At 47.0% G+C, this 143,334-nt stretch overlaps 2 protein-coding genes and 1 long non-coding RNA gene across 7 annotated transcripts; 2 read left to right on the top strand and 1 right to left on the bottom strand.

Moving 5' to 3' along the window:
* The first annotated feature begins 54,922 nt into the window (after nucleotides 1-54,922).
* Nucleotides 54,923-88,793, top strand: HAO2 (hydroxyacid oxidase 2). Of its 5 annotated transcripts, XM_081026740.1 has the most exons (12): nucleotides 54,923-55,033; nucleotides 59,034-59,692; nucleotides 62,028-62,166; nucleotides 63,777-63,928; nucleotides 65,630-65,913; nucleotides 67,108-67,317; nucleotides 68,411-68,569; nucleotides 68,942-69,011; nucleotides 80,444-80,596; nucleotides 82,146-82,259; nucleotides 84,968-85,132; nucleotides 87,602-88,787. In XM_081026740.1, the coding sequence occupies exons 2-12, from the start codon at nucleotides 59,605-59,607 to the stop codon at nucleotides 88,411-88,413; spliced, it is 2,346 nt and encodes a 781-aa protein (XP_080882866.1). In that variant the 5' UTR covers nucleotides 54,923-55,033; nucleotides 59,034-59,604; the 3' UTR covers nucleotides 88,414-88,787. The 5 variants fall into 5 exon arrangements, with proteins under 5 accessions (XP_080882866.1, XP_080882867.1, XP_080882870.1 ...); XM_081026741.1 differs by lacking the exons at nucleotides 80,444-80,596; nucleotides 82,146-82,259; nucleotides 84,968-85,132; nucleotides 87,602-88,787 and adding an exon at nucleotides 72,079-76,922 and having other exon boundaries at nucleotides 59,034-59,231; nucleotides 59,548-59,692; XM_081026744.1 differs by lacking the exons at nucleotides 80,444-80,596; nucleotides 82,146-82,259; nucleotides 84,968-85,132; nucleotides 87,602-88,787 and adding an exon at nucleotides 72,079-76,922 and having other exon boundaries at nucleotides 59,662-59,692.
* A 2,232-nt stretch (nucleotides 88,794-91,025) lies between these two features.
* LOC308487885 lies at nucleotides 91,026-101,129 on the top strand. The gene is made up of 3 exons (XR_013991794.1): nucleotides 91,026-91,428; nucleotides 91,615-91,723; nucleotides 99,425-101,129. It is a non-coding gene; the product is annotated as an uncharacterized lncRNA (long non-coding RNA).
* ZNF697 (zinc finger protein 697) lies at nucleotides 99,953-126,214 on the bottom strand. Its single transcript, XM_081026745.1, has 3 exons — nucleotides 125,849-126,214; nucleotides 106,071-106,350; nucleotides 99,953-104,658 (listed from the first exon to the last, which is right to left on the bottom strand). Exons 1-3 carry the CDS (start codon nucleotides 125,963-125,965, stop codon nucleotides 103,241-103,243), a joined length of 1,815 nt encoding a protein of 604 aa, XP_080882871.1. The 5' UTR covers nucleotides 125,966-126,214; the 3' UTR covers nucleotides 99,953-103,240.
* Between the last annotated feature and the right edge of the window lie 17,120 nt (nucleotides 126,215-143,334).

Genomic DNA, 143,334 nt, shown 5'->3' with positions numbered 1-143,334 from the left:
GTTCTGCCTCCTCACTCCGACCCCCTCTTGTGCCTCCTGCCACCTCCCCACCCCAACAAAGTGTGCCAGGCCTTTTCCTGTGTCTTCAGAATGTCTGAGCGTCAGCTCGGAATCATGCCTCTGCCACTTCAGTAGGTACCACCCTGAGTGGGGCCAACACCAGTCACTGTGGTGAACAAATGATGACTCGCCTCTTCTTCCCCCCTGGGGAGGCCCTCGCCCCTCTCTTCTCTTTCCTCACACTGCCCCCTTCATTGAAAACCTGCAGAACAGAAAGCAAGCAGATACACAATGGTATACAGTATTGTAGTCCTTCATTTATACGGTAAATCATTTCATGGCCTAGTCTTGGTCCAGCACCAGGATTACAGGTGAGTGTGATTTTTGTCCTTGACCTTGGGCTGGCATTCTATCCCAGAGAACAGCACGTCCCGAGGTAGGGGTGAATCACACAGGCATGGGTGAAAAGCTGCAAGGCAGTTTGGGGCTGTTTGGAGATGAATGAGTCTGGCATGGAGGGACAGACACACAGACCATGGGGGCTGCTCAAGGTCCAGGTCGTGGCGGGAACGCGTGCCCCACAATAAGGCATTCAGACTTCACACGCTGGTCACCAGGAGCCAAAGGGGTTTTAACTCGTATAGTGTCAAGGTCTTAAATGCGTTGTAAAAATGGCACTTTGAGGTAAAATAATATGGCTTACATTATTGCCTTTCCCTGGAGAGGTTTACATTCTAATAAGAGTCAAGACTCCAGCATAAACGAAACTCTAATATTAGAATTCAGGAATCACAGTGCAGGCGGGGCAGGGGTTTGGGGAGAATAGATGAGACCCCCCGTCCATGGCGGGCATACCAGAGAGTCACTCAGGGCTGGATTTCCCACATGCCCTGTGCCTTGCCTGCCCAGTTTCCATAAGTGGAAGAACATTAACAAGGGAAAGGAAAACCAAAGTCCCTGAGCCCCCACCGCCAGCTCACTCCTCCTTTGGTTAAAACTTTCTGTGGAGAGCAGCAGACTGAGAGGATCAAAGCATCCACTTCCTTCGCTTTGATGTGTGGTCAGAGACAGGCTCCAATGTCGGAGGCGTGTTGCATTTCATTAGACCTGATGCTAAACTTCCCAGAGGTCAGGGTGACTGGCTGCCCTAACCTGGCTACAACCAGGTTCCCTTGGCCGGAAGGAGCAGCGGTCCCCCACTCCCTTCACACCCACTGGGAGAGTCTACTGGTAAAGACATTGGAGTGTTCAACAATGCTTTGCATTGTGGGGCCTCTCTTCAAGCTTGCTTTTCTGCCAAAAGAGCCCCGATTCTGAATGCGTACGCTTTCTGCATGTGAAATTTTGGAGCTTCAGGCAGGTATGAAAAGGGGCAAGTTTTGGTAGGAAACACGTCATTTTCAGCTGAGGCCGCCCGCTCTTCCTCTAAAACCAACACTGGCAACCCCAGCTGATTGCAAGCTCTGGGTTTTCCTTTGGCCAAGTTAGGGGAGCTCTGGGTAATGGCACCAGATTTGCTAGTGGTGTTGGACGAACCACAGTACAAACTCCAATTAGCCTCTCTCCAGAGAAAATATTTAACCATAAATTTTCTCCTGTTTATAAGACAAATGGGTTAAGCTGCACACGCGGCGCTTATGCCCAAAGGAGCATGTTTCTTAGCAGTTCTTGATTTCAGGCTGCATTCAGAATTTGCTACGGGAAAGCGCTTTTAATGGAAAACCCGAGACTTGCATGAGTCAGGTCTGCTCACTTCCCAGGCCAGATTGGGGGCTGGGGCAAATCCCTGGGTTTATCTCCCCTGGGGACTGAACTCGTCTTGTCTGCAAAATGGGGAAATAGTCCTTAACCTTTCAATGGGTGTCAGATTCCCCAAATGCGTCCTTAGAACATTTGAAAAATCAATGAGCGTTGTCCAACAGCAGGAAAAAAAAGAGTGAGAAGTGTGTTGGACTTCCGTTATGCTTTCGTGATTCTTTTTATTTTCCCTGCCATGAGAGGCTTTTCCTCTTCTCATTGCGCAGGGCTTCCGCACATCTTCACCCAGCCCTGAGCGGGCGTGGCCTCGCGGCCCTGTTTCCAGAGCACCCTTTCTTGTCTCTGCCCGTCTTGGGGCCTGGGCCTTATACCTTCCTGTCTAAGCTGCTGCAGGAACCTTGCTCCTCTCACATCTTGTTCCTGTTTATGGAGAGCAAGGCAGGTGCCCCTGCATTGTCACTGCCCCTAAGGACAATTAAAAGAGCCCTGTCCTAGCTGGAGTTTTCTCCCTGCTTGTCTTTTGGAGATAGGGGCTAAAGGAAGAACCAAATGTGGGGAATTGATTTCATCCATGACCTGGAGACAGACAACCTGGGCTTACCACCTGGCTCTGCCTCTCACATCCAGGTGACCTTCGAGTGAGTCTCTCTTAACCATTCTCAGCCCAGTCTCCTCATCTATAAAACCTGCTCAGAGCACTGTGTGGGGATTAAGGGAATGAGGCAGCCTTCACCTTTCTTCTGAAGATAATCTCTCCCTCCACTTCCTCCCTCTGTCTCCCACTGGTCTTCCCACTAGCCACAGCACACTGAAGATGGCATGCCGTATTTGGGCGTTGGCCTAAGCTTTTCTCTTTGCCTGGAAGGCCCTTTCCCCACTTCCTGTCTTATCCTATCCTATCCTCAAACTTCAGCTCTTTTTTTCTCTGGGAAGGCTGCTCTGAGAGTTAGGAGCTCCCTCATCTCTGAGGCTTTAGTATTTCAAATAAATATTATGATGTGATAAGTACTGCACGTTTAACTGCACTAAGAGCTCCTCGAGGCAGGGATCAAGTCTTTGGTGTCTTTCTTTCCTTATGTGGCACTTCTGTTAATAATAATAGCCACCTTGAACTTACTGGGAGTAGGCAGTGTGCTGCTACTCGTTCATTCATTCATTCACGTGTTCACTCCCGAATGTTTACTGGGGACCTATAGTCGTCCATAAAACCGATTTAAAATGTCTACCATGGGTATGTATGTGCACATTCTGGAAAGGTTAACATTTGCAATCTTGATTACACAGAATGTTCGTGTCCATCTACCTCCTGTACTAGTTAATGGGCCTTCAGAGACTGATCAGTGCCTTGAATACTGAACAGAATTGACAAGAAAAAAAATTCTCCCTAAAACACATTATAATGAAAATTAAGAGTATCAAAAACAGCTCCTGGGGTAAAGGGAGACTAACTACAAAAGAACAAGAATCTAATTGATATCAGACTTCTCAACACTGAAAACAAGAAGCCAAACGGGTAATTAACATCTTTGAAATGTGGCCGGAAGGAAAGGACTCTGAACCTGAAATTTTATAGTCTGCCAGGACCTGAGGAGGGCGTCATGAACCAAAAAGTATGATCACCTCATTCCTGTATCTTGAGGTTGAGTAAGCAAAAGCATGAAAAGCGTCAGCCTGAGTCGGTGTTGCCGCAGAAGTCATGAGGAAGAGAGAAGTCTTGTTCCCCCAGATGCTCTGTTCCCAGGGTGAGGCGTGTGTTCTCAAGTCCCCGGCCCCCCTGTGCCATCTATGGCACCAACTAGGGTTGTGATGGTGGCAGCCAACCCCATTCTTAATTGGTTGCTTGTAGTTCCACCAATTGCTGACTCTCCAACCCCCTCATTCCTCCATAGTGATTGGAGGAGCAGTGGCATTCCATGTCCTTCCAGCCAATGACAGAGTGGCCAGGAAACCTTTCTGACCACACCCTCCAAGTTCTTAGGAACCATTAAGTTGGCCCAAAGGGGAACACCAGAGAAAGGAAAAGTCAGCCCATTGGTCTGGAGACGAGGGCAAACAGCAAACACAGAGTCCAAATCTCGGCATTAGCAAAGAATTAGAGAGAGGCTTTGACCAAACGGACAAAGTGCCGACTCCACTAGGCACTGGACCAGTTGCTGGGGACACGACAGACCTAGTCCCTGCTGTCAGAGGGAGGGAGGTAATTTCCAAAGATGGCTGCCACCAATTTTTTCCCCTCCCAGCATGTTCATACCACTCCTTTATTGATGAGTGTTTATTTCTCCTCCCCTTGAATTCATGGCTGCTTAGATCAAGTGATATCCTGGGGCTTTTGGCCTTAGGCTTTAAGACGACTTGCCATTTCTACTTTCTTCCTCTTAAAATCCAGCAACTGTACTGTGAGAAGTCCCAGTCGTGGAGAGGCCACATGGTGGCCCCTCAGTCACCCCCTAGCTGGGCTTCCAGCTGAGAGCCTGCACCAACTACAGCTCTAAGGATAAACTGTCTCAGACGCACCAGCCTAGTGCATCCCCAATGACCAAAATAATGGTCGACACAACTTAGCAGAATAATCACCCAGTGGACACCAGTCATCCTGCAGAATCTTGAGAGTGAATGAAATCGTTCTTTTAAGCCACTCAGTTTGAGGTGGTTTGTTACACTAGAGTAGGTAACTAAAATACAAAGCTTCTAGTTGAGTGGAGAAGATATTAAAGATAAGGGAGATGATAGTAAAACGTGAGTGTGCAGGACACGATAGGAGTTCCTCAAGTTGAGAGCTACGATGAGTAAGAGTTACCTAATTGAGAAGGTGGTATGAGTGATCCTGACAGAGGTAAAGACGTGGAAAGCCGAGAGAAAAAGAGTGGGGGGCACATCTAAGAAACCAACATAGTTTTAGTGCAACCTGACCTTGGCACATGAGAAGGAGTAAGATGAGAGGAGTGCAGTAGCATTTAGAATTTGGAAATTGTTGTAAATGCAATGAAAGTTCTTTAAAAAAACAACAACACAAACATGAGGCTGAAAGTAACGTACAAGGTGTGATAAAAAAATATGGTGAATGTTTAAATTTTTAAAAATGTATTACAGTAAAAGACATATTGCCATTAATCCCCTTCAAAATACTTCCGCTCACTTCGAACACACTTATCCCATCGTTCTCGCGACTTTCTGAAGCAGTTCTGGAGGTCCTCTTTCGTGAGTGTCTTTAGTGGCGCTGTTATGGCTGCCTCGATGTCCTGAATCATTTTGACTTTGGGGAAGAGCCAGAAGTCTCATCCAGTGCCAGATTCAGTGAATAAAGTGGATGAGGGCACACCGTAATATTTTTATTTGACAAAAGTTGTGTACGAGAAGCGATGTGTGACATGGAGCACTGTCATGATGGAGGATGAAGTAAAGACACTCACGAAAGAGGACTTCCAGAACTGCTTCAGAAAGTGGCGAGAACGATGGCATGAGTGTGTTCGAAGCCAGGGGGTGTATTTTGAGGAGGGTTACTGGCAATGTGTCTTTTACTGTAATACATTCTTTTATTTAAACATGCACCGTATTTTTAGATCACACCTCGTAACATGATTTGTGATAAGTTTCACGTTCTCTACAATAAAATGTGTGTAGGCACTAACAAATCCAGCCAATTTTTATCACACCCTTTTTTGTGTGTGTGACTGGAAGGGAGAATAAGAAATCTTTTGGGGTGTGAAATTCCCATTGCACTCTTGGCTGGTGTGGGGTGTGTGGTACTTTTGTTCTTTGCCATGGCAGCTCTGGTCCCCAGGCTTGGCTGCCTTCAAGTGAGCTAACAGGCGGACTGGGACTGATGGTTTCCATATGAGCTGCCTCCAGAAGGCTCTTGGCACGGACTGGTACGACTCCATCTCCAGTGTTCAAACTCGTTGATCAGTCTATCCCAACAACCCAGCAGAGACGCCTGCTGTCTTTCAGGAAATTCCATGCTCCTGGGCCAAGCCCATTGTTTGAATGCCCCCGAACATCTCCCAAGGAGCTGCTCTAAAGCCCAGCCAGAAAGAAGAAATAGAGACAGACCCAAAGAGACTGGAAAATGTGGGCAGGAAGCTATAAAATGAGATGCAGCTTGGAAAACTACAGATTGTTACATCTGGGAGAGAAAATAATATATCACTAGCTATCCATGCGCGCCCCCCCCCCCCCGTCCTCCTCCAGCAAATATAAATATACTCAAGTGCAGGGGCAGAGGCAGACCACTGTCAAGCGAATGACAGTGAAGCTTCGTCCCCTCCATTGTGCAGGCCCCTCCCAGTCCTTGGGAGAACCTAGCAACGTGCTCTTCATATGGTCTTGTACATTTGCAAAAGTAAGCTATTTTTGCATTCTTTTTCTTAACTAGGACCCCCAAATTGTATGCGCTTCACGCTACACAAAATGTGGATCTGCCCCTGGGCAGGCTGAAATCTTTGGTGACAAATAAGCGACAGCGTTGGTGGTCACTCTGCTAAATAAAAACCTCTCTTCCTAGCTCAGGCGACTCTGTTGGAATAGCGCCTTCAAGCCATATGTGACAAAGTTAGGCTCCAGCGCGTTCCAGCACATCTCTGGGCAGGGCTGTGGGCACGTCCTGGGTTGCGTGTGTGTGAGCACAGCTCTTGCACAGTGGGATGCTGAAGACTGGTCGGCCACAGAGCCATGGGATCAAGGAAATGCATTCTCACACCACCAGCCTTTTGATGCCAAGCCCCGAACGTCGCGTTGCTCTCTCCCTCTCACCAAATCTTGCCTTTGGCGTTAGAGCGTGATGGACTCTGTTCACTCGGAAGTAGGGATGGCTGGGAAGTGGCCAGAGGTGTCTCAAGACGGAGGTGGCTATCTTCACGTTACTAGGATTCAAAGCCTTAGAGTGAAAGAATTGTATTTTGCTGGTAGATTGAACATCCCAAGTGGCCAGTATGGACCCATGGGATTTCTGAGAAGCATCTGAAAGCCATGGTGGGCTTCGGGGTTAAGCTGCCCTCTCCTTTGTGTGGGGTCACTCCTGGGAGTCTGGGAGGCACCACCTCCCAGGCTCCCAGGAAGAAAGCTTGGAATGAGTTTGTTGAAAGCTCATATACAGTTTTGATTATATTCCATGCAGAAAAAACGTTTTCATCTACTTCCTATTGCTGAAACTTGCCCCTGTAGGAGGGTGCATATGATTGTCCTGTGGTCCCCATGCCACCATGCCATCAGTCACACGCCCCCATGGCTCCGTGTACCCCGGTTGGAGAAGCAGGCTTTTCCTCATTTTGCACGGAGCTTGCAGGAGCAGCTTTGGCACACAAGAAAGGCTTCTCACAGCATGGGACAAGGAGAAGTCTCCAGGATCTGGAAAGGTTTCATGCTTTTTCTCTTTCCAGTGGCAGCCCCAAGGAGGGCTTTGCTTCTTCACCAGTCCCCTACCGGTGCAGATATTTGGCTGGACCGGCGCCCAGCACAGACAGGCTGGCTTTGCCGGAGGCGCCGTGGAAATGTGGCAATGGCGTCTATTGACAGAGGAGGTGTGCCTGGCGTGGCTGGGCTTGGACTTCGTTCGGAGCCCTGTAAACGGTGCCCTCGCCAGAGCAGCACTCCCCGTTGCCAAAGCCTAGACTCTGTCCCTCGCGGCTCCCTTCTGGCTGGGAGTGTCCTTCTCTGTGCTCCTTCATCTCAAGTTTAATGGCATCACATTTACCAACCAACAACTTCCAGTTAGCGAAGGCAGACCCTGGACTCCTGACACGGAGCAAAAAGGTGGCATACATGGCATTAGCCTTTGACTCTCCCTTTCTTGCCTACCTCCCTGTCCCCTCCACTTTCTGTGTCCTGTGTCCCCCATGGCAATTCCCTGTCCTCCAGGCCACAGGCTGTGATGATTCAGACTTACTAACCGTGGTGAAAGGGCAATGCAGGGGCGACATAGTGGCTCATTCCTCTTAGAAATAACCCAGAAGACTGCAGAAAGATGGACATTGAACACCAATAAATCAGTGTTTCACAATAAGCTCTGAAGCACGTACAGAGGCAATTTGTCTTGCGGTGGGCCTGTCCAGCACCCCTCAAAGCAGCACTCTTCTCACGGGAAGGCAAGGCCTACCCAACGCCCTTCCCTGGGCTTGCGGACCACCTGACAGCAGAACCTGCCCGGGGCACGCCCCGCCATTCCAGACTTTCGCTGTTGCCCCGCGGAGCCAGCATTGATGCTTGGGAGATGGAGACATGTGCTTCTCAATCCCAGAGGGGGTCCCTGGGGCCAAGCTCTGCTCCTTCAAGGCGCAGTAACTGCTGCCATGACGTCTGCCTGTAAAGAGAACTTGTAAAGATACCCACGAACTTCCACAGGCTGCCCGCCCACTCCTCCCAGCCTGAGTGCTGGATGAGGAGCTCTTCAGCCAGGCAGGCCGCTGGGGTCCTTGGTGACCGAGCGCTCGGTGTCTCAGGAAAGCAGTCCCTGCCAGTGAGGTGCCATGGAGTCCCACGAGAAAGGGCCTGCTCTGAGACATTCGTTGATAACACGTCTGTTATGGCTGTTCCTCTGTTTATCGCTGGCCATCCAGCTTCTGAGGCCTCAGTGTGCTCGGGCTTCTTCCCACCTTTTCTCTCACTCTGCTCTTGTCCTCTGCACTCACACGTGTTTCCACCATCCTGCCCTTCCTCGCATCTGAGTTATTCTCAGACTTCCTGCCTTTCTCCCCAGGTGCTTCTTTCAGGTGCAGCTCCACCTGACGCTAACCCTGCTTTTGCGTGGCATCCTATGCAGCCCCCCGCCCAGGAGTAGTCCACCCCACTGGGTTTTCCCCTCCCTAGGTCAGCACTGGAAAGCGGGCTTCAAACAGCGGGCCCTACATGTTCAAGGGCCCTGGAGAGGGTTGGGCAAAAACAATTCCAGTAACTGCAAATGAATGCACATGGTGGGGAAAGTGCCAGTTGTAATTTAAGATCAAGAATAACAGTGCCAAGGGGGAGAACGGAAGGAGGGTGACACTGAGCATATTCACCTCTTAGTCTTCTTGTCACCTTTCACTTGAGCTAAACGAATGTGATTTGTGGCCCCAGTATTCTCATTGGCGAGTGTGAGAGGCCAAGAAGACAGCAGTTAATTTCCAAGCCAGCGTGGCTCTACACGCAGAGAGCCTCTCAGCAGCCGGGCCGGCCATGTTACGGGGTTACCACTCCCTGCTAACAGCCTCTGGCAGGAAACACAGGACGCCTGCGTCCTGGCTGTGTTTCCTTACCCTGGACGCCATCCTGTTTGGGTGGGTCTCACTGTCTTGGCATACGTGTGAAGGCATCTGTCTGTTTCCCCCATTCTAGTTTGGGCTGAAACTGATTTATTCCAAAATCTGTTATGTATTTAGGACATGTCATGCCCCGAATACTGGCTTTCACTGCTATTCAAGTAACTTGTACAATTAATTATACTTTATATGCGGGCTATTAGGGGTTGAGCTGGCATGAAGCATATATGTTGGGCAAGAATAGTATGCAGATGGCATGTCACGACTACACCAGTAGCGGACATTTATGGAGTGTGCTGTGGCTTGCAAAGCACTTTCACACACATTATTGCTTTGGGTCTTCACAGTAACCCCCCCGGAGGTAGGTGGCAGAGTAAAAAAAATATATATGACTACCATGTTACAAATGATAAATGTGGCACTCAGAGAAGTTAAGAGTGACACAGACCAAACTTGAGATTCCACACTCCACTCAGAATTCATAAGCTGAAAAATATGCCACACTAGCTCCTGGGGTGCTTTAGTTCCTTGGTTTGCAATTCTTTGTCATTCGTCTGCACTCACTTTTTATTTAACATCTTTATTGGGGTATAATTGACATACAATGAGCTGCACAGATTTAAAGCATACCACTTGATAAGTTCTGACATATGTATATACCCATGAAATCAACACCATAATTAAGATAATAAATGTATTTATCACCCCCTTGGGAAACCCTCCTTCTCACTCCTCCCTACCATTCCCAGGCAAACACTGATCTGCTCTCTGTCACAATACATTAGTTTGCGCGTCTTAGAATTTTATATACATGGAATCCTACAGTATGTATTGGCTTCTTTCATTCAGCATAATATTCATTCATGTTGTCACATATATCAATAATTCATTTCTTTTTTTGCTAAAGAGTATTCCGTTCTACAGACACACCGCACAGTTTGTTTATTTATTCACCTGTTGATGACTATTTGGGTGCGTTTCAGTTTGGGGCTATTATAAATAAAGCTCCTATGAACATTCGCGTGGAACTCTATATACCAACAAATGTCTTCATTTCTCCTGGGTCAGTGCGTAGGAGGGGAATGTTTGCATCATATACTGGGTATAGGGTTAGCATTTTCTTCAACTCCCAAGTTGTTTTCTAAAGAGGTTGGATGATATTACCGTATTGCATCCACCAGCCGTGTAGGAGGGTACCAGTCCTCCCACCCTTGCCAACCCTGGGTATGATCAGCCTTTTTATTTCAGCCAATGTAACAGGTATGTAGTGATACCTCATTGTAATTTTAAAGGTGTGGTTTTTTTTGTTTTGTTGTTGTTGTTTGAAAGATTTTATTGGGGAAAGGGAACAGGACTTTATTGGGGAACAGTGTGTACTTCCAGGACTTTTTTCCAAGTCAAGTTGTTGTCCTTTCGGTCTTAGTTGTGGAGGGCGCAGCTCAGCTCCAAGTCCAGTTGCCAGTTGCAGGGGGCACAGCCCACCATCCCTTGTGGGACTTGAGGAATCGAACTGGAAGCCTTGTGGTTGAGAGCCCACTGGCCCATGTGGGAATCGAACCGGCAGCCTTCGGAGTTAGGAGCATGGAGCTCCAACCGCCTGAGCCACCGGCAGGCCCCCATTGTAATTTCAATTTGCATTTCCTCAGTGACTAACAACATTGAGTGTCTTTTCATGTGTTTGTCACCTGTATATCTTTTTTGGTGAAGTATCTGTTAACATCTTTTGCCCATTTTTTAATTGTCTTGTGTGTTTTCTTATTGTTGAGTTTTGAGAGTTTTCTAAAGACTGAATACAATTCATTTAGGTTTTGCAAATACCGTCTGTGGTGTACCTTTTCATTCTCCTCACAGCGTTTTTTGTTTGTTTGGTTTGGTTTCAGTTTGTTTTTAAACTTTGAGTAAGTCCAGTTTATCAATTTGTTCTGTCATGGAGTGTTCTTTTGGTGTAGTATCTGAGAAATCTTTACCTTAACAAAGGTTTTCTCCTAGTATTTCTTCTAGAAAATGTATAGCTTTAGGATTTACATTTAGGTCTGTGATCCAGTTTGAGTTAATTTTTTGTATATGGCGAGGGGTATGAATCAAAGTTCATTTTTTGCATATGGATATCCAATTGATCTACTGTATAAAAGACTCTTTTTCACCACTGTCTGCCATTGTATTTTTATTGAAATCAGTTGTCCATATGTGTCTACTTCTTTTTCTAGACTATTCTATTCCATCAATCCATTTGTTTGTCTTCATGCCAATATCACACTGTCTTGAATACTGTGATGGTTCATTTTATGTGCCAATTTGGCTGGACTATTGTACCCAGTTATAGAATCAAACCATCATCTAGTTGTTGGTGTGCAGTACTTTGTAGAGTGTGTGTGTGTGTGTGTGTGTGTATGTGAAAGTATTTTGTAGATGTTGTTAACATCTACCATCAGTTGACTTTAAGTAAGGGAGATTACGTAGGTAGCCCCCCTTCCAATCATTTGAAAAGCCTGAAGAGCAAAAAATGAAGTTATCTGGAAAAGAAATGCTGCCTCAAGACAGCAGCGTTAACTTCTGCCCGAGTTGCCAGCCTGCCCTATAAATTAAACGCTTGCCAGCCCCCACCATCGTGTGAGCAACTTCTTATCCTCATCCCCATCCTCTCTCCTCCCACCCCCTCCAATTCTCCACTGTCGGCTCAGCTTTTGTCTGTGTGGTTTCAGTCACAGCTGGGGCTTCTGTATTAGGTGCACTCTGACAGCTCCAGGCTCCTATTACCTGTGTAACTTGCATTCCTTGGAGAAAGCAAGCTTTTTATTTTCAACTAGTTTCAGTAAAAAAATAAATTAAAAAAAACCTCCCAGAGATGAATCTCATTAGACTAAGTCAAGTGGCATGTCTACAAAACCAAAAACTGTATTCTAGGGTACACTGACTTGCTAGACCTGGGTCATGTGACCATTTTCGGAGGGGGAGAAATGTAAAATGGAGTTCATTGGATTGCAACCTCAACATTCATTGGGTTTTTTTGTTGTTGTGGTTTTCATTTCATCTTTAAGACTCTTCTGGTGACTGCTGCTTTCTACATGGCTTTTTTTCCTTTTTTGAAAAAAAAAATTACCTAAACTTCTGTTTCTTTCCCCTAAATTGTCAGTATCACATGAACTGGTTTCACCATATTGTATTGTCCCTGATTGTTGGTCTGTTCTCTCTAGAGTTCTAGTTTATTGCTGTCACCACTGGAGTTTGCAACAGCTTTTAATTTGGCTCCTTTGTGAATCTCATTAATATGCAGTTATCACCTCTCTCCAGCTCATTAACAGACATTAACCAAAACCACACCTAATAATGAAGTCTGAAGGTTCTGTGGCAATAACTCTTTCAAAGGAAACTCAGAAACTTAGCAGAGGAGGAATTTGGATAGGAAAATGGAAATGGCCTCCTTTCCCAACACACCGAGTTTTCATCAAAAGGAGACCTTGAGAGGAAAATGAAAGAACCGCAGTGTAAGGACAGAGAGAAAAATATGTCCTAGCACCTGTTTCTGTAAATTTAAGGTAAAATTCCCAGTTGTGAATAGCTGCAGGGTTCCGGGGTCTGAGATTACAAGCTACTGTTTATTTTTCACTTTATGGAAGTACAGTTGGTAGGCAATATTAGCTTCAGGTGTGCAGTATAGTGATTCAGCATTTCTGTACCTTCTGATGTGATCACCACACCAAGTCTAGTAACCATCTGTCACCATCAAAGTTATCCCGATATTACTGACAAGCTACTGTTTCAGTGAGAACTCGGTTAGACAAGCTAAATGGAGGAGCAGCTGACAAAAGAATTTAGTTGTTGTCTGTTCTCCTTCTTGTTCTGAAATAGTCTTTGGTCTTAGAGGTGTCTCAGCCCGCTTCTTTTCTGGGTTAGTGTTTCAGTTTTAACCTGAGGGTTAATTGGAGTGTGACATTCTTCCCATTGCTGAAAACTATAAGCTGCTCTGTCAGCCCAGAGTTGTAATTGTTTTATGAGTTGGCTCTTTACCTGTTCTGTTTACTGTCTCTATCTTGACTAATCCTTGAATCCATCGATTCATGCCCATCTCTCCCCTGGGCAATTGCGGCACCTTCCTAGGTCACCTCCTGACCTCCATCCTTGTGACCCACTCCATTATGCCTCCAAGCCCTCCTCCTTACTAAAGTCAGAGGGAATCGCTCTAAAACGCAAATGGAACCATATCACTTTGCTTTTTTCCCAAAGGAACTGAAGTGCCTAGAGAAGCTATGTAGCCTGGCAGATACCGTCACCAGTGGCCTAGTTTGTGTATACAGAGGTAAGGAAGTAAAAAACAGAAACCACTCAATGAATTCAGAATGGGACTCTTTGAATGTAATTTAGCCACATGCGTAGTTCTGTCCATTGAGTGGTGGGGGAAGTGATGTGAGTTACTTCTAGGCTGGGGCATTTAATTGCCAGCATGAGACCCTCCCTTGTTGGCAGTGTGGTGACAGAGCCCCATCTGACTGGGTTCCTGTGGGATTACAACGAGCAGAGTTTCCCTGCCAATCGGTGTTGAACATGTAATGTGAATACCCAATAATTCTTTGTTGTTTTGAACCACTAGAATTCTAGGATTGTTGTTTACCATAGCATAGCCTATACTATTCTGACTGATACAGATATTGGAGCTGGAAGAAGGGTTCTGTTGTAACAACAACAACACCCCAATGTGACCCCCCAAAACATGTGATATGGGCTTATAGGCCAGGTGATAGTTGGTGAGAAAACCAACATTGGAGGCTGAAAAGTTGACAGTGCACGTTATTTAATGGGAAAGCATTTAATAAAACTTTCACCTTCAGTCATTGTGGAGCCATCGCATGCTCCTAATTGACGTATAGATCTTTGAGAAGAGGTTGGAAAACCACTGTACACTGTTTCAGTTGCCTATATTTGGCAAGGTATGATAAGAAAGAGATGCACTCAGAAAAGAATTGGCTTGTTTGCAAGCAGGAATAGAAACGAATAGAGGAGATTCAAAAATTCAGGCATTAGTGGGGTTGCAAAGTCAACTACTGCTCATTTCTTACCTAAAAAGATCTGAACGAGAAAGACTGTGTAGTGAAGGGTGGGATTAGAAGGGCAGCGATGAGATAAGCGGGAAGAAAGGAACTGATAAGAGTTTGAAAAGGCGAGTGAACTACTTACGATCTGTATTTAATCTTAGAAATTGTTGAAAAAAACTATAACAGTTGAAATTTGGGATAGGAATTTTAACTATTATTCTATAGTCAAGAGATACATGTAGATATTTAAAGACTTTGGATGCTTTTGTATTTTCCTTGAAAATTATATGTTTTGATTCGTACTTTGTTTCCTTACTGTTATCTGTTTTAATAAAGTTTGTTTTCCATCAGTGTAATATGACTGTAAATCTCTGAAGGTTTAGCTTAAGCGGTAGTGTGGAACTCCAGGCCTTCAGAAAGCCTGATGAGACATGTTATTACTTTACTGTCACCTTGTGGCCATGTCGCTTAATTGCAGGAATATATTTTTAGCATGGTAAGTGAAATGTGTTGAAGATTTCTTTTCAGAGTGCATAGACATAGCTGCATTTTTTTAATATCCTTATCCATCTATTTCTTAATTTATTTTCCCTCTTTTTTATTACTTTCTCTATTCCATCCTTCTCTTTTTCCCTTTATCTCAGTTACAGCATCTGGTTGTACTCAATAACATACAACCTATAATCCAAGATATCCAGCACATTTCTGAAGGAAAAAGTCAGGGATACTGAAGGAAAAAGTCAGGCCTCCCAGAGACCTGTATGTAGCAGAATTTCAGAGCTTCCCAAAGTCATATGGCGATCTATGAGAACTTCCCTTCATTCCTTTATCTGACATTGGCACGGGGTCCCACTGTGTGACAGGTGTGATACCAGGTGGTGAGAATTCTCAGACAGAAGCTGCAGTACTTGTCCTTGAGAATGCCTCCATCTTATAGGAACTACAAAATAATAATTTCAATATAGTAGGTTAGAGGTGCTCATGGGTCACTCTGGAGCACCCCAGATGCCCAAACCCTACTGTCGCAGACATTGTTAATCACTTTCCGCTGAGCATGGAGACCTGGGGAACAGCCCATGCATATGTTACACAAGGACCCATCCTTGCCTTTTCCTCTCATTTTTGGTGCCCTTAACATAGGGATTAAAAGACATAACGTATGTGAAAATGCTTAGGTCAGTGCCTGGAATTCAGGAAGCACTCGAAATGCTGGCTGATGCCATTCCTCTATTTGTGTACTGATTAGACTCTATGCCAGGCTCCATGCTAAGAGCTGGAGATATGAAGATGGAAAGACAGCCCCTGACTTAAGGAGTTTATGAGACTAGTCGAGGAAATGGATTATGCAAATGAATAATTTCATTGCACCATGGTCGTTGTTAGATTAGCAGATCAGGAGTAGGAGAGGGAGAACAATGGTAATCTGACAGGACCAGCTAGCCTTTCAACAGAACTGTCAAATATAAACTACGTTTGACCAAGGTATCAAGAAGAATCTCTGTAGAGGGCACAACATGAGCCAAAACGCGCGGTGTAAGAGCAGGGAACTGCAGGTCATTCAGGATTACTCATGCGTAAAGTGCAAGGAGGGAGAGGTGGGACCAGGTTCCACAGGTAACAAGACCCACATCACGAAGGGCCCTGCAGGATGTGCCAGAGAAACTGGAGTTTGTATAGTAGGACCAGGAATGCTTCAGACTGGTGGCCTGAGGGCATCGTGGCTAAGAGACATGTGGTTTGGTTTGCACAGAGTTTTAAAATGCAGTCTACCTAGACAGGTCACAGTGTTAACAGCCGCGTGCACGTTATTTTACCAACAGCCCGTGCCACGAGTTTGTTGCCTGTAGGAGTATGGCCTGTAGGTGTCTGTGTTGGGAGCCCAGTTCAACCTGATGGATGATAGAAAACCACTGGAGAGTTTTGAACATGATTGTATTTGTGTGTCCCTGGGGGTAGGTAACATGGTACGTGAGACTGGAAAACTCAGAATTAGTGATAGAGACAGTAAGTGGCTATTAAAATAGTCTAGATATGTGAGCCTGAGTGGGGCAGCAACAACGGGAAGGCACGTAAGATTGATTTAAGAATTAGAAGAATTGGTGGGATCTAGTAAGTGATTATTTATGGGGTTTTAGTTGGTTGGTTGGTTGGTTGGTTGGTTTTTTGCTAGTGGTGGTGGGCAGGGAACAAAAGGGAGGGGTCTAGAAGGACTCCCAGGTTTTCAGCTTGGGCAGTTGAGTAGATGGTAGATGCAGGTACCATTCCTAGAGAGAGATTCGACAGGATGTGAGGGCAGGTAGGGAGTGAGATCATGTGTTAGGTTTAGACAGGTATAGTACGAGGATTGTGGCAGACATTCTGGCAAGGATGTGGCTGGGATGGACCACAGACCAGTAACAAATTATGCAGTTGAAATTGGAATTGGAAAGGTTCTCACCAGGTCCGTGTCTCCCACAACTCACAGAGCAGGACCCCCAAGCTTAGAGTCAGGATAAGAATGCACTGGCTCTCCCACAGCTGATCCAAAGAGTTATCAAAAGAACAATCATGATAATAATTGCAGCAGTAATACAATCGTTGTCTCTAACATATTTCTAACTATGTGTGAGGGCCTGGATTGTTTCATTTATTCTTCATAACAAACTTATGTAATAGGTGTACTTGCTGTCCCCATTTCACAGATGTGAAAACTGAGGTTTAGAGACATTAAATAGCTGGCCCAGGTCACATAGTACGGAGTGGAGCTAGAACGGACCTGTCTTCAGCGTTCCATGCTGGTTCCCACTCCATTATTCTGACAGTTTAACAGGCAGTGTAACAGGGAGGGTACCAGGGAGGTCAACATCTTTCGATAAAATATCCACCCCTTTCCCCAATATGCACGTGTGCCTGAAATCGTAATTTTAGAAATGTGTTTCTTAGGGTCTGGATTTTTTAGAAGGAAAAGTTTCTCAAATTCCACCATTCAGGTCTAAAAACCTGGGAGCCGAAGACCTGATCTGAGGTTACGGAGTTCTCAGCCTGACTACACTTTAGAATTGCTGGGGGTAGGGCAGATTTTTAAAGCTGCCAGTGTGGTAATGGTCTGGGCCCTTGAGCAGAGTAGATTTCGGCTTGTGGGGAGGTGACAGCAGCCTGCTGGGGACAAAAGCCAGAGCCCCTCAGCTCCCTGAAGCGCTACTAAGAAAGGTGAAGTTCAAGGCGTGGCCAGAAGGTGGCTCCACACTCAGTCTCTCCCTTGAGTCTTCCTGGGAGCCGAGAGTCTAAGGATCCAGGAGACCTGGTGAAACACACTGCGCGGAATGGGAATCAGGAGATGTGTGAGCTGGGAGACTAGGTAAACCAGAATTTATTTTTTCATAGAATCTGAGCGAGAGGAAACAGAGACGCCACTTGCTGGGAAAGTTATGTAGCGGGAGGGTGCCTCCTCCTCATCCCCAGAGAGCTAAATGGAACCAGATTAAGTTCTCCCCACGCCACTCAGGGGAGATGCTTTTCAAGGGAGTGAAATGTTTTATTGAAGAAACTCCAAGGAGGGAGGAAAGAAGCCCAAGAGAGGGGCAGCCTGACAGGTCGGCAGATGGAAGCAGCCCCTTTCATGCATGTGGCTAAAAGCTGGGAGCCAGTCCCTCTGAAGGCATAGCAGTAGTCCAGAGGTCCGTGACGTGATGCCTTTCATCTGCCTTCTTGCAGCTTTGGATTGATGGGAACTGAGAAATGCACAGCGATCCTGTGAGAAGCAGAAATGAGGGCCCACGTTCACAGTCTGCTTAGCTGATAGCAAATGGAATGGAGCCCCTCAAGCCTGCTCATTGGAACCTTCTATTTAATTTTGCCACTTCTATAAAGTGAGGATGAAAAAAGACCTCTTTTACTAAGTGGTTATGAAGGTTAAGGAAAATTATGTCTGAGCATCGCCTGGCATGTAACAGGTACTCAACAAATGTCTCTTCCACATTCCTCTTTCCCAGAAGTGCCAAGTGCTCAACAGCTGTAAAGTCAAAATATCATCAGCTATTCGTTTTTAGGTCAATTTTCTCGAGTGAAAGAACCAAAAAGGCAGTAATGACACCCTCTTCTCCGGGGGCAATCGGAAACCACAAATGTGAGTTCCCGATTCAATCCAAGGAGGATTCTTAGTTAGCAGTTAAGTGTACTTTGGATAAACTTCTCAAGTTCTGATATCGCCCCAACACAGGACGGTAGTACATACGAGGTAAACATCTCCTTTCATTGGACAGTTTACACGGCGTGAGGTCCATTTCCATGCCCGTGGTCTGTACTTTCACAGGTCTTCTCTTACCCAGTGAGACAGCCAGTCCCTCTGAAGGCATAGCAGTAGTCCAGAGGTCCGTGCCGCCCTCTCGCCTCCTTTCGTACCTCTCCCACATTGCCTTTTGCATCCTAACAGCACCTCATACCTTCTGGCCCCGCCCACATGTTGTGCTGGATCCTGGGACGTCTTCGAGGCTCCCCCACCTCTGCCTTCCCAGCCTCACTTCACCCTCCTGTGTCTCCACAGCAGGTTTATATTTTTATCACGGCGGGAATGGCTCCACTGGAGTCCACAGATGTGAAGATGAGCACACTCTGCCTTATGACAAGGAGAGATCCAAAGACCTTCTCTTGGCTCCCTTGGGACGTTTCATTTGACAATTACGTGGTTCTGGATCTCTGTCTAGTTGCCTTCCCCAGGTCTCAGAATAATATCCCCTAGGAATACTCAGTGTGCAGACTTTCTCCTCCCTTCTTTCCTTTCACCTTCCTCCTTCTGTCCCTTCCGTGTTCCTTCTGGCTCTGGGGTCAGCAAGAGTTCAAACCCAAGCTCCACCACTTGTTCGCTGTGTGACCCTAGAAAAGCCTCTTAACTTCTCTGAGCCCATTTTCCTCTTTTAGGAAATGGGGATAGTCATATTCCCCCTAAAGATAATCCTCTCATTGGATTGTTTCAAGGATTAAATGTACGTACATACAAAATACTTAGAACAATACAAAATACTTAATCACAGCATTCAAATAAATATTTGCTAATATTAGTATTAACTCTCTTTGACTTGTTCAGTGAATAACTAGTGATAATCAATATTTAATAGAAACCCCTAACCCTGGAATCTGAGTTAAGCCGACTGGTATTTTGGATTTGGGCCCAACCCCCACTCACTTGCCCAAATCCCTCTGTCTAGGGTGCTGCAACCAACATTCCATACCAGAGAGTCAGTCATTTGACTTAAGACTTGTTCCCCCTGAAAGCACAAATACCACATAAAGTCTTATCAATCATTTATAATGCCCTCATTGAAGTAGTCCCAGACAACCCCAGCTGGAAATAATAATAACTCATATTTGTATGGCACTTGAAATTTACAAAGCCCTCTCACATACTCCTGTTCTTTTGATCCTCAGATGTGCTACCCTACCTCAGATGGGGTAGGAGGAGAAGGTATGATTAGGATGGTGGCCATTTTAGAGAGGACAACACTGAGACTGGCTGACTTGGGGGGCACAGGTTCCCACAGCTGGCACACCATGGAGATGGGCTTCACGTTCAAGTTCTGTGTTTCCCAGGTCCAAGCTCCTCCCACCTCTGAAACCTTTGGCAGCAGTACGGAACTAAGAGACTCTATGTCTCTCATACAGAATGGGGGAGGCTGGCAGCTTGTGCTTTTGTGTTAATGAGTTTAGAGACCTGGGGAATGTCAGGATGGAATGGGACTTGCGAGGTCATCTGTTCAAGAACCCAGGATGGGAATCAGATTTACTGAGCTCGTACCCAGCTCTGTCACTTACTGATTACCCTTGAGAATGGCATTTCATGTCTGGGTGCTTTCATTTATTTTTAAATCACATTTAAAACAGGGCCAATAATAGTCGTCCTTCAGTAGGGTTTTGGGGACATCAAATGAGAGCACTGAGTGAATGAGTGTTAGCCGTGATCACTAGCCTATTCAAGTCACAGCTGGTAAGATTATTTCAGAGTTCCTTGCCTTTTAAAGATGGAGAAGACTAGGAGATCACCGGGTCCCACCTCCACATTTTATAGACACTAAGAACCAAGGAGCCATGGTAGCTTGCACAGCCTGGAAAAGCAGCGTCTGGAATCCAGCTCCTTGAATCCCTACCTGGGACCTTTAGCCATCTGCTGTGAGCTGTGTCCTCTGAGAGGAATGTGGGAAGATGATTCCATCATTCAACATGTATTTATGCCGAGTCCTGAAATAGCTACTGTGGAGGGTTACATTTATAATCTATTTGGATTGGCAAGTGCTAAGTAATAACAACATTTAATCAGCATTTAATTAGTAGAACAATTTGTATGAGGCCATTGGTGGAATGCATAAAGCACGTGGGAAAGGAAACGGCTCCATTATTTAAGTAATTTAATGATAAATTTATATAAATTTAATGATAAATTTATAACCAGTGTTACCCCCAATAAATTTAATAATAAAAGTGAATAAATTTTCAAAAGCAAGCATTTTATTGAGCTCCTAACTGTGTGAGGCATTTTATCAGGCTTCAGAGATAGGCAGTCTCTACTCTCTAAAGGCCCTCACAGTTTAGATGGGATGATATATGTGGGTACATAAATAACTTCAACACAGTATTTTTACAAAAACCCACAAGAAATGTATTTACAAGGACTGCAAAAGCATAGATAACTCTAGGAACACGAAGGAGATTATTTCTAAGTGCCTTGGAACGCGAAGGTCCAAGAAAACATTGAAACTGGGTTCTGAAGTACAAATAGGAGTTTGCCGGTGTATAGTAGAAGAAGCCACTTTCAGGAAGACAAAGAAAAAGGCTTTGCAAAGGCCTGGACAAAGAGCATGGCTCATTACGTAGGGAAGTGGAAGACTGTGTGGCTGGAGATTGAGGTGAGAGTTGCATTGAGGTGAGAGCTCTGGCAGACAGGAGAGGCAGGGGGGTGCCAGATCACAGGTCTTGACTATTCATTCTTGGAGTCTGGATCCTACTGTGTAGAAAAGGAGAACCTGGCACAAAGTTTGAGGGGAGAAATACCCAGGGAAAATTGGAATTTCTTTTTGCTTTATTCTTGGGGGATTTTTTAGTATTTCTACAATGGATGTGGATTACTACAATCATCACAGGAAACAGGTTATTTCCAAAGAAAGCAGGATCACCCTGGTTTCAGTGTGGACAGCGGACACTCAAAATCAGGAAAGGACACAGAAAGCCAAGTTAGGAGGTTGTTGCAGTCCCTCAGATAAAATTGATGAGAAAATGGCCCACAATTGGAGGTGGAGGGAAGTGAAGGTACCTGAGGGAGGGTGAAAGGGAGAAACAGGAGAGCAGGGAGATGAGTGGATGTTCACTGCCCGGAGAGGAAGGGATCCAGCATGACTTCCAGAGGGTGCTGATTTGAGACTCCAGATGAGTGTCTGACAGCTGCCTGCTGTGGTTTCCATATTCTCAGCTAGACTGAGAATGCCCATAGGACGAGGACGTCTGCTTTCCTTGCTCTCCTCCCGCCTCTTACAGAGGAGGCCAGCGCCTCTCTGGCTGTATGTGCCGATGGACTTGAAGTCTGGGGAGCCCTGGAATACAGTGGGTTCTGCTGAGACTTGTCAGGTAAACTACAGGACACCCAGTGCAATTTGAATTTCTATAAACAACAAATACCTTTTTGATATAAGTATGTCCTATGCAAAATTGGGGACATACATTTTTTTAAAATCACTGTTTATATGAAATTCAAATTTGATTGGGCATTCTGTATTTTTGGTTGGTAAATCTGGCGGCCTTAGTTCTGTGTGTGTGTGTGTGTGTGTGTGTGTGTATATATACGTACCGTAGATAGCAGGAACAGAGAGCTGGAGGGGAGAAATGGGATGCTCAAAAGGTTAAAGTTATTTTAAGGAGGCTTCATTCTCACAGAGGGGAGAGGGAGGCGTAAGAGACAACAAATGGGTGCGTCTCACTAAGGGAGACAGTAAGGCAGAGGGACTTCTAAGAGATACCTTCTTGAGATCACTGGCACCCCTTGTTTTCGTTCTATCTCTTGAAGCAACAATCTAATAATCTGGCTTCCTGTATAACTTGCTCGTCGATCTGGGGACAAGCCCTTTCTGACCCCCGTGAACAGGAAGTAGAGGACGTTGTTTACTGCGTGGGTTTTGCATTCTGACCATCGGGGTTCAAATTTTAGCTGCATGGCCTTGGTCATGTCACGTACCCTTTTCATCTGTTATCTTCATATGTAAAATGAAAATAATGAAACTCTACCTCAGCGGATCCTTTTAGAATGAAATGGAAATGTGTTTGGAAACGTGAGGGCATTTTTGATCGTCCCAATGCTTGGAGGTTCTGCTGGCATTTGGTGTCCTGGGCCCCAGGTGCTCAACATTTTCCATCATTCATACAGGACAGCCCTGGTCCCAGATACCAACAGCTCCTTATTGAAAACACAGTGATATTCCTGTCCCCTCATTTTGCAATTAAGAAAAGCTGAGGCTCGGAGAGATTAAATGACAGGCTCTTGATGGCTTTCACATAGGAAATGGCCAAAAACTATTGAGTGAGAGATTAAAAGGGAACATGAAGCCCATTAAGGGAACTTTCAGCTTTTACTTCTCTGCGGAGTGAATGTGGTACCTGAACAGGTTGGCATGGTGGTGGGAGGCGAAAGGCCACTGGGTTCCGGTCTGGGTGCACAGCTGACTGTAGGACAAAGACAGAGCTCTCATTACCCTGGAAGCCCAGGTTCTCATGGGTGGCCTGGGGTCTGCCCCCCAGCACCCTGGGGTGCCCCTCACACAGATGGGATAGGACGGAGAGGGAGCCCTCCAATGCCTCTGAAGGAAAGCACGCCTCAGAAGCACTCAGACTTCCCAGACCTAGTGCCCTCGGATACCCCTCCCCAGTGAGCGTGAGAACTGCGGGTCCCAGGTACCTGAGCAGGCCGCCGGGGTGGGTGGGAGTGGTCAGCTGCACTAGGACCCATAGCTTGAACTGCGCTTTGGGTCTGGGTGCAAAGCTTATCTCTAGAAATGGCTTGAAAGGCATCTAGTCCAAAACCAACGTATCATAAAATGCAACTGTCATCTTTTCATGATTTACTCCCTGTGGGACCATCCTAAGCAATGTGCACGTATTGCCTCATGTACCTCTGCCAGGTAGGGGTTTGTATTCCCAGGTATTCCACACATGAGGGACAAGTATAGAGCTTCAGTGAATTTACCAGAGCCCAGAAGATGAAAGTGGCAGAGGTGGGGGTTTGAATCAAGGTCCAGCGGATTCCACAGCCACCACACGGCTTTCGGGAAGAGCTGAGCTCGGGAGAGGGAGGTACCCAGGAGGGCGCTGTGCCCGGACGGGCTGGCCCCCGGGCCCCCACTCGTGTTCCAGTGTGTTTTCTGCCACGCCGCGGGCGGCCGGGCGTGGATGTCAAGGCCTCCCCTTGCGTTGTGGGGAGGTCGCCCAGAACTTCCTTGACAGCTTTCGTCCCCCCGCAAAGGAGCTGCAGTGAGGACGTGATGGGAATAGTAAACCCTGCAGGCTGGAGGCCTTGCCTTCCCACCCCCACTCCGGAGCCTCGCGACTTCAAAGCGAAAGGAAGCGCGTGCGGAAGGGAGGGTGTGTGTGTAAATCTCCGGGGCCTCGGAGCTGCGAACATTCGCGGCGCCCCCGCCCGCTGCCGCCAGGTGTCCGCGGGCCACTCGGCCAGATCCGCCCGGGGCTGGGCCCGCCGGCCCGCCCGCCCCCCGCCCTGCTCGCTGCTGGCGGCTTTCATGTGGATCAAGGCCGGGAAGATGACAAGCCTCCTGACTGATAGATACACGGAGACTTCGCTGGTGATTTATTGGCTTTCCGCACCTGACGAGAACCACTAGGCCTATCCGAGGAGGGAAATATATGGGCTTTCCTGACTGCAAGTGGCAGCCTCGGGGTAAGCATGTGAGCTCAAGCTGGGCAGGGAAAGCGGAGCTGTGCACCGGCCTGTGTTTTGTAAGCGGGCCCAGGTCATAAAAGTGTCAGCACGCGATATATTTCTTGTGGGGGATCCTCTCTGGGTTCTTGCCAACCAACGCCTTCTCTCTCCGGTGGCTGGCAGCCCAAGCTAGGTAAGGGTGTCCCCAGCCGGTCCGCCCTGAAGTCACCGCCCCGGAGTGCGACGCTGGATGGGCCAGGCTCCGGGCACTCTGGTCCTTACACCCATCTGGGGTCTCACAATCTCGTGTGGCCCTGGGGACAGTGCAGGGCTGGACTCAGAGCTCAGAGCTGCAGTCAGCCCCGCATGGGAATTCTGAACGGTTACTCATTGATGGAACATCTAAGCCAGTTACGTAATTCCCCTATATCTGCTCCCTCATCTGTACAATGGGAATGATAATAATACACACTGAAGATGGTGGGGCAAGGATGTATTTAGGGAGTAAAGTTCCAACCCGGCTCTGAAGCATGACATTGCTAGGAAGCGGTCAGGAAGAATAGCGTGGGTGTTCTCTAATTGTCCTGTCCCCCAGTGTGCCCCAGTATTATTATGTGTGTATGTAACAGGACTTCTGGTAAGGAACAGATCAAATTTACCTTCTCTTATGTCTGGAAATAGAGACTCCGGGTCATCTACAGGATTTAGATTTCCTGGGGCATAAAAAGAGTAATTCGAGGGTCTTCCTTGGTTTTGTAACCGCAGAGGACTGCTGTGTTCTGACCTTGGGAGGCAGAGAATCTTCTCTGACTGGGGGGGCAGGGGGAAGAGGGGAATTGCAGGTCTTTAAACCCTCTAGTCTGCAAAGCCAATCCCCAAAGAAGAATTGTATCAATTTCTAAAAGCACAGGAACTGTGTGATAGAGAGAAAAATCCCAAGGCTACCAACTCTTGCTTCCCAAGATTTGGAAACAGGAAGACCTGAGAGGATAGAACGGGGAGCTGCCAATCAAGGCCCAGAGGCAGAGAGGGCCAGTTAGGCCACAGGAATAAAATTAAGGAAAAGGGAAGCCTGGTTCATAATCCCATCTTAATACAATAGCCAAGAGAATGGCCGAGGAGGTCGGTGTTTGCATGGCATGGTGTAGCTGATGCTGGAAGCTTCCCCAGAACCACCTGCTTGGCACAGCGGTTGCATTTGGGGGGGAAGATGGCCGAGCACGACCATGTGAACCCAAAATCTCTATAATCAGGACCGGCACGTGGGCAGTCCCACCAAGGGTGTTCTGCCAGCCTAACCCAAGTCAGCGTCCACACTGGGCAGAATTCATGTTCAAAACCACCGTCAAGGGCAGCAAGATGAATAGCAGTCATCAAGTGATCAGATTCTGAGTCTTCTGTCTTGAAACTGGAAGTCCTCGGTGTTCTCAGGCAGTTCAGGGTGAGGATGGGGGCGAAGAAAAGGACACTGGATTTCCTATTCTCAGGGTCGATGGGAAGGGGCCTGAAAAATAAAGAGCTCACACTGCATTTGGACCCCAAGTCGGTGAAAATGGTTTTATGATTATGATGAATTCCAGCGCTTCTAACACTAATTGTTCTGTCTTCAGGTAAAGTGCAGGCTTAGTACACTGGACCCACAATACTCAAGAAATACTTGTCGGGTGTTCTTTCCAACAATACTTGTTGGGTATCCGTTCTGCCGTGATATTTGCAAATAACTCTCAATTTTGTTGGCAACCATTTTTTTAAACGTATACATTGACAGTAGGCTTTACTCTTGTCACTTTCTTTTTCATCTCCTGCCTTGGTCTTGGGGGGAAAAAAACATTTTATGCGTGAATGTGCCGCTGGATGACTTCATGTAGGTATTCAGTAAAGAAAGGAGTGGCTGAAGCAGGAGAAGCCACACAGTAAAAGCTGTAGTGTGGAGTAGGTGGTCACAAGATGAGTTCATAGCTCTCCCTACATCCCCCAGATGGGGGGAGAGCTGCTGTCCCTCCCACACCTGACCTCACTACGTGCCCACCCACAAGCAGGCCAGCACCGGCCCCCAATGCCCCTCAGGTGCATATTGGGAAAAAGCGCCATTCCCAAGAGGGTCCCTTGCCTTGTTGGGGCACATGGCTTAGGGATCAGAACACAGGCTGAATGTCAGTCCAGGGGTTCCTGCACAACCAGGAGGAGACCCAGCCCTCCAGCTGCTCATCATCTGCCTTCCCCTTGTAGACCTCCCTTGGAGCTACTTGTGGACACTCGTGGTCCAAAGTCACGGGATTCCCAGTTCTACCATTTCTACTGGGTGTGATTCGGAGCTCATTGGTTCATCTTTCTGATTACTTCTCCCTTTTGTAAAACTGGGATAGAGTTGCTTCTCTCATAGGGCTTTTGTGAGGGAAATGGAATTCCCACTAAGCAGTAATCTGGATATTCTAGGCCCACCCCCTCATGTTTCTAATGACAATACCATTTGACAAGATTGAGGAATAAAAGATAATTCTAAAAATAGAGATATTTTTGTGGTACTTTCTGGACTTCTGGGCAGGTGAATGAATAAAGAATGTTACAGTTCTTGCCTAGGGTCATCTCACCCTCAGTCTGGCTAAGCCAAGTCAGCTCACTGGAAGCTGGAAGGGGCTTTGGGAATGAGTAAAGGATGATCAGACCACAGGTAGTCAGGCCTTACTGACAGCAGGACTTTTCCGCAGGTTCCCCCACGGAGCCCTGGTGTCACCCCAGATCTCCTGCCACCGGCTTCGCGGCTGCGTCTGCCCTCAGCTGGCAGGCCCAGGCCAGTGGCTCCCACTGACAGCCCCAAAGCAAGGCCAGAGGGTGTTGCTTCCAGATCCGCACCGCTCCACACTGCACACAGACTTGTCAGCGGGCAGGCTCTCGATAGCGTCTGCAGCACGGGGCCGAGCTGAACCGGAGCTGTGCCAATAGTCAGTGGTCCTTCACGCCATTGCAGAATTCTTCTTCTGGAAGGTTGAAATGGTGCCTCTTCTTGACTTTCATGAGTTCTGTAAATGCTGCAGCCTCCTCTTCACTGCGCAGCCAGCCCTCCTGGACTTTGGCACGTACAGTACAGGAAGACAGTGATCAAGAGGAAGGTGCCAGGGCACACTTGGTTCTGGCAAATTCTGGGTTCTGAAACTACGGTCACATCCCAACAAGAATGGCAGGAAGATCTGGGGCTCAGAGAAGAGGCAAGGGAATGTCTTCGTTTGTGAATTGAGGACACACAGCCATCTGGGACAGCAGCCTGGAAGAGTCTCCAGAAGCCCAGCCATGAAGAGGGGCCCAGGGCCACTTTCCCAGGCCCCAAACTCCCCCTGACGAAGTAAAGCTGCAGAGTCGAATGCTTTAAGATGTGGGCTTTCCAGTGAGCTGACTTGGGTTAGCCAGACTGAGGGTGAGATGACCCTGAGCAAGAACTATAACATTCTTTCTTCATTCACCTGCCCAGAAGTCCAGAAAGTACCACAAAAATATCTCTATTTTTATCCAGATGATAATAAAACTGAATGTTGACAAGGTCTGACGATGTTGCTAACCTTTTTTGATATCAGAGGAATTATTCATTATGAATTTGTACCAACTGGACAAACGGTTAACCAAGTTTACTATTTGGAAGTGCTGAAAAGACTGCATGAAAAAGTTAGATGACCTGAACTTGTCACCAACAATTCATGGCTCTTGCATCACGACAATGCACCAGCTCACAGGGCACTGTCTGTGAGGGAGTTTTTAGCCACTAAACAAATAACTGTATTGGAACACCCTCCCTACTCACCTGATCTGGCCCCCAATGATTTCTTTCTTTACCTGAAGATAAAGGAAATATTGAAAGAAAGGCATTTTGATGACATTCAGGACATCAAGGGTAATACGACAGCTCTGGTGGCCATGCCAGAAAAACAGTTCCAAAATTGCTTTGAAGTGTGGACTAGGTGCTGGCATTGGTGCATAGCTTCCCAAGGGGAGTACTTGCAAGGTGACTGTAGTGACATTCAGCAGTGAGATATGTAGCACTTTTTCTAGGATGAGTTCGTGAACTTAATTGTCCGACTTCATACATAAAGTTTAACTTTCCCCCAAGTACACTTTTAGATTATCACAATCTCCAGAGTGTTTGCTTTGTTAATGCATACTTTACAGACCTCTCTCTGTGGGAGAGAGAAAGAGAGGGAGAGAGAAATAAAGAAAAATACCTACTTTTAAATTCTAAAATAAATGAGTATGCTACCTGATTTTTGTGTGTTCCCAAAGAGCCATCTAGAAATCAGTTGCAAACCTAGAGGGTCTGCCTGGAGGAGGGTCACTGTTCTGAATTCGGGACAAGTCCCAGGAAGTCTGAGCCTGCAGTCTTCCCCTAGTTTCTAAACTATATCGTTGGGCCAACGATATCAAGACATTTATCTTTCTTTGCTTTCTATCATGGCCGTTTGAGATTTTTCCACCAGGGGGCAGGAATCACAAAGATTAAAAATACTAAAGACAAAACAAAAGAACTTCCTAATGAGGAGGTCAGTGTGTGGTTTGGATCTTAGAGAGTAAATCAGGAAATCTGAATATACTTCCCATTTGTAGACCATTGATTTTTCTACATGGAAAAGGCAAACTTTTTACACCAAGGCCAACTTTTTCTGTCAGGGGCCAGATTATAAATATTTTAGGATTTGTGGGCCACACAGTCTCTGTCTCAACTACTCAACTCTGTTGGTGCAGCAAATGGGTAACGCTTTGTTCAGATAAAACTACTTACCACAACAGGCAGCAGGCCAGATTTGGCCCAAAGGCTATAGTTTACAGACCCCTGCGTCTGCCTCTGAGTATAAAAATGGACATGCTGAAACTTTTCCTTAGAGCTCAGGCTAGCTACAACTAAACATCCCCCCTACCCCCTGTCCAACCCCAAGGTCACGTCTTAGGAAGAGGCCTGGAGGTAGAGGGACAAAGAAGGACACCAACACAGCCCCAAGCCCCGTGGTAAGGCCTGGGGGTGTTAATAGAAGGGACCCATGTAGCACACCTCTAGCACAGTGCCTGGCACACACTGGTACTTTGTTTTCTGAATAAATTTCGTTAATTGGTTGATTTCTGGGAATGTGAGTTTGCTATGTCATTGTCCCACAGTATCTTCGGTCTCTAGGTCAGTCACCAGCTTCCACACCCTGTCCCGCAATCAACCTCCTTTGCCAAAGTCAGTAGCAGTGAGAGCAGTTACCTAGGGTATTTAGCTGATCAATTCTAATAGGAAACACAAAGTGCTTTGGGGACCAGTGTGCCCCAAACATACTGAACTTCCTGATTTCCTCACAATGATCCTCTCCCATCCCCTGGGACCAGTGGCATTTGGGGGATCTGTGACCGTATGGCACTGATGGTTTCTAAGACGAGTGAAGGGTCTGCCCTGGATGGATAGAGCATCTTAGAACATCTCGTTCTTACACTGTCAGTCCCGTCGCCACTGTACTCTGGGTGCCTAGGCCAGGTTTGGAACTGAGCAGAAGGGGCCACCAAACTAAAGGAAGAGGTACCTCACTATCTTCCGTGACTCCTTGGCCCCCTTTGTCTGAAAGGGACATCTAGCTTGAGGCCTGGTGGGGCAGTCAGATTTCCGGCCCTGCCTCGTATTTCCCACATTACCTACTCCCGTGACTTATCACCTGCAACTTGACAGGTTCGACACCCAGGGCATGCTCTACGCATTAAGATGAGCTTCCTGCATTAGGCGATTTTCCCCCGGATTGAGGATGTGTCCCTGGTGCAGAAGTGAAGACAGAGTTGAGGGATTCACATTATCCTCAAGGTCTATGGGTCTGGAGTAGGTTGGGTCGTTTTCTTCCCTTCGATGAGTCATCGTGTCCTGAGAGCAGCAGCACGTACAGTGAGGGCTCGATGTGGCCCAGGAGAGCGGGCTGTCCCTCACTGGATGACCGGTGCCTCCCTGATCCGCCCTGACCTAAGCCCGCCTGTCGGCTTCCCTGTCCACACGGGGAGAGGCTGTGGGCGCTCGCTCACGGCTCACCTGGACCGGCTGTGATTGCCGGAGGGCTGGCTGGAGTCTGAGACAACCTGATGGATCATCTCATAAACATAGCCCGCAGGAAGGAAAAGAAAATTATGCCAGCAGAATGCACTTACGAGAAATAGATCTGTGCGGTGCAGGGAGAAATGCTTTGATATTAAAATTTTTTGTAACTTAAAAAGGCATGAAAAATGATACCGACCGCTAACTAATCAACATTCCTTTGCGAACGCAGCTTCAGTTCCTAACCAAAAACACATCCCTGCTATTGTCTTGTCTGGGTCCAGATGCAAACATGATTAATTAAGTTTCGGGCGAGGAGTGGGAGGGGGGTGGTCAGGATGGATGGCTTGCTGAGGATCATTTTTATACACAGGCCTGGGGAGAACTGCTGAGGCGGGGTGCCTGACCCCACGTGGCAGGGCTGGCCTTCTGTGTACTGCCAGCCACACAGGGTGCAGGGAGCAGGTTGCACCCAGACCTGCAGGGTCTCTGTACAGCCAGCGGGGCTCTAAGAGAGGCTGTTGGCACAGCCCATTGCTCTACCCGGCCCAGCATGGCGGAGTAGCAAAAGCACATGAGATGCCGTGGCAGGAGCCCCGGGCTCCTCTTGCCCCACTGCTACCACGTCGTTTGGGACCCTGAGCAAGCTGCCTCAGTTTCTACATTTGTCAAATGAAGGGTTGGAGTAAATATTCCTTAAACTCTCTTCCCGTTCTGGCTTTTTGTTTCTGTTGCCTGAGGTCCCTCAGTAATGCAGATGTTTATCAGCCGACTCCGAAGTGTGGCAGCGGTCGTGACCTTTGGGCAAAGGAGCCTGCTAAGGGTGGGGCTGAGAAGCATCCTAGGTGGGAGTGTCTGGGTCAGGTGGTGCTCTGCAGAGAGACCAGCTGCACGGCGGAGGCCAGCAGGCTTGCTTTCTGATCACTGAGCCTAGTGATGACTCAGGGTATCACAGTGTACCCATTGGAGAACAGGACACCAGGTCCCAGTGCCCCTGGGGTGTCGTGAGGCTGAGCGGTGGCACTCCTTTCTGGTCAGAGAGGATAGTGACATGGTGCCGAGAGCCGTGCCTTCTTCAGGAGTCAGCTCCCTGTAGGAGGTCAGTGTGTGTGCTGTAACAGAGTGGTTAATGGGGGGGGTGCAGAGTGACGCTCTCTATATCCAGATAACCTCCCCCAACATCCTAACCGTTAGGCAAATTATAGATTTCCTTTGGGCCTCATTGACCTCATCTGTAAAGTGGGAATAATAGACAACGTACCTCCTAGGATTGTCGTGAATATTAAGTGAGTTAAAACCTATAAAATGCTTATAATCAGGCCTGTCACATTCAGTAAGTGCTAAATAAGTGTTAGTATTCTTATGGAGGGCCCCTCTCCAGCTTTGGGCACCCACCAGATGTCCCTTTCCTAGGCACTCGGCCATGTCGTCTCTCAGGGAAGAGTAAGTGGAGCTGCCCCAACCTTCAGCTGCAAGGAGCAGGCACATTCATTCATTCACTCACTCATTCAGCAGACATCACTGAGTACCCACGGTGTCCCAGGCCCTTAGCCAGGCTTTGTGTTGACTATGTTACATGCAGCTTCCAGCTTGGCCAAGCACAGGGCTCCCCAGGAGAGCACACAGTGCGTACTTTCCCACATGTTGAGGAGGAGCCGGCTTGTACATGAGTCAGAGTGTTACGAGGCCTGCCGGACCCCACGGCAGTGCCGGTGGTGGGTGTAACACACAAAGCTTCCCAGCAGACTGGAAGGCCCTCACGTGGGGATTTGAACCAGACCCAAGACTACGGTTTAGTGAACTATTTTATTGGGGGTTTTACTGCCTCCTTCTAAAGCCACTGAGTCCACTAAGCCTAACCCTCACCCCAGACCGTGTCCAGGACACAATACGAGTGCCCTGCTCTTGTGAAACAGATTCTAAGAACTGTTGACTCTTCTGAATGTAATTTAAGGTGAAGTGAATCATCCATGGGGGTTCCAAGTGAATCCCAGACCCCCCCCCGCCCCCACCCCAGCCCCATGGACAATGACTTTCAATTCTTGCCAACAAAGGTCTAATCCCTACAATGTTCAGGGCACTGGATGTTTTGTCAAGAAACCGAGGGGAGAAGGGATTTCCCTTGGAGGAGCAGCATGAGGATGGCTACAAGCTAACATTTCAGTCCCTGCCCTGTGTATGCACCAGGCCTGCATAAGCAGGCCCCGTGCTCCAGCTCACCTCTCAGGAAGCCGAGGGCTGTCCTGCTACCTTCTCATTCTAGAGCGGCTCCTCCACTCCTCCGATTTCAAATGGCTCCTCACTTCAGGCTGCTTCTCCTATCCTGGGACTTAGTTTTGTTGGCGTTTGTGCTGTGGTTGTCCTGCTTTTTGTTCTCAAGGCCTTGGGTTTGCTCTCATCCCTCTGGTGTTTTCTCTCTCCCTCCACCCTCCTGAACCCCTCCCCCCAGGAATCTGCCTTCATTTCTCTCCCTCATGACCATGCTTCAGTTTTGAACTGCTTATCTAGATGCCCAGAACTGGGCCCTGGGGCATTTCCGGGACAGGAGAGGGACCCCCAAGCTGTGGAATACAGAATCCTAATGAGGGTCCCTCCTCTTCAACTCAAGAGGCCCGTAGGAAAATGGCTCAAGACCCTGAGGCAAGCTCTTGCTTGTCTCCCTGACTCAAGGTCCACTGGTCCTTGAGTACCCCTGAGTTTGCCTGTGATCCCCAAGGAGCAGCTGTGTTCCCACCATGCCCAGGTCTGTCTGTACAGGCTCTGAGCTTCCCAGGGCCTGGGAGAGCCCAACTGCCTCTCACCACTGCACCATCTGAGTACAGAGGCTTAACTTCTCTACGGCTCCATTCTGGGGTGCTTCCCTTCTCTGGGTTTCCATTTTCTTTGGGGTAAATTAGCAATCCCTCCCATATGTGGGTGTACTGAGAATCAAGTAATGTGCTAAAGATTTTCACACACTCTTAAATGCTCACAGCAGCCCTGGGTGGTAGGCACATTCCCTACTTTATGGATGAGAAAATTGTGTGGCTCAGAGAGGTTGTGTGGAAACACAAGTTGCGCGGCTTCTAAGTGAGGAGATGACAACCACTGGAACGAAAACCCAGAACTAGGATTTGCATAGCATTGAAAATCAAGAATAATAGTGTTGGCTGTTTTCAAAGAATTGGTGGTTTACCAGAGAGGCTGAGAGAAGAACTGGTTGGGTTTCTCAGAAAATGGAAGAAAAATACCTCTTTACCAGACGCATATTTGAAAACTGGCCACATTCTTTCTAGAAATAACTGTATTAGTTGAAGGTGGATTTAAAAGAATATAAAGGTGTGGTAAGGATTTGATGGATTTTAGCTCCATGGTGGATAGAATGAAAATGTTTACAGATGTTGATCAACGTTTGTCTGCCTTTCCAATGTAGGAGGCCGAAAACTCTAGAAACAGATTTTTGCCTCGGTCAGATGGGAAGGAACCAACCATGAAGAAAGAGAGTACTCATAAGGGTAGAGTCAGTTCAACTCTAACAAAGTACCATAGACTGAGTGGCTTAAACAATAGAAATGTATTTTCTCACAGTTCTGGAGTCTGGGAGTCTGAAATCAGGGTGCCATCAATATCAGTTTCTGGTGAGATCTCTCTTCCTGGCTTCTAGACAGTTGGCTTCTTGTTGTGTCCTCACATGACAAGGAGAAAGGAGAGAGACGGAGCATGCACTCTCTGATGTCTCTTCTCATAAGGGCATTAATTCCCACCCTGATGACCTCCTCTAAACCTAAGCGTCTCCCAAGGGCCCCAATACCATCACACTAACGGTTAGGTCTTCAACATACGAATTTTGGGAAGATGCAGTCAAGTCTATAGCAGGTATATAAAATTAATATGTCAAATATCAGATCACAGCTGAGTTTCTCTACGAATCCGCTGTTATTACTGGAGCCCTATTGGCTATAGTTTTAACCCCCAGAAAGTCACAGGACTGTTCTTGTAAATTACCGTGCACACTGGCTTCATTACCAGCTTTCGTTTCAGCATCTGTAATCACACGAGTAATCTCCTCAGGATGCCTTCGAGGAACAGTTAGCTATTCTCTTCCCACTTTATTTGCATGACCTTTAATAGTAAGATAATTTAATTGTGTGGAGGATTTTAATTGTAGTTGAGATTGTAACGGACTTCACAGATACTAAACCACTTTCAGAAACATTACCTGACAATTTTCATGCAAGTTGGAGAGACACGTACTATTATGATCCTTTTTGAAATGAGAACATGTTGGCTCAAAGGGATTCAGGGCTCCAGATCACCTAGCAGTGAAGAGGCAGCGTTTGCACTCCTCCCAGGTCATCTCATGTCGAGGCCAGGTCTCCTTAATCCATAGATGCCTTTATTGTTTTTTTAGGTATTTTTTTATTACTTTCAACTGGACAAAACAACAGCGATTAGATATTTATATGCCTCACAAAGTGATCACCCCAACAAGTCTACTACCCCTCGGACACCATCATAGCTATTACAATACCGTTGGATGTATTCCTATGCTGTATTTTACGTTCCATACCTATATATTTTTAATTATAGTTCACATTCAGTATTGTTTTCTTTTAGTTTCAGGTGTACAGTGCAGTAGTTAGGCATTTATATACGCGTAATTTATGAAGTGATCCCCCCCGTAAGTCTAGTACCCATCTGACACTATACATAGTGTTTACGTTATTAACTACATTCCCCATACTGTATTTCACATCCCTGTGACTATTTTGTACTATCAATTTGTACTTCCTAATCCCTTCACCTTTCTCACCCAACCCTCCAACCCCGCTCCCATCAGTTTGTTCTCTGTACCTGTGAGCCTATTTCTGTTTTGTTTATTCTGTTCCTTAGATTCCACGTATAAGTGAAATCATATGGTATTTGTCTTTCTCTGTCTGACTTGTTTCACTTAGCATAATACTCTCTAGGGCCATCCACGTGATTGCCAATGGTAAGATTTCATTCTTTTCTATGGCCGAGTGATACTCCGTTGCATATATGTACCACTTCTTCTTTATCCAATCGTCTATTGATAGGCATTTCGGTTGTTTCCATATCTTGGCGATTGTGAATAGTGCTGAGGTAAACATAGGGGTGCATGTATTTTTTTGAATTAGTGGTTTGGGTTTCTTTGGATAAATATCCAGGAGTGGAATTGCTGGGTCGTACGGTAGTTATTTCTAGAACAAACAAAACTCCTCCTCTTCGGGATGACTGGATGACATGCTGCCTAAGAGAACAAAGGCCAACCAGGTGCATAGCCGTGATAGCAAACTGAGTATGGGATGACGGGTAGTAGTAACAGACACATCCCCACACGTATCCTCACCTGTGTCATTCATTTGTACCCTCAGTAACTTCCTATAATCCAAACACTGCAGAAACAGGGAGCAAGGACACCATGCTCCTTGGCTTTAGAAGGCATTATCTAGGCATAAGACCGAAAAAATATGCAAGAAGCTGTGAACCAGCAGCACCCATTTTTTTTCCTGCCTTCCCTCCACCAGCATCCTCCTCTCCCTCCAAGCCAATAGATGAAGTCCTCTGAGCTGCATAGAGAAGAGAGTAGAAGAGGAAATAGAGGGTTAGATGCTGCATAGAAGTTGTGCATCCTTCCACATTGTCCCCTCCCCATGGCCAAATCGCAAAGGAACCCTTTAAAATTGGGACATCTGAGAATGGAGAGGACCCATGTCTTGCTACCTGCGTGAAGTCCAGAGAGACTTAAAGTATGACCAACAGTGGGGAAGAAATGGTGGCATAACGTAATGGAGCCAAAGGCTACCCTGAGTTTTCTGTGTCCCTGAAGGGGTGTGGATGGCCTTCTGAAAACACCCAAGGCTCCTGAGTGAGACACAGAAGACACCTGGGAGAGCGCAAGCTCATAGGTAGGGCCTTGGGACTAGCACCAGGAAACATCAGAACTGTGCATCCCATGAACAGGACCACTGAAGTTCTGGGAGCACGTAGCTGCATCTCTCAGAGGATTGCTGGTGTGTGGGAGGGTGTCTTGGACGGATACAGTCTAGAGTGCGTCTGAAGCAGCAGGGCATCAGAGCACCAAGGCAAACCAAGGCTGAGAAGTAGGGCCCAGCCCCACCCCCAGCCCACAACACCATGTTGGCTAGTGTGACAGCAGCCAGACAGTGATTGGACAGCCCTCTCCCTACAGAAACAAAGACCCATCAGAGATAAGAAGAAAGAGGGAGAAGGAAACCTTGACTGTGACTCAGTTCTCACACATAATGCCTGGGAAATCACTGAAGTTAACTGGGCTTACCGAAAAATAATTGACTCATGTTTCTGATTCGATTTGAATGAGGAATCAAGATAGAAACTAAGGCTAGAAACAGGAAAAATAAAGAAAGGTACCTTTTTTGCCCACTTAACTCTGTATTTTGTGAAATGAATAGTCATGAGGTTAGCTATCACTTGTGATTATCGAATGTCAACATTATGCCAAGCACTTTACACATCATCTCATTTCATCATAACTTCATAATGTATGTGTTACTATCCCCACTGAGACCAGAGAGATTAAGTTACCTGCCCGAGGTCACCCAAGATTTGTGTCTGTATCTATATGATTCTAAAAAGTACATTTTCAGGATTGGAAAGAATTTATCCAGGATAACATCGGCACCTTTGAATTATAAACCACATGACTATATTGTTACCTACATAACCATAAGTATAATTGAAATAATAAAAGTAAAGCTCATGTTTTTGACAGCCCATTATCCCAGTCTCCATCTCCTCCCCCACACAAAATCCCAGTGGTATTCACAAACCATTGGATTCCTCCCCCATCTCTTCTTTACAAGTGTCCGTAAAGCACTAACCCCTGAGAGCCAGACTTCAGCTGGGCAACAGAGCTGTCCTTTCCTTTAATAAGGGCGAGCAGGCAGTGCAGGCTGAGATGGCCTTGTGCCCTGGTGAGCAACTTTCAAGGTGCAGGCCCCTTAAAAGATCTGAGATGTGCAAGTCTTTCTTTGCTCACTGAAAATGTTTGCTCATTAACTCATGTGACTGCAGACTTTGGACAGGGCGGGGATGTGGGAGAGGTTTGCTGGAAGACCCCATGTACTGGGGGAAGGGAGGGCAATGCAGGCAGAGTATCCCTTGCTCTCAAACCTCTGCTCTGTCCTAGACACATGGCCAGCCAGCACCACTGGTTTCCTGTCAGATTGCCCATGGCCTTGTAGGAAGAAAGGATTCTTCATCTGAACGAGGGACAGAAAACATAAAATCATGGCCCTAGTTGAATGAAGCCTCAGGAGTTAGATTGTCATCGTACACCTAATCCTTGGAAGTGGGGGAGAAGGGACTCTTCTAAAACTGGTTTTAGGAAGGGGAGGGAACAGAATGGTGCTTCGAATGCCTCTGATCCCATTTTTCAAGTAGGACTCATCACCCTTTCCTCAATATCTATATCTATAAACTTTGGAAAATTAGACAGAAAATAAGAAGGAGAATAAAGGGAAAAGAGGAGGGGGCAGAGATAGGTGAGGCAGATCCATTTGTGAGTGGTTTTCATTTGTACATGAAATTATCTGTGTCACCAGTTTAGGGTACATGTACAGCTATACCTCTATTAATTTTCCCAAAGCTCATGCGTGTTGTATTAGGGAGTCCAGAATCTCATTTTTAAATCCTCCCCTAGCATCTCACCCACTTTCTCAGATTGCCCGAGAGTTCCAGGAGCTTATGCAGTGGAAGTGAAGTTTGTAATAATTTCCTGGAGAGAGAACTGAAGGCCCACCACAATGGCTGTTGGTTTTTCTGGACTTCACAGCTACTCGTGACTTCCGACGTGGTGGTGGCTTTGCCCAGGTCACTGTGGTCCTCCATGCAAAACGTATAACACTTTTGAGCTCACATGTGCTTACTCAGCCATCATTCTCCAGAGCGCAGACATGGGTGCCTGAGTGCTTGTGTCTGGAGGAGCTCCCAGCATGAGCCTTAAGCACTGGGCCCAAACCCAGCAGCCCTCCTCAGGCTGATAGATTGCGTCACTGGTCCCAGTTCTTCACCCCTCCCAGCCTCCCTGCCTTTGCTGTGTATCTTTGGAGTTTCACCACTAAAGGGGCGTAATATATTTCCCTGCCCCTTAAATTGGATTTGTCCCTATGACTTGCCCTGGTCAATAGAAAACAGAGGAAGTGACAGTGTATCCATTCTAAGACTAGGCCTTAAGAAGCCGCATGCATTTTCACTTGTGGAACTGAGTTGCGCCATCCCGGTCAAGGCCAACCTAGATTAATAGAACTTCAACAGACCCATATATACTTGAACAAGCCTATTGGAGGTCAGCAGAAGCATACAGCTGAGCCCAGCATCAGTCGCTAACTGCTAAGCTAAATAGCATTGGTTGGTTTTGCCACCGATATTGTGTGGTTGTTTGTTACACAACATTAGTGTGATTATTGTTAATTGACCCATGGCTCTGTGTTGAGCTCAGGCAATCAACCTTGATTCCTCCCTTCCTCAAGATAATCTCACTTTCATGGCCTTCATAGATCTTCCCTATCCCTGGCCTTACTTAGGGCTAGCTTGGTCCACCTGTAGTGGAGCACCATAACTTTGACCTTGGGACACAGGGTTGAGAGCTCAGGCCCCATTTTCCCAGAAGGCCTCTGGGATCCTTTTGCAAATAATTCATAACCCTTTGCCAGAGCTTCCCTTCCCAAGGAGATAGGCAATTTAATGAAGTTTCAAACGCCAGAAAGGAACCACTGGTGTTTCTTCCTTTTCATTTCTTCCTTTTCATGTTGTTGGTTTCCTTGTACACAAGCTTAATACAACTTTGTCTAAACAAACAAACAAACAAGACCCAGAAGGTCCAATTATGTCCTTCTCTCAGAAAATTATAATCTGATCAGTCACCTCTTACGTAACTAACAGAGATTCCTTAGGGTCTGTCTTTGCAGAGTCCTGAGAGCATCTCTGGCTGGAAAAGTCTCAGATGGTACAGTGTGTTTGTATAAACTTAAGTCTTGGAGTGACATCCTATTATACATCATAGGGTAATGATTTTATGAACTAGTTTTACATTCAAGAAAACTGAAGCAATAAAAGGTTATCTATCTCCCCAGCTTCAAACATCTAAGGAAAGGCAGATCCAGGATTAGAACTAAAATGTTCAAGTTCTCTCTCTCCATTCAGATTTCTTGACACTTAAATCGTGTTTTGGTGTCTGAGGGAGCCCAGTATATAGGACCTCTCTTTCCTGCCCGTGTTCTTTACAAGTTGATATCTAAAGGTCTGGTAAACAGAGACCAAAATACCCTTTGTTTCTAACAGAGGTCAGGTTGGATGGAGGATGTGGCTTGGTTAGCCAAGTAGACCTGCCAACACTAGGACCCTTCCCCTAGAAGAGCAGAACAGAATGCCTCCTGTCTGTGAGCAACTCATTTCCAAGAGGAGGAGGGTAGAGCTGAACTTTGCGTGCCCAGATGTATCAGTCAGTTAAGATACTTCATTTTCCCCTGGGGAGGTATGAGTAATGGAGAGAAAAAGGCCAGGAGCTACACTAAATGAGCTCCCTTTCACAATGGAAACATTGTGAGTCGGGTGAAAATGGTCCTACAATACACCAGATTTATTTAACATGCATCTAAGTTAGGCCTGATTTAAAAGCCTGTGTCTCACCCAGCCCGCTTCCATAAAGCCAGATACAGATATGTCTTCTGTCTCTATGTTAACAGAGAAAATAGTCATTTGTTAAGCTTTAAACAAACTCTGAGGTACTGTGAAGTGGAGGGAGATGGCGTGTATACTGAACCATTCTGAAATCACACCACCGTATTCAACAATCCGTTCTGCCTCTGTGTAAAATGAACCTGGCTAACCCTGACACAAGGAAAACCTCTCTGTACTTCATCAATTCATTAGCTAATAATAGTCTATCTAATTCTAATAAAGTTGTCATTTCCCATCCCATTCCCACCTTCAGATGTAGTAATGTTCTTTTAGGCACAAACTGGTTCATCTTCTAGAAAAGTTATCTATTGGAAGAATCCGGATCTTAAATAGATTGCCATTTTAGCATATTCCCAATGTATTACCTATTCCAGCTGCTTATTGGCTCCTGTGGCCAATGCACAATGTATTATGAATGTTTAAAGAATAAGAATTGATAGATGGATTCCCCCAAACCATGGCAGCAAAGATTACCGATTGCCAAAGCCCTTTATAAAGTAGGTGGAAAGTAGGAATGGTTCTCATCATATCCTGTCTCCACCATCTTGATTCATCTACAGTGAAAAAGGAGGAGGGTATGGTGTGGAAATGTGTGTGTGTGTGTGTGTGTGTGTGTGTGTTTCAAATTGCATTTTTTTTTTTTTTTTTTTTTGCTACATCGCCAGTGAGATGATTAAAGAACTTTAGCTCTTTGCAACCGGCTCAGCCATAAGTTTGACTATGCTTTGCTTTCCCAATATGGTTCTCATTTGCTTTTAACCTCATTCATTTCTTATTATTTTTGTGTCTCAGAGAAAAAGGCAGCAAGGAAAATCAACCTTGGGCTTCGTTAATTAAGGCCTGCATTCTTGCTGGTATATTTCAGAAAAGACAATCGGTTCCTTTTGCCCCACTCTCTGGAGAACCTTGTAATGTGGTTCCATTCATTCATCAGGGGTCTGTGTGGCTTTGGGGCCTGTCCCGGTATGGTGGTCCTTAAACTCGTTTTCATATGGAATTGTGGACATTGTGTCAGTTTGTAAAGCTAGTATTTCTCTCTGCAGAGCTCCAGCAAGCAGCCAGTAGGATAATCTCAGAAATCTTCATTGGGGAGAAGACGGGAACAAAGATTTTTATCGGACTGTGGTTTTCATAATTAAGACAGAGAAAAAAAGGTAAGCACTAGATTTCTTCCTGTCTCCCCCACCCCCACCCAAATACCAAGCATTCTACTTCTGATTCCTTGTTTACTTGGTATATGAGCTCATGACCCATCTTAAGCTCAGTTTCATTTTTTACGATAAATAAAAATAAAGGCAGGAAACTTTGGGATTATTTTCTAGAATGCAGAACCAGATAGAGTCAGGGGAAAAAGCCATATGTCTGCCTTCTCAACTCTCTTTTCCTCTTCACCTTTATGCCTTCTGGAAAGAACAGTGATGTGGTTGAGTCATTTTACCCACGCCTCTTTTGTCATGTCCACCAAAAGAGAACATCCAGGCTGAATTCCATAGGTAATCATGCATCGATCCTTAAAGAAAGTCCTCCATCTCTATTCAGCAGACACTATTGTGCTCCAGGCAGTGGTGTGAGTGTTGTAGAGATTCAGAGATGAGCTTACAGTTGCGTATATAGGGAGTGCATGTATACAGGACAGATGTGGAACAGAAAAAGGAGCAGAAAGGGATGGGGGGGGCAGAAACACGCCCCCTTGTGATGTTAACCTCAATGTCCTCGGTTTAGTTGACTCCTCACATATCATCACAGGTCTCATCTACTTCTCTAGCTCTGTAGCCAGCTGAAGTGTGGTTAGGGTGAAGAGCAACGAAGATGCCAAAGCCTGAGTGAAACAGAAGAGGAAGTCGAGACGGTGACTGTAGACCTCTCTTTTGAAAAATATCTTTGTAAACAGAGTTGGGGAAGACTGTCAGTGTTTAGAAGGTAAACATCTCACTTCTCTGATGATGTTCATGCTACAGAATAATTGCCCGCCTCCAGTCCTATAGGTTTTTCAGTTTTCTAGAACAATAACTAACGTGGACTGCTGTCTAACTCTGTGCCAGCCACTCTTGTAATCTCGTACCCACATTGTTTCACTTATTTAATCCTTATAATCCGATAGAATAACTGCTGTCATTCAAGCTACTCTGCAGTCGAGGAAAGGGCAGCACGGAGGGGCTCGGTGCTTCGAGCCCCACAGGACAGCCAGTAAGACAAGGAGACAGAATTCAAATGCAGCCAGATTGGCTCTAGAACCCACACTCTTACCCATGCATTTGTGGGTCTTGGTTCTTTGGTAGATTTTGAAACTATGGGGCTCTTTCCACCAATGTCTGCCTTGCTGGGCGCCAGTCGTTTCCTGTCGCTGTAGCAGTGGAGGGCAGAGGAATCAGGAAGCTCATCAGAGCCTGCAGTTTCTCTGCCCTCGGCACTCTTGTGGATTGTCCCGCGGTGCTCTTCGGCTACGTGCTGTCTCCTGTTGAGCTTCCCAGACCCCAGTCAGTAGCACCCCAGCATTGTTCAAAGCTGGAGTGAGGTTGGTGGGGTACTACGAGGGGCCAGCAAAGGACAGGTTGCGGGGGGAAGAAAATGACCGTGGCCCTCGAGCCTCGTGCTGCCTGGCAACAGAGCCCCTTGTAGGACCCAGGACGAGGCTCCACGGCCCCCTTTCCTCCTCCTCTTTCTGCTTTACCCTTTGCAAGGAGAAAACTGAACCAGGAAGAGAACACCGAGGTATGGGGTCAGGGGAGGGCTTTGAGAACACCCAGTAAGGTCTGCCTAGCGTGGCCTTGCTGGGAAAGTGTCTCTGGAAAAGTCGGTCTTCGCACCCCGCTGCTCCAGCTGCCCCAGCATTGACCACCCACCAGTTAAAAGACCTAACACGCCACGTTATCATGCCATTGCATTTCTCCTCAGAAAAACACACTGGCTGTTTCACTTTAGAAAAGAAGACTGTGGATCTACCTACTGATTCTGTGTGTGGGTGAATTACAAACAACACTCCTCTCTGTCTACTCCTACTCTCCTTTTCCCATGTCTTTACTTAAACCCTTCTCAGAATATTTTATGTACTTCCCTGCCTTTCCCAGTGGATATTTACATTCACTAGGGACTAGTATTCTTCCATATCCATCCCTCCATCTTCCATACCCACACTTAGTACTTTATTGTACCAGTCAGGATGCCTGCAGCCAGAACACCAGATAGCAAACAGATTTAAATTAAAGGACAGTTTGTGATCTTACGTAATAAGAAGTCCCAAGTTAGAATGTCTCCAGGATCGATGAACACAATAGCTCAGTGATATCAGGGATCCACATTCTTCCTGTCTTTTTCCTCTGCTAACATCAGCATGTTGCCCCATGATCTGGGCTGGTCCTCAATGCTCGCAAGCATGACGATCATCGCACACATGATGGTCTCCAGTGGCAGCTCTTTGAAAGGATAAGCAAATCTTTCTCAGAAGCTCCCCTAGCAGCTATCCCCTCACACTCATTGGCGGGAACAGGGTTACATGCCCACCCCTAAACTAAGCACTGGCATGGCGAATGGACTTTCCATGATTCAACTAATCAGCTTTTACCCCTGGGTTGGGCACAGGATTAATTTTGCTAAACACATCGCTCCATGGAAGAGAGTGGACACCCAAAATAAATCAGGGCTCTACTAGCAAGGAAGAAATTAGAGAGGGGGTGGGAAGATGAATTTGGTGTATGCAGCCTACAGTGTCTTATGAAACAACGTGATAGTAATGTTCATTGAATTTCAACTGGTCTTAGCTTGAATTGTTTCATCAGTTCTGGAAACAGAGCTGTGAGGAAATAGAGCCCAGGTTAGATATGATGAGGAGAGGGAAGAAAAACATTTAGGAAAGGTTGGGAGCAGGAGGCATTGCCTGCTGAAGAGCCAATGCAGTGTGAAGTCTCACTAGGGCAGAACAGGAAGACAGCACTGAAGAGCTTCTATATACTCAGTGTTATATGGAGTTATCTGCACACTTTATCCTAGTCAACCCTCATAAAAGTCCTTCTGAAATACAAACAATTATTCTCCTATTACAGATTAAGAAATCAAGGCTCAAAGATTTGGGGTAACTGCCAAGAGTTCCACGGCTCATGAGTAGCAGAGAAAGAATTCTGCTGGCTGCTGACAATGGCTGTAACCTTCCCACAGGGTCCAGGTCTCTAAGGAATTGATAGGAACGTAACCTCAGCCAAACAATATTTTGTTAGGATCTGAGGCTGTGGGCCCCACACCTCCGTGAAATGTCTTGGGGAGGCAAACCATTTGTGAGCACCAAATGCTTGTTTGTGCTTCTGGTCTGAGGCTTAGTGAGAGAGGCAAGCCAGGTGAGCCCCCGGAGTCCCTTTTATCCTAGGCCAGTGCTTCTCAGAAATTTCTACTGGTGTCCAATGGCAGAGGATGGGGAAACTCAAGAGAGCTGGGAAATTAGCAGATCTTTGTCCATACAGAGCATGCTTTAGCAAGTCAGCCAGGCTGGAAATGGTCCTAGGAAACTGTCCACTTCACTGCTGCCTGAGGTTGCGATTTATGGAGCAAAAAGTGAGAGAACGCTCCACAACCAGACCCAGCCTCAGAAGAGGAGAAAACACAGACAAGAAGCAACACGAGGAAGAAGAAAAGATTTTTATGAACAAGAGAACAAGCCATATGATACGGTGCAAGAGGTCAGCTTGGAAAATCAAGCCTACCTGAGCAAGGTGTTGTGAACCATGGGTTCCTGAAGGATTCGTCTTCTCTAGAGACTGGGAGAAAAGAGAAAGTGTAGGCATGGGAACAAGGCCTGTCCGCCATGTGGAGATGGGAGGTACCAATGCAGACTGAGACTGGAGGGGTCATTGCATGTGTGGCTCAGCTTTCTGACGCTGAAGTCCCACTGGACATCCAGATTGCTTGGTTCTGGTCAGGAGGACCCACAGGCCACATAGGACCACTCAGGTATGACCGCCTGCCATCCAGCCTCACTACCTAGCAAGCCCCAGTACAGGCAGGCAGACTTCAGAAAAACAAACAGTTGCTCAAAACCCTGAGATGGAAATACCTACCCATTAATTTTCATTACAGTGAGCCTGTGTCCATTAGCCCTCCAGAAGTTATAGCGGGAGGTATCACACTACCTGCAATTAAGCTAAACTACAAGACCATAGTAATCAAAACAGCATGGCAGTGGCATAAAAACAGACACACAGATCAATGGAACAGAATAGAGAGCCCAGAAATAAACCCACATCTTTATGGTCAATTAATCTATGACAAAGGAGGCAAGAATATACAATAGGATAAAAATAGTCTCTTCAATAAATAGTGTTGGGAAAACTGGACAGACACAGGCAAAAAAAATGAAACTAGACCACTTTCTTACACCATATATAAGAATAAGCCCAGAGTATTAAAGACTTAAATGTAAGACCCGAAACCGTAAAACTCCTAGAAGAAAACATAGACAGTAAACTCTCTGACATGGCTCTTAGTCATATTTTTTCTGATATATCTCCTTGGGCAAGGTAAACAAAAGAATAAACAAAAAAATAAACAAGTGGGACTACATCAAATGAAAAAGTTTTTGTACATCAAAAGAAACCAACAAACACAAAGACAACCTACTGAATGGTAGAAGATATTCACCAATGATACATCTATTAAGAGGTTAATATACAAAATTTATAAAGAATTAATATAACTTCACACCAAAAAACAAACAATGCAATCAAAAAATGGGCAGAGGACCCAAACTGACATTTCTCCAAAGAGGACATACATGTGCCCAATAGACAAATGGAAAGATGCTCAACATCACTAATCATCAGGGAAATGCCAATGAAAAGCACAAGGAGATACCACCTCACACCTGTCAGAATGGCCATCATCAATAAATCAACAAACAAGTGTTGGCGAGGATGTGGAGAAAAAGGAACCCTTGTGCACTGTTGGTGGGCGTGTAAATTGGTGCAGCCACTATGGAAAATAGTATGGAGACTCCTCAAAAAATTAACAATAGATCTACCTTATGACCCGGCAATTCCACTTCCGGGTATTTATCCCAAAAAATGCAAAACACTAATTCAAAAAGACATATGCACCCCTGTGTTCCCTGAAGTGTTATTTGCAATAGTCGAGATACGGAAGCAATCGAAGTGTTCTGCCAATAGAAGATTGGATAAAGAAGAGATGGTACACATGTACAATGGAATGTTACTCGGCCATAGAAAAGAATAAAATATTACCATTTGCGACGGTATGGATGGACCTAGAGGGTGTTATGCTAAGTGAAATAAGTCAGAGAAAGACAAATACCATATGATCTCACTTATATGTGGAATCTAAAGAACAAAATAAACGAACCAACCAAACAGAAACAGACTCATAGATACAGAGAAACTGATGGTTGCCAGATGGGATGAGGGGTTGAAGGGCTGGGTGAAAAAAGGTGAAGGGATTAAAAAGTACAAATTGGTAGTTACAAAATAGTCACAGGGATGTAAAGTACAGCAGAGGGAATACAGTCAACAATATTGTACTAACTATGTATGGTGCCAGGTAGGTATGTAAACTAGTTACGGGGATCACTTCATAAGTGATATATAAATGTCTAACCACTATGCTGTACACCTGAAATTAATACAAAATAATATTGAATATCAACTGTACTGAAAAAAATAAATAAATATAAAAAATAATAAGATTTATATATACATAAATCATATTATATATATGTATGTAAATCATATATATATAAATCAAACCCCATCTCGTATATATACACATATATACACATATGTATGTGTATATATACGAGATGGGGTTTGTCCTAAGGTACTCACAGGGGGAGCAAAATGTAGGAAGTGGGAGCAAAATGTAGGAAGCTTTTGCAAACAGTATCCCCTTTACCAATACAGAGGTATCGCTTTAAACGCAGAATATCTTTTCAACATGGTGGTTGCCAGAGATGGCATTCAAAATATTTGATAACAATTATGGCACGAGCCCCAACCAATCATAACTGGAGCCAGATCTTCAGGTGTGTCCAGACTCGACATCAGTCACTGTCCCTGGCCCAGGCAGCTAGCTCTGCAATGACAAGCTTCCTCCTTCCGCTCAAGGGGCTTTCCCAGTGGGGAACAGCCTTTCCTAGACACAGCCTGTGTATGGTGCTGGCATGGGGTCAAGGGTGGCGACGGTTAGGTTGAGGCGTGGCAGGGAGATTTTAAGGGAATTGGAAGACTGGAGAATGGTAGGAACGGCTAAGCAAAAGCAGCTTGCCAAAAGGAAATTCACAAAAACCAATTGGCTAGAAACAAATTAGCCAAAAAATCAGTTTTGTAAAAATCATTAACATGTTAAATGATCAAGTTTAGCATGGTAAACCCCGACCAGCAATTACCAAATTCTTGTTTCCCTTAGCTACTCAGAGTTTATAGCAATTCGTGTTGCTTGCAGTAGTTGGAACAGACTCTGGAATTTTCCTGAGTTTGGTTGCCCAGAGGCCTTGCCACAGCCAGAGCCAATCGGTATCATGGAAGAATCCTGCATATGCGAGAGAGCTACACGACTACACCCTTGATGAAAGAGTAGTCCCCTACCTGGGATGTCTGAGTGCACCGCTTCTGGAGGGATGGCTATGAAGCAGTGAGGGGCGGCCATGTAGCCAGCCAGCAGTGCCAAATCAGCCAGCGTCATGCATGCAGGGACAGAAGTGGCAGCCCTCACAGGCCAGCTGGGGCTAGAGATGGAAGAATCCCAAATGTCAAGTCAGTGACTTTGAAATTACCAGGAGGCACTGAGGACCCACTAGCCCCGGGCGTGGCAAGGGTGTAGATGCCACCTGAAACAGGGCCTGGCACGCAAGGCACCCAGGCCACTGTTGAGTCAAGGGCCCACCCTACCGTACTCTGTGTTCTTTTGCTTCAACTTGAGCAGCAAGGCTCTAAGCCACCTCCTCTTAAAACAAAAGCCAACTGCCCTGAAAATAGTTCTGCTCTGGTACATAAGGGCCGTAGCTGCATCTTTCTAATTATAGGACTGTCAAAGATTGTCACATTATTATTATTATTATTTTTATTTTTATTTTTATTTATTTATTTATTTACCCTTTGATAAATAGTCATCCTGCAGAATGGAGTATGGAAGGTCCTGGGCCCGTAACTCAGGGATTGATAGCTGAAAACTATCCTCTGCTAACATGTAAAACCTGGGGGGAGAAGCTATTTAGTATTAAAAGTTAGGGTACTCGAGGGGTTATAGAAAGCAATGTCTGTGTAATCTCAATTGCATTTTCTTCTTTCCCAGTCATTTGTCTGCTTGGTTATTATAAACAAGACCGTGAGACTGTTCAGAAGGTGTTTAATTCCACTGAATTGGAACACTAGACAGGAAGTGCTAAGGTCTTGCTGTAAAACTGAGGTCTGCCTCTTCCTAGTTGCATGACCTTGAGTAAGCTTCGTATCCTTTTTGAGCCTCGGTTTCCTCAGCTGTGAAACCCATCATGTTGTCCTGCAGGTCAGATGGCACAAGCGTGTGACACTGGAATGAGGTGCTCCTTGTGGGACCACACTGACGGAATCCCTTCCAGAGTGTCTTGTACATCAAATAATACACAAGGTAGAGTGGGTTATGGTCCAACTGCCTTGCTTACTCTTTTAATAAAAATTATTAAAATAAGTATAATTAAAAGGAAATGATGTGGGAGAAGTATTAAACCAGCAGAGTTCAGTGATCTTTGAAAATTCCTGTGCCCAAATATCGGTCTTCTGCATGCCCTCTTCCTCACTCATGGGCTGACGGGGTGGACATCTCCATGCTGCAGTTTCCACTGGTGTCTGTCCCAGCCATCCTGGCTCTCAGCTGCCCCCATGGCTCCCACCTTCCCATCAGGCTCAGGGCCTTCTCCCTGTCCTTTCCTCACTGACTGCCCCCAGCTCCTTTTGTTGTGTGCTCACCCCTCCTCTTTACCCTGAAATCCATGGTCCATATTGAGAGGAAGGGCCTTGATAACCTCAGTTGTCATCCTTGGGTCACCTTTCATTTTGGTCCTGCTCTGGCACTTACATCTTGACTTCTCTCTTTTGGGTATGCAGGGACTCCTTTTAATCTCTGTAGCTTGGAAAACCCCTGACTCCAATCAGTTGACTCATCTTATTCTTTTAAAGCACATTCTCGTCCCCTTATTGGCCACCCATCCATGTCCAATAAGGGCAGTTTCTAGTTCCAGGTCCACTTCTCTGAGATGCTGTTGCTTATTTACATATAATTAAATGACATGCAAATCACACATACTACACCTATATGTATTATATATGTCTGACATATATAATACATACACATATACGCATCTAGCATAGGGCTGGACATTTTGGAGGCCTTCGATGAATATTTTTGTCTCATATTCTATATGTACCTTTCCATACAGTAGTCACTAGTCACGTAGCTATTTCAATTTAAATTTTAATTAATTAATATCAAGTAAAATTTAAAATTCCGTGCCTCAGTTGCCCTAGCCACATTTCAGGTGCTCAGTAGCCACATGTGGGTGGTGGCTACGGAATTCAATAGGGACACCCCAAACGTCATATTGGGCGCCACTCTTCTATCTCATCTGTGGGTGTTCTTCTGCATCTCTCCATGCTATCATCAGTTCCTTAGAAACACAGAGACCAGTTTTTACTTCTAGAGAGTGCTCATTCTTTCTCAATTCTGTTCAGCAAAATCCAAGACCAGATGGGTCTCAGCACAGGCAGAGCCGTATGCTGGGCTCTGGATAGGGGCAGAATAGAGAGGACTGTTTTCCAGGAGTTAGAAGGAATCACAGGTTCACTGTTTCCCATCGCCAAGCTCCAACCTCTGGCTTTTGTGCAGGTGCTCTTGAGACTCTGAGTGAAGGCAGCGATGACATGTTTAATGAAAGGTAAATATTTATGGTCAGCCTCCAGCAGATGTCCTCTGTGGGTGGCTGGGTGAGTGGGTGGGTCAGCGAGGCCTTCAGCTTGGGAGCTAGGATTCTACCCGCGGTAACGCTTTGGGTCTCACCTGATACATTCCTGTGTGCCTAATGTGGCCCTGTTGTTCTGCAACCCGACAGGTGGGGAACCAAGCAGCCGGGATGCTATAAGCAGCCCTCAGAGTCCAGAAGGAAGGCACTGTGCTTGGAGCTGGCGCAACTTCCCTGGTGCTGTTTTTGAAAACTCCCAGTTAGGCACAGCCCCGCCATCCAGTCTTCTGGGACGCTGCTGGCATCTAGTGGAAAGACAGGGAAGCAGCTGACAAATACTTGATTCTCACAAGGGGCGGGTCCCAAGCAGACCTCACTCTGCAGGGTTCCCATTCCACACCCCCTGCTCTAGCAAGAGTGGTGCCAGCGAAAGGAGACGCCATAGAAATGGAAGTGTGTGTATTCAGTTCACCCTCTCAGCTCCCACAGCACTGGGTCTCAACACCCTGAGAACCAACGCCCTCTCTTTATAATATATATGTGGTTTTTGCCACGTTTATCCTCCTAAAATAAAATTCAGAAGCTACCTATGCACATTATAAAAATCAATATAATGTCCTCACTAGAATATAAAAGTGTAGCATAGTAGTATATGATTTTTACAACATATATACTCTAGACAGGAAGTGCGGGAAAATTAAAGAGCAGAAATACAGGTGGACACTAGAATAAGACCTTGTATTCAGATAAATCATAACAGACCAACCTGATTGATGGTGTGATAAGAGATCAAAGGAAATAGCCTTCATGGAAGCAGAAAGGAGGTGTGTCCTACATTTCGGTCACTGCAAAAGGGTAAACAACCATAGGAGGCAAGACACAAGTAGCGATGAAGAATTCAGCAGAAGCAGGCATTCAGGAAATGTCTAGAAGAAATGGCAGCCCCATGAGAACCCTTGGAAACGTGGAGGGGAGTGACGAGAGTTTCCCCCCATAGGAGAGATGGGCGCTAGGGCCAGTTTATGTTGCTCTTAAATCTTGAAGAGGGGTGGTTCCAAATGAGGGGAGGACCAGGGACCGCGCGGAGGCTGAAACTTGGGTTACAAATCCGCGGAGGCTGAAACTTGGGTTACAAATCCGCGGAGGCTGAAACTTGGGTTACAAACCCGCAGAGGTGCTGTCGCAGGGCGTGGTGCCTAAAGCAACAAAGGTGGGTTGTCAACAGAGGGGATCTGCCATCTGGTTGAGGGTGACTTGAATAACTCAGATAAATACTGAGCCTGTCATTGACTGGACAGCCCTGTGATGGGCGCTTTCTATGCATTGCCTAATTCTTGTAACAACCCTGGAAGGTGTTCATTTATTCTCTTCACTTTACAGGGATGAAAACCCAGATTTGGAAAGTTAAATAAGTCGCCCAGTCAAGCTCTTGGTAGGATGTGGCAGAGCCAGGATTCAGGCGCAGCTGTATCTCGTTTGAGCCTCGTACCCACCCACTCTGGCAGGTAGGTGGGTAGAGCTAGGAATTATTGTTCCCACTTTGGTTTTGAGTGACGGGAAGCCAAGGGAAGTGATGTGAGTGACGAAATGCTGTGCAGCTGGCATGCAGTGTCCCCACGCGGACGGCAGAGTCCCTAACTTCTACAGCATTGACATCGTATCTTGTGCTGTGTATTTCGTATCTTGTTTGAGGGATCTCAGAAATCAGCTACAATCTTAAGCAGATGAAATTGAACACCCCTGGGAGGATGTGAGCATGGAAATTTATCAACTGTTTCCTAACAGAGACCAGAAATTTACATGTCACTTCGGGAATTTAGTTAAGATCTGTGCTCAGTATGGGAACAATTAGCGAACAGATTACAGATAAATTCTCTGATTATTCAGGGATGGGACAGTGACTTGTTACAAAGCCACTCTTGGGTATGAAGGTGATCTGGCTAGACCATCTGTCATCCAGTTAACAGTTGGGTTTGATCCTTCATGATAGGTTGGGCTGTATTGCCTTCCTCCCTCATTGCCCCTGGAATGCCCTTCCTAATTTTGCATGCCAGGTCTAAGATCCCAATAAGTGGAAGACCCTTTTTCTATCAAGTGTATTCAAGAAGGAAGCATCTTGTGGGCAGCCCGGTGGCTCAGGCAGCTCCATGCTCCTAGCTCCAAAGGCTGCCAGTTCGATTCCCACATGGGCCAGTGGGCTCTCAACCACAAGGTTGTCAGTTCAACTCCTCCAAATCCCTCAAGGGATGGTGGGCTGTGCCCCCTGCAACTAGCAATGGCAACTGGACCTGGAGCTGAGCTGCGCCCTCGACAACTAAGATTGAAAGATTGAAAGGACAACAACTTGACTTGAAAAAAGTCCTGGAAGTACACACTGTTCCCCACTAAAATCCTGTTCCCCTTCCCCAATAAAATTTAAAAAAAAAAGTGTGAAGTGGCCAAATACCCCAACTTTAAAAAAAAAAAATAAAGAAGAAGGAAGCGTCTCTTAGGTCTCTGAAATCTGTTTGTAAGAACCAATGCATGGTTCTCTGAACTGTTCTAAGTAGTGACTATGAGATAAGAGAATGAAGACCAAGAGAAGTGAAATAACCGTCACCGAAACGTTCAGACTTGGGGTGGGAGTGTATAATGGTACAACCACGTTGGAGAACTTTTTCTCACAAAGTTAAAAACACCTACTCTTACTCAGCTATTTCACTCCTGGGCATCTGTCCAAGGGAAATGAAGACGTGTTCACACACAAACAATAAATTGCAGAGGAATGTTCATAGCAGTTCTATTCCTAATCCCCCCCACACACACACACACCAACTGGAAACAACCCGAGTGCTCATCAACAGGTAAATGGATAAATTTGTGTATACTAATATAATAGAACAATACTAAGTGTTAAGAAAAAGAATAAACTACTCACTCAAGCAACGACATAGATGAATCTCAAAAGCGTTTTGTTGAGTGAAAGAAGCTTACATACCTACGTAAAGAATCATTTAATTGATTGCAATAATTTCAAGTTCCAGAACTGGCAACACTAAGCTATGGTGATGGAATCTGAATAGTGATGACTTCTGTCAGTGGGAGGGTATTGGCTGGAAACAAACAAGGAAATTCCTTTTTCTTCAGGCTGTCTCCCCATCCCTCCCTGAGACTACGACTATTGTCCCCACCCATGGTGTCCCCACCCATTGTCCCCACAGCTGCAGTGCTCCTAGCCTGTCAGAGGCTCAGTGGCTGCAGGAAGATATAAACCGCCCCTTGGGTTAACTTCGCCCCGTCCACAGCTGATTTGTCTTCCAGTTTCAACAACCCAGAGTTAATATTAACCTGACCACCGCTCCAGAGGTCAGAGAGGTCTTTAACCTGGCAGGCTTGAGTACACAGCTCAAAGTTCAAAGCTTGCTGGACTTCAGGAATCAGCTCAAGCCAGACAGATGGCCGGGCGCCACAGCAGGGACCAGGATGGTCTAGAGTGCCCTCCATCATGGCGGACTGGGACATTCTTTCCCGTTTGTGGAACCACATTTGCCCTCTAAGAAGCTGGGCCTTGACTGCTCCGGTTGACCCATCATTTCTCTTCACCCAAATGAAGCAGACCCAAGGTTCAACAGGTACCCTATGGCCACCTGAATAAGCCAGCATCTCTTTATAGCCTCATCCTGCCACATCTGCCAAGCCCTCTGGGGCTGCCCTGTCGAGCCCAGGGTCAGATCCAATGTTGGGCCCACCATAAACCCATTTGATGCTGCAAGACCCCACCTGAAACAGCTCTGCTTGTGACCCACGATACCTCCACTGAGATTAGTTCACTGAGGCTAAAGCAGTGAAGGCTGACATGAAAGTGTTTCACTTGAAAGAGAGGTTGTTCCTCAGCTCAGTGCGGCGATCAGATTCAAAAGGTCCCCAGGATAGCAATTCGTTCAAATTTGAGAATCTGACAGGAGAACCTCCACAGTTCTACCCGCTAGCCCCTTATGAGTATTAACTCATTTACTTCTCATGAAAGTGTCGGAGACGTTATGGGGAAACTGAGGCCCAGAGAAACGGAGGGATGTGTGGAAGGTAGTAAGTGGCTGCTGGTGTGAGCTCAGGCATTACGCTGCAGTGTCTGTGTTCTTCATAGCACGCTGTAGTGTCTCCCGGGAGCGAGGGATGTGGTCCAAGGTTGCAAAATGGCAGTGGAAAGTCTGGGTCAGGGCTACAGCAAACAGCCAGGCTCCGTGAGCGCTGGCCCAGAGACTGATTGCGGAAGGGTGAAAATTGCTGAGGGAAAGGTATTTCCACATCCCAGATTATGACCAATTTCAAAAGCATTTCTGAGGTAATATTTCCATCTAGTGGCAAAACAGCAGGTAGCAATTACCCTCCAGGCAAATATCGAATCCGCCTTGAGTGGGGGAGGTACAACAAATCAACAGGAAATTTATTGTTCACAGATTCCAAAAGACGGGCACATCCTACGGCCACAGGTCATGGAATAGCCTTCAATTTCCACAAGCCATGGAATGCTGGCTGCAGGCTGGGATCACGTCCCAACTCTGGTCTTTAACTGCCGAAAGGGCCAGTTAATTCACTTCATTATCTCTTCTGAAAAACGGAAAACATAATATCTACCTATGGCTGCTGTGAGAATCACATGAAATACTGTATGTAACATATTGGGCATATTGTTAGCCCTTAAATGTTCGTTGTTACAATACTAAAGAGGTGTGGCAAGAGCTGGGGCCGGCGCACAGAGGGAAGGACGCATTGGACATTAATTAGTGGCCTTCAGCGAATCCCACAGGACTGTCCTTGGAGCCGTCTTTTTTCCACATGTAGTCTTGTGTTTGCCTTTCCCTGCCTATATTACTACATAGGTTCTCCACTCAAATATATTAGTGGTTCTCCATGTCTCCCATATTCATCTCTGTCAGGTGTGTCTACACAGTACGCCCCTCAGACTGTCCTGGCTGGGTCCCCTCTGCTCTCTGCGCACCAGCCCCCAGGTGGTGGCTGTCCTTCACCCATCCCCTCACCACCTCCCAGACAAGCCCTTCCTTAACAACGTGGGGGCGAGCGGCTTCTGTTATTCTCCACCTGAAATCACCCACTCCCTCCCTCTAACCATCTTTGATGAACTGGGCAAAGTATGTGGTTTGGGAGCAAATAAGCAACTATTTTATTTTGAAGTTTAATTTTGTGACGAACTTCACTGAAGTCTGAGGTAACTTCACAAAGCACCAAAAGTTCATTTCATAGTTAACCTTGCTCTGGCCTAGTTGCTCATTGACTTCCAAATCTGAATATTGTTCCCATTAAAAGGATAACTTTTAGCCTTGAACCTCCTCTGTACTCATGGGCAGTGACTGACTGTTTCCTACCCCATTCAACAGTGAGCCAGGCTTTGAACGGCTGCCTCTAGACGCCCCTTTCGCGAGTGCTGGAGGACACTAAAATCAGGTTTGTTGGTGGGTGTCTTCTGTGGGCTTAGAACTGGGGTCGGAGAGGAAGTGGCAGGTGGAGCGACCGCAGAGGAAGGAGACTATCTGAGACATCATGGGTAACTGAATTTATAAGGTGAGGGGTTTGGCAAAAACAGGTCATGTAGACAGGTAATAGGAGACCGACGGGGCCAGCAAGGAAGGAAGCTGCCGACAGAGGTTATCTCTAGTTCAGTCTTAGAATCATCTGGGGGAGTGTTCACCCTTAGGTGGGAACATGAGTCAAAACATGTCCACTTGAAAAAGGGCTCTGGAACATTCCCTCCTCTCGGGGATATATTTTGTACCTTGACCACTGTTTCCTGCACAGACAGAGGAAAACAGTGATATGGCTACTGCTTCTGAAAGACAGAGAAGTTAATGTTTCACAAACAACTGAACAGGGGTAGTTTCTTTGGGGAATAAGCTTTTTTGGAACGAGGTGCCAATTCCCTCCAATGCAAAGCATTTGGGGACTGTGATTGTGTCGATTTGAGTCTATAGATCCATCTGGGGAGAACCACGGCGATGTTGGTACTGTCCACAGAAGAACGCCCAAGCCTGTAGAGAATTTTTATAAAAATGTATTTGAGCCAATCAGACGATACGCGTGGAAGCCAGATCTCAACAGACTGTGTAGATAAGGACGTTGTGTTCTTTGTTTCTCAGAAAGGCAGTTTGCAGCTTCTCTTACACGTTTGGCATTAAGGAGGGAGCATAAGGAAGATCACATGAAGGTGGGAGAAAGCAAGGCGGAAATGGGATGACAGGACAGTTCACAACGTTATGTGCTCTCTGGGGGGTGGTTACTTCTAAAAGGAGGCATTTCAATGGTGTGTGAACCTAGATGCACAGAAACAATGGACAGGGCTTGCTTAAGGCAAAGATGTGCCTTTTACTAAGAAATTATAGGTCTGGGGCGTGATTACCCATCATGACCTGCCCGGTTAGGCATTTTGATCAGATCACCCTGTGAGGTGACTTTCCCTAGAACCGCTTTTTCATCAACACTAGAAAGATAGCCAAATAGGTCAATGAAACAGAATAGAGAGCCCGGAAATTGGATCAAAGGAGAAATGGCCTTTTGTGATCTTCTACTTCCTAACAGGAAGCAAAACTCCCAAAGTCTTTACACTTCATCACTAGGCTATCCCGCATTTTACAAGATCCTTCAATTCTCACAAGATCTCCATGGTCAGTCCGCATTTTATAGGTAGCTAAGAATTGGAGCTTGTCTAGACTATCCAGAGTAGAACGTCATCTGTGGGACACTATTTAAGAGACAATGGGAATATTCCCAAATTCCCACAGAACTTACCCCAGAAAAGGACATCTGTTACACTCTATATCAGCAACTAACAGAGAATGTACTATTAAAAATCTGTCTTCTCCTTTGACTGTAAGCTTTTTGAGAGCAGAGATTGACATCATATACTTTTTTTTAAATCCCATGTCTAAATATATTAGTCAGGGTAAGTTTGGCTATACTGTAGTAAAGAATAAAGCCTGAAATCTTAGTGGGTTGACACACAAATCTTTATTTCTTGCTCATGCAAAATCAGCTGGAAGCCAGACCTCAACAGACTGATCTCTAAGGCTGCTCCTTTCCAAACAGTAATTCAGGGACTCAAGCTGCCTTTATCTGTAGCTATGTTTCCTGGAGAACATGGCCTCCAGATTACTGCAGCAGGAGAAAAGAAAGATGGAGGGTCACATATCAGCTATCAAATTTTTGGCCCAGAACTAACATATGTCACTTCCACCCCAAGCCCACTGGCCAGAACGGGTCATATAATCCTGCCTATCTTTAAGTGACTGGAATATATCAGGCAGCTCGTTGAGTAGGAAATGCCTCTGCCTCCCTGGCTGATAGCATGAATTGATGGATAAATTCATGACTAAATCTGACAGAGGGTTAAACTGATACAGTCACAGAATTACTCAAATCTTGAAGCCACTTTCAACCTCCAAAGCCTCAAAAGAGAATGCACATGTCATCAAGAAAAATGCAAGTGGGTCTACCATTTATTGATGATCTGTTCTTAACAAGGCACTGTTCTAGAAACTCTCTGTGAGCTATAGTGTTTAGTCCTCATGAGGCTCCTATGGGGTAGGCATTGATATTCTTCTTTCACAAGTAACTTTTTCATGGGACCATGGTGAGCAAGTAGCAGAGCTGTGGTTTGAGCCCATGTTTGCTAAGTTACAAAGCTTAAGAGGGTTGATCTTCTTAACTCCATGGACTCCCTCAGCTATTAATGCCTTATGGACTTCAGAAATACAGTCTGGCTTCATTGCCATAGTGAGAGGTTCTAGGAAGAAGACAGAGAGACATAACTGCCTTTCTTCACCCCAGCCGCTCTTTGCTTTCTCATCTCTCTCCTGCTACCTTCCATGATTGCCGCTATTAGAGATAGCTGCACCTACAAGACCTAAGGTGGGCAGTGAAAGAATAGAATCTAGAGTTTGTTCTGAGCATTTGTGTTGTTTGGACGTCTGTTTTGCACATTCCATCCTTTCTGAGCAAATGAAAGACAGGGTGTGACCCTCACACAGGACACCTTTCCCAGTGGCCTAGATTTTGTGGGAATTGACCAAGCTCACTTTATGCAATTCCTCCGACCCTACAAAGCAGAGAGCTGAATGTCTCCTAAGCTACCACGGATGCCCCATACTGGCTCAAACAGAGCCAAAGCACGTCAGAAAGATTCCTGGTCAGACTTTGCCATTCTCATCATGTAAGCTTGGATAATTAATTCACTTGGGTTCTCTGGGTTTTAATTTTTTCATCTATAAACGGGTCTCTTGTACAACTGCTCTCTGATCACCCTTCATCTCACCGGGTTATTGAGATCATCAAATGGAATAATAGAAGGCAGAGTGCTTTGTAGACTGGTAAGGCTGATTTCAATGTGTGAGGTTATTGTTTATGACCAGCTAGGGAATAAAACTTTTAAACTTTCTGACTGAGTTATGATTTTTGTCGAGGGAAGGGGACAAAGCTGCACATGCCCATGGCATTTTAAATGCCACCTCTCATCCTATGAACCACCCTCGGCTGCACGTGTTTGCTGCACTGTTTGCTTAAGAGCCAGGCCATGGGAGTCAGAACATGGTACCAGCCATGGGAAGGTGGGCAAAGTATTCTAACCTCTCTGGACTTAGGTTTCTCATTTGTGAATGTGGATCGTAATACTTGTGATTGGGGATTATTAGAAGGGTTGAAACATTAATGCACATTAAAACAGTTTACACAGCACAGGACACATAATGAAGCACTCAGTAAATGATTGCAATTTTATTGTTGTCATTAAGGAGCCATCATGTTGTCCCCAAAGGTCTTTGTGTAATCAAATTATTCCGCTGTTCAGTAGAATGAGAAAATCCCCCACCTTTCAAAGCATCCTGTGAACGTTGAGGTCGGTGTCTCCCAGTACTGCCCTACGTGGTCTGCAACACTCCACAACTCACAACATGGCTGTGCTCCAAAACTCGACTTGGAAGTCATTTGTTTAGAACTCAGCACGTATTTTCCCATAGAAAAGATGTTATTAAAATAATAGTTGGATTCCCGGGTGACTGAAAATACCCAGAATTCCTAAAGTGACACCAACATGAATCATACCAGTCAGATGAAATCTTCAAAGGAAACCAACAACTTGTTATCTAGCCTAGCTGCATTAGATCAAATGGCAGTATTGCACAAAGACTGCCTTGAAATTCCTTCTGAAGGCCTCACTCGATGTCCCTGACCCTTCCCTCGTTCAGGAAAAACTATTTGAACTTTATTAGCAACAGATACCACTGAGTGTCCTTGCTCTGAGGTTTTAGCTTCCTTATCGCTGCTCTGCTAGTTGTACCTCGCCATTGTTGACCACGAGACAAAAAGTCTGAGCATATTAAATGAGCTGACATGGGTTAAAGTTCTTAGTTCTCAAGAAACTGTTATCCTTTTCTCCCCTTCTCTTCCTCTTGGTCAGGTGGGGTAGAGGAGAAAAGAAGAAAAAATACTGGAATGGAGCTCAAATGAAATGGGAATGCAAGCAAACCATTAAATAACACGGACCTTCCCTTTAATATCTGGTGGCTTTAAGTCTGGAATGGATCAAACCGAAATACATCAAAACATATAGTGCTAAATCTCCTTCCCAAACTTAGGGAAAGCTTTGAACAACTGGGTATAAGCCTTATATTGGACCTCTACTGAAAATCATGGATTCTGTACTCTCTTCTAAGCTTTACGACGTGTGCTATGAAAAGGAAAAAAAATCATCATAATTGTTATTTCCACCCTAAAAAATTCTTTTACATTCAATCTGACAAGTAATTTATGTGAACCAACTATTTGTAGCATGATGAAATTAAAATGGGAAATGTCTGTCTTTAGAGGTTACCAGGAGACATGATTCTGTCCCTTCCTTTGTAGTAATTTATTGCATCCTTCTCTTCAAATGCAAAGTAAAGAGACTAATACCTTCTTTCTGTACTTCACAGGGAAGTAAAAAGGAGATAGTAAATAGAAAAGGAAATAGTAGACAGAAATGCATTACAATGATGTTCAATGTATATGTAAAGACGCTGCTGCATCCTTTCTTTATTTCCACGCAGCTTTCCGATGATACGATTCACACTAATCCAGGCAAGTAATTCTGAGTGAGCCCGAGCCACTCCTCTTGGATTAGACACAAGCGCTGTTGGATTTCTACACTAGAAATCTGCAGAGGAGCTTGTCTGTGGGCGTGTAATGTAGGGGACAAAGTAGAGAGATGACTGACAGGGGGTGTTAAACTCAAGTAATGAACGTTTATGAACAGGAACGAGGTGTCACATATCATCTTAGTGCCTGGGGATACGAAGTGTGTTGGGGGGTCCCAGGTTCCGTGATTCGCTAGGCAGACTCAGCATATAGACGACACTGTGATTTATTACAGGGAAAGAATGCACAGCAAAATTAGCAGATGGAAAAAGCTTGTGGGGCAAAATCTGGAGGAAACCAGGTGTGAGCGCCCAAGAGTCATCTCCCAGGGGAGTTCTGCCAGCTATGCCTAATTCCTCCCGCAATGAGTGGTGACCACACGTGTGACATGTTTTCTACCAGAGAAGCTCATTTCAGAGATTCAGTGCCCAAAGTTTTTTGGTGGGGGCTGGTCACATAGACACGCTCTGCCTCACCCGTACCGAAATTCTAGATCTCAGAGGGAAAGCAGATGTTCAGCATCATCACATTGTTGACACAAACAGTTGAGACATGTCGAGCCAGTCTCACCAGGGAGTGATGGGAACCTTCCTGAAATCTCGGTCCCCAGCTCCAGCCGCAGTCCGAACTGGCAAGCAGGCCTTTTGAGGGACATCACCCTCAGGCCTGCGGTGCTAGGTCTCTTCTGCACACAGAGGTTGAATACGCGATTGCAGTGCAGTTGGATAAATTCAATGATTAATTCATTCGACTAAAGTTTCTGAGCCCTGGAAGGGTCTGGAAGGAGGGAGATAAATTAGACATGGTTGTTGTACTTTGTCAAACTCAACTCAGCACCTCAGTAGCTCCCTGCCCACCCACTGACAAGGCGCTTTGTCTATAAGAAGCTCTGTGGCTGTGCTCCAAATTCCTCTCCCGTGCCTCCATCCAGAGCCTAGGTCCCATCCCAGGGGCTCTGCTTGCTGTCATAGAACTTCCTTCTGCTTAGCCCCTGAGGTAGGTGTTTGGAGCTACTTCTCTGTTTGACTTGACTGGATTCCAGCACAGCTCTGGGTGCCCTCAGGCCAGTTCTGCACCAGCCCTATCCCTATCAAGATTCCCATCACCCCCCATTTCACCTGGCCTCCTCGGCTCCATTGTCCATTCCAGCAGCTGCCCCATTCGTGTTTGAAGCCCTGGTTCCTGGGGCTTATCCCCATCCCTCAGTCAGTGATAAAAAGGCATCCTGTTTCACAGACTTTGGCTCATTTTCACCCTGCTGCCAAATGCTGGGGAGATGCCCAGAGCTGTGAACTACAGACTCCTCAGCCTTTCCTACTGGAATCTTCCATGCTGTGACTCACTGCAGCCCATACCTTCAGCAGCTCTGCACTGCTCTCCCACCGCCCTTACCGAGACTGGAGGGATTTACCCTCCAAACCCTGCCCCTTTCCCTTTCAGGGCTACTTGTAACAGAAGGACCAGGCTTCGGCTTTACAAGGTTGAGACTGGGGATGGGAAGGAATGGAGGTAATGTGTTGTTTTCTTGGTCTCAAATTAGCAACACATTCAATGACCCAGCCAAGGAGATGAAAACAAATCAGCTTTCTCCCTGGTATCAACCAAGGCTCTAAGCAGAGAGTCCTGAGAACTCCCGGATATTAATATCAGTTCAGCCCCAATTTTCCCACCCTGATGGATCTCCTCCTAAGAAGGCACAGAGGTAGGAAAGAACCTCCAGCATGTTCAGGAAATACCCAGATGACCAGTAGGAAGAACCACCAAGAAATGACGCTGGTGAGACGGGCCAGGTCCTGGAAAACTGTGAATGCCGTGATGTGGGCCCTTGAAGGACAACAAGCATGATTGGACTTACATTTTAGAAAAAGCCGAGGCAGCTAGAGGGAGACAAGATGGAGCGTGAATCTGGAGGCTAAATGACAAAGATAAGAAATTTTTGTAATAATCTTAGAAGAGCTGGTGGGGCCTCAAGTAGATCCAAGGCAGTGGGCATAGAGATTCAGGGACAAACATGAGGGATATTTAGAAAAGCAGAAAATCAGGAGGAAGGGGAGGGAGCAGGAGATTGGGGGAGTGCAATGTGACTCCCTGCCTGCTGGCTGGGGGTTCAGCACCTTTGGCAATACCTCCATGGAGATAAAGAACAAGAACACGGTGGGGGCGTGGTTTCCTGATGAATCCAAACAACTTAGTGCTGTATCCCCCCTCCAGCGTCTCCTCTACCTCTGAAGTGTCCTTACTGGGTTTTGTTTGTTTGGTTTGGGTTTTTCCTTTGAAGGTCCAGAAATGCCCATGGTGTGTGTGACAGATTTTGAGGCGCAAGCACGGGAACTTCTCTCTAAATCGACTTGGGATTATATTGAAGGAGGAGCCGAGGAAGGCTTCACGCGGGATGACAACATCGCAGCATTTAAAAAGTTTGGTCTTCTGTATCCTTTCTCTTGTTAAGCTCAGGTGCACTGATTGAGAGCTCCTTGGAAGGCAGCAGTCTGGTTTCTGCCTGCAGAGCCCATGGAGGACTCGCAATATGATCCTGGTTTTCGTTTGGGGTTTGGGGGTCTCTTGTGGGGAGGGGCCGGTAGCGGGGAAGAGGAAGGTTGGAGAGAGAATTTAATCTTCATGCCTCTGCAGAACTGACACAGTGAGTCACCCTCCCTCTGCATTCCAGCAACTTGGCCGCTTGACAAGATAGGACAAGAATCCCAAGGTCCCCAGTCACCCGGGCAGGGAAGATAAGCCTTCTGGGTAAACCTAAATTTGCTGAGTTTCTAAACTTCTGGCCTGGAGGAGAGAATGTATGAAAGGAGAGAGGACTCGGGGGGATGGGAGGAAGCATGCACACCCACGGAGTCTTAGGGATGAGAGAATATTGATTCAAGGAGTAGAGCACAGACCTGCAAACAGTGGCCCGCGGGCCAGCTTGGGCCCGCTGCCTATTTTTAGATGGTCCACAAGCTAAGGATGCTTTTTTTCTTCTTCTTCATTTTTAACCGTTGGAAAAAAATCAAAAAGAAGAATTTGTAACACGCAAAAATTATATGAAACTCAAATTTTGGTGTCCTTAGAGTTTTATTAGCAGACCGTTATGCCATCATTTCCATACTATCTGTGGCTGCTTTTACATTACAACAGCAAAGCGGAGTAATGAGGACGAAGACTGTGTGGCCTAAAATATTTACTGTCTGTCCCTTCACGGAAAATGTTTGCTGACCCCTGTGATAGAGAGGTCAGAAAAAAACTGAAAAATGGGACACAAAGCGAACACTAGGTTCTATATTTTCCTATTTGTTTAGCTCTATACTAGGCACTTTAATTGCTTTATCTCAATCTGTCATCACTAGACTATTAGGAAGTTTGGATTATTACTCGCATTTCACAGATGAACTGTGACTGAGTAACTGATGCTATCTTAGCCATTTGGCACAGTCAGTATTTCCGGGCATAATATTTTGTGAAAGACAAGCATTTTTGGACCGTGAGGCTTTATATATTTGTGAATTTCCCTCCTTTCTCCTAAAACAGTATTTAAGTCAGATCTTCAAATGAATTTGCCTCTAGCGAAAAACGCCACAATCATTCCCTGGGCTTTGTCCCCTTTCGTTGACCTTTTCTTATCTTAGACTTGCTCGGCCCTGAGAGGGAGAGCCTGGACCATCCAGCAACCTGTTCTTTCCCTCTCTGGTCCTTGTTCTGATGAGTCCATTATAGAACCCATGTGCTGAGAGTCTGGTCAGGGTGGCACAGGCCTCTGAGGGAGCAGGGCATGGCCTAGTGGGGACCACGCGTGCACGGGGAGTTCAGACAAGGCAGGGCTCAAGTGGGATAGGAGCTGGGAGAGGCTCCTGAAGCGGTGGAGCCTCTGACTAGTTGGTCTCTGGTGCCTGTTCAGCTGCCAGCCAGTTGACCCCGCCAGAGGCTTCTCGGGAGGCAGTCTGGTCTAGACTGGGGGTGCCCCACCACCACCAGGTAACACCTCCGTGCTGATGAGGAATCCCACCAACAGGAAATCTCTTTGTTGTCAGCACAGAATCCGCCTCCGTCCCCGGTACCTGAGAGATGTGTCGCACGTGGACACCCGGACCACAATCCAAGGAGCGGAGATCAGTGCCCCCATTTGCATCGCTCCTACAGGCTTCCACTGCCTCGCCTGGCCTGATGGAGAGATGAGCACAGCCAGAGGTGGGAACCAAGCCCACCGGCAGCTCCCTTTCCCAGGGCCCTAATGTGTGCAGGACTCGTCATTCCAGCAGGAGTGGGACGCGCCAGGATGTCTCTGTAGAAGAGGCTTGGGGACAGCAGTCTGGTAGGAATTGAGGAGGATAGGAAAAGGAGTGCTTAGTGCTGTGCTTGCATAACATTTCACCTAAGGATGAGAAAATACCCATTTTCTATCACAAAGATGGTTAGGGTAGGCGAGGAGCTGCTGATGAACGGGAGAATGCAAAATTCCCAGCACGCCATCCCACAGAAGAGGGGCACTGACCCCTCTGACTCACACTATCTGTGAGGAAAGGGATGCTCAATGTGGCCCCAGGGGTATGTCTCCCTTTGACCCCCCTGGAGCCGAATGGTGAGTCTCTGAATTTAGGGTGAGAAGAGAGTCAAGACATGAGGCCCTCGCACAAGGCGCTGCCAGGTGCTCTTGTCCAGATGTTCCGTCTTCCTTCTCCCCGATTGACTTTGTCATCTTACTTGACAATCAGTTCCTAATTAGGTTATGCCTCCTTCCTAGTGGTCCCTCATTGTCCACCCCTACCCGACCCACCCCACCAAAATATAACAGGGAGAAGAGGAGAGGGAGACGGGAGGGCTAAAAATATTCTTGGGACTCTGTCATCTCCACCCTAGGCCTCACCTGTATTCTGCAAGTTGCCCACTGCTTCCCCGGGGGTGTCTTTTCCTTTGACTCAGCGAAATAGGAAGCAGCGAACCTCAGGATTCTAGAGCTAAAAGTGACATCCATTCGGGTTAGAGACCCAGGCTGGCTAGGTTGAAGTACGAATATCCTGTATGATTGTGACTACTTTACTACATCTCCATGGTTGACTCTGTTGTGTTGTTTTGGGCAAAAGCGTAGGGTTTCTCTTCTGTTGACATTAGGCATTGAAAATACTAATTTTTGATAAGGCCAAATTCTCTGCCCATGGGTTACAGAATGACAGTAACATTGGCCTGTTGGAGGATCGCACTGAAAGTGATTACAGTAGGAAATGAGAACTAAGCACTTCAGCAGCAGCAGGGACATCATGTCACCATCATCTTTGTCAATCTCATTGTCACTCGCATTGGTACAGCACACCACTTCATAATTTTAAAACACACTTTGATATCTAGTATCTTCCTGAATCTTCCAACAACCCTGTAAGAGAGGTATTATTGTTTTCCCCCGTTTACAGATAAGGACAATGAAATTCAAGGCCACACAGCTAGGAAGTGGTAGAGCTGGCATGCTTCTAACTTCAGACATCATGCTTTTTCCCCCGACAAAGCTCAGGCTTCTCCGCTGGAATCACATTTCCTCGTTCTCTGCCCTCTTTCCTTCCCTCTTGCTTCCTTCACGAGTTCACAAGAAGCCCATTTTCCTATCTGAAAACTTCAACGTGCCCAACACAGGTTGGGGGGCTCCATAACATCATAGCTGGAAATAGTTTAATATGGAGCATAGTGTTTAGAAGACGGGTTTGACAGAGGGGGCCCAGATGGCTTTAGGCGTCCCAGTCGGATCAAACACCTCTATCCGCACCCCACCCAGAAACAGGAAGTCAGCCTTTATCCTGACTCACAGGGCACGCTGGCCAGAGGCCATGCAGACTCCTAGGGCCTGCCCCTGGTCTGGAATGCCTCTGCCCTCCAACCTGAGCTGTGTCGTTTGCTTTGCAGCTGCCCAAGCAGCGGGCATCTGCTACATCACCAGCACATACGCCAGCTGTACCCTAGAGGACGTTGTCGCTACTGCCCCCAGAGGCCTCCGGTGGTTCCAGCTCTATGTGCAGCTAGATCGGCAGCTGAACAAGCAGCTGATCCAGAAGGTAGAATCCTTGGGGTTCAGAGCTCTGGTAGTCACTGTGGATGTGCCCAAACTCGGCAACAGGCGACATGACATTCGAAACCAATTGGACTTGAAGACGAACTTACTGCTAAAGGATCTTCGATCAACGAAGGAGGTAGGAAAGAGATCAGGTCCAGTGGGCAGGCATCTCAGAAGGTAAATTCCCTGCCCTCATTCCTCCCGTCATTCTTTCCACAAGAATCCGCTGTGCCAGACACGGCGGTTATAGCAGTTCAGAACTCGGGCCTGGTTCCTGCTCCCCAGAGCTTCCAGACAAGCAGACCATAAGACAAAATGTTCTCACTCCTGGAGCCACCCAATCTGTCACCAGAAGTATTCTGGCCAGGGAGGAGCGCTGAGAAATAGGAAAGTGATAGAAAGGATTTTGACATGGATAAGGAGAAAACTAAGTTCTTCTACCATTTTGTACTTTATGGCACACTTAGAAAATGGTAATTATGGATGGCACCCTTAGATAAATTGACCCTCTGAAGAGGACACGCGTGGCCAAGGCGACCAGTACAGGCCCCACCCTGCTACCTCGAGAACTTGGGTCAATATCTCTGCATACCTAGCACTCATGCCCGGAACACCAGGGTGCTCCAACGTGCCTGTTTGGCGTCTCTGACCAGGGGACTGCCACGGGCACTTGGTCCATTAAAACCCTGCAGTCAGATGGGATGGAGTGTCCCAGGGAGAGACAGTCGTGGTAGAGTTGGAATCCCCTGGCTGCAGTAGAGAGAGCGATAACAGCCTTTGTGACTCGGCCGTTCTACTCATTAATTGCTTGAACTCATACACAGATTGGCCTTGTGGGTCTCAGAAATCCTTATCTCAGATTCCAGGGACACACCGGGATTTATGGATATTTGAGGCACATGGTGAGCCAAAGGTAAATAGTGGGTAATACCTGATTTAGGCTCCTTTCAGGATTGCTTAGTTCTTATTGCCTTGGGCAGGTCTCAACCATAACACACCACGCTGGCCTGTAAACGCCTTTGTTTATCCATCACTTACTAAACGCTGAGTTCGTTGAAAGTAGGGACTGTGTCTTACTTGTCTTTGTCTCCCCAGATCCTGGCATCATAATTGAGCAGGGCCTCTGTTAATGGTTAATGAAGAAGCAGTTGAGGTAGAAGTTTCTTTTGTTAAGGGAAGGAGCTAGAAGTAGTGTTGCTAGTTGTTGCTCCTCTTTTCAAGCTTATACTCGTCCGTGCTTCTTTTCACCTATCATTCGGTGGCTCTGTACATGTGTCTCACCTGTGCAGGGGAACAAGCAGTCTTGAAGCAGTTCTCTTGTATTCTCCAGAGAAACTCAGCGCCTTATCTCCAGATGTCTCCCATCGACTCCTCCTTGTGCTGGGACGATCTGTCCTGGCTTCAGAGCATCACTCAGTTGCCTATCATCCTTAAAGGGATCTTGACAAAAGAGGATGCCGAGTTGGCCGTGAAGCACCAAGTCCATGGCATAATTGTCTCCAACCACGGTGGGAGGCAGCTTGATGGCGTTGCTGCTTCTGTAAGTAGGGTGTGTGTGTGTGTGTGTGTGTGTGTGTCCAGAGCAAGGTACCCTGTGCGATGTCAGGCACACTCCACTCTCCTTACTACATATGTTGGTATATACATGTGAATCCAAGGTCATCCGAGGAAAGCACCAAGATTAGTGTGAGGCTAGGGAGGTCCCTGCCTCTGGCTCAAAAATGTAAGAAGGTGCCCGAAACACAGTAAAAGACATAATAATTTCACGCGTTATTTGAAAAAAGGAAAATTAATGCAAAAATTATTCACAGTGAACAAAATGTCAACATTTACAATAAAGACAGGATCTGTCCCTGTGTTTGTAGAACCCTGCCTCACCTACCTCACTGTGATCCTGGCCCTGGGGCCAATAAAACTTTATTTGTACCATCAAGTTCACACTTGATTTGCCACAAGTTTGCCACTTGATGTTTTAAATATTTCGTTCAAATACATCATTTATCAGATAAGGGATGCTTTTGGCACCCCTTAAATTTTGTGCTTGAAGAAGGTGCCTCCTTTTAGAGGTTAATGCCTTCCCTGTGAAGGGTGTCACTCTTTGAGTGAAGGTCCGACCTCTCTAAGGTTTCATATCAAACACTCCCTGTTTCTTCCTGGGACAAGGAAAAGGCTAAGCTAGCTGTTGTCCCCAAAGACTCTAACGAATGTCCTGTTGTAACCTATCACAAGTGAATTCTAAAGCCATAAGCACCCTGGGCTGAAATTCGCTCCCTATTCCGTTTCTCAAATGACTGTTCAGCTGAACACTCTAAGTGGAAAACAGATGTGAAGAGGCACCAAGAGTGCCTTCCAAGCTGTAGACATCTGAACCAGCGAGTCAGGGCGAAGCTGCACTCTGTCCGAGCAGAAAATGGCAGAAGGGACAGCCCACGGAAAGTGCCTGGGCCTTTGGGAGCAGCACTGCCCTGCTTAACAGGCGCCAGCAGCCTCAGGCACAAGAGGGGAAGAAACTGTCAGACATGCCCCTGCCCTCGGACTTCCTGGTCCTCGCCCATGAGGAGGGGGCACCACTGTCCCATGATACCCTGAGAGTCAAGACAGAAATCCTCGAGCCACACGTGTCTCTTTTTCAGATCGATGCTTTGACAGAAGTGGTGGCTGCTGTGAAAGGGAAAATTGAAGTGTACATGGACGGTGGGATCCGAACGGGCTCAGACGTGCTGAAGGCGCTGGCCCTTGGGGCCAAGTGCGTTTTCCTGGGGAGACCAGTCCTGTGGGGTCTTGCCTGCAAGGTGAGAATGGCACATTGAAAACCAGCTGGGAAATACCATGTTTCTCATTCATGTTCACCCTTTTCTGTGCTTTAACCCCCAAGCTCAGCCATTTTTTGAGGAGCCACAGATTCGTCAAGGACATTTACCCTCACCCGTGTCTCTGTGCTCCCTCTGCAATGTGTTACAAATTTTCAAGAGCTCCCACCCTTTTTTTCCTCTTGGCATGCCTTTATTCCCGACAGAGCTCTAATTTCTCAGATAACCCCCATCCTCCCCACCACATCTGTGAGCACCCCTAGAATTTATACGTGGCACATGTTAGAATGTTCCTTCCTGTCTCTCTCTCTCTCTCTAACTCTCTCTCTGTGTCTTTCTCTCCCTCTCTCTCAGGGTGAACGTGGTGTTGAGGAAGTTTTGAACATTTTAAAAGATGAGTTCCACACTTCCATGGCCCTGACAGGTGAGTGTGTATACAGTTCTTTTCCTTATTTGGAACTGAAAGTGGGAGGGGCGCCCCTGCCCCCACCCCCCACCCCTGTCCCTTTCCCCAGGCCAGGGGCTGCCAGAAGAGAGAGCAGGAAAGAAACAACCCGAGCAAGACTTAGCACAAACTCCAAATGCGATACATCTGCTACAAAAGCAAACGCAGCTTCCGATCATGGGAAAGAGGGTTCTCTTTTACTCTGGGCTGTCCAGACCCCATCAGGCTTGTTAGATGTGGTTCTTGTAAGTCACATCCATGGGCTCCAAAGAATAGAGAAATTATGCCAGAGAGGCAGCATGGAGGGAGTGGGAAGGTAGATACAAACAGGAGGAGAGAAGGAAAAGCATTGTCCTGCCTAACCATGGGCAGATAGCAAGACAGATTGGATGAGTCAGCTACATGCAGGTGGATTTCAGTGAAAAAGACATTATTGTAAAGTGGTGTGCATAAAAGCTGTGCGTTTTTAGCAAAGCCTGGAATCCCACTGATCTTGTAAAACCTTTGCTCTTCCGGGGCATTTGGTTTGGGGTTTTTGGTTTATAGTTTCCTGATTCTAAATGACTCAGTTCTAAACGATCCAATGTCACCGAGTTCCTCCCATGAGGGAGGGGGTCACCGATGGGAACAGATGGCATATTGGTGTCTTTTGCCCCTCGGGAGCAGTGAGAAGGGGGATGGGAAGCCCTGTGGGCTTCTGTGGATCCCAGGAGGTTGAAATGACTTGTCCTGCTCCCCTAAATATCTTCTCCCATCCTGTACAACGGTGTCTGAACTTGTTTCCACAGAAGCCTAATGGGGGAATTCACAGTAACAGAGCCTTTTTATTCCATCAGAAGTGAATACTTACCTGCCACTGAGGTGTAAATGGCCGCTGGGGAACTCTTTTTTTCTGAGATAGAGTGGGAAGCATCCTTTTTTAAAAAGGGTAGGGGAAAAAGAAAGACCAGGATCATGAGCACTTTTGTGCCCGACTTTTTATACTCCTCTTCCTTCTAAATGTTCTCCATTGAGAAGTATTGTTTTAAATGTATAGAAAAATTAGTAATCATGACCAAACGTGGGACAGAGAAGAGGGTTTGAAGAGGAAGGCAGAAGGGCACCCCTCAGCGTTCTCTGTGTAAGAGTCGCTCCCCCAGGGAAGACCCCCAGGCTAGTCCCTGGACCCAAGGGATCTCAAGTGGGGGCCTGTGCTTTTGATGAACTCAGCAAAACACAAAAATCACAGTGTGAAACGCCAGAGATTCTGTCCCTCCTTAGCCCGTCCCTGCACAGCGCAGGTGACATTAGCACCCAGGTGGTGAGCAATCAGTACAGCCTCTCTCTCCTAATTCCCCCTGGAAACGTGTGATAGTTTTCCTTTCTGACCCTGTGACATCACAGCCCTGGGAGGGAAGCCCTATTAACACCATTGCTGAAAACAAAGTAAGTTTAAAAGGGATGGTTCTCCAACTGGGAGACCAATTTCTGAAATTGTAGAAAGGTTAAAATGACGATGTCTTGAAAGACAAAAATGTCCACCTCTAAGTCATATCAACACAAGACTGCACAGACCTCACTACGTTTTCATCACTTATGGACGTAAAAACATCCCTGTAGAGAATTTTTATAAACATTTCTGTGAGCCAAACAGAAGATCAGCCTGGACACAAGATCTCAACAGAAATAAAATGCTTCCAAGGAAAGATAGTTTGCAGCTTCTTTTATACATTTGGAATTAAGGAGGGAACGTAAGGAAGACAACATGAGGTGGGAGAAAGCAGTACCAGGATTGACAAGACAGACGCGGTTATGTACTCCCTTGAGGGTGGTCATCCTTTCGAAGGAAGGGTCTGAAAGGGTGGTCATTATGAGAAGGAAGGGACTCAAAAGAGCCGTTTCAAAGAAGCACTGACCTAAATACACAGAGACAGTCCAAACTTGCTTGCTGCAAAGATAAGCTGTTTACTGAAGAAGTTCTATGTCTGGGACGTGACTACCGACCATGACCTTCCCAGGGAGTTATTTAAGATCAGATCACCCTGTGAGGTGACTTTTTCGTGGTCCACAGTTTAAATATTATTTTTACTACACTATATAACCAAAGATCCTCTTTCGGCCTCTCTGTATTCCTTGAGTAGGGCTGCCTGCTTTGACATCCCACTGTTCTGTCCTGTGACAACCCAAAGCTCTCAAGATCATTGTCAGTCCTGACGAGAGCCACTCCTGGTCCAGATTCTTGCTTCTGTTCGATTAGTCCAGTTTATGAGTTACGTATGCCCACTGTTTTGTCCATTGCCCTCAGCCCAGGCCTGAAATGCAACTCCATCCTCTGTTGCCATTTTTAGGAGAAGACCCTCTCAGTTATTTTTCTGTGACACATGTTGCTGAAGTTATGTTTTGGGAGGTGAAGGTGCCCACATCAGAGATGTGGAAAGAACCTTGGGGGAGATGTTACACATCCTGCTATTAAATTAGTGCAACCTTCTCATCACCAGGGATTTTTCACTGTCTACTGGAGCCCACAATTCTCCAGCCTGTTCCCGCATGCACCGACTCTCTCCCTTCTCTTTTGACTTCTCATCTCCCTCCAACCCCTGTGCGTCGTCTCAGCTACGGCCCTCATTTTGCATTTTATTGAAGATCCTCCACTACAGAAGGTTTCATTTTTCAGAATGTCCCCTGAGAAGGCAGTTGCTGTGTGAAATACCCCATCTCAGATGCTCTCCCTGCATCATATTCCTCCCTGCTAGATATGTGCTACATCCCTGAGCCTTATCAGGACCGAGATAAAGGTCAAGGGTTTCCACTGCACACATGACTTGATAAAAAAAATGCTAAGCCTGCTATTTTGGCATGGCTGTTTAAGAGAGGACCCGGGCACAGGCTCCCAAAATAATTCCCAATGCAATCAGAACGACATCATTCGTTGCGGGCGCAGAACATTTTATGAGGGTAGCGTCAGGATCGAGTGGGGGCTTGTCCCCCTGAGTCGTCCGTACCTGTAATGGGCTATGTCCCTGGTGCTTCATAGAACTGAGGCTTTTAACTGCATCGTTCTTTGTAGGGTGCCGGTCGGTTGCCGAGATCAATCAAGACCTGGTCCAGTTCTCCAGGTTGTAAACCAAGAGAGCTAATGACGGGGCTGCTGAGGTTGCCCACAGAAGCAAGACAGACTCATAGCGTGGTGTGTGTGGTGCCATCCGGCCCGGGCCTCATCCCACCCAGCAGCTCACCACCTGCACCCTCAACCACCTCACCCCCTGTGCTTCAGGCCCCCAAACCCTCATCTTCCTCCAAGGTGCCTTGTCCTTCTCTGTGTCACTGCTTTTTACATGCTGTTCTCTTGCCTGAAATCCTCCTCTGAAAGAAAAGATCTTAAAAGGGCAGATCAGCAGTGACTGAAATAGCTAGACGATGAAACTTTGCATGTTCTTTCTACAAGGACTATGGAAATTTGTACTCTGGACAGAAGAGCTATACGTCTAAAGTAATCCCCAACAAAAATCATACTCTTGGGCCGGCCCGGTGGCTCAGGCGGTTAGAGCTCCATGCTCCTAACTCCCAAGGCTGCCGATTCGATTCCCACATGGGCCAGCGGGCTCTCAACCACAAGGTTGTCAGTTCAACTCCTCAAGTCCCGCAAGGGATGGTGGGCAACGCCCCCTGCAACTAAGATTGAACACAGCACCTTGAGCTGAGCTGCCGCTGAGCTCCCGGATGGCTCAGTTGGTTGGCGCGCGTCCTCTCAACCACAAGGTTGCCAGTTCAACTCCCGCAAGGGATGGTGGGCTGTGCCCCCTGCAACTTGCAACGGCAACTGGACCTAGAGCTGAGCTGCGCCCTCCACAACTAAGACTGAAAGGACAACAACTTGAAGCTGAACGGCACCCTCCACAACTAAGATTGAAAGGACAACAACTTGACTTGGGAAAAAAAAAAAAAGTCCTGGAAGTACACACTGTTCCCCAATAAAAAAGTCCTGTTCCCCTTCCCCAATTAAAAAAAAAAATCTTAAAAAAAAATCATACTCCTATCTGTAGATGATAAGGAAATAAGATAGTTTAGAACACAGGCTTTGGAGCTGTACAGACCTGGGCTTAACAGTCAGGGCTGCTACTGACGTGCTGAGTTGACTTGGGAAAGATACTAATCTCTGTGCTTCTATGTCCCTGAGGTGTATACTCCCTAGCCCTCTGAGTTGAGAGAAAGATTAAGTAAGATGATGTATGTAAAGTTCAGAGCACAAGGCTTAGCACAGAGAAGACGTTTAAGGAAGAGTAGCTTGTATTATTACTGTTGGGCAAATGCTTACTCATCTTTTAAGACCTCACTTAAATGTCACCCGTTCTTACCCTGGCTACCTGCTAGGTGCTTCCTGTTCTATTGCACACGTTCCATTATTACAACCCTCATTACAATGTGTTGTATTTATTCATTTATTCGCATGCCTCTCTCCACAAATAGACTGTATAGGGTTCTAGGCAAGAAAATGTATACTTGTTACTGGGCTTGGCTTATGACAGCATCTCAGTGGATGGATGGATGGACGGACGGACTGAAGAGAAATGAATGAAAGGTGAGATGGAAAAATGAATAGAGGACCTCTCACCGTCCAGTGGTCAGTTAAAATAGATTCTAGAGAAGGGGTGCCCAGCTCAATAAGATCTGACATTTGAAGACATCAAGAAAATTAGGGATAGAAATCAAATGTCCTAAATAGATAACTTCAAAATTCATTTCCCATGTTCTCTCTTGCTCCTTGTTCTCCATAGAACCACCAGAGAGTTGTGGTTTGTTTTTTTAAGTACAAGCAAATCCTGTTTAAAGCCTTTCTTATGGCTTCCTGTTCCATTTAGTATAAATTCTAAACTGGTCATCACCTCTTCAGGGCTCTGCATGATCTGGTTCTGGCTGATCCTTCCAACTCATTTCTTTGTCACTCTCCCCTTTGCTCACTATGCCCCAGCCATTTTGCCTCCTTTCTATCCCTTAAACAAGCAAAACTCTTTCTTGCCTCTGGACTTTCACACTTACTGTTCCCTCTACAGAAACTGTCCTTCCCCATCCTCTGCCCTTGGTTGGCTTTCTTTTTTATCTTTTAATTTTTCATTAAATTTATTGGGGTGACATTGTTTAGTAAAATTACATAGGTTTCAAGTGTACAGTTCCATAATACGTCATCTATATCTCACATTGCGTGATCACTACCCAGAGTCAGTTCTCCTTCCATCACCATATATTTGAGCCCCTTTCCATCTTCTTTGACTTTTAATGACTTAAACAATGCACTTGGCTCTTTCTTAACATTTAAATCTCAGCTTCGAAGTCACCTCCCCCATGAGATGAGATTTCCCTGACCATCCTATCTAGAATAGAATCTGCTTTAGTCATCACACCACCCTGCTTCCCCTTCTGGCACTCACTACAACCTGCAATTAACTTGTCCTTTGTTTATGTGTGTGTTTGTCATCTGCACCAACACAGGGACCTTAATCAGTCTTCCTCACCACTACATCCCAGAGCCAAGAACCACGCTCAACACCATAGAAGGCTTTGAATAAATATTGGTTCAATGAATTAATCCAAAAAGGCAAAGCTGGATCAAACTGCATTGTCACCTCTGAAGAATTATAGCAGTCCCGGGGGCAAACAGTGAGTTCGGTCAGAACCTGAAGGGTCTGAGTGGGTCACCCCCTAAGCCCCAGACATGAAAAGTCTCCTATCATAAGTGGCCAGACATTTGTCTGCACGAACCCATGCCATAGTACAGTTCCTCCGTTGCCCAGGTTATCCCACATACCCAGGGCCCGGTCGAGGGGACATTAGATGGCATGGAAGACACTGAAAGAGAAAGCGATCCAGCAGCCATCTCCCTGGTCATAACTCAATGCCATAGACAACTGCTTCACCCAAATGGATGGGGCATATGCCACCCACTTATTCAGAAAGAGAAAACAAAGTAGGACAATATTAGACGGTCCTGTCGCCTGTACTGGGTGCACTCAGAACCCAGAATTCAGAAGTGAACACCCAGACTCCCAGATCAGCAGTCCCTTTGATTTCTTCTCAGAAAAAAAGATCTTAAAAGGGCAGATCCGTGATGACGGAAACAACAGCTAGTGGATTATATGTTTTTGTACCTCCTCTATATCTGTACAAAATAACTATGGAAATTTGCACTCTGCACAGAAGAACTATCCATACAAATGTTCCCCAACCAAATCATACTCCCTATCAAACAGGGCAGGACAGACCAACCAGATGAAAGAAGGAAGGTAAAGCTAGTGCAGTTAGAATACGTAGGAGAGTAGTGGCGTCTTTATAGAATTGTACTCTTCGAAAGAGGCTCAGGAGGCTCAGTAAGCTGCCGTTGTTCATGGGCTGATACAAGGAAAAGGGTGATTGACCATGATTCTTGTCTTAGACCCTAACTTTTTATTCAATTAGAAGTTCACATGGGCTCTGCCTTGGTACTGGGCTGATGGTCAGTTCGAGGCCAACGTGGGGCCTTAATTTGGCAGCAAAGATTGGGTGCCTGTGCTGAGTTTAAGGACATACTAAGGAGGTACCATGGGTAGGGGCAACTGTCTGGCTGCGACAGTAGACACAGTTGCATTGTGGGACAGGAAGCCTAAATGACCTAAATGAGGGTCTTGAAGATGGCCCTCAACACATTGACTGGAGTGGCAACATGTGCCTTGGAAAAGATGAGAGCTTCACTCATATCAAAAAGGGATGTGGGGCAGGGCTGATCCCCATGTAGCTTAACTCGTGCACTGTTGCAAGGGATATTGGGAAGCTTTTGTATTTCAGTTCACAAAACCAAGGCCAGAGACATGAAAGAACAGAGCAGCAAATGAAAGCCTAAAATATTTGTGTTCATGACCTCAGATGCTACGGGCCCATTAAATAATGTCTGTTCTATGTCGTGCCCTGATCTCCAGCAAAAAGAGAGTTTTGAGGCAAGAGGTTGAGGGACTCTGGAAACAAACTAAAAATAGACTATACCCATCCACCAATAAATGAGAAAGGAGAGATCTTTATTTCAGTCACATTGGACAGTTGTAGGCTTTCTCAATAAAGTACTAAAGAGCTAAACCAATTGAGGAGAGTCAAGTCTGAGCAATATTGTTACTCAGAGGTCCCCAAGAACATGGACTCTGACAGTGGGTGGGCTATAGGCAGACCCCTGAGGGAACAATACAACGCAGCCACTTCATGTAGCAGGTGAAGATCGATTTTGCTCTTCTCTGGCCTACTTCCCAGCCCTCATAGCCCGCCACCCACTAGGACTCAGCATCTCCTAGAGTGGGGCTTTGCACTTTCTATTAATAGAAATTCACTCTCTGAACTTTCACTTCTAGATTGCAGAACTATGCCTCAGACACCACTTGTCGAAGCTTCTTTCAATTTGTTCAGACCTGTGGTCTATTCTCTTCACAGCAAATATAAGAATATCTCAGTACTGAATTGTCCTTTTTGGTGCAACAAGAATAAATAAGCAGCCTTGAAAATAAGGTTTGAAACCAAGAAATCATTGGTAGGATGACATCCACCTCTCTAACCACCCCACCACAATCGCATGAATCAGATTTTTTTTTTTCATGTTCTGATTATCTTCCTGGCTGATGAGCATGACGTAAAAGTCCCCAAGTTCCTCTGTGATACCTGTACTTACAGGGATTTCTAAGTAGGCATGATGGCCAAGTCATCTCTTCAGCCCTGAAACCACCAGCTAGGGGCTTGAGTTGAGTCATTCCAGGTGGATTTGGGGTAAGCATGATAATCATAACAGTGTATGGCAGGCATTAAGGCAATTAGGTATGGAGTTAGCTTACTTTACGAGAGAATGTAGTATAAATCCTCCCTATAGCCATATCTCTTAATGCTAACTGTGCTCTTTTTTGATCCTGGACACGCGTGTGCGTTATTTTTTAAATTGCTTTTCCTCCTGGACTCAGATGGTGAAATCTAAGATTCCAAGGAAAAAAGAGCAAGGATATTTATTATAAAGATCGTGCCGGAAGTGTTCTCATTGCCTCGGGAGTGTGGACAGAGGAGTGTTCTCAGTCACCTGAAGGGACACGTGTTAAACCTCAGAAGGGATTCCTTGGCCCCTGAAAATGTCTTACATTAGAATACATGGGTAAAGAAGGCCAAGAAATGTTCTCCACTGGAAAGTTTTCAACATCGGATCAGAATACGGGGTACCTCAAAGATAAGCATTGTTTCTGATGAAGAGAATCAGCTTTGAAGTCACTCCAGGGCCAGGCTGCCTGGACTCAGATTCTGGCACCACTGTCCTGAAGATATTCGGCAAAACTAAACTACCTTTGTCTTCCTGTGTGAAATAATAATACCAATCTTTTTGGACTGTCATTGTGAAAATTAAATGATACGGGGGGACTTCTTTTTCCCAATCCAGGACGTAAGGAGCTTAGAGGTCTCCACTCCACCCCAACAACTAGTAAAAAGCTAAACAAACTGCTCCTTGGCTGACCCTTGGCCTTTGTGAGTTTCCCTAATCCTATTTGTTATTTAACCCCTACTGTGTCATATTGAGGAATTCTTCCCAAACTCTGATGCCAACTGGTGGTGATGTCTATGGACCCCACCTGATATAGCAATATTATCCCTGAGCATGTACCAGCACCATTTATTTAAAAGACGATACTTTCCCCCACTGAATTTACTTGACGCCTTTGTCAAAATCAATTGGCCATATGAATTTAGACCATGAACTCACACCTCACAGTAGACCAACAACCTACATGTAAGGGCTAAAACTATACACTTCTCAGAAGAAAACCAATCTTCATGACCTGGGTTAGACAAAAACATGAGTGGTAAGAGAAAAAATATTTTTAAATGGGACTTCGTCAGAATTAGAACTATTTGTGCTTCTAGAGATGTTATTAAGAAAATGAAAAGATAAGCCGCAGACTGGGCAAAAGTATTTTCAAACCATAAGAGTGTATCTATTAAAGAGCTTGTATCCCACATATAAAATATTCCTACAAGTCAACGGTAAGACGATAAATAACCCAGTTGAAAAATGGCCATGTAAATGACGTCTCAGTAAAGCTGTTGGGAATTTACTTAAAAAGTGATATTGTGGCCCCCACGTGCCTTGCCCGTTCTTTTATGTCTCCCTTTCCATAGAGTTTATATTTATTGGTTCCACTCGGACACTCTGAACTATCGTTCTGTTGGCTCTTTGGCTGAAAGGAGTTCCCAGAGAGAGAGGCTGACATCTCCCAGCTCCCAACACTCCCGGCAGCTGGGGAATGAGTACCCCAGTCCTGAGAGCATGGGGATATGTGTGATCGCTTGCAGCACGACTAGCAGGCAAAGGTGGATGAGGCACCTTGGTGGCCTCAGCTTGGCCTCCATGCGTCCGTCACAGGCAGACGGGTCTTTAGCCAGTGCTGACAGCCTCCGAGAACAAGCTGCTGCGACTCAGCGACTGCGTTCACAGTGTGTTGGAGGTCCTGGGAGTCAGGTCCCACATGGGAAGAGGAGAATGTCCACAACACGTGGGGAGAGGGAAAGACCCGAGTAGGGTGTGAACCCCAAGCTTTGTAGATGGCTACTCCCCACAACTGAAGAAAACGTTTTTTTCTAGTGCCTATGGCATTCTCACCAAGACAGACCATATGCTGGACTACCTATCTACGACTCAACTCAACTACCTAAGACTCAACTATCTACGAATCAAAATCATACCGCATATATGCTCTGATCCCAAGAGTATTAAATTAGAAATCAATAACAATAAGGTACCTAGAAAATCCCCAATGTTAAAAATTAACCAGCATACTTCTGTAGAAGTTTGTTAAAGAAGATATCCCAGGTAACTTAGTTTTACCTGGGTGATGATAAAAATCAGTAAACCAGACTTGTTGCATGCAGCTAACACAGTGCTTAGAGAGAGATGTACAGATTGAGATGCTGATGGATAGCCAGAAAGACAAAAGGGAGAAAATCAATTATCTAAGATTTGAGCACAGGAACCTTGAGAAAGAAGAGTAAATTGAGCCCAAAGTAAATAAAAGGAAGCAAATAATTAAAAGAAACTGATGCAATAGAAACTGGATGGACCAGAGAGTAAATGTTTCTGTACTTCATGCACAAATCTTAATTTCAGATGGATTCTGTATTTAAATATATATCCAGAACCATTAAGATTTCGAAGAAAAAATTCGGAGAGTAACTATGGGACTAAACATCAGGTTCTGCAGTAGAGTGTGGGTAGGAATTGACTGGAAAGATGCTTCTGGGATGAAGGAAGTGTTCTGTGTCTTGTTTTGGGGTGGTGGTTACATGGGTGGACATAACTGTCAAGGCGCCTTGAAGATCTGGAAGTTTTAATGCATGTAAATTACATCTCCATCTTTTACATGGAGCAAGGACTGTGCCCTGAAGAGCTTCTGGTGGTATTTGGTGCCTCTGGGGCATATGTGTCAGAAGCACCTACTGCCCCTTCGATTCAGGAATCTGCTCAGACTGGTTTTGCAACCAAAATGTGGGGCCAATGCAAGTGTCTGTAATAAGAGCCACCGTAGCCCACAGCTGGGCTCATGATACAGGCCAGAGAACTAGTTGGTTCTCACTAGGTAGCTTCCCATCAATGCTGCTTTTCCTCTGGGAACCCAGAGCTCTCAGGGTGGGGGTATGGGGATGGGCAAAATTGACTTTCTGAATATACTGGGTGGGAAAGAAAATCACCTCCCATAAAACATCGTGATTGGAGCTGCCACCATGACAAATTTCTCAGCTAGCAACATTTCCCATCATATTCTCAGGGAGGAGCCAGTGAAAAACAGCGGATTCCCCCCTCCCCACCCACCCACCCACCCCCAGGTGTATGTACTTCACCAGGCAAAAATGCACATTGTGCTGGGAGACTTCTAAAGTCACGGGTGATGGAGGCCAACCAGCTAACTCCAACTGTCGGCTGTCCTGTGGAGGACAGAACCAAGGGTTTTATCACGACGTGGCCTTGAAGCTTGTTTTCTCATCCTGTTCTTTGGAGGAATGAGAGCTAGAAGCTGAAGTTCCGCACTCCATAGGGGGAGGGAGCTGAAGGAGAAGGAGCAATGAATATGTAGGAGGGTCCAAGGTAAAGAGGCTGAGCCACAAGAACAGCATATAAACCTCCCACCAGCCCAGCTTTGGGCAGTAGGAAACCAGGAGGACCCAGGCTCTTTCGTCTGGCTTGTCACTGTCTTAACAGGTTGGAGTTTTTTCATTTTATTTCAACTATTCCTGGGTGGGGATGGGGCCTGGGGAGTTTTGCAAAACTAAGAGTAAAGGAAACAAAATGGATTTTTGTGAGCCTGTAAGCACTGGCCTTCTGCGTTTGACTCTCCAGTCCAGTCTGCTCTCCAGGGCTTTCTGGTTCCTGGAGAGTGTTTCTTGGTTCCCAGGTTTGGCCATGGCTGGCTGGAGCTGCCTGGTGACAGGAGCCGGAGGTTTTCTGGGTCAGAGGATCATCCATTTGTTGGTGGAGGAAAAGGAGCTGCAGGAGATCAGAGCGCTGGATAAAGTCTTCAGACCAGAACTGCGGGAGGAATTTTCTAGTAAGTGACCTGGAGTCATGGGTGAGTGGAGCTCCATCTTCAGCCTGTGTAGGCCCTTGCGTGGCAAATTAAGGAAAGTCGTAGCCCAACCAGGTCCAAAGTCATCAGAAAGGAAATCACAGTAGAGAAGATCCTGGGCTGGGTATCGGGAGACTGAATGGTGGTCCTGACTCAGAACTAGAGAGCGTGGCTGTCAGCCTTCCACGTGGGCCTCCAGGACTCTTCTCATCTCCAGAAGCACGTATCAGTTCTCTCCCTGGTCAACAGCCCTTGAAGGTTCTGAAAACTTTTGACTTGGCACTTACTGTGCACCGCCTACAAAAGTGCAGGCAGACCTGGAGACCCCACGGGGGTCTCTGCCCCTCTGGCTGGCCCTACCTTTTGGTGGCTTCACTTAAGCATCTCCAGTGAAGGGGCACTAAAAGGAAGTAAGCGTGAAGCTGTGTGTGTGTGTGTGTGTCTGTGTGTGTGTGTGTGTGTGTCTGTGTGTGTGTGTGACAGAGAATCAGAGGGGATGAGGGTTAGAAGAGGGAGCACAAGTGTCCAGCGTGGGAGCCAGAGACAGAGGGAGGGGCCGCATGGGTGCGGACACACGGCCAGCCGTGGACTCCGGGCACATCCTTTTTTATCATTTGTCGCTGTTCCCCATCTCCACAAGGGAAGCGACTGCAGACTTGGTTATAGGAGCTCACTGCTTTTTTCCCCCAGATTGCTGCCCCTGGTGCAAATGCAAAAGCTGGACTTATTGTGCATTTTCCAACCTGTTTCACCCCCAGATCCTCCAAATAACGCTGTGAGGAAAGTCGGGAAGGGAGTCACCCCATTTGGGCAATGAAGAAATCAACGTCCACAGAGATAAAGCTTTGCTGGGGTCCCTCTGGTTAATGGGTAGCAGAGCTCAGCCCAGGGCCCCCCTGCACAGGCCCCAATCACATGGCTCTAGGGCTGACTCTTGGTAAAGTGAGTCCCCTTGTGTCCCCAAACCAATTCCTGCCCCGCCCACCCCAGGCCCTGCAGACTGGGTGTCTACAGGCAGGTCCTGGCTTCCCAGGACACCCCACCTCCCCACACCGAAGCCCCACTCACTCCCCTGGACTGCACCCAGCACTCTGCCCCTTCGTCCCTCTTCTCTGAGCTCTGCAAACGTCCTTTTCCCACTACCCTCTGATTCAGTCCTGTCTCTGATAAGCCAGTTCACAAATAATTAACTGTTTGTAATCCTTACAGCTCAGCAGTATTTGCAGTCTGACAGCTGATTTCAAAAAGGGCAGTGTTCAGCCCAAAGGAACAGGTCCCCAAGGTGACAAGTCAGGTGGTGGTGTGGAGGTGGGGGCCTCTACAAAGATACCAATAGAGGATCCTTCCATTGTTCTTTCTGTGCCAGGCGCTGTGTCAAGTGTTTGGCATGTGGCAACCTGTGTGCTCCTTTGAACAACCCTGTGCGATGGGTTGAGGATAAGGCGCAGAGGCTGCCTTAGTCCGTTCAGGCTGCAGTAACAAATGCCCCAGGCTGGGTGGCTTATAAACGACAGAAGTTTATTTCTCGCAGTTCTGGAGGCGGGAAGTCCAAGATCAGGGCGCCAGCATGGTGGTGTTCTGGTGGGAGCTCTCTTACGGGTTCAGAGTCAGCGCCTTCTCGCCGTGTCCTCACATGATGGAAGGGGTAAGGGATCTCTCCGGTGTCTCGTGAAAACTAATGGGAGGCAGCGAACAGTAAGAGAGAAATTCAGAGGGAGAAATTCAAGGCTGGAGAATCTCCTTCCTGGGTTACAACTTGGAACAACCACCTGCTCTCCTTAAGCTTCTGCCAAGTGGGGTCTGCCTGCAGCCCTCAGGTAACTCCAAGAGGCCCCGACTTGGGGAAAGGCAAGGGAGGAGCTGCAGGGAGTCAGCCGGAGGGTAGAATTTTCTGATTCTGTGCCCACCTGTGCCCTGCCCTCTCCCCTCCCCACCTCTGCCTCCCTTCCTCTGCCCTCTCCCCTCCCCACCTCTGCCTCTCCCCTACCCACCTCTGCCTCTCCCATACCCTCCTCTGCCTCTCCCCTCTCTTCCTCTGCCTCTCCTCTCCCCACCTCTGCTTCTCCCTACCCCACCTCTGCATCTCCCCTCTCCTCCTCTGCCCTCTCCCCTCCCTTCCTCTACCTCTACTTTGCTGCTGACTTCAGTAGACTGTCTCAAAGGAACTGAGACATATGTCTGGGGGCAGAAAACCAAAGCCAGGAAAGAAGGACTTCTACCCCATTAGCCTGCAGGGGTGCAGAGAAACCAGACAGGGCATTGTGAATGCCTCAGTGGTGGGGCCATGGCTCCCTCCTTCTCCAAGGCTCAGTGAACTTGGCAAGACTGAATATGCAGTTGCTTATGTAGGGTGAGCTGGGTGGGAGGGAGGCCCACAGAAAAGCTACTAGGCAAACTAGTGCTTAAGAGCACAGACTCTGACTGCCTGGGTTCAAGTTTAGCTTTGCTATCTCCCTACTTACGGTGTGACCTTGAACAAAGTAATTAACCCCTGCTATGCTCTGAATGTTTGTGTCCCCCTAAATGTATGTGTGGAAATCCTAATGCCCAATGTGACGGTGCGAAGAGAGGGGGCCTTTGGGAGGTGGTTAGGTCATGAGGGTAGAACCCTCATGAATGGGATTACAGGCAGAGGTGGGAAGGGAGAAAGCAGAGGAAGGGAGGGGAGAGGCAGAGGTGGGGAGGGGAGAGGGCAGAGTTGGGAGGGGAGAGGCAAGGTGGGGAGGGGAGATAGCTCTAAAAGGAAATCAGAGAACTGTGAAAGTTGACAGCAAAGTACAAAGCACAAGATACTTAAATGAAGGGTATTTATCCAAACTGTAAGCAGCACAGCGTGGGCTAATTTGAGGGACTGCCACTTCCTGTAGACTTCAGAGGAGCTGAAGCCCCTGATGTGGTATTCACTGCCCCTGGCTAGATGACCAGAAGGGAGTCCCTTGGTGGCCGACTCATTGCAGCGATGATATCTGCTTTTTTTTAATTCAAAATGTTTTTAATTTTTCAATCACGGCTGGCATTCAGTATTATTTAGTTTCAGGTGTATAGCACAGTGGTTAGACATTTATATAACTTACAAAGTGATCCCTCTGATAAGTCTAGTACCCACCTGGCACCATACATAGTTATTACAATATTATTGACTATATTCCCTATGCTGTACTTTATATCCCCATGACTGTAACTACCAATTTGTACTTCTTAATCCCTTCACCTTTTCACCCAGCTCCCAACCCTCTCCCATCTGGCAACCATCAGTTTGTTCTCTGTATCTATGAGTCTGTTTCTGTTTTGTTTGTTCATTTATTCTGTTCTCCAGATTCCACATATAAGTGAAATCATATGGTATTTGTCTTTCTCAGTCTGACTTATTTCACTTAGCATAATGCCCTCTAGGTCCATCCGTGTCGTTGCAGATGGCAAGATTTCATCCCTTTTATGACAGAGTAATATTCCATCGTATATTACCACTTCTTTATTCAGTCGTCTATCAATAGGCACTTAGGTTGCTTCCATATCTTGACTATTATAAATAGCACTGCAGTGAACATAGGGCTGCATTATCTTTTGAAATTAGTGTTTTGGATTTCTTCGGATAAATGCCCAGAAGTAGGATTACTGGGTTATATGGTAGTTCTATTTTTCATTGTTTGAGGAACCTCCATACTGTTTCCCATAGTGACAATCCCCCAGTGATACCTGCTTTTGATGATAACTAATAAGAGTGTGGGCTCTTCCTAAGTTCCCTGCCAATGGCTCCACTATCCTCCTGGTCACCCAAGACTTCGACACTTCCTCTTCCCCTCAGCCCATGTCCAATAAGGACAAGAACCTGTCAGGGTGAGGTCCTCCTCATCTGAATTTTGGTGTGGACATGCTGACTCATCTCTCGGCCGCCTTGCTTCCTCTTACACCCCCCCACACTGAACCATTTATATACTGTGGCCAGGGGTGGATTCCCACCCCACAACTCCGCTCATGTCTCTCCAAATCCACACGATGCCTCCTTCCCTACAGAATGAAATTCACATTCTTTCCTCTTCTAACCACTCTCCACCATCACCCTCCTCACTTTAGTGAATTTTAGGAACTTACCACGAGTCTCTTGCACAGTTTTGTGTTCCAGTCTTCACGGCTCACATTCTGTTTTGGAAGGAGACATCTGCTATTTCCCAGTGAACACCACACATTCTGATTTCTGTGCCTTTGTGTCCTTCTGCCTTCCCTGGACTGTCCTTCCCTTCCCCCCCTCCCTCCAATCTGCCTGTCTTTGAGGACCTTGATCAAATGCCACCTTTATCAGGAAACTCCCAGATTCAGAAAGCCTGCCAATGACCTAACGGGTGTTTTACACAGAGCTCCAGAGCAAGGTCAAGCTGACATTGCTGGAAGGAGACATTCTGGATGAGCAATGCGTGAAGAGAGCCTGCCAGGGCACCTCGGCTGTCATTCACACCGCCTCTGTCATTGACGTCTTTAATATCATTCCGAAAGAGACCATCCTGAATGTCAATCTGAAAGGTACAGTCTCCCAGGGGAGGAGATGGAGTGGAGTGGGCAAGTGAGGCTGGGGAAACGGGATAAGGGAGAGAAGAGAAGCCCCCATCATTGACCCCCTGATGAACTCTGTGTTATTGCTTAGCACTACTAACTGAGAGAGGCAAGGCTGTTATCCTCAGGTTCTCAGATGAGAAAAAGAAGGCTGAGACAGGCTGAGTTGTCCAGGGACCCACAGGTCAGAGAGGGAGAGCTAGAATGTAAACCCACACCTGTGTGACTCCAGAGGCCACAAAATCTCACCTGCTGCTCCAGTCAAGTGTGGACTACAACCCAACCTCAAACTCCTGCTACCAGCCACCTCCTGCCTGCCCTGGGCTGGGACCAGACCTAACAGCGGCCTCCTTAGTCATGGTTTCAGCCCTTCTGTGTGGCTCTAAGGTGGTGGGCACACAGTAAGGCCAAGAACTAAGGGCTCTGCGATATGAGGCGGCACCCAGTCAGTTACCAGTGATGGGCCACAGCTCTGGGCCGGTTTCCTTCAGGCAGGACCTCCCACACAGGACCTCCAAGGGTAATGAGAACTAGAGCCTCCCCACTCACCTCACAGAAAGAATCTTCTCACAAGAACTACCGTGTTTCCCCGAAAATAAGACCTAACTGGAAAATAAGCCCTAGCGTGATTCTTCAGGATGACATCCCCTGAACAGAAGCCCTCATGCGTCTTTTGGAGCACAACTTAATATAAGACCCGGTCTTATTTTGGGGGCAACACGGTAGCAGAGTTGATTCACAGAGGTCTGGCCCTACAGAATTATCCAGCACTTGCCTTCCCAGAATAGTTTCTTAACAGTAATAGTTTCCCATTATCCATAATACCATTTCTTCAGCCCACTACCAGGTCTAGTCTTAAAGACTAGTTCCTAGCCAGGAGGTAGCCCAAACTACATTCTCTTTGGATCCTCAAACAATTGCTTCAGAAAGGCTCTTTCTGAATTGTAGCTTTCCAATCTACTGTATATCTAGAAGCATTTGCTCAAGGGTTTAGCTCAAATCCCCTATTAGCCTGTCATATTATATCATCCCTCTGATTCCTGGAGGCCAGTCTCTCTGGGACCACAGCATCCCAACCCCCTGGCCCATCTGTTGTCCATGCCCTGCCCTCCAGAGTTAGTCTATTCAGAGACTCCTTTTCTAAAGCAACTTTCTGCTTTGGGTCTCCAGCCGAGAGTAGCACCAACTCAAAAAAGACCCCTCTAGTTTCTACTTAGTCACACCCCTAACCACCCCCACATTGCAAGGAGGGTGCTAAGATTAACCAGTTTTCAGTTTTCGGATGCTCTCATAATTCCTACTCTCCACAGCTCCCAGCAACAGGACATCTGAAATCCCTGAGCAGTGTTAAGAGGCATCAGTTGACTAAAATAAAACCAGTATCACTCCCAGGCGTAGAAAATATTTCACAATGATCTGTCATTTCCCCCTCTGCAGGTAAATTAGCTCCAAATATTCCCCGCCTCTAGATTTAATTTTTTTTTAATGTGGCTGTCTCTCCCCATAATCAAATTACATAAAGACCTAAAAAGGGATTTTAAAAATGCAAACCAAAAACAAAATGAGGCTTTGCCCAAAAAATCCCTTCATTCTTCAGGGATGAAGAATACAAGACCCTCCCGTTATGACCGCCAGAGGGCGCACTCCTCTTTCCGTTTCCCCACCAGGCTGCACCCACAAGGCCTGTGCACAGATCCCCAATGCTAAGTACAAGGAAGGTTTATCACCCCCACTTTTCACACCTGAGGATAACGGAGTCACAGCCAGAATTAGGAGCAGCCTTTGTAGGGGACACACAATCAAGAACTGAATCTGGATCTCCAGTTTCTCCCCAGAACCCACTAATCATTTGCTCAGTGACCCTCAAAGAAAGGTGCCCGTGACTGCGTTTTTTATTGGTCCTCAAAAAATGAGAGCAATACAAACAATTCATTATGTGTTTAAGAGTGTGTATGACCTATATGGTGTGCACACGCGCGTTGTGTGTGTGTGATGGGCACCCTTCAACTGTCCTCTTTTGCCTAAACTCTGGAGGACTGTCCGTATTCTGAGAGTATGGCCTCCTAATGTTTTAAATTTAAAGTAGCCTGTCTTTAATGAGGAGGTAGGGATGATAAATGATCATTTTCAAATGTCCTTACTCAGCGAAATGTAAAGTGACAACCCTCTGTCCTTTTCCAAAATTAGAAGTACCCCCACAGGTCCATGCAATCCGAAAGCCTAGGAATCCTTGCTCTCCAGAACCCAGACGTAGGTCTCTTGATTTGTGCACTTTCCTCTGGCTCTAGCTTGGTCAGCTCTCAGCCAGAGTCACAGAAGAATTCACTCCTGATCTGCGGGAATCGCCCCCCCCTTGGGGTGGGGGGATGGGCATGGTCTGTGGGGGTGGCTGGGCCTGTGGGTTATTCCCTGACACTGAAGCGTGCTCCCTATGGGCAGGTACCCAGAACCTGCTGGAGGCCTGTGCCCAGGCTAGTGTGCCTGTCTTCATTTATACCAGCACCATAGAGGTGGCTGGGCCCAACTCCTACAGAGAAGTCATCCAGAATGCCCACGAAGAAGAACATCATGAAACAAGATGGTCTTCTCCATACCCGTACAGCAAAAAGCTCGCTGAGAAGGCTGTGCTGGCGGCGAATGGGTGGGCTCTTAAAAACGGTGGCACTTTGTATACTTGTGCCTTAAGGCCCCCATTTATCTACGGGGAAGGAAGCCCGCTGCTTTATGGTTTTATTGACCATGCCCTGAAGAACAACGGTGTCCTGACACATAACAGCAAGCTGTCCATTGTCAACCCAGCCTACGTCGGCAACGTGGCCTGGGCCCACATTCTAGCTTTGAGGGCCCTGCGGGACCCCAAGAAGGTCCCAAACATCCAAGGACAGTTCTACTACATCTCAGATGACACACCTCACCAAAGCTATGATGACCTCAATTACAATTTGAGCAAAGAATGGGGCTTCTGCCTTGATTCCAGAATGAGCCTTCCCATATCTCTGAAGTACTGGCTTGGCTTCCTGCTGGAAATCGTGAGCTTCCTGCTCAGTCCAGTTTACCAATACCAACCCCCCTTCAACCGCCATGTAGTGACATTGTTGAATAGTGTGTTCACCGTCTCCTATAAGAAAGCTCAGCGAGAGCTTGGGTATGAGCCCCTCTTCAGCTGGGAGAAAGCCAAGCAGAAAACCATGGAGTGGGTTGGCTCCCTGGTGGAACAGCACAAGGAGACCCTGAAAACAAAGACTCACTGAGCCGGCGGTGACAAGGATGTGGGTGTGGACATTGTTAGATGTCTGTCAGCAAACTCCCCCCTTCTCGCTTCATACGGACAGTAACACGGGCACAAGTCCGGGTCCCTTTTTAGGAGACAGCCATCTTAGTGTCTTCCTCCTATCAGAAACCTTCCCAGTCATCAGCCCAACCAGAAGCTTCCTGCCCCACCCAACCCTTCAGAGAACAGACAAGGTCCCCAAGTCCCAGCTGCTGATTCTGAGCTCTTCAGGCCTCTTTAATTTTAGAATTGTGCCTATTCTACTTCTTTTGTTAATTGCACAATCACTCCTTTTAAAAATTCCTATTCCTTCGCACAGCTCAATGAAGAGAATAATAAATGTTTTAATGCCTAATCTGGAGGAAGTTGTGGTTTATGTGAACACATACCTTTCTCCTTTCCCCTCCATTTCCAGGTATTACCGTCTCCTATTAGAAAAGCCGCGTGAAACTGGGGTGGGCAGAAAGTTCTGGAAGGGGGAACTAAGCTTGATTAAGCACCTACTATGTTTCCGGCGTGAAACATATGACTGACATATCTCACCTCATTTAATCCTCACCAGACACCTATGAGGTAGGAATTCCCACGTCACTGGTAAGGAAACTTGTTCATGGTCACGCTAACTGGTAAGTGCCGGGCCATTTACACCAGATAGATTGATGTGAAAGCCTTTATCTTTCCACTGAATCATGCAGCCTGAATTGCCCAATGTTTATAGCAGAATGGGGAGTGGGGGTTAGTGGATGGGTTGTCAGCAGCACAGCAGAGCCCTGGAGCATGGGAGCGCCGGCTTCCTTGGGTCACCTACTTCTTACCCAGTCCTGTGCAGGAGACTCCCTGGAACCCAGGAGAACCCTTGAGGGGCACCCGGGAGGGCGTGCATGCCCTTGGCAGATGGCCTGGGCAGGGGAAGGAGAAGCAGAGATGCAGCCAGCCCTCACGCCTATGCCAGTCTGCTCACAGTCCCTAGAACACACCTGGATGGAAGAGATTAAGAGGATACTTCAAGAATCTAAGCAAGAAATAAAGGTCTGATTTATGTAGTGTTAACAAAATGGGACGCAGAGAGCAGCTGAGGCCGGCCTAAGGTGGAATGGACCTTGCTTTAGGAAATGACTGAGTGTACTCACAACACCCCTCTGCACCCACTTTCTCAAGCCAGAAACCTGGATTTCACCCCCCAACTCCGCCTGCAACCTATCATTCAATCCTACCACTTATCACCTCCAAAGTACCTCCCAAAGGTGCCCTCTCCCTCCCTGGGAACACAGCCTGGGTTCAGGCCCTCGTCGCCTCTTGCCTTGCCTCCTGCCCCGGAGAGTCGCCCATAAAAATCCATTCTTAGCATCGTTGCCAGAGTGTGTGTGTTGGCCACTCCAGCACGTCATAAACCCATATGCCAACATTTCGAGTCACACAATGAAGCCACACCATGAGTTCCTGGGAAATAAAGGCACAGGTATGAATTTCCCTGAAAACTGATCTTTCTCCTCAGCCCTTAGCTACTACCCCCCACCTCCAGACTTAACATGTCCATCTTACTCACTAGCCCCTCATCCTCAGTTGCTCTCAGGAGAGGAGGCCAATCAAGACACCTTTGGGGGACTTCAATAATAACACAGTCATTAACTGAATGGAGGACCAACAGTGCAGAGAAACACTCGGCGCCCGTCGGGACCGTGTGACCTGGAGCAGGTGAGGAGGTTGCTGTGGGGTCGGAGTGCCGGGAGGTGAGTGCTGACTCCCTCTAAGACCAGGGTGTTGCCTGTCTGACCCCAGACACGACCAGAGTCCCACCCAACAACAAGATGGCCTCTCTCTAACCCAGGGAATCGATGGATTCAGAATTCAGTTGAATTTGATCACCACAAAGGAGATAGTTTAGCATTCACTCTTCAAGAGAAAGGAAAAACAACACTCTGGAGCAGATGAGCAGGTTTCCATCACCTTCAAAAGCCCCTGGGACTGATGGGCTTCATGGTGGAGTGACCCCCAGCGGTGGGGTCAGGTGAGAAAGGAAACTGCTTCCTGCTTTTCTCCGCTGCACAAAACCCAAGAGGCAGCGTCAGGTCAGCATGGTAAGTAAGGTGTGCACGCCTTCGTGTGTTGATGCCAACACTGAAGGAAGGAAAGGAAGGCGGTGGCCTCTGGGAGAAAAACTTCTCACCCGCGTGTTCGGCCTAGTGAAACCCCACACCTATAAACCCACCAGGGCAATTCTCACAGGCAAGGGATGGGCTTGTCGCCAAAGGGCAAAGGGCAGAGGGGGTGTGAGCAAAGAGGAGAGGGGATCTGACCGGCTGGCGGACTCAACTGAACCAGCATAAAGTCCTCGGAATATTTTGGCCAGCGAAGCCCTCCATCCTTACTTAGGTTGGGCGCAGACCCTGCGGTGCAGGGCTGTCCAAACTCCAACCCACAGGCCTGGGGTGCAGCGCACGGGAAGCACCGCGCGGGGGCAGCAGAGGCTCGGAGGGAAGAAGGCGGCCGCCGGAGCCTGGGCCCTGCCCTGCCCTGCCCTGCCCTGCCCTGCCTTGCCCTCCCCGCCCCTGCCCTGCCCTGCCCCCACCGGGGTGCCTGCGCAGAGTACGCAGTGAATGGGTGAGTGAAAGCACAGATAGGTGCTCGGCCACTGGGTTCAGGGCGAGGTATCTATGAGTCCGGAGAACAGAGGGGAAAGCCTCACGGAGCAGGTGGGACCTCAGCTAGGCCTTGAAGGATGGATGGGACTCGGGTAGCAGAGTGAGGTCACACTCTTCTGGCAGGAGGCCTTCACGCTGCTTTCAGAATCTAGGATGGAGGAAGGAGGCAGGAGGAAGAGGCTGAGCAGCAGACCAGGAGCTGGGAAAAGGGAGGGGGGCGAAGAGGAGTGAGGAGGCCTGCCTGCCAGGTGGGGAGTGTTTTCCCAGGGGGGATGAGGCAGCATAGGGTGCCAGGTAGCAATGGATAGCAGCGGACTTGATGAGGCAGGAGAGGCCCGCGGTGGAGCTGACAGGTAGGTGGATGGCCTGGAGAGTGGCAGAAGGCCGGAAAGGTGGGAGGTGGGAGGTGGCCGGGAAGGGCAGCCAAACCAGCTGTTGCAGAAACTCCGGGGTCCTGTCTGTCCCACAACTACAAAATTATTAGCCAACAGACCAAGAGCAAGAACAAAAACCAACCTCACAATTTTCTCCTCTCACAGGTACGCCCAAATATCCAAGAAAGAGCTGAAGTCTGGGGTGAGGGGCCAGGGCACCTCTGGGATTGGAACTGGCCTCCTCTTCTAGGCAGCCCGCCCCTCCCTGAAATGGGTAAGCTACTTCCGTCTGTGTCACTCTTAATGTGAATCCCCATGCTTTTTTTTTTCCTGCAGAAATGTCAGTGTGTGTAATTACTAGGGGCTGGCCCAGATCCTGCTGGGGCTGTTATGTAATATATGACATTTATACTTACTACCTTATTAAAATCCAAAAGGAATCTGAATTCCAAAACACATCTAGCCCCAAGGGTTTGGATAAAAGACTCTGGGCCTCCAGCAGGAGAATCACATGCCAGGTATTGTTGTAAACACTTTATATAATAATCCTTATAATACTCAGAAGTAGGTACTCTGCTTATCCTCATTTGACATATGAGGAAATGGAGGCACAGAGAGGTAAATAGGAATAATTTACTCAAGGTTATCCAGCAAATGGTTCGGTTCCAGTCATAAAAAAGCTTTCTGACCTCAGAGGGTTTACCTGCAGGAGCCCGACATCAGTATAAGTGAAGCCCCCTGCGGCTAAGAGACTTTAGGGAGGGGTAGGGGGAGGGGTGGGGCAGCCCATATTCTGTTGCTGGGAGTCCACCCCAAGTTACCCACCAGATCTTCTGACTCTTTGAGGAAAGCAAAAACTTTCCAATCTTTATGTGAAATGTCTCTATTTCTACATTTTGGCAACTCATCCTAGATTCTGAAAGCGGTGTGAAGGCCAGCACTGGGAATGGGGTGTGTGGGCTAATGCTCAAATTGTACATATAATATTTTATTTCTTAAACTGTGGGTGGCGAGGTGTTGGAGGCAATCTGTTCATTCTTCTGGTGATGGGTCCTGAGGATACATTATATCATATGCTGCATTTTTCTGTGTGTTTGATGTAGGTTATAATGTTTTAATTTTGATGGGAAAAAATGCAAACTAACAAATCCCACCCGAGGCTGTACCCAGGCCTAAGGTTTCCAGTGTTCCATCTCCGCTCCTAGTCAAATGGGTGCTATAAATTATGAGACATGGTCAATATTGTATGTAGTCAAATGGGCAAAGTGCCAAAGAGAGGTAAGAAGTTTCTAGAGGATCCCAGCTGGGTAGGGCACTTACCCCAGGCCTTTTAGCTTTGGGCTGGATGTTGAATGTGGGGAACGGTATTCCAGGCAGAGGCAATGGAGTCTGCAGAGACACAGAGGTGGGAAAGGGGTGTCATTTTCAGGCAAGTCTGAGACCAGTGTGGACAGAGCAGAGAGCACAGGGGAGAATGGAAGACACACCTGGAGAGACGTGATGGGAAGAGACTAGGTCACCTTGGGTCACCTCTGCCTCCTGCTTTCTTCCCCTCAGAGCAGGAATTCCATTCCCCTTCTAAAGACCGTTTGACATTTAACTAATTCACATGTAACGTGCCTGACCTGCTCTGGAAAATTAGACCCTCGGGGGAAACAGCACGTGTCCATGTCCTTCCTGTAAGGAATATGGATAGTTGGGCTACAGAACTTGGAGATTATTCAGTGTGCATTGAGCAACCTTAGACGGTGCTTGTTCAGCTGTCCCTGGGCGATTACTTTGGCAGCAGTGGGTAGGATGGATTGGAAGACATTAAGAGGATACTTCAAGAATCTAAGCAAGAAATAAAGGTCTGATTTATGTAGTGTTAACAAAATAGGACGCAGGGAGCAGCTGAGGCCGGCCTAAGGTGGAATGGACCTTGCTTCAGGAAATGACTGAGTGTGGTCACAGCACCCCTTTGCACCCACCCTCTCAAGCCAGAAACCTGGATGTCATCCCCCAACTCCGCCTCCAATTTATCATTCAATCCTACTGCTTATCACCTCCAAAGTACCTCCCAAAGGTGTCCTCTCCCTCCCTGGGAACACAGCCTGGGTTCAGGCCCTCGTCACCTCTTGCCTTGCCTCCTGCCCCAGAGAGTCGCCCATAAAACTCCATTCTTAGCATCATTGCCAGAGTGGACCATCTGAAACAAAGCCCGACTGTGTCACTCCCTTAAAACCATTCAGCAGAGTCTCGCTCAGCAGTTTTAGGATAATGCTGAGTGCCTTACAACAACATAAAAAGGCCGCTTAAGGTAGAAAGGTATAGCCCCTGCCTACCTTCCAGACCAAATCCTCACTAGTCTTTTTCCCTCCACAGATTCTTCACGGCCATGCTCCAACTGTAGGCCAAAACTTGGAGCTTCCAGTATATGCCATGTTTTTGCAAACTCCCATGCCTGTACAGTGTTCCTTCTTAGAGCTCTCTTACCCACACACCCTCTCAACCTCTTATGCACCTCCTAACACTTACCCCCCTTCCCATGTCACCTCTGTGCCTTGTGCATATCCAATTGCATGGTGATTAGTTATATATTCTGCCTCCCCCGTGCCACCCCGAGGCACTCACAGGCATTTCATGTGTGTCCCCAGTGCTGGGTTCCCTGCCTGACGCAAAGTCAGCACCATGGATGGACGGATGGATGGGTGGATAGACAGACAGACAAAACCCAAACTGGACTGAATTGCTGAGATGGGGAAGGAAGGGAGTCAGGATGGCAGAAGGAATGGCAAACCGAAGAATTCCAGGATAACTTCAAGATATCATTGAACATGAAGAAGTCGGGTCATTATGAGAATCAAGAAAAAGAAGGGAAGAGACACGAGGTAGGGGAGAAAAATGGGTTTATTTGCATGATAATGAAGAGTGAGGGAGCCAGTGGAATGTGAGAGGGAAAGGACTTTTATGAAGGCAACACCTCCCTGCTAAGATTTTAAGGGGACTGCAAATTCAAAATAAAACCTGGACCAGTGTAATGCCCACAGAGTTTTCATACTACAAAAATAAGGAAATTCTATTTTTAAAAATAGAATTCAGAAGAAAATCTCCCATTCCCTTAAGTGACTCAAGGTGAGGACCACTCAGTCCCTCTAGCTACAGGAAGTGCTTCTTAAAGCAGCAGTGGACTGGGGGGAAGTTTTTTTTGAGGGGAGGAGGCTTTTCCTGTGTCATGACCCCCATCCCACAGAAGGGTAATGAGCAAGGATTGGAGTTGTTGTGAGGCATGAAAGAGGCTCATTATGACAGAATGGAGGGGGAAGGGAGGACTAAGAAAAAGTGGATTGGCCACTCTGTCCCCAAGGGCAGGGGGCCCTGGGTCAGTTACAAACCCTGGAACAGTCACCAGTCTGTTCTAGAAACCTGAAGCTCCCCACTAATTAAGAGTGCAGTCTTGCCTCAAGAAACAGAACCTGCACTAGCAAATTCAGTCCTTCTTCCCTAATTGGGTGCTGGCAACAGGGGATGGGTACCAGGTGGACCACCTGCCCTGCCCTGTCATCATCCCAGCAGGGACCCTGGCCATTAGGGTAGGAATATCCTCGCGGGCTGGGATCTGAAGTCCTCCTTGCCCCAGCTGTCGTCTGGAAAACCAGCGGTGCAGTTAGGAACAGGGTGGCTTCAGAGCGTGTGACGTCTGCAGTCTCAGAGCCCCGTGCTTAATTCTGCACTGAGCCGAGCACGTTACGCAGCCAGTCCTGGTTGTGAGAATTCTTTCAGCAGCTGGCGAACGACCTCTCGCTTAATCTTAGGTATATAGGGGAGGCGCCTCAGGTCCTCTAGGGGAGTGCGAAGTGTTTGTGGAGTTCCCATTTTAGGGCTAAAAAGGGCTCTGGAGCGTCCAGCTTTTAACTATGGGCTACTCTCCTCCCCCTATTTCACAAGTGAGAAAACGGAGGCCGGAGAAGTGAAGTGACTTTCCCAAGGTCACCTGACCAATCAACGGCAGAGCTGGCCTAGAACCCAGAGCTCTCCACTCAGCTGCTCAAGAGCACGCTGAAATCCTTGTGGTGAAAAGGGGGATAGTTTGTAGCAGGGACCCCGGGGCCAGGAAACACAGATTTTGAGGAGCAGCACAGCACACCCCGGGGAAACTGAGTCACAGCGTCCACCTCTCCCGTCACCACCTGAACACACACCAACGTCACTCCGTGCCGCTCCTGCCCCCAACACATTGCATCTCCCAGCTCCCCCTCGTGCTTCCAGCTGCACCTCCTGCAGGGTCTCCAGCCTTCCACGGAGGGATGGAGTGGCCCCCTCTAGGCTCCTGTCACAGTCCCGGGTGGTTGCTTATTCACCTGTCTCCCCAACTCAACTATGCATTCTGGGACAGCACCCTGGGGACACTGTACTGACAAGCTGTGCACAGCTGTATCCCCACGTCGGGCCCAGAGTGAACACTCAGTCAATATTTATGGAGTGAAGGAAGCGACGATGAGGTTCTTCAAGAAAGGGACCAAAATAAACAGGATTTCAGGGAGCAGAGTGGAGCCCATCCAAGTCTGAGTGTCCCCTAAGCAAGATAAAGTTGGAGTCCATGCCAGCCGAGCTCGGCCTGGGAGCACACAGCTTCCTGGAGGCCCAGAAGGCACGGGGCCGGGAGGCTGACTCTACCAGCATATTCATTAAGGAAAAACAAATAGAGATAAGAGAGAACAGCTGGAACGAGGGCAGAGGGCGGGCTTATCCAGCGCACCACGCTGCCTGAGCCTTCTATGGAACCCATGTAATTCCAACCCTCCAACCTCAGCTTGCGGAATGCGGGCCCTGCATGTACAGGCTTGGGCTTCAGGCAGTAGGAACAAACGTAGCCGGAGCGAAGAAGAGGAGGGCAAAGGAACGGAGTATTCTCTCATTTTAGAAGCAGACCGTTTCCGCAAATAAGAGTGAAAACTCTGGGTTCTCTTTCAGTTTTGTCAAAGTTAGGGCACATCCCTTTCCTTTCCTGGTCAGTTTTCTTACCTGCAGATGAAGGTGTGGTCCATTTTTAAGTTCCCCTGCCTAGTAATTCTCGGCAGCTGTAAGTCAGCTGCGTATCCTCGGCACCTCCATAATTCTGCAGCTGGCCTCCCCTCCAGTGTTGGTTTGCTGGTGCGAAGCCAAAGCTGAGAACGTCGTTTCCGAGCCCGTCTCAGCTCTCCTGGTACCTGGCACCTCGTCTGTAAGGAGGCGTAATACGCCTCTAGTTGTGGAGGACCGAGGCCAGGGACCCAGCAAGAGAGCAGTGCCCTCCCACCTCTGAAATCCCATGAGAGTTGCAGAACCCTCCACGGAGGTTTCCCAAGTAGGTTTTAAGCTCTTTGACAATCAGTAGACATTAGATTGGGAGAGTCAATAGAAACAGTGCCTCCTGAAGAGGAAACAGGGACCCAGAAAAGTCTGAGCCTTGCTCAAGATGGCAGCCAGTGAACACCAGGCCTGGCCTGCATGCTCCCAGCACAGCACACCCTCAAAGGGATGGCCTGCATCTTTCCACTGGACAGACGAGGCCAAGGTCAAGTCTGTGTAGGCTGCACAACGTGGGACAGAGCTTCCCTCCGTCCAGCGGTCCCTGGCTGTGAAGTCGTGTCCGTGACTCCTACTACGTCCCTTAACTTGAACCCAGAGAGCAGAGAACTGCTTCCGCTGAAGCCTTGAGATGGTCCTGGTCTGCCAAAGGTTTGATTCTGACACTTTCTAACAGTAGACCTCACAGAAGAAATGTCTTGCCAGATCCCTTCCCAGCGCTGGCTTTGTGAGTCTTTCCAAGGTCACACATCTTTCCCCCCATCCACCAAAGCCCCGGAAAGTGGACAATGCCTGATGTACAGCCGTGGTGACTCCTGACTTACGGTGGCACAAGGCCTCATCCTCACCCTGCTTCATCCTGAGCCTTTGCCGAAGGTACCATCTTGAAAGTGGGGTAACACTTGAAGCCTTAGCATTAACGAATTCCTCCTCTCCCCTCCTCCCACCCCCACCCCACCAGGGTCCAAATCCGTAGTCATACTTAGAGTTTGCAAAATAATTCACCACAGGGCAGCCGAGTGTGATGTGAGGCAGGGAACAAAGTCAGCCTTCCGCTTTACCCCGCGGGAGTGTGCATGTGAGACTGTCCATACCTGCGCCCCAGCGGCAAGCGCAAGCCCAGCACATGCGTCCTCGGCATGTCTGTGGAGGAACTTCTCAGAGTCTCTGCCCCTATAAGCCACAGCCTTGGGGAAAAAGGGGTGGCTGCCCCCCGTGTACAGGATGTCATGGAAACGTCCCAGCAGAAGAATCGCTCCAGCCCTCAAGGGTCAGGGGAGGGATCTCAGGGCAGTCACTTCTGTGAACAAATGACTGCATCAATCTGCTTGCACAGAATCCTGCTCTCCAGTAACTGCTGAGGCCTGGGGCCATCAAACCTGCCACTACAGAGATGAGTGGAAATGCCAGCTTGACCACTGCGTACACTGCAGCCTTTTTTTCAACCTTCCCAATTTGGTACAGGAAACACCTTGCCACCCACCTGTCAGGTTTCCAAAGCTAAGCCTCCCTGCTGCTCTGAGGCAGGTCACCGGATGGATACAGAAAGGGCTGCGAACAGGCCTGGATCCCTGGGGCAGTTGGAAGTTGAAAGCCATTGGGATGTGTTTTGGGTTAGCAGAGGTGACCTTGAAAACAGCAGGGAACTGGGATGTGCTGACACTTGGGGCTCTGCCCAGGAAAAGCCCAACACTACAGTCTGTTCAAACCGGTGACCTGATGGGTGTGCTCTTCCCTTTCCCCCCAGGGGCAAAATTGAGGAAACTTGATTGCCAAAAGCTGCTGAGAAAAGGAGTAATGCACAGACTTTTGCTTTGTCAAGTGAACCGAGACCGCGAAGATCAGAAAGAGGGGAAGCAGGCAGTCTGATTGGCAGAGATGGATGGCCAGCAGCAGCCGGAGATGCCCATCTGGTGTGGCATAATGAACTTCAAAGACAGGCACGACTCCTGGCCCTTACTTAGCATAAACTATTTGGGGAAGGTGTGTGAGGGGCAGGCCTAACCAAGGGTAGCCAGACAGCCAAGCCCACTGCTTCTGACAGTGCCCTCCATCTGTATACCCTCGACAGAGAAGATCTCAGGCTTATGATTTTACGTACTGCAATCCCCAAGGAAGAAAGGAGGTCTAACTGGTCCTACAGACTCCACCCTGGTTGCCTGTTAAAATTGCCTGGGAAGCATTTGTAAAATCCCAGGTACTTAACACCTCACCCCAGACCCATTACTCAATCTCTGAGCAGTTTTTTGTCTGTTTTTAAAGCTCTCCAGGTAATTCTACTGTGCAGTTAAGGCTAAGAAAACCTGTCTTAAACTAACCAAGCCTTGGAAATTCCAAGGTGACTAGAGCAGGCATCTCTCATATGGACTGATGCCTGTTCTAACGGTGGTTCAGGCTGAGTGTCCCCTCTCGGTGTGACCCAGAAGATGCAGCACACTGCTGTCTGTACCCACAGGGCACTGAACAAGTAGTTCAAATACTTGGTTTACGATCATTTCCCAGGGGACACCTATAGTTTTCCCAGGGACCAGGAGCTGGACTGCTGGCTGCTTGGGAAGGAGAGCTGTAATCCCAGTACTGAGGGCCTCCTTCCAGGACTGGGACCCACCATTCAGTGTCCCTGCTCAGCAGAGAAAGGGCTCGTGGACTGTCATACAAGGAGGCAGTTGTAGTCACTGAAAGAAAATAAGGTGCTTTGTATGCTTCCTCTTTTCTGTTTCTTGTGAATCCCTTCCTTACAAACAGCTGTCTCATTGTTTCCACGAAGTTGGGCAGAGACTAGCTAAGAAATACTTTCAGCCAAGGCCAGTCTGGCTGATAAGTTCCGCACAGTGTTATCAGTTGCTGTCAAGTTACATTTCTGAGAACTGGGGGAAAGAAAATACTTTGTTATATGATTCAGGAAGACTTTTTTTTTTTTTTATAGATTCGAGATGAGACCTAAGACTACTTTTCCATAACGTCCTTCCTTCCCCGTCCACAGCCCAAACTCCCCACAGACCGGTTCTTACAAGGAATTAAGATACAGCTCTTTGGAAATTGACACCAATGGCAAAACATTAACGCATTCCCAATGTCTCCGAGCTACATGAGTGCAAAAGCACTGGGGGCGAATTACTGGTTAGACATCAGCCGATCTCAGGATGATGGAGAATCCCCTTGGACATTTCTAACAGGCGTCAGCAAACTTCTGTAAAGAACCAGATAACGATCAGAGGCCTGTGGGCCATGGGCCTCTGTCACCACTAAACCTGTCACTGCCGTTCAGAAGCAGCCACGGACAGTATGTAAGCTGGGCTGCCTGGGTTTGACTGTATTGCAATCCGGTTTTCTTTACCAAAACAAGCAGGCTGCATGTGGTGGTTTGCTGACCCCTGTCCTACCAGAGCACAGATTCCACAGACTGAACTGAGTGGTCATTTAATGAGTGACAAATGAAGAAAGCAAGACCTGGTAAAAGACTGAAAAGGATTTAATGACAAATATTCGATATTGGTTGCTGAACACTAGAATACTGTCCAGGCAACCATCATTAAATAAAACAACCTGAAAATAAGGCAATTCTCACATACACAGGCACACACTCACACAAAACCTGTTACTCTTAGGATCATTAAATTATTCACGATTTTAACAAACAGCTGTCAAATAACATTACAGTGACGGAAAATGTGCACAAACTTCAGAAACACAGCTCAGATGGTCTGTGAATACAGGTTCTTCATTTGTACTTTTCCCATATGTACAGCCTCTCCATCTTGAAGAGACCACATGGCTCACGGGGTTAACTTGTCTTCTCCTTCCAACTCGGAGCTTAAGATTTAAGCCATTCAACCTATTTAATCTGCCCCAGGTTTTGCTCGGTGAAGGGCAGCCTGCACTGGACCAAACTCCCAGGAAACAAATGATACACTGGCCTCCACTACCATTCATGAGTTGGTGGAAGGAGTCTTTAGAGTAACGTTTTTAAGAATGAACCAGTTAACAGGGTTTGCTTTAGAAATACTATTATTCTAAAACTAAACACAAGAAACCACCTCCTGAATGCATGTAACCTCACTTAATGCAGATTGTGTTCCCTGAAGAGTAAGCAAAATGGAATCACATTTTAGATGTACCATGAGAGTAGGTGTTGATGGTTGGACTGTTTCCTTCTGCTAATGGGTTTGCCCGCGGAAGGGCTACTGAACTAGTAGCCAACTCTCATCCACAGTAACAGAAAGAAGGAGGCGCCAATGAAATCCAAAGATTTCTACTGCCACTAAATTATTTTACATTAGTTTCCACTGAACTTTCTCCAGAGCTGCTAATATGTAACGTGTTTGATGCAGGCCACACCCGTGCAATGGCAGCAAAAAGCCAAAGAACCCATCAAGTGGACAGGCAACCCATGAGGAATCGAAAGTTCAATGAGATTTCATAGGCACAGACTTGAAAGAACTTAAAACAGCTGGAAGAGGTAGATGAGCATGAAAACAAGGAATAAGGTTACCTATAAATTGGTTACATTATTTTCAGATGAGTCTTATACACTTCGTATTCAGACTACAAGATTCAGAATAAATAATGGTCACTTGCTTTTCTAGTACTACTCTCAACGAAAAGAAAATAAAAAGGAATTAGTGTCTTCCAAAACGATTCTTTTGAAAATCTGTTTGAATTTGTGACTAGCAGTAAACTGATTAAGAGGGCAAGATCAACAAGCATGATACAAACCCGGGCTTCTCAGGATTTTTTTTTTTACGTGTTTTTATAATGACAATAACATGCTTTTCTACAGTCCCCAAAGAGATTCTTTGCTAGAATAGAACTGATCAAGTATCGATTACTGGCATCCAAAGATTTGCTAAACTGTAAAAACAATCTTGTAGTTGGGTTTTTTCCTTTTTCCTTCAAGTGTGTCCCCCAGTTTGTGAAGATGCTTCCAGGAAAAGTACAGGGTAACACTCGCTCGTGGAGCAAACAATACTGCTTTCCATAACTCTAACGTCTAAAGGCTAACCTAGGGGAGGGGTTTGCAGCACAGGTAACTGAAATCTATACAAGAGTCATCTAACTATAGCCCCCTACTAGAAATGGAACACACCTAGGACACCCTAATTAGGTGACAAAGACCAGCTTTGTCAACAAGGACATCTTTGGACCTTCTAGACTAGCCTTAAGTTTTCCATCAAGCATACAAATTTTCAGTGTTCTTATTTGAATATATAAATCACAACAGGTAAGCCTTCCTAGCAGCTGAGCTGGAGAGACAAAAGATCAGACCACACCTACCCACACTGTTACCAGCCTCTCTTCAGAACAGCCTGCTGCACTCCTGTCCCCAGGCCTTCGCTAAGACGGGCCCTAATACTGATTTACCTCACAAAGGTGTGAGGAACAACTAACAATCATTAAAAAGTATAAAGCACTTTACAAATACAAAAGTGCTAGTTTGGCATTTATAGAACCACCAGAAACCATCCATGGCTTGTGCTTTTGGCAACTCTGCATTCTCACCTCTCCTCGCTTGTGCCCTCCTTGTGTAAAGCCTGGAGCTTTCTACTGTGCCTCCCTGTGTAGGAAAAAGAAAATTTCTAGTCAGATCAGAGCCCAGGTCAATATGGGCGGAGGTGGGGGTTCGGTGATCTACTCCATCGCTATGAGGGAGAAGGGTACACACATACAAAGCGATGGCAAATGAAACAAAGGAGCCTTCCACCCCAACAAGGGACCTTTTGTTTTCCTGCGTTTCTCACGGAAGGCCAGGAAAACTCTGAGCTGGTGACTATTGCAGCAGGTCGCTGGAGCACCTGCTGCTGATGGTCCCAGGTTCACTTCAAACAAGCACCCAGCTGACCTGGGAAAGTCACACGTAGCTAAGATTGTTCCATTTCCCTTGTAAAACGTCCCAAGTGAGACCTGAAAGAAAACCCGGAGCCTGGCACACACCTGACACTGGGGGCGGGGGTCTGCTCACCCACACAGACCACCATGACCCAGCAGGAAGCTGGACTATTTCAAAGGAAGTAGCAAAGAACCAGGAGCAGGACCAGGGTTCCCAGATCTGAAAAACAGTTATGAATTTGTAAACCTCCGAGGTTGCCTTCTTGAAATGAGGGTGTGTAGCTTTTCTGCCCAGTTTCCCCTGGATGCCTCAAAATAGCAGCTAACTGTGGCTCAGAGAAAGGAAGGGACAAACATACAATATATCCTCTCCAATAGGACGGACAAGGTTCCTCGACTTTCCCAAGGACTATAGCTGACGTGAGGGGACAGGGCAAACAGTGGCTTTAACACCTGGTGGGCCCAGGATAGTTATTCACACCCGCCTTTTATTTCACCCCATAACCCTCACTCCAACCACACCCTCTCCTCGGATTCCCACAGGCCATCACAGCCCAGCCTACGCTATCACTGCCATCCCGCTCCCTCCCACCCCCTACCTCCCCGTCCTCAAGGTTCTCCCCCTGCCTGCTCTTAACAGCGTGTACCTGAGGAAGTCACCCCGCTCAAACACATCTCCCAAACATTTCCTCGTTGGGGAGGAGACAGGCAACATATACAGCACCCCAGAAGAACAATTCTTAGCCCTCCCCTTCAGGACCCCCTAACAGCAAAAGGCTCCTGTCACTCTCCGATTGTCCCTCCCGCCCCTCCCCCTTTCTTTCTATAGGGTCTCCCCTCCCCCCAGGACACCCACTCCCCACGTGCTCATGGAGGGGGGAGGGGAGGGGGGAGGGCAGCCTCCCGGGGCGCAGCCCTAGCACAGCTGCAGCTTCTGGTGCTGCGCCAGGTGCGTCTTGTAGCGGAAGCCCTTGCCGCAGCCCGAGCACTTATGCGGCTTGTTGCCGGTGTGGATGCGGCGGTGCCGGATCAGGTGTGAGCTCTGGATGAAGCTCTTGCCGCACTCGATGCACGTGTAGGGCTTCTCCCCCGTGTGCGTGCGCTGGTGCTGCGTGAGCGTGGAGAAGTCGCTGAAGCGCTTGTCGCACTGGCCGCAGCGGAAGGGCTTCTCGCCGGTGTGCACGCGCAGGTGGTTGACCAGGTGCGAGTTGCGGCCGAAGCCCTTCCCGCACTCGCGGCACACGTAGGGCCGCTCGCCCGAGTGCGTGCGCTTGTGCGTGAACAGGTGCGAGCTGACGCTGAAGCTCTCGCCGCACTCGGAGCACATGTAGGGCTTCTCGCCCGTGTGCACGCGCTGGTGCTTCACCAGGTCCGAGCGCCAGCTGAAGCGCTTGCCACACTCGCCGCAGCCGTGCGGCTTCTCGCCCGTGTGGATGCGCTGGTGGTTGGCCAGGTGCGAGCGGCGCACGAAGCCCTTGCCGCACTCGCCGCAGGCGAAGGGCCGCAGCGCCGCCGGCCCCGCCCCGCTGGCGGCCGCGTGCGCGCGCCGGTGGCTCAGCAGGTGCGAGCTGAGGCTGAAGGCCTCGCCGCACTCGGGGCACGGGTAGGGCTTCTCGCCCGTGTGCAGCCGCCGGTGCTTGAGCAGGTCGGCGCGCCAGCTGAAGCTCTTGCCGCAGTCGCCGCACAGGTTGGGCCGCTCGCCCGTGTGCAGGCGCAGGTGGTTGGTCAGGTAGGTGTTGCGGCTGAAGCCCTTGCCGCACTCGCCGCAGTGGAAGGGCTTCTCGCGCGGGGGCCGGGCCAGCGCAGGCCCCGCCCCGAAGTCCCCGGCCACGCCCACGCCCACCACGCCCACCACCGCCCCGCACTCGCCCGCCAGGCCGAAGGGCTCCAGGCTGGCCGCGGCGGCCGCCTCCGCCAGGCGGTGCATGCGCTGGTGCTGCAGGAAGGCGGCGCCGGGGCTGAAGCTCTCCCCGCAGTCGGGGCAGATGGTGGGCGCGTCCATGATGCTGGCCATCAGGTTGTCCAGCTCCCCGAGGTCCATGGCCATGGGGTGGTGCAGCCGCCGGAAGCGGCGGTGGGCCGGCTTGTCACCCCGGTGCCGACTCCCCAGGGAGAGGTGCCGCCTCCAGGGAAGCACGGGCGGGGGCGGCTGCTCCTCTTCCTCCTCGAGCCGGTTCTCCCCGGCGCTCTCCTCCTCCTCCTCCTCTTCTCCGGGGCTCCTGGGTATGCTGTCGGACTCAGACAGTCCCGGGAACATGGCCACCTCAGCTACAGCAGACTGGTCATCATCATCCTCGCGGAAAGCCACCCCTTCTTCGTCACTCAGCAGCCCCTCTGCAACAGAAAAGGTGGCAATGGCGTGGACTATACCTGGCGCTCGAAAGGTAAACCCAGAGGAAGTCCGCCGCAAGAAGTGTGTGGGCCACGAATGAATGAATCCTCTCTCGGGAGAACTGTCAACGTCACTCTCCAAGGTCCCCCGATGCCAGCCTCCTTCCCATCTGGTACCTCCTGGGGAAAGTCTAAAGAAGAGCGAGTTCCAAAACCTGGGAAAAGCTCACTCACCTGCCTCCTTGGCTCGCCAATTCCTGGCAGCGGCCTCTGGGCCCGGGCCCCACCCACTGCCCCGAGGGCTCCGCTCCCAGAGCGTCTGGGGTCCTTCCAGTCTGCCGGACATGGTCGAGTTTGGGCCAGGTGGGGCTCTGTGGGCACTCAGAGGAGATCTGCTCACTCTAAGAGCGCCCTCTGCCTTTCAAGGCTCTGACCTCAAAAGGTAAGACCATACTCTAGGCAGCCACAAGGAAAGACCACCTGGCCTCACCAGGCCCAGGACTGATTTTTTAAACGTGATTGGTCAGCCTGGAACAGCTTATGGGTTTTACTACCTGAGGCGGGTGGAGAGATGTAGAGGGGGGAAAAGGGAAGTGAGCATAAAGCCTAGAGCTGGTGAGCCCAGCTGAGAGGTTGCTCCAGACCTCACACCTGCCTGAGTCTGCTGCTTATCCCCAAGCAGAGGGGGCCCCTCCAGGAAGTTACTAGATGGGAAAGCATGTGTTTGTGTGCTCTGCAGGAGAGGGCAGCAGGGAGCCTGGGACTAGTCACAGGGGAAGGAATGCAACTTCACAGCCCTGGCCATAAGGTATTTCAGCTCATTTTTGTCCCCAAGGCATGCACAGAGCAGGGTAAAGGAACGAATGCCCGAAGTCAGATGGAGGCCCAGCATGTATTTTTTTCCAGATCAGGAATAGCAAGGCATTGAGCAGAGGCCTTGGGCACTCTGGGTACTAGCCACGAACCTGACCAGGTCAGTTACCAGAGTCTATTTATCTGCAAACAAGATGATTACTGTAACTGTAAACATCTGGATACTTGTTTGCTCAGCACTGAGCTTAGTAAGTCTTTATATGCAGCAACTCATCTCCCGCTCCCAACCCCCCGATGAGGTAGGTTCGGATACTACCTGTGTCGGTTCCCTCTTGTGTTGTTACCAGTGTTCATCTATCACAGTATTCTGGATACTGTAAAGTGCCGTGCCAGCGCGTACCCTCTTCACCCATATTTACCAGCACAGCCCACCTCAGGCAGGACTGAAGGATGTCCCTCGGCTGAGGATGGTGCAGGGTCGGCCTAATGGTCTCCTTGAGAAAGTTCCCTCACAAGAATGCTGCCCCTGCTTGTAACTCTAGAGGAGCTAGACTTACATGTGCGTGGGGCAACGTCCATGGAAACTACAACTTTGTCCTCACCTGTGCAGATGTCAGACACTAGTTCCCGCTCCTCTGAGTCCCCTCGTGGAGCTTCACCCTGGGGGTTGGAGCCCATGTCCTGCTCCAGGGGGGCACCTCTCTTGTCCGTGTCCTGTGCATTAGAGCCCACGCCTCTCTCTTCTGGGTCCCCTTCCCTGTCTTCCGAGTTCTCAAAATCGGAGCCCATCCCTTTGACTTCTGAGTCCGGGGCTTCACACACACCCTGCTGGTCTTCTTGTTCCATCCGGGAGTAACAGACAAGGGAGGTAACCAGGGATCCCTGCTCCAGACAAAACACAGATAAAAGTCATGTCAATCTGGCCTCATCCCCTCGTGTCTAGTTTTTGATTTCCATGAAAATCAGTGGCACAGTCCAATCAAGTGTACAGAGTTCCAAGCCCCAGATGGCAAATCTCCGCTCCACCTCACATTGTAAGGGAAACAGAACCCAGTGCAAAGGAGGCTGGGCTGGGTGGCAGAGGCACAGTGACTGCTTATTCTGAAGCCACACGCCAACTCTCACTGGACCACAATATGACCTTCCATCTGTGAAGTGGATGAGTCTATTAACGTGATTGTATAGCTTTAACAGTGGGACTATAAGGAGAAAATATAAGGAGAAAATAACCTCTGATTCCAAAACCTTTTGTAGACGTCAGGTTTACATTTCCAATTTAAAGGGGCCCCCTGCCAAGACTGAGCAATTGAGCCAAAAATAATTGACTTCTGCCACCCATCACTCTCATAGCCTAGCTCAAAGCTACAAAGCAGTCAAAGATTTTGAACTCAGCCCTTGAAGTGTCCAGCTCTGTCTCTGCCTTGGCAGTCCCCACACAGGACTTGCAAGAATTTGGCTGAGCTGGGAGTCCCTTCCTGAGCTGGGAGCTTCTCCTGCCTCCATTGAGGGGACCTCCCCAGGCAGCCCTGGCTCTGCAGAGACTTCAAAATGGAAAGCAGGATTACAGACAGCAACCTGGAATGCCAGCTCTGCCAGCCTCACTCCAGAGCCCAAGGGAAGTCAATTAACCTCTCACTGTCTCAGGGTCCTTATCAGTGCAAGGTGGCTAATACTACGTAACCTTTCTCGCAGGGAGAGTGTCAGAAGGAAACATTAAAAAGCACTTTGGAAAATACTGTGGAGCGGAAGGGGTCCTCTAAATGTGGACTGCAGGTGTGATTTGCCTTTTTAATGTGGAATACACACATTACTAAGTCCTGGTGCAATTCCAGCACGCCTCGAAGACACACTGGCACCACCATAATTTTGGTAGGCTCGTTGTCCTAAGTAGCATATTCTTTCTCAGAGATGCTCTATTCCCTAGATTAGAGTGAAAAGTCAAGCCCTTCTCTTAAACGGCTTAGGAAAATGGTGGTGCCTGCGATTGGTCAGTCAACAGTATCCTGGAATGCAGCTTGAGTTCCTTCAGAATGCATACTGTTTAAAATGCCTGGGTGGGAACACTCAGGATTAGCTGTAGGAGAAAATCCCATTAAAGCTATAAACCTTTTAAGAGGTCTATCCCACATGGGACTGTTAACCCCGAATCACTTCTACCCATCACTCTCTTGCCTTCTGGAGCTCAGACTCTATAGCCAAGTATATCTCTTGAGTCTCCACGTAATAACATACACTGAAAGTGGTGGGGGGTTAGAGAGCTAAGACTAGGTCCTCAAACATGTGACCTATTGGTTTGTTAGTGGCTAAAAGCAGCGGAGGAATGAGGAGACACTTAAGGGGAGGAATGTAACCAATGGTTTCTGCTAATCTGAGACCAATAAGAAAAATTTTACATCAGTAATCAAAGTGTGTCACCAGAAACTCAAAACTAAAATGGCAGCATATGGTGCCCAGAATGGCACAGAAGTGACTGCAGCTCTCTACCCTGAAGGGCAGGGTTTAGGGGGTCTGCCCTGGGAAGCAGGGAAGCTTAGGGTTTCACCTCTAAGACTGTTTAGGAAGGACAGAGCACCTTCTTAGAAAGCACGTCAGACACAGCAAGAATGGGGCAAGAGGACTTCGTGATGTGTGATTTCTTGGGAACCAAGAAATAACTCAGACCAGTGCTAGTAAGCAAAGAGCATGACTATTCTAGGTTTAAGGGAGGAGGGGGTGGAGGGAGGCAGAATCTAAGTTGCCCACTTAGGGATGCCATGTTCTAGTTCACAGTGATACTACACTCATAATTCTGGGGGGGTCTGAGCTCCCAAAAGGACTATGTCCACATCCTCATTCACACCAGGGGAGGGAGGTGCGCCCTGAAGAGTGGGACGCTCCTGTCATCTAGAAAGACACCATTCATGGCACAACGTCTACTCAAACGTATTTACAAACACGCCTCGTTCGTGCCAAACTGGAAATCTGCATGCCCCACAACAGGGATTCAGTTCCATTCACACCGGGTTCCAGGAAGCTATCAAGTAACGAAAAAGGCTCATTAGAGGTAAGGAAAGGCAGCCACAATATATTACTGGATGAAAACTGGTTGCTTTAAAAACAATCTTAGGGTGTTTATTCTACATGCAAACTAGCATATCTAGTTACACACGTATACACAGGTTCAGAGAGGAAAGCCAGAAGATTATTTATTAAAATGTTAAACATCTCTTGGTCACCTCTAGGCGGTTTGCATTGTTTAATCAACAATAAGCCAACGAAGCAGGGTATTATTTTCAACATTAGAGACAAGGGCATAGGCACAGAGGTTAAGTGGCTAGCTCAAGGTCATACAAATCTGAAGCGGCAGAGCAGGGAGTCAAACCCCTTCGGTCTAGCTCCAGTGCCTACATTCTTAATCAGACGCTGGCCGGTTGTTCGGAAGAACTTTTCCTTTCTGTGACTGGGCAGTTGGGGCAAAGGAAAAAGGACAAGTTCCATATTGGTGTGGAGATGCTGATAACCCATTCTGTATACAGAAAGTATAAGTCTAAAGCTGAATGAGGCGCATGGTTCAATAAACCCCGACTTCGACCATCTGTAAGGGATCTCTTCCCCAAAGAAGGGACAGAAGTGTAAGGGTAGCTTTGACTTTAGAGTATTTGTCCCCTCTGAGCTTCTGTTCAATGAGGAGGTTGGGTATGAATATACACCTGAGTCCTCTTCTTGCTTGTCATATGACAGGGAGGACCATGGTCAGTCTCATTAGACATTTTCTGTGGCAGCTTGCTTACTCAATTAGCACCACAAGTTAACTCCCTAACACCCACCACCACCACAAACCTCTTCTCTTGGGTGATTCAGGTGGCATCAGCCAACTCTGCCAGGGCTGCTCAAACCCTAGTTTTTAGAACTTGCAATATTTTCATGTCCCTGCTTCCTACACCATACCCTCACCCCAAAAGAGTAATCCAACCTTTATTACCCTATAAAGTCACTAGGAAAATAAATGCTCCAGTGCCTTCTAGACAAACTCAACCCATTTAGGAGGCTAATCACATCAGTCTGAAGATATCGATTGCTACGAGTGGAAGTAAACGTGATAGGGTGTAAGTTGGAAGGAGGGAAGGAGGGAGGGAATGAGGTGGGGGAAGGGGAAGTGAAGCCAGTAGCAGAGACAGAACTGGAATTTAACCTGAGTTTATTGGCACATTTTCCCAATGGGCCCCTCGGGGGCTTCCTGTAAAACCTTTCCAACAGCAAGACCCTCCAGCACTTTATGGGTTCAATCTCGCTGGCTGTCAAGGGGTTGGGGCAGACCGGCGCACAGCTCCCCCCCCCCCTCCTAAAAGATAAACCACTGGCAGGCTTTCTCGGGGGCATTTGGCACAGGAGCCCATGCTGTCACGCCACCTTCTGGCCGGGGACGGCTGTGGGGACCGAGATGCTGGGAGCCCGTCTCCCACCGGACCGACCAAGGCAGCTGACACTGCACTTGAGTAGGTCGCTCTCATTGGCCTCCAATAATTCAGTGAGGGTCACCTACTCCGTTTTCTTTATGAAGAAAACTGTGGCTCAGCCAAGTTGAGCTTCAGGTGACATCGCTCCCAGGTAGAGTTAGAACTCAAACCCGCGACCCTGGGCTGTGCCACCGTATGTCCCCTGCATTTCCCATTCCGCCGGTCCCTCCAGACGTAAGCAGTAACCGGCAGGGCCTAGCGCGTGTCGCCCGACAGGGACCAGGAGCGGCCCACCTGGCGGCCCCCGTCTGCAGAACGGCCAGCAGGGGGCGGGCAGCCAGAGCGCAAACCTCTCGGCACCCCTCCCCCTGCAGAGCGGGGGTCATGTGCCACGGCCACAGCCAGGTGGCCGCCAGCCAGGCCGGCAGGGATGTCATGTCAAGGGAAGGAAGCGGCCAGGCGGCCGGCCAGGAGCGGCTCCCTCTCCGCCTCCTGCGGCCGCCGCTCCTTTCCTGTCCCCCAGTCCTTTGGCGGCCCCTGCCTCACCTCCCCGCCTGCCTCCCAGCCACAGGCTGGGGCTGCCTCCCTCACTTCCCACGGCCCCTACGCACCAGGCTCTCCCAAGGGAGGGTTTCCATAACAGAGGCCACCCGACTGGGTGGAAGGCTGGAAAACAATTTAAGTCTGTGGTTCCAAAGGCTGAACTCATGACCGTAACTGGGGGCTCAGCAGGGATTCCAGGGGGTTAATCATTTGTCAGTCTTCAGCCCCAACTGGGTCAACAGTCAACTAGCCTCTCAGGAGATACCGCCATCAGGGTCCTGCCTCTTCACGGGTGACAGAGCCTGTGGTCACAAAGAAGCCAAAGAGCAAGGCAATCCACCTCACCGCATCTGCAGGGGATGCCTCCAGTGAGCAAGGAGAACGTGTCCCCATCCCAGGGGACAGCTCACTTCCCCTCAGCTGACTTCCCCAGTCCCCACACCCAGACAGCCCAACTCAAACTGCCAGCCTCCCCAGGGACGGACTGCTGCGTGAGACCAACATTCATTTCAGACAGAGAAAGCCAAAAGATCACTGCAGCTAAGTACAGACCACTCTCGGGACAGGAGAAGCTGAAATAATATGGTTTCCTCCTTGCGGTTACCGCTTTTTTACCTGGAGAGGGAAGTTGAAAAAAGAGAAACCAAGGAAACTGAGAAATCAACTCACAACCCCACTGGCCAGAGCTTGTCTGAGACTCCTTCCAATCTCTGTGGTCAAGAATAGCACAATGTCCTTGGGGTCAGGCATTTCCTGCCTATGAGTTGGGCTGGGGCCCCCTCACTTTGGCCAGAGGGCCTCATCTTGTCCCAACTGCCAAGCCTTCACCACCACCCCACTGCTGCACAAAACGAGAATGACTGCAATGCAGGGACAGATTCTAAGCGCCCTCAGACCATCTCCCCTCAGGAGAGAAGGCACAAAAGCCAAAGGTGTTCATGCAGACACTTACTCGTCCATATTTTACACTTAACCAATGAGCTGTTCTACCCGATGCCCAGATACTTCAGTCCACGATTTTTTCTCTGCTCATAGCTCCAGGACCACCTGTATACAACTTCCTCTTACGCAGCACCTGGGCAGGCCTCAGAATTACCTTCAGCTACCTCCTCAGCGGCGGGCTCCAATGTTCACGTTTGTATTTCATGGAATCATAAACTTGGCTATCCTTTCTCTCCAACTCCTTCTACAGATGGGAAACTGAGGCCCAGAGAGAGAAAGGGACCAGGTCAGAGACGAAATGGCAGATTGCTAGAAGAGTTATGGCCAGAATCTCATTTTTCTGATGGTCTCTCTCCAATGACCTTTCCATCTCGTTAATATAAAACCACTTCAAAACCAGGCAGCCAAATAAACCTGGTGCATATACTGACTTGTCTCCTTTTTTTTTCTGCACACTATTTGTCTGGGTTCTTTAGAGAAACAGAACCAATAGGATGTGTATATACAAAGAGAGTTGTTACAAGAAATTGTCTCAGTTATGGACACTGGTAAGAAATTGTCTCAGTTATGGACGCTGGCAAGAAATTGTCTCAGTTATGGACACTGGCAAGTCTGGAGGCTGCAGGGTGAGCTGAAAGGCTGGAGAATCAGGAGAGCTGATGCGGCAATGCTGGTCTGAAGGCCATCTGCTGGCGATTCCTCCTAGCTCCGGGGAATCAGTCTTTTTGTCCTAGTCAGGCCTCCAACTGATTGGCTGAGGCCCATCCACACAAGGGAGGGCAATCTGCTTTACTCACAATCTAACCATTTAAAATATGAATCTTATCTAAAACCTGTCCCCCAAACACCCAGAATGTTTGATCCAATTATCTCTGTGTCTACTGGCCCAGCCAAGTTGACGCATAAAATAAACCATCACACACGCTGTAGCTAAAAAAAAGTGCAGTGTGTGATAATCCCATCAGCTGTCAAAATTGACCCATAAAAACATCTTATTTGTTCATAAAAACCATTACTACAGACAGATGGATGACTGGGGTCTCAGAGTGCATGCACTGTAGAGGACAAGCAGGGAAGAATCAAGATTAATCTTAATTAAAGATCTACACAGACACACGTGTGTGTACAGAGCACAAGTGTATGTACAGCACACATCTCCATGGCAGAAAGGGATGCAATTTAATAACCTATTTCAGTGAACGACAAGAGAGAAAACAGACTTAGAATGCACGGGGTGTACGTGGGACACGGGACTTGTCAACGAGCAGCTTTGTTCTGGGAGAGCTGATGCTGGAATCCCATGTTGAGGTGAGCAGATGGGGCCAGGGGACCTCAAGAACTCTTTTCCAACCCAGATAATTCTATATTTCCATTGGAACGGACAGTCCTCAAGAGAATATTCAACACAGCAGATCGGGGCAGAGGAGTGTTGAGACCAAAAGGCTTGAGGCACACGCGTACATTCAGTCACCCCAGTTTCCCCACGGCAGATTCAACAGGAAAAATGGCTCTTCCAGTTCTCTGCCCAAACCAACTGTTTGGCATTGTTGATGAAGAATGGTTGGCGTGTTCCAGCCCAGTCCATTTCAGCAGTGGATAAGTGACACCAGCGTATAATCGGCTAAGGTGTCTTCCATCAGAGACAAAGCAGGAATAAAAACGTAGAGACGTCACTTGATGCTTCCATTTTCCAGCCGCTTAAATTTTGACCTCCGTAGCTAGATATTTTCAGCACAAAATGAAACATTTGCAAACACCTAAAAACACCTTTTTACAAATTACATACTTGTGCTACTTGTATTTCCTTAAAGATAATATATCAGCAAAATCCAGGAAGGGGTAAGAGACACACGAACCAGTTTCTTCAATGACAATGACAAAAATGGCAAGAAAAAAAGGGAAAGTAGGGAAACTTATAAGTCAAAAAACTTGAGATGAATCAACCAACCTCAGCGTATAGACCTTACTGAATCTAATTCAAATAAACTACAAAAACAAATTATAAGGCAATTAGGGGATTGTGAATATTGATTCAATATTTAGTATTAAGGAATTATTCTCTTTTTTTAAGGTGTTGGCATTGGGGTTAAAGTCACAAGGAGTTCTTACATCTTTAAGAGATACTTAATACAATATTTATAGGTGAAACGGTATGTCTGGAATTTGCTTCAGTTGAAATGGTGCCAGGAATTCCAGGACGTAGGGAAGTGGCCTGAGATGCTAATGGAACAAGATGGCCAGGTACTGACCGCTGTCGAAGCTGCGGGGTGGCATTATGTGGTGTCCTCATACTACTTGATCCACTTTTATATTTTCTCGAGGACTCACTAATACAAATTTTAAAATGGAAAACATATCTAATGATTTTTTTCCCCCTGAAATTTAAGGTTGATTGTATTCATTTAAATTCTGAGCAGCTCACAATAAAATGTCAGTGACGTCCAAAGGACTAGCCTGCTTTTACCAAGTATGCCAAATCAGGAGTGATTATTACAATGCTTAATACTGAACAGAGCCCATGGGAATTTGGGGAGCGGCAGTGGGGTAAAGAGACTATAAAGAAACTTACGATTGATGCTTTCGAGGCTTACTGTCAATGTTTATGAGATAGAGGACTAAGTGTTATATCCAAAATAGAATCAGAATCCTGTTTCCACTTTCATCTTTTATATTTCCAAAGCACTCAAAGAAGAATGCTCCCAAAGCCTGTGCTTGTTTATTTCCACCACTAGTTCAACAACTCTACACTCAAGAGCAAGGGGAAATAAACATGGCTGCGGTCCTGGTCGTGACAACTCTTGGGGAGGATGCTTGATTCCCCAGGAAAGTCAAACTGTGAAATGATGAGAGTGTCCAACAGAAGACTGGTCAACAGATCGATCTTCTAGGGCGATGAAAAATGTAGGGGTGTGTGGGGTGATAAAAAGGAAGCTAACTCACAAGTGACTTATGGAAACGTGAATCCTGGCAGCCACAGAATGACTTTACAAGCCCAAACGGAGACCTTGGAAATTTAGACAGTGTCCTTCTCGGAGAAACTCTGAAGATGCCGTCCCAACGTACTCACCCCACATTACAAAGAGAACAGCTTGAAGCTCTCATATTCCCACTTTATGCTGGAAATCAAAAGCTCGCAGATATTTTCCGCTTTAGCCAAGGGTGCATGGTTAAGTCTGTGAGGCACAGAACCAGTCATGGGACACGGCTTTCATCCAGGAAGGGATATATCTGTCTCAAGAAGGAGGTCGCAGTATCTAGGACTCAGTCACACACAGTTTGACCACCAGTTCCTACGTCATTCATCAAGCTCAGACTATGTGGGTTCCGTAGCTCCCTTTTACCTCCTAGGTAGCATTTCCTGGAGAGAGCAGCAGTCCTAGACAAGGTTGTGACCAAATAATGCTATTTTTCTTAGGCATGGGTTCTTAGCCTGAGAGCCTTCACAGTCCATGAATTCTCTGAAATCTTAGGTAACTTTGCCTGTAGAAACTTTTTCCTGATGAGAAGGTCCATAGCTTTCCCTCAGACTTTGAAAGGATTCGTGGCACAAAAACAAAACAAAAACCCTGTTATAAACCACCACCAGCGAAGACTCGTGATACATTCCTTACCATAGTATTTCAGAAATCACCCAGAGTGGTTTTGGGGAAGGGGGATATAACAGCAATTTCACCACTCCATGCCATGAGACCTTTTGGTGTGCTGGTGGAGAAAAGAAGACATGGACAGTAAACCCCAAATCAGGCAGCATCAAAGACGAAAATATCAGTACATTTCAAATAGGGGAAGGAGCAGAACGAGGGACCTTGCAAATGCAACCTGCCTGATCCAGTTTGCTGATCTCCGCTGGCACCGTATTTTACAGATACAGAGACACAGAAAGATTAATTAGCCATGAATACACCAGGTGAGGGCAGACATAAGCCTAATCGGTGGCATCTCAACTTGTGCTCCAACCCCTTTCTACTCAGCCCAACACAGCCTGCTGTGGTTGGCTAAGATGTATATTCACACTGGAGATTTGGGCCTCCCAGCGTTATTAGGGCGCCTGCTTTTCACTTCCGTATCACTTGTGTTATGTGGCCAGTGCACTAAGAGGGAGTTAAGTCGCTCTTCAAGACTCTAACACACTGCCTCTCCGGGATGTAGCTAATTTATACAAGTTTGACCCCGAGGTTTATGGCTCCCATCGGCTGCTTACTCAGGCCATGAGTCAAAGCACACTAATCAGGCCATAACTTTACCCAGGACACAAAATGCTTTTGTTAAATTAATCCTTCTTTTCTCAAAGGAAACGAAATTAAAATCTGGCCCAAGTCACCGACTCATTCCTCACAAATCTTCAAAGTGTTAGCAAAGTCATCCTGCCTGCAAATAATCAACATGGAATTACCCAGATGAAGAACAGCATTATGGGAGTGACACAAAACTCTACGGCATAAGAGCCCCCAATCACACTTCACGGCGAGTAAAGGGGTGTTCCATCCGTTCTCACCCAACACGACCCGTTACTACAAACACAGTTTCTCAAGTGCACCCTCTTTTCCATTGCACCTTTTTGCTCCTGCTTTAATCGGTGTGCACTGTCTTTGAGAGGTGGTGCAAAAGTGGGTCAGGTCACAGGGGCAAGCCAACTACAAGCTCAGTTTTGCTGAACACACTATACCCACAGCTAATGAGAGAATCTCACATTTTTTTGTTGAAAACAATGTTTAAGGGATCCTTCATTTTACAGATAAGGAAAATGAGGACTAGAGGAGGTAAGTGCCATATTTGAACTCACGAAGGTAGGGAGTGGGTGGCAGAACAGGGACTACCATTCAGGTTACGGGGTTCCTTTCAAGTTCAATCTCCCCTGCACCAGACCCTCTCGCACCCAATTCTGTCACATTTATGAGTTTTATGCTCTGGCTTTACTGACAGCATTTCATTGATGGGAGATCCTTTCTTCCTGTTTGTCTTGGTCTCTTCCAGACTCCTGCTAACTTTTTTGCTATTGTACTTTTAATTCTTTTTCCTCTAGAAAATGTTCTTCAAACTCAACTTCCTGTGATTTTCAAAAAACGGTCTCTCTCATTTAACAGGTTTTGGTTTCTGTACTATGTGTCTTAGAGAAAACACATTTTGTTGGCTAGAAAAAAAAGCAGTCGTTTGAATTAGCATTGACTTAATGGAGTGTTATGGTAAACATTTAATAATTCCAAGTTCTTGGTACAGCATTTGAAAGAAAGGTCTTCATGAGAGAGAGAGAGAGAGAGAGAGACAGAGAGTGAGGGTTAGAGAGGGAAAAAACACATGAAACATCAACCTGAAGAATTCGTTCTGTTGATGGCATTTAAAAAGAATCTTTACAGACATATTTCCAAACTATGATCCTCTCTTGTTAAAAGGGGAGGCCCTCTCTTCCACAGTATCACTGTTTAAATGCCTACAACCAATGATCAAACTATATTACACTTCCTTCTGCAGTGCCAGTTTTGTCCAAAACAAGTTCTACAGGCTGCTGGGAGAGAAGGCGGTTAGGAGTCAGTGAGTCCTGCTAAAACCCACCATCAGCACCACACACACATCGGTTTTCCAGTGAACCCTGGCCTTCCCAGGTAGGACCCATCTCAGCAGGTAGTATCGTTAACATTTACTGGGTCAGGCTCCCATCAGTATCAGCTGTAATTTTCAGTCTTCCAAACCCAGGGGTCTCTTCTCCTTTGATCTCACCAGCAACACTGTGAAGTGCTTTCCATACCTTACATAGGGAGTCAGTAAATGACTGCAGAAATCCTGTGGAGACTCTCCCCTTGCAGATTCTCTCCTTAGTATCCACCACGTGGCTCTGTCTTAGTCCTTCTCCTATTTCACACACCACCCTATCTCAACTCCTGAAACAGGTCAACCTTCAAAGGTTGTTTACCTTTTTTGCTCCCTCTCCCTTCCCTCAATCACTTTGCCCCCTCCCCCTACTTTTAAATGAACCCCTCCTCTGTCCAGAGACCTCCTTAATTTGAAATTGTCACCTCAATCCCTCACCTGTACTCCAGATCCACGATTCTAAGGATGCCCCAAACATTTCAACAGAGGAACCTTAACTACCGCTCCCAGTTCTGAAGCGCTGCCCTTCATGGGACACAAGACAGAAGGCAGCTGAAAGAGGGGGGAAGCTCATGTGAAGGCATCAACAGTTGGTTTCAAGTAGAAGTTTGCCACTTACACACTCACCATATGCCCCCCCCAAGACAGTTATTTCTCCTCTTTGAGTCTTAGTTTCCTCATCCCAACCATGGAAAAAACAAGTTACCTTGAAAGCTTCTTGTAAAGACTAAATGAATTTCCATTTGTAGTGTATCTGGGCCCTAGTCATATTCAACAAACATTCCTTCTCTTCCAGAATCTTCCTTACAAATCAGCTCCTCCCGACAGTGCCCATTTCTGTTAAGGCCACTCTTTCTTACTCACCAGGCTCAAAGCCCTGGAGTCAACTTTGACCCCTCCTCACCCCTTCCCATCAAACCAGCGGCCAAGTCCTTCCTTTTACTTCTTTCCTCTTCTTTCCATTGACACCATCACTGCAGGAGGCACTCTTACCAGTCGCATGCACCTATTGGATTGGTGCAAAAGTAATTGCGTTTTTTTCATATATTTTTTAAAGATTTTATTGGGGGAAGGGGAACAGGACTTTATTGGGGAACAGTGTGTACTTCCAGGACTTTTTCCAAGTCAAGTTGTTGTCCTTTCAGTCTTAGTTGTGGAGGGTACGTTCAGCTTCAAGTTGTTGTCCTTTCAGTCTTAGTTGTGGAGGGCGCAGCAAAGCTCCAGGTCTAGTTGCCGTTACAAGTTGCAGGGGGCGCAGCCCACCATCCCTTGCAAGAGTCGAACCGGCAACCTTGTGATTGAGAGGATGTGCTCCAACCAACTGAGCCATCCGGGAGCTCAGCGGCAGCTCAGCTCAAGGTGCCATGTTCAATCATAGTTGCAGGAGGCTCTGCCCACCATCCCTTGCGGGACACGAGGAATCGAAATGGCCACCTTGTGATTGAGAGCCCACTGGCCCATGTGGGAATCGAACCGCAGCCTTCTGCATTAGGAGCACGGAGCTCCAACCCCCTGAGCCACCAAGCACGCCCTCAATTATTTTTAACCTTTTAAACCGCAATTACTTTTGCACCAACCTAATACACATCACTCACTGCTGGATCAACCTTAAAACAGAGTTGCCACTCCACTCATTCTCCTGCTCAGAAACCGCCTGTTGACTCCGCCAGTCTCCAGAGAAACACAAACTCCAAGTCCTCAAAAACAAAGCCCAAGGCTCTCTTACCTATCCCTGATCTCTGTCCACTAACCCCAGCCAAAAACAGGGTGGCTCTAAATCCTCTACAAGGCACCACCCTGTGTGTTTCCTCTTACTATTCTGTTCCTTAAGAAACAGCTGTGATGCCCTGTCCCCTCCCCTGGAAGGAAGCGATACTTGAGTGGTTCAAGAGCCAGACCACCCAGTATGTGGGTCCAGGCTCTACCTAGCTCTGTAACCTTAAGCAAGTTGCTCAACCTCTGTGAGTCTTGGTTTTCTCATCTGTAAAATGGGCAACAACTGTATCTATTCTACAGGATTATTGTGAGGTACTCAAAGAATTACTGTTATTTCGCTTTGTAGGACTCCTTTAGGTGTTTTCCTTATCCTGCCTAATATTAGTTTTTAAAATATAACCATAGTTTTAAGAATTTGTATCTTATTGTCTGCTCTCCCTCCCTACCCAATGTAAGCTCCTATTGCAAATATACGGTTTTATTCACTTTGGTGCTTAAAATTAGCACCTCAGTCTCAAAAAGATGAATCAGGGGAGTTACTCAGTTCTCCTAAGTCTCTCCCATGTATACAGGACGTATACATGGTATTAAACTTCTGTTTCTTTCTTTTAAAAAAAAAGATGAACCAGACCAGGAAATCTAGTGATCTGGCCCGGATCACATCAGGTAAGGCAGAGCCATAAAAACAACCTGGTTCTTCTAACTGGTTCCAATTACCTGTCAGCACCAGGAGCCAAGCATCTTAATTATCCTGCTAAATAGAGAGATGTGATAGAAAGTAGTGATCAGCTTCAAAAGTTAAACAGAACGTTCTCGAAAAAGAATCTCATGTCCCTTGGCCAAATGTCGGCCAAGGGACATCTGATGCAAACAGCCCTTGTTTGCATCAAAGAATCCTGTGCAAGTCCCCCCTCCATTCCAAGCTTTTAACACTCAGTTCAGCTGTGCAAAGAACAGAGGTTGTACGGAGCTGTGTTTGTGTCTGGTGGGAAATGCTACTGGACTCTGGTCGTCTGCTAGGACAACTGCTTCTCTCCCACCCCTGGAGGAAAGAAAGGACTAGAACTAACAGAAATTAAGTAATGGATGAAAAAAGACCAACATTCAACCTGGACAAAGTAATGAGACTAAATAAGAGGCTGCTGGAGGGGCAGGAGAGGAGGGAGGTGCAACAGGGAACACAATCAGAAACAAGTTGTGTGTATTTAACATTAAAAGTGTGGATTCAGACTGGAATTTTATTATCTGGCAGTTTTCAAGTGTTTTGTGTTTTGTTTCGTTTCCTTACTATGACAGAAAAGGCATGCAGTTCTTAATTTTTCTTCTTACCTGATGTAATCATCAGCCTAGAAACCCCTTTTCTTAAGAGTCCAGAATTAGGCTTTTAAAGAAGTTTGTTAAAAAGGTACATGCTACCTAGGAAGTAGGTGACCAAAAATATTTGCCAAATTACTAATACCATCAATACACATAAGGGTATCTATGAGGGAGTGGGGACACAAAAACCGTTCCTGTAGTAACTGCACCCAAGCTAGTTCAAGGCTGTGGCCACAGTCTGGTTAAATTCAACTGACATTTACTTTATTTTAAAAAAATGTAAGGGAACATTTCTTCAAGTTTATGTCACACTTTGGTTTCTCATTTCTGGGATCACTGGTTTTATATTAAAACACATCTAGCACATGTACATTCCCCACATACAAAAAGATAGGAAAAGTTCACACAGATATATGCCAAAAAAATGTATACACATTTTGAGAGATGTTACCTATGTATTACTTCTCGAAGTTGAATTGAATTACGGTAGCAAAGTGTAGTACAATGTTCGCTCAAAAGATGGCGTTAATCAAAAGATGGCATCACCACGCGACAGGCAGGACAAAGGAAATGGCGGTTGTGGTTTGAGGAGTGCAAGACCATTTTGAGGTGCTATTTGAAATTGAAGCACGTTGTGGAAGTACGACAATAGAGGCGTGAGTATGCAACGGAACCTCCAAGGAGCATACACCCTTGGCCACACCTCATTATAAAAAATTTCCAGTGCTGTCATATTAGGAAGTAATCAAAATGAAATATTTTAAACTATAACACATTCACTCCACAAATATTTGCTGAGCACTTACCATGTGCTACCCATTGTGCTCAGTTCTGCCTTATAGATATTACATCCTAATGAAATAATCTTAAAAACCCACTGCTTTCAAAACCACCAACTGCTACCAGAAATCACTGTCAATACCTGCCTGAGGGATTATTAAAAGAAAAGGCAGAAGAGGAGAGGGGAGGGGAGGGGAGAGAGGGGAGGAGAGGGGGAAGAGGAAAAGGAGAGGGGAAGGGAGGGGAGGAGAGGGGAGGGGAGGGGAGGGGAGGAGAGTTCTTTGGAATTCAAAGGTTCCTAGGTGTGGGGGAAAAGGTCAATAATCGGGAATGTGTTCTTTCTAAAGTGCCCTGCCTACGTGTCACCAAGCGTCAAAGATGGGCTAACCACATGAAAATGCACAGCCCTGAGACCAAACACGCATTTCTTAATAAAACCCAAAAAGAAGGGTTCCTGTTTTCTAACTTACAAGATCCTGATAAAGCCCTCAGAAGACAATGTATATTGAAAATGCTTCTCTGAATAAAAGTGGGTCTCTTTCCCTTTACACACATTTTTAGCAAATGAGAGCCCCAAGCAGACTCTACCCTCTGCAGGAAGAACTGGAAGAATTGAACGTGGCCCTCAGGCACACCTGGTTGGAACACAGTTGCCAGTCTTCAGTTGCACAGTGCTTGACTTGCTGAACAAATGTAGGGATTCCAAGCACCATCCTAGTCTCCTTTAAAATGACTCATGTACTGGTAACAACCCATGGCGTGAGGACCGAGGTGCAGCCTTAAGGTCAGGAAAAAAGAAAACTCAGTCGGCCTCTTGAGATGGGTGCAGTCTTGTGGTGGATAAAAGCCTTTCCACCCAGAGAGGAGTGGCCACTGATCTTTTTACCATCCCCATTAAGACATGATGCCATAAAGCCCAAATCCACACCGCACTCAAAGGTAAAAACAGAATGAATTATCTTTCTTTCCTCGCCCCTGCCTTTTCTTTCCTCGTTTCCTATCTGCAGAGGCAGGGAAATCCCTCTGAATTTCTCAGATGTGCAACAAAAAAGCCCAACAAAAAAGAAGATATGGTGGAAGGTGGGCGTGGCAGGAAGGGAGAAGGGACTGAAGCCAGGGGCCCACCCTTGCTCCCCAATCAAGAAAACACCATAATCACTCAGCACTGAAATGAGTCAAGCTCATGAAATTCAGTAAGACCCAGCTCTGCTCTGGCCCATTTCCAGAAGGTGCTTACTTCTTGTGGCAGTCATGTGAAAAGGATGAAAATTAACTTAGAAAATGACCCCTCTGATTCCTCTCCCACAAACTGTCAACATGCAAATACGGCTTCTGCATTCCTAGTCATTACCTATTCACCAGCTTGCAGCGCCTGAAAGCTCACCATATGCTGGGTTGCGTCCCAGACATACAGTTCCTGCCACGTGCAGGGAAATATGCAAATATTCCAGCACCTTCTGGGGCCTTATTCAAGTTTACTTGCCTTAAGAAGACACTGAGCCCCAGGTATTTCAGACAACGCAAAATATTAGGGGAGACGCTCAGTGTGGCCTCTGGCGTGTCAAGACAGTCTACCTAGAAGGGGTAAGACTTGGTCTGGAAGGAGGAACAGGAAGAATTCACATAGGCTGGGAGAACATGGAAAACAATTCCGGAAAACAGTCGTGTGCCCAAAGGTCTTACTGGGGATTCTGAACTGGTCTTTCCAGTTGATGGCCATGGGAGCTTAAGGGCATAAAAATAACGGATTTGTGAAAAACCAGTGCCTCAGAATGAGATCCGCTGGGATGAATTTAGAAGCCCAACAGTGTTGCTGGTAAAAAGAAAAACCTGGAAAGTGGAGGATCTCAGGGGAAGAAGGAATAGAGATGTGACAGTTTTCTCCCACAAAAAGCAAAGATACACCCATTGTCAACAGGGGTGGGAGGCGAGAGACCTAATTTCAGTCTATCTTCAGTTCAGAATCTGGGACTCCAAGCAAGCTTCTTAACTTCTCTCTGAAGCCCGTTTCCTCATTTTTTTAGAATGGAGGTAATTATGTGTAAATCACCAGAATGAGGCAATGCATGTAAAAGATCTAATTCAATAGTTGATATATATATTATGCAATCAACAGTAACTGTTGTCCTCACGTAAGAAGGAAGCATGAAAAATTGTCTGGTGAAGAGAGAAATCAGGGATTACTAGACGGCAGTGCCTTTGGGGCAAGTCTGAGAGTCTGATTTGTCCTGCACGTCTGTGTGCTACGTTTTAATCCTGGTAGACTGCTTGGGCTATCCAAGTACCATGGTGGATGTCAGTGGCTAGTTGCAAATAGCGGGCTGGCCTTTGTAGTGCTGCTTTCTAGAAAGCGCCTTCACAATGGAGAGGTGTTACCTTTATCAGTCCAAGAGAGTAACAAAAGGCATTGATCACCCTCTTGGGATTGAATCCAGTGTATACCATGCCTACAGAGTTTGAATTTCTAGGCTGGCCAAGAACCTATTCAAGAAGCTTGTAATGAATGTCTTTCTACCAGACACCTTGATAGACCATTTTTAGGGTCTCTTCATCCAGAAGCAAAAGGAAACGCTCCAGTCTATAACATATCAGATACTTTAGATTCACAATTGCAATGAATCCCCACAGGTCTACAAGAAAGGCTTTACAGTGAAGGCAAGAGATACATTAAGATGTATTCATTCTTTCAATTCTTTCACTCATTCCTTCACTTACTCCTGGTTTTCAAGTAAACATTCCTTTGTGTACCTGCTATGTGAAAGCCCAGGGCAAAGGAAGTCATTGCCCTCATGGAGTTTACAGTTTGACGGGGAGAAAGATATACATCTATCACAAGGCAGACCATAGATGGGTGTCATCCAAAGGATACAAGTACCATGAGGATGAGATTAATTCTGGGAGGTCTGGGAAGATTTCGACCAGGGTGACCGATCAGCTGGGCCAGCATTTGGAGAAAATAATCAGGGGCCGTGCACAGATTCCCAACAAGCATGGAGTTCATCCTGATGGAGACATATAGGCAGGAGAATGTCTGGGAATGGGGAGCTGTTTGCTGCAAGAATGGGCAGGTAATACGGGGTGGCCAGGGGCCAAGGGAGGATGGAGGTCGGTGGGCACTGAATTATGAAATGTGAATGCCAAACAAGAGTTTCCTTGGTTAATTACATTAACAATACACTGTGTGGACTAAGAAACCTGTGGCCGGCAGGGAGGGGGGTGGAGTGGGAGGAAATGGGGTGAGAAGAAAAAAAGAAAGTAGGATCTTAAGATGAAAGAAATGGCATTGACATAGGTTCATGCTCCAGACCTCTCCGTGACATTGCAGCTTTTTTTCCCCACTCTACGTGAGCAGGCAATATCTTTCTTGCCTTAACTTATCATCTTTAACCAACTTTTACCCTTTCTCCTTCCTGTAACTGGGCACTAGAAATTAGACGAACGTGTAGATTCTGAAGAAACCCAAAGAGCTTTTGGGGGGAGGGAGAGGAAATGTGACGCAACTCCACCAGCCTTAGCCATACAACCTTCTGTGAGGTCATCCTCACAACTGCCATTCAGCTGCATCAACCGGTTTTTCTCAGTCTGCTTAGTTCCACTCATCCCTTCACCCCAGTGGTTTTGGAAGGCCATCTATGTTTTCCTTTCTGTAAAGTAAAGGGTATTTATGATCTTGATTCACTCTGGTGCCATCTTCTCTGAGGCCCATTAGAACTTCTAACATCAATTTCCCCTCAACAACAACCTCTGCCTCCAACACACACACACACACACACACACACACACACACACACTATGTTCCAACTAGAAATCATCTCCTAAGTTCACAGAGCCATGCCTTTTTACTTCACAATCCTCATGACCTCAGCCCAGACAAGGAGGTTTTCCTTACTTCATTTTTATCTCACTTCAGATGCTTCATCTCTCCTAGAGAAGCTTGTGAAAAATGTTGTTGACCCCTTATGACATTTATATAGGGTGCCGGATTCTGTGTCCTACTTCTTGTCTACCCATGATTCTTGGGTACCATTGCCTCCCACCCAAGTGACATTTTTAAAAGTTGATTTGGCTTTTAAAGTGTATTCCACATAAAGTAATACCCACATGCTGGCTTATTGAGAGGCAGAGGACAACACTAGGGTACAGCAGTAAAAAACGGGAGGGGAGAAATGGTGGCCCTTTAGGCGAGTGAGTTCAGTAACAGCGGTAACACTTGGGCGGTGTTCACAGTTGCCCACTCATCCATCACAGCTCCTCAAAGACGATTAACTTGCTAGCTATTATCCTACCTTCTTTACCACAGCCCTGGTCCCATGGGAGGAGCACAACGCCGTAGGGAATGCAGAGTACTCCTGTCGCCCTACAGCTAAAGGACAAATAGGCCTGCTCTAAGGGCAAAGATACAACATCACCCAATTGCGTCCGGCCCAGCGCTTCTGTAGCAAGGGGTGGGAGATTCACTACTGTGGGAAGGGGGGCGGTTAGAAAAAAGGAAAACCGTGGAAAACCCCAGAGGAAGTGGTAATCTGATTCTGAAGCCTGGCCATAACGGACCCTGGCCATAAGGTACACTCAGCGCCCCTGGCTGCTGCTCCCTCCCTGCTCAGCCTCTTAGCGCTCTCTCCTCCCAACACGCGCCTCACCCCACGCCCCCACGCTCAGTCCTGAGCTCCCACACGCTCCCTGGGTGAAGGCGTCAGATTCGCCCCACCACCCACCCACCCACCGGCGACCGGGGATGTCCGGGGCTGGGAAGCCTACCAGAGCAAAACGGCCACCCCTCCAGGGCGGCGAGCTGCTGCCCACCTCTCTCCACCCACCCATCCTTCCTGTGCTCTCTGCCCGGTCTGATGGCAGCCCAAGGCGCTGATCCGAGTCGGGCGAGAACGGAGCGGAGAAGAAAGGGGCGAACACATTTCACCAGGACCCACGATGACGCGCTGCCCCTCCTGGGAGCCCCCCACTCCCACCCCTTCAGACACGAGTGGGGCCGGGGGCGCGGACAGACAAGGCGAGGGGAGCAAAGTCGGTCCCGGTCCGCAGCGGCACACAAAGCCCTTCACCTTCTCCTCGCTTTCCAAGCTCCTCCCTGGGCTTCGTCGTTCCGAGGGTCTCGGATGCCCCCTTCGGTGGTCGGCGGGACGGTCCGACTCCCTCTCCGCGCTGCCCCTCCTTCGCATCTCAGCCTCCTCCTCCCCGCCCCTCGCCACCGATCCCAGTGGGAGCTCAGCCAGGGCTTGGGGGCCACGAGAGCGCCCCGTGGCCCCGGGGCCCCTGCGTCCCAGGGAAGCAGACAGCGGTCTAGCCTCCCGGGCGCAACTTCGCCCCGCCGGTCCGCCACCGGCTCAGGGGCGCACGCCCATTCCCACGGCGGTCGGATGCGGCGGGGATCAGCCCCATCGCCAAGCAGCGGGGGAGCCCAGCCGCGGGCACGCTCCTACCTGAGCGGCGGCGGGGCGGCCAGGAGCGCGCGCACCGAGCCCCCGGCCCCAGCCCCGCGCCGCGGCGCCGCTGCCCTTGTGCCGCGGCGGTGGCAGCTGCAGCGGCCGCTGGCGGGCGGGCGGGCAGACTGGCTGGCTGCCCGGCTGACTCCTCACTGGGGCTTCCTGTGGGGCTGGACAAAGGACATTTCCTGGGAGGAGCAGGGGAATGTTCCCAGCATGCCTCGATTTGTAGTTCCCGGGGACTTCCTGCCACCCCGGCGCGACGGGGACCCAGGGACTGGAGGAGGAGGGCTCCCTGCGTCCCTACGCGCCCCAGGGGAGCAGGCGGGGGGAGTCGTGCCCTGGGCCCGCCCCGCGGCGCCCGAGGAGCCGGCCCCTCTGGGGGACCCGGGCGCCGCGCTGGAACCCGCGCTCCCCACGCAGGCGACGGTCCCCGCGTGGGGGTCCTGCCGCTGAGCTGTCGCGGCGTGCGAAAGGACTCCACGGGGGGGAGAGCCCTATAGAAAAGAGGAAGTTTGAGAAGGGTTCGCTCTGGGCTGCCCTGGTTTTTTTTTAATAGACTTATCTTTTTCCTTTTCTTTTTTAAAAACCGCCGGCATCTTGCTGGGGGCGGATGAAAGAACTTGACTGCTCACCAGGAATTCAGGTTCCTTAAGATCTTGGCGCTTCGTCCTGAAAAACCAGAAGACCTGATTGTTTCCAGATTCTGACCCGGTGACATTCCTCCCTCCGAGGTTGGCCGTGTCCCAGGCATCTTTTCAAGAAAAGTAATTAAACGAAGAGATTGAAAACGAATTGCATGAATTAATTGTAAGACACGTTAAAAAAAAATCCGTGTGCTGCTGAATTAGGAACGTGCTGGACTTGCTGCTTATCTCCCCCCCCCGCCCCCCCCCCCGTTCACCTTCAGGATTCAGTTTCCTGGGTCCTACAGGGTCCTACAAAACAGACGTGAAGGCCACTCAATGCGTGTGTGCGGGGAAGGTTTAGGGAAGGAAGACGTTGGCTACAAGAGAGGAACTCCACTTCCAGTCTATCCAGAGTCTGGCTGTAACATCCTCCACAAATTCCTGTCTAATTCTGGAACTGCAGATCCAGGCCCCTCGTGGGAAAAATCAAGGAAGGGCCATGTAGAGACTAAATGACTAAAAGCAGTGTTTTCTCACAAAGAGAGTGATCAGTATGTAACGAACGGACCTAGGAAAGGAGGAGTTCTAGGATGGTCTAAAACGTATTGAAAAGGTCATCAAGTCATAATAACCTGTCATATCCACTTGGGCACTCCTATTCCAAATGCACCTGAATTCCAACAGTGGAGTGAAGGACGTAATTTACAGTTCAGAAAAGTGTATCTACTTTTGTGTTCCACTGTAGTTCCTTCCCCCCTCCCCCCCCCAGATCTTTAAGGAGGGGAGAAGATGTTCTGGACTCATTTCAGGTGTAGAACTGGTAAGAACATATAGATGTGATCACCAGCCCCCCTCACACACACTAAGTTCCTGTTGTATGTTACTCTGTTGACAATCCACCTGAATTCACTGTGCTGTGATCCTTGCATTGTCCAGACCCTATAAACTACTGCTTCTTAATGGTTTGCAGTCTGGTCACATTCCAGTGAAACTGCCACTCCCCCCCCACCCCCCCCAAAAAAGACTTGATAATCATTTGGCAAATCCAGAGACCACTTGACTGTGTTCCATTTGAAAAGATGATACACTTGCCTGTAGCATTTAACATTGACTACCGCGCCCTCACTGAAGTCATTTTTGCCTTGCTTCAAATACCCTCTCCTCTTTCCTCCTCCATTCCCAACTTCAGCTCAAGATACCTAAAATTTCACTTATCTCCATCCCATACCAACCCTGTCCCTTCTCTCTTGTTGCCAGTCCAGGTCTAGTCAGTTACTTTAACAAAGATTCATTTAACACTACATGCTACGTAGTCACCATGCTTGGGGTAGACATATGATAACACTCCACAATAAGAGTTATGAGTAACGAGCCATGTCTTACTCTCAAGAGGCTCGCACTCCAGTTGACCAACTTTCCATAATTACTACACAGTATTTAAGTTCTGTAACAACGCACCATACAGATGTTTGTGTCTCCAGAAAGGAATCCTCTTGTTCCGGTGGGAGCAGGAGTGGCCTGAGGAGGAGACGGGAGGTGAGAAAAATTCAGATCTTCCATAGAGAACTTAGCCTGGAATTTGGTTGTGAAGGGGTGACAGCTAGGAAGGCAGGTAGCTCTAAGGAGGATTTTCTGTGGGGCTTTTATGTGTTTGGTTTTTAAGATGAGAGCTCCTTGAGAAGGTTCAAATGCTGATGGGAAAGGTCTTAGGAGAGAGGCAGAGGGTGAAGACAGAGGAGAGAGAAAGGGTAAGAGACTAGGCATTCAACAAATACTTGCCGAATTAACTAATTCCTGCTACAAATCATTGTTGAAGATGTTAAGCTTGAAATGAACAAACTGCACGTTCCCAGCTAAGATAGGGAGTCTGAGACCAGACAGAAATGACATTCCTTTCTCCCTTGTCATGCGCCCTCCCCTGCCCTTCATGTCCTCAGGGGAAGGTAATAGACAAGCCTGGGAGAGGAGCACAAGGCCACCACAGTGAGAGAATGGAGCCTTTCCCAACTTGACAACAGGTTCCAAAGGCACTCAGCAACTTCAGGGAAGTCTGAACTTTCCAGCCTGTGGGCATGGGCTTTATTTTATTTTTAAATTTAGCAAATATTTTACCCTTGCCTTTTTTCCCCTTCATTTTGAGGTAGAATAGGTTAACAATTCTCATCCCCTTTCAAAGGGGGAATTGACCTGGCTAGATTTGCCTTCATGGTTTAAGCTTTCAAGTTCAAGGTGGTTATCTGTCATTTTACTTGTCCTAGAAAGCATCCACTTCCTCTTTTTCTTTCTTTCTTTCTTTCTTTCTTTCTTTCTTTCTTTCTTTCTTTCTTTCTTTCTTTCTTTCTTTCTTTCTTTCTTTCTTTCCTTCCTTCCTTCCTTCCTTCCTTCCTTCCTTCCTTCCTTCCTTCCTTCCTTCCTTCCTTCCTTCCTTCCTTCTTTCTTTTTTTTTTTTTTTTGGTAACAGCCCATTTAGGGAAATAACCCCCTTCTGGCCCTGAGACTTTAGTGGTGGGTACATGGCCAACACCTGCCAGTGAACCTATTTCATTGTTGTACAAGGGATAAACTCCTAGAAGAAGTAGGGCTGAGAAAAAGTGTGTGTGCATGTGTGTGTGTGCGCATGTGAGAGAGAGAGAGAGAGCGCAAAGCCTTACATTGTTTGATCATGCCTGAAGCCAAGTACCCCCAGACTTTTAGTTACAAGAGCCAAAACATTCCCTTTTGGGCTGAAGCTATTTTGAGTTCTGTGTGTTCCAGCCAAAAGAGTCGTACAGAGCTGGGGGGTCCCAGTGCAGATCCTTCCCTGTGTGTTTCGCTAAACTGTGGAGGGCTGAGAGTGGAAAGGATCCCGCTGTATGTGCCAGGCTAGGGAACTGGAAGTCCTTGAGAGATAGTAACAGAAAAACGAAACGAAAGGTCTCAGACCCCAGCATTTCAAGAGTGGAGGTTTTGAATGGACGAATGTCAGGATTTTAAAAGGTTTGGGCCACTTGTAGTTTTTACAAATGTCCTAAAGCACGCGAGACCTGCTGGTGTTGAAAGTGGCCTGTGCAGAGAAAGGGAGGAAGAAATAATAGCCTGGCTAAAAGATGCTCTTTCTGCCTCTAGCTGGCAAATGCAACTAGTCCAGAGTCAGATATATTTTGAGCCATGCCAGGTTGGAAAAATGAAATTCTCTGCCCTTCCCAGAGTGACAGCAAAGGCAGACAGGTGAAAAACTGGTCATAGAAAGACTGTCCCCAAGGGTCTCCATCAAACTCCTCCTGCTGTGGCTTCCCTGCCTGTGAGGAAGGGAAGAACTAACCCCGTTTTAAGTAGGGTGACCATATAATTTATCATTCAAAATAGAACAATTCTGACTGTGAGTACGGATGTGTTATTAATTACACCTGAATGACAGCTCTAAAGCAGGTCACCCTAATTAAAAGAGTTATCCCCCAGGAAGGACACAGTTTTGCGTCAAGAGGCCAATCCATTTAGTCCTCCACACACTTAGTGAATGGTTTCAAATTGCGCCTAGGCAAAGGGCATGATGGCGGCCATGAAACTGGACAGTGGACCAACCTCATGGCCTTTCCTTAAAAGACAGCCTCAGGCCAGGGTTCTAGATTGTAGATGAACTCCATGCCTCTGAACTAGGATAGCAAGTGGGTGACTGAAGCAGTTCAGTCCCCAGAAGGCGAACCCTCCACAGTTCCCTTGGCAGTTACTGTCATGGAGGAAAAGAGTCAATAAGAATCTTTCTCTTGAGAGTTAAAGTGAAAATAGCTAAATTGGCCAAAGAATTCAGTTCCCTGCGGGAAGGTAATTCTTGTTATTTCTAATTAGCAGAATTAAATACCTCCTATGGGACAGTCTCCCTGCTTATTATTTACCCTTTCCTTTGTTTTCAAGTAGGAATTACCCTATTTTTTTTCCCTCTACCGTTTTTTACACTGACTGTATAGGAATCAAATTTGTAACTTAGCCACATGCAACCAGAAAGAGAGAATTAAAATCATTTAAAGGTCAAGGACTAGCAGTTAGACACAAAGTAAGATTCCCTTTGGGGTGTGGATGAATGCATTTTCATGCACATGTAGAATAATTGCATGCTTGTAAGTGGGAGCATTTTAAAAGCCACGTGTATGGAAGACCGGGAAGCCAACAGATAAATTGCAATGTAGGGTTACTGCTTTTTCATGGCTCAGCACGCAATCCCACTTCTGGTAACCGCACCCTAACTTCCCTTCAGAGGAACCACTGATTCCTCAACTTTCGCCTTGTCTAGAATGAGCTGCCACCCTTCCCCCACTCCCCATCTCAGCCTCTTCAACTTCCAGCTCCAGGGTGAGGTCTGTAATCCCGGCCTGCCAGTCAGCGCCCCACATCGCCCAGCCAGGGATGGGTTCAGGGCTGGCACAAGACCCAGAAGCTAAGGTTAGAGAAGCCCTCTTTCTCTGTTGGAATTATTCTTTGGAAAGACAGTAACTCTGAAGACGGTACAGGGTGTAGCCTGAATGTGGAGTCAAAACAAACAAAAGATGAGCGGAGAGAAGGGCAAACAGAAAAAGAGAGTTTATTTAAGGTCTTCAATTAAAGCCATTCTTAATCTATGTCTGTACTTTGCAGTTACATGAATGATTAGATCTATTCCCCACAACCACCACAATTTATTTACCTAACTGAATTGGATTTCTGCCTATTTCAACAGATCCAGTTCCAACTAACCTCAGTGATTTTGAATGTTTTTCAGTGTTTCTCGTAGTGAAGCTACCCAGGAAAGAGAGGGGAGAATAGACTCACCTGGAACAACATTTATATATGAAGTGTTTGTTCTTTTTCACTTTGTTGTTGTTGCCAATGCCAGCTTTCTCATTCTACCATCCAGGCCCGTCAGGATTGTGGGTGACAAACTGGCCACCTTCTAGGATTGAAATGACACGGAACATATTGGTCAGTCAGTGGCTGACCTTTGGGAGAGCTCAGCCATGTTTTCATCCTTGTGTTGCCTCTTTGCTTTAAAAAAATTTAGTTTCAACCCTGAAAGTTATTATTTAGCTTGATTTGTTTATTCATAGGTAATGCATAGCTTGGTTTTCAGTCTTATGTTTTGTTTCCTGGTGGCACTTAAGCTTCTTCCTTTTAAGTCCTAACACGCATTCCCACATCAGGACCTTTCCCTCCTTCTCTGTCTAGAATGGGCACTCCAACTTCTGTCCCCACGTTTTTGAAAGTGACTCCTTCCCATCCCAAACCTAAATATCACCCCCTTAGAGAGACTTCTGTAGCCACTCTATGTGAAGCAGCCTCTCCTTCTTCTCTGTTCCTCCTTTGTTTTCTTCATATTTGAAACACTTTATCTTTGCGTCTTCCTGTGTTTTGTCTCCCTCCTACAACTGGCATGGAAACCCCTCCAGAGTAGGATCTATTTCTGTCTTATCCATAGTTTCTTCCCAAGAGTGGAGCACAATGCTTGGCTTTTAGAGCAGGAACTCAAAAGAGTGCTGTTGATAACATTTCATAAAGAAACATTTTTTAAACAGCTGAGAGGAGCATCAACGTTTCACCTGTGGCAACTGGTCTTAACACACTTTTTTAAAGTAAACTTTTTATTCAAGTATAATGTGTACAAAGAAACATATCATTGAAGCATAACATAGTCAGGTTTTGAAGAATATCTTATTGCCTAGAAGAGGATTTGGGGTAGGGGGAAAGTCAGAGTATTTCTCATCTGTTCAAAGGAAGTGGAGGGGAGAGAAGGGCATTTTTCACCAGGATTAGCTCAGCTGAATGTTGACTCTAAAATTGTCTGCTTCTACAAATGTTCCCCTTAGCAGGAGCACAGACTTTATTTCCTTGCTGGGCTCCATCTAACCTGGAACCTCTAATCCTTCAAGGATGGAGAGTGGAGAAAAATAAATTGTGAGTCATGGGAAAAATGAGGTAATATGGGCCAAGGTATATGTGGGGACAGAGTCCCACAGAGCAGTTTCCAGGCTCTTGGCCTCATGCGGAAAGGTGCTGGCTCGGTTATCAGATGGCCATCCGCTGTGGCTGGGTGGCCATCAGCTATAACCAGCTAGCCATTAGCCACTAATATAACTGCCGTGGCTACGCTAGGGGGTTGATTGGTTGACAGAGAAGCAGACGGCAGATTGCTGGTCATGTGGTTCCTGCTTCTGGTATCTCCAACCCAGCTGCCAGCAAGGGTATAGTGGTATGACTCCTGTATCTATAGCTCTGTTGGTGTTCCTTTTTGGCTTCACCATATTCTGCATTCTTGTGTGGGGAGTGGGAGCAGAGACCCTGCATGACAGTATAGATTTCCCTCACTTCTGTATTCCACAGACTGGAAAGAGTTCAGTAAAAGAGGAAAACCAAACATGAGATGGATTGACCCCATAAAAGAAGCCACAGTCAGGAGTCTCCAGGAGCTGAGTGGGGCTGTGGGACAGGACATGGTGGACACCACTCATTCATAGAGTCACCAGGAGTGGGTGCTGACTCAACGGCACGTAACACACAAGCTTTTCAAATAAGTCTATATCTCATCGAATGGCGAAATTTCAGATGCCCCCTCTGTAAGATTAGAAGCAGGATAAGCATGCCCAACATTACTGCTCCTCTTCAACTTGGAAATCTATGCCAACCCAAAAAGAGAAGAAAATCAAAGGTGAAAATGAAGAAACAAAATTGTTAGTTGCAGATGATCACCTACGTGGAACCTATTGTAATCCAGGGACCATGTATTTATTTAATATTCACAAATAATCTCTAGCTCACAAAAAGAAAATGAAACTCTTGAGAGGCTACATTTACCCAAGGTTATTCAGAAGTAGGCCTCAGAGGCTGAATATAAGCCCAAGAAGAAAGAATAAGAACATTCAGTGAGAAGGGGAGAGCTGGGATGTTCTATCTATCTATCTATCTATCCATCCATCCATCCATCCATCCATCCATCCATCCATCCATCCATTCATCCATCCTTCCACTCCGTAGTTGGACACCAATTAGTGTATGCCTGCTCCCTTTGGTACACAGTGCTTGGTGCTTGGTACGCCCAAACAAAAGACACAAGTCCTGATCCCAATCTAGCAGAAGGATGATAACCCCTTAAGGAGATAATACTGTGACTAAACTTGCATAGCAAGCAATCGGGTCACAGAAGAAATTGGGATTATCAGAGAGTGCTTTCCCAGTGGTGACACCAGAGCTGAGTCTTGAAGAATAGAAGTAGGTTTTCTGAGCGAGGCGCTGGGCATTCCAGGCCAAGACTCAAGATGCTGTGGGGCAGCATGGTTGCTCAGAAGGGCAATGACCCAGGCTAGAAAAGTAGGCTCGGGCCCAGGTCCTGAATGACCTTATGAGCCATGCTGAGAAGCGTGGACAGTGGATGAAGCACTGGGGTGATGAGACACAGACTGGAAAAAGAAGTATCTACTCGTATACTGGTAGACTGAAAAGAACATGGTTCAGTCCTTCTAGGTTGAATGAGGGAGTGGAATTAAACAGCTTGCTTTTCTTTTCCTGTGTCTACGCTCAACAGCCTCAATTATCACTTCCATTGGCATGCTAATTCTCCCGTAATTTATCACCAGTCACCACTTTTCAAGTGGTGTTACCAAAACTTGATCCTATTCTGAATAAGACTGCTTTGGCATGGAGCAGGCTTGACTAATACGTCCCACATACTCACATCTTTTCTCTTTGAGTATTGTGGCCTCCTCACTAGGTTTATCATCTCCAGTCAAGCAAGAGGTGTCCCCCAGGGTGGCCTCAATGAGGCAGAAGAGATAAACCCATTTATTCAACAAATATTTACAGTGCTGGAATAGAGCAGTGAATTAAATATGGTTCCTACTCTCCAGGAGCTGATGGGCTCACGTTAGTTAAATAGATAATATTTAACACCAGAATCAGCAAACATTACATAATTCTACGTGCCTCGCCTTGTTCTATCTGCTTCCGTATATGAAGCCTTCAATCATTTATTACTCTTGACAACCTCATGAGGCAGGTTGTATGGGGCCCAATTCATCACTGCCAGTCAGCTTGGAACCCTAACAAGGCAGCCCCAGTATCTGTGCTCTGAACCCCATCACCTTAACAGTCTCACGACAATCTAGTGTGATGAATGACATAATGCAGACATGTTGCTTTAGAAAAGTGTCCAAGGTGCTACTGGCACCTAATCCAGTCTTAGGGATCAGCAAACATTTTCTAATAAAATTTCAAGCTGAGCCTGGAAGGAGGAGTTGGAGCTAGCTCGGTGACAGAGGGAGGGAGAGAAGTGATTTGGGTTAAAGGAATCTTATGGGTGATGACCCTGAGCCTAGAGACAACTTGGTATTCATTGCAGAGCATCCTGGGAAGCCAAAGTGAGGCCAGGATGAGGGGGTGAGGGTGAAAGTGGGAAGGAGTAAAAGTAAACTTGGCTGTTTTAGATCTTAATATTTTAGTGCTAGAAGAAATCACACAGACAAAGAGATGGAACTAAGTTCCAGAAAATCCTGAGTTTAAATATGACATCCTTTCAAGTTGTGATGAACTTTTTTTTTTCCAAACCAAAATCAGAATCTGGTTTGGGATTCATGGATTCATTTGGATAAGTCTTAGAAAAGTATTTCTTATTAACTTCATAACATATTTAGCCATTCATCTTTGCTGAGAGGAGTAAAATTGTATTGAAATATAAAATTACCCCACAAATCAGTGACTCTATGATTGAACTGTCTTTCTTATATTCAATATGTATTTATTGAGTACGTACTATGTCAGGTCTCGGGCATACCAGCAGAGGACAGACACCTCAGTGAAGAAGACAGGTCCTTGAGCTTGCACTCCACTCAGGAATTTCAGTAAATTCCTGAGTATCGTAGAAAGTCTAAAAAGCATGGTTTTCACACTGTTGTCCTTAAAAATAAAAACCAGTTATTTTACCAGCAAAATGGGTTTATTAGAGAGCAGCAAAGAATAACAATTTGGGACAAGCAAGCTACATACAGCAAAAGCCACAGGCAAGTCCAACAAACCGAGGAATGTAATTTTATGGAGAAAAAGGAGGAAGTGGGAGGGGTTGTTTTAAAGGAAAAACCTCTGGAGAAAAGAGAGAGTTCCAGAGAAGGCAGTTTCTCACTGGCTGAGCTGCGGGGGAGTCGATTTCTTGTAGGAGATGCAATGGGTACATCTTTTCCTGTTGAGGACTGTAATGGATGACTCTTTCCGGTCGACTCTTCTGCTGGGGTCTGTCACTGACAGTTCTTCCTGTAACTGACATGGAGTGGTACTGCGTGAGAGCGCCTCTTATTGGCTCCCCCTACTCCGTGTTAGTGTGGTTTCCTTTTATTAGTTTTCACAATACTTAATGGAATATATAAAGTTTTTTCTTGTCCAAACATCTCATTTTACAGAGGAAGAAACTGAAGAGGTTCGGTAATTTACCCAAATGTATACATCTCAGTGTAGTGTGGCGCTGGAGACCTGACCTAGAGTCACACACCTCCATGCCATGGCTCTCTCCAGCTAACACCCTACTTACCCCCTTATATCTTCTGAACCATGAGTTCAAGAGAAGTGTTTGATAAGAAAGAAGTCAAGCAGTGCTGTCAGGATTCTCACTGGGGTATTGCTTTACCAACATTTTGCTCCTCTCAATAGATACCAGCCTACGTATGGCCAACTTGGTCCAATTTACAAAAATGTTTTCACATTCATTATCTCATTTGAGCTTCAAGTGGCCCTGTGAGGTAGATATTAATATCCCCATGCAGATAAGGAAACTGAGTTTTAGAGTTTCTGTTTCGTGAGCATGGTTACAAAGTCAGAGTCAGAAGGGCAGGGACAGCTAGCTGCCCGAGGGAGACCTTAACCCATAGAGGCACGAAAACATCCCAGGAACTCATCAGAGATTCCATGCCGTTTAACTCAGGTTTCTACCAACACTCTCAGCACAAGTGATGAAAGGTAAATTGGTTCTATTCCCACTCAAGAAGGAAGATAGAAATTTAAAAACATGCCTAGGGCTGTAGATATGTCTTAGTTGAGATTTTCTGTGATATATACATACATGTTTCTTGGTGTAATTAGAGTCCTGTGTCAATCCCAAGAAGACCTGAAGTCGGAAGCTGAATTCTGAAACCAAACAGTCTGTGACATAGTACAGGGAATAAGAGATTTTTTAAGAATATAACTTGTAGTCCTTTCAAGATATAATAAAAGGACTCCCATGAAGTCATCTGGTTGGAAATGAAAACCGAAGAAAGGACAAAAACTAGAAATGTGGTAAATGTTTTATTGGTATGAACGCCAGTAAATAAATGAACAGAAAGGAAACTTAAAAATCTATTCATATTATAGGTTATATTTCTTCCTGTTAAGAAATTAAACAATAAAGTACATAGATTTAAAAGTAAAAGTCACTCTTCGTATACCAATGTTGGTCTAGCTACTCTTCCAGGGATTTCAGAAAAAAATATTTTTTTAAGAAAACATATTGTGAACAAGGCTGTGTAACTATATCCAAGTAAGTTATCTCTCTTCTTGGTGAGAGTGAGTGACTAATGCTTTCCAGTTATGAGTGCTGGAAAAACTGTGAACAAAAGACAATTCCAAATAAGTAAAGTATTCTGTTATAGTTAGTGTATATAATAAACCCCTTATTTGAGCATAAAAAGAGTTTTGATTTTTATGATTGGAAATGATCACCCATTTTCCCTACCCCTCTCTATTAAAGAATATTAATTGAAAGTGACATCAAATTATCTAGTACCTGGGATCTGCCCCTTGAGGCCTCGATTCCTTGGCTGAGATTCAGTTCTATTACTCTCCTTTTTTTTTTTTAACTTTAAATTCTTTGCTCCTTCCACGATTCTATTTTCCCACCCCTATGAATGTCTAGCATTCTGATATTGTGCCACAAAACACTCACATTTTCTCTTACACTGTTTTCATTGGTTCGTGAGATATTTTGTGCAAATTGTTGGTTTTGTCTCGCCAAATAGACTGGTAGCTTCTTGGGGCAGGAATCTCCCCTGGTGTTTATCCTACCCCCGAAGCCTCCCCCACTGAGTGTCCTCCCTGCACAGGTGGATTCACCATCCCCTGGAGGAGTGCCGTTCTCCCCTCTCTCTTCTACAGAACTCAGAGTAACTACTTGGGCAGCTATATTCTCTCAGCACCCACAGGAGATGTGGAGTTCATGTTTTCCCAGCGTAGAGGTAAGTCTGGGCCAGCCCTTCTTGCCTGGACTTGGCCTCCTCCATAAACTGTCTAAACCTCTTCCTGGCCCTGCTCCCCAGAGTAGACTTCCCTTAATCACATAGTACTCCAGCTGCATTTACTAGTTCCTGGCTTAACTTCCTGACGTTTCTCAGCCAGAAATCCTTTCTGGTCCAGGGCTTCAATGACATGAATTCTCTTAAGTCTCTTACTTTGTTTCAGTCTCCGACTCCAGGATTCACTGTATACGCTTCTGGTTTTTCTCTGCCTGCTTCCAGAGGCACTTCATCCATCACCAATAGACTCTTTAATAGCTACTTGAATCATGAACACTTATAGTTATTTATAGAGATTACCCAAACCAGCCCATGAAATGTTTATCTCCATCCAGGCTCATGCAAAGGGCAATTCTGTTGCAGTATGGTTGTCTTAGGTGCTTAGATTGTACCAGGATGTTCTCCTGCCCAGAACATGGTCTATCCATCTGTAACTCTGAAGAGAAAATAATATCTTTTTTTCCTGTGAGATTTTATTCATGGTCATTTGCTTTGGCTGTTGATAGAAAAAAACCAGTTCAACAGCCTCAAAAGGTCAACTTCCAAAGGAACTAGTCAACCTGTGTACTCATTAAAAAATAAATGGAAGAGTTAAATCTTATGCCAAGACTTTTACTTCTTTCTTTCTTTCTTCCTTCCTTCCTTCCTTCCTTCCTTCCTTCCTTCCTTCCTTTCTCTCTCTCTCTCTCTCTCTCTCTCTCTCTCTCTCTCTCTCTTTCTTTCATTTATTTATTTTTGGAGAGGGAGTAGAATGCAGGGCTAGGTGAGAGGCAAAGGGTAATTGGGATTATGGCTTTATGCCTTTAGCTATATCTGTTGTGATATTTGCATCGACTCCATGTGAAAACATTGGAAAATCAGAACTAGGGTTTGTCCCAGGCTGTGGTCTCTGGAAATAAAGATTACATGAAGAATTTTGAAGCACAGAGTCCAGAGGAATAACTATTTTAAGAGTTCAAATGGCTACAAAGAATGCAGTTTTAATCAGAAGCCAGGGATAAAACCTCATGGTCACCAGAAAACACCAGGTGTTTCCAAGGATGATATTGAAAATTGGCTGGCCGGGTCTTCACCGTCTGCTTTCCAGGTAACCCCTCAGACTGCAGTGGGTCACGGTGTAGTGTTGTGTAATGACGTGGTCAGGAAGGATGGTTCATGGGTGGCACTAGGTGGGCAGGGTCCAGTCAATCTTAAGGGTGAGAGCTCTGGAAAAATAATGGCTGGTGAATATTAAGCACTTCTTGCATGCCATAGATTGTGCTAAGAGCTCTAAATGTATCGCCTCATTTACTCTTTGTAACAACTCAATTAGGAATTAGTACTTTATTGAAAATGTGAGCATACTGAGGCTCAGAGTGGCTCAGTAACTTTCCCAAGGCTACAGAGCCTAGTAAGTCGTGTTTCAAACCCAGGTCTGACTCCAGATCAAATGGGCTAATCACTGTGCTGTCTTAGGAAAGGCATCTCAATGGAAATGAACATTGCAGTCCTAGAAATAAAAAATCAAGGTAAGATGCCTATTTCCTTACACGCTTCTCCCAGTTTTTTTCATTGTATCATGTTTTACACCCCATATCCAGATACCAGTATTGTGCTTTCAGTTATGTGTTGAGTTGTATGGAAGGGCGAAAAGGGTTTATTTCTATGGAAGAATGTTCATGGATCAAATCAACCCTCCATGAGCTAGTACCAATGTGGACGAAATAGTCTTCCGATGTGTAGAGTGAGGAGTACATCCTCACGCTCAGGAAATTTACAATCTACTTTAGGAGATAAGACAGGAATATAAAAAAGGTAATCCAAGGAGGCTTATGCCCCATGCTAACTGAACAGGAAGAACTGCTCTCGAGTTGGAGGAGAGAGCGGTTACTTCCAGGTGGGTGGTCCAGGCAGGATTCCTGGAAGACAGAGGAGGATCTGAAGAGTGAGGGAGGGTGTGTATTTGGAAGTAGCAGAATCGTGAAATGGAGGCATGGAGCATGGAAGGGAAAGGTGTGTTTGGAAACAGCGAAGGCACCATGTGGGCTATAGACAGGCTCCCTAGGGGAAGGATAGGAGTGAGGCAGGTAAGGCGAGCTGAAATTAGATGGTACAGATCCTGGAAAACAAGGCAAAGTAGTTTGAATTCATTATAATGAGCCCACAATGGGAAACGCCAAGTCTATGAAGGCATTTGGTAAACTGGGAAGGCTGTGGAGCAGGGACAGCAGAAAAAGTGAGGACGTTGGCTAGAAGGTCTCCTTGGAGTGAAAGACTAGCTCTGCAATTTACTAGTAGTGACTAGTGTCTTTGGCTACTTACTTAATTTTTCCAGTTTCTTTCTCACTAAAATATGAATACGTCCCATCGCACATGGTTACAGAGCAGGAGTTGGCAAATCTTTTCTGGTGGGAGCCAGACTGTAAATATTTTAGACTGTGGGCTGTCTGGTCCTGGCCTTTGTACAGTGAGGCAATATGTGGACAACATGTAAAGAAATGAGCATGGCCGTGTTCCAATAACATTTACTTACAGAAACAAAGTCAGCCGGCTGAATTTGACCTTTGGGCCATAGTTTGCTAACCCCTGTTATAGATTAAGTGAAACAATAAATGTAAAACACCTAACACTAGACTTTAATTAACCCTTCCCACCACTGCCAATTTCTTTTGCCCCCATCTCAAGTGGCTTGTACCCTCATTATCACATTCTGATGTGGATAATAAGACCTAGCCGGACAATCAGCTCTAATGCGTCTTTTGGAGCAAAAATTAATATAAGACCTGGTCTTACATTATATTATATTACATAAGACACGGTCTTATAGTAAAATAAGACAGGGACTTATATTAACTTTTGCTCCAAAAGACGCATTAGAGCTGATTGTCCGGCTAGGTCTTATTTTCGGGGAAACACGGTAGTTGATACTAATGCATATATCACTTTGCACTTTGGGCCATACTATTGTCCCATAAAAATGGACTTCAAAAGCAGTAGATTTCTCAGGGTATTATTTGCTAAAGGCATAAAGAAAAGAGACTCCTCCTGGGCATAACCCATAAATAAGAACCATGTCGGATTTCTAAGCTGAGAGGGAATGAGGCAGTATTTCCTTGCCACTTAACGTTAAGAAAAAAAGCACTGGAATTCCACCTGCTGAATTTGGACTACAACTGCACAGGGAACTTGGAGTGAAAGCGCGCCCCCTAATGGAGATTTACATAACTCAGTGTAATTCTCTTGTTTTCATTACTCCATCTAGGTTTAAGCAAGATGAATGTACCTTGTAAGCATTCTACTCTTGACAAGCCCCCACACCTGTGACCTCATTTGATCAACAATTGTTGATCATTTTGTTCCTGAGGAAATTGAAAAAGAAGTATTTAAGGAGACTGCGTCAAGGTCACATTTCATGAAGTGAAACCAGAGAGAGCAGGTGAGCTTTCGAGGGGAGGGGGGTAAACAGAGGAGACAGCTTGCCAGGGCTAAGAGTGGGTGACTTTGCCCACCCCCACAGCTTGTTGCCAACACCACAACAAATTGCACAACAATAAGAAATCATCAGCCCGTGTCACTCAAACCTCTCCCACTGCAAGAGTTCTAATTGAGCTTGATGTATTCTAGGTAAAGCAGTCTTCCAGCTGGCAAGCCGAGCTACCCAATGGGGATGACGTCACGCTTGTCTGCCAAAGCCAGCTTTTGGGGTCATAGGACACTCACTGTCTCATCACTCCATTTCCCCCCTCACCAATTAGTCACTTCCTTAGTTGCTGAATGAGGTTTGTTGACTGGGGGGGGGTCAAGTCCCTCGAGTGCAGAGATTATACGCGGCCACCCTGGTGCCCTCTGGTGGTCACCCAGGAAAGAACCGGAAGCGTGAAAGTAAGAAGTAAGTAGGCGGATGTTAGAGAAACCAGCTCTTGTTCCCTATAGTAAAATTTCAACAAATTGGACATCCATTTCCTCTTTGAACTATTTTAATAACAGGCTTTTCAAGTTATGTATGAAGACCAAAACCAAGATTGTGGTAGGAAATGCTTCCCTTGAAAGCACAAGTCTGAAGCAAGCTGAAGTATATAAGTCCTGATAAGTTTCACTTGTTCCTTTGTGCAGTGAGTGGTTCTCAACTTCAGCTCTTACTTGTTCCATAAACAGGAAGGTTTTTTTGAACTGCCTTTGAACCATAGTGGTATTTCCCCAGGGGAAAAAAAGTAATGGGAAAAATGTGCTCAATTCTATCCATAACTATACTAAAATCTAGTTTCAGCACAAAAGTATTCTTTTAGCCAACAGTTAATATAGCAGTATTTTATGTTTTTTTGAGGAAGGGTCGGCTTTTGTTGTTGTTATTTGGTGAAGAATACTTTGACTTCAGACGTTTCTTCACCTGAGTGTGCTTACGGACCACTGCCTAAAATCAACACTGCTCACAGTGTGTCATCTGAGAACAATGGGCTAGTTGATATTTTATTATAATTCAGCTTTGTGTAATGACAACGAGGCTCCCAATTGAATGCACTTCAGCCATTTCAATTCAACCTCTTGTTTATGTCACTCTGTGGGCCATGACAATGACATTTCTCTCTCCATGGTTGACACCCATTCTAAAGTATTGAGGTTTCCACCCAGTGACAAGATCTTCCTGATGGATCGCCAGGATATTTGGACTGTCCATAGCCGATGTCCACTTTACCAATCTCTTTGGTGATGACCTGTGATGATTCTGATCATCTGGCTCACTTCCCGGTGAGTCTTGCCTTTTTGCAAGTGACCTGGTCTGGAAAGCCAGAGCCCTCTCCAGTTCCAGACTCGCCAAGAATTGACTGGACGTTACATCTTGGCCAGGAAGAATCAGGTCTGTCAGATTTAGGTCAGACTCTCACTGCATGTGGGTCAAAAAAATTTTTTTAATTCTCCATTTTCTTGTCACGACCTAGCCAATAGGCTTGTCTGGAGATAAACAGCACTCTGCCCTAAATGTCTTGTGTGTGCTCTGGGCGGATTAACTTCCCAACCGCCATGGAAGATTTGGAGGAAATTCAACAGATGTCCAGCTGTCTTGAGGGGGCCCGTTTCTGGGGCCCAATAGCCACGTTGGTAGGTGACCAATCATCCCAGTTTGACTGGAACTGAGGAGGATTTTGGGACATGGGACGTTCGTTGCTAAAACTGGGAAAGTCCTGGGCAAATTGGGATGACTTGGCCACCCTCCTGGTAGGAAAGAACTAGAACCTTGTCTGTAATT

Source organism: Rhinolophus hipposideros (assembly GCF_964194185.1).
Source record: "Rhinolophus hipposideros genome assembly, chromosome: 19".
In the NCBI taxonomy this organism is placed as follows: Eukaryota; Metazoa; Chordata; class Mammalia; order Chiroptera; family Rhinolophidae; genus Rhinolophus; species Rhinolophus hipposideros.
This window is presented reverse-complemented; position numbering and strand designations above follow the sequence as displayed.

Coding starts and splice junctions, on each gene's coding strand:
- HAO2 (XM_081026740.1), top strand. CDS start 59,605: ATGATGTTCAATGTATATGTAAAGACGCTGCTGCATCCTTTCTTTATT. Junction 65,914..67,107: donor ATCTTCGATCAACGAAGGAG/GTAGGAAAGAGA, acceptor TGTATTCTCCAG/AGAAACTCAGCGCCTTATCT. Junction 69,012..80,443: donor CACTTCCATGGCCCTGACAG/GTGAGTGTGTAT, acceptor CTTGGTTCCCAG/GTTTGGCCATGGCTGGCTGG.
- ZNF697 (XM_081026745.1), bottom strand. CDS start 125,965: ATGCGAAGGAGGGGCAGCGCGGAGAGGGAGTCGGACCGTCCCGCCGAC. Junction 106,351..125,848: donor GCTTGGAAAGCGAGGAGAAG/GTGAAGGGCTTT, acceptor TGTCTGGAGCAG/GGATCCCTGGTTACCTCCCT. Junction 104,659..106,070: donor AGTGTCTGACATCTGCACAG/GTGAGGACAAAG, acceptor TTTCTGTTGCAG/AGGGGCTGCTGAGTGACGAA.